The 144,179-nt window shown below is 41.3% G+C and overlaps 3 protein-coding genes across 4 annotated transcripts; 1 reads left to right on the plus strand and 2 right to left on the minus strand.

Moving 5' to 3' along the window:
• Nucleotides 1-16,579: 16,579 nt before the first annotated feature.
• TGDS (TDP-glucose 4,6-dehydratase) lies at nt 16,580-39,858 on the minus strand. Its single transcript, XM_049778715.1, has 12 exons — nt 39,765-39,858; nt 37,426-37,492; nt 34,821-34,889; nt 33,590-33,680; nt 28,572-28,714; nt 27,135-27,233; nt 24,842-24,901; nt 23,492-23,535; nt 22,447-22,612; nt 20,319-20,377; nt 18,855-18,952; nt 16,580-17,014 (listed from the first exon to the last, which is right to left on the minus strand). Exons 1-12 carry the CDS (start codon nt 39,848-39,850, stop codon nt 16,944-16,946), a joined length of 1,053 nt encoding a protein of 350 aa, XP_049634672.1. The 5' UTR covers nt 39,851-39,858; the 3' UTR covers nt 16,580-16,943.
• Nucleotides 39,859-44,671: 4,813 nt separating this feature from the next.
• Nucleotides 44,672-81,892, plus strand: GPR180 (G protein-coupled receptor 180). 2 transcript variants are annotated; one of them, XR_007498258.1, is made up of 10 exons: nt 44,672-44,877; nt 48,794-48,952; nt 58,995-59,195; nt 64,659-64,839; nt 64,992-65,041; nt 68,079-68,236; nt 71,791-71,979; nt 72,152-72,229; nt 72,930-73,141; nt 81,797-81,892. XR_007498258.1 is itself a non-coding variant. In XM_049778706.1 (9 exons), the coding sequence occupies exons 1-9, from the start codon at nt 44,730-44,732 to the stop codon at nt 73,086-73,088; spliced, it is 1,323 nt and encodes a 440-aa protein (XP_049634663.1). In that variant the 5' UTR covers nt 44,672-44,729; the 3' UTR covers nt 73,089-73,248. The 2 variants fall into 2 exon arrangements, 1 of the variants encoding a protein (XP_049634663.1); XM_049778706.1 differs by lacking the exon at nt 81,797-81,892 and having other exon boundaries at nt 72,930-73,248.
• A 40,346-nt stretch (nt 81,893-122,238) lies between these two features.
• On the minus strand, nt 122,239-124,311 carry LOC126016001 (endogenous retrovirus group K member 113 Gag polyprotein-like). Its single transcript, XM_049778516.1, has one exon. The coding sequence runs from the start codon at nt 124,309-124,311 to the stop codon at nt 122,239-122,241; it is 2,073 nt and encodes a 690-aa protein (XP_049634473.1).
• Nucleotides 124,312-144,179: the final 19,868 nt, after the last annotated feature.

Genomic DNA, 144,179 nt, shown 5'->3' on the forward strand with positions numbered 1-144,179 from the left:
TTCTATTTTGTATAATTTAGGTACCACATTAGTGCACCTTGTAATTAGGCTAGTGGTCCACAATAGCACTTTTATTTAGCTTTTTTTTTTTTTTTTCGGTTTTTCTGGCCACACCCATTTGATGCTCAGGGGTTACTCCTGGCTAAGCGCGCTCAGAAATTGCCCCTGGCTTGGGGAGACCATATGGGACGCTGGGGGATCGAACCGCGGTCCTCTCCTTGGCTAGCGCTTGCAAGGCAGACACCTTACCTCTAGCACCACCTCGCCGGCCCCTATTTAACATATTTTTAAAACAATTTTTACTTTAAAGAAAATACATCACATAGTTGACATAGTTGACTATAACACATTTGTTTCCAGATAAATGAGAGAAAGTTATTTTTAAAAAAAAAAAGTAAAAAAATGGAAGAGAAGAAAATTATTTTTGGCTTGTTTGTTTGTTTGTTTATTTTTTAGATTTTTGGGTCACAATCAGCAGCTCTTAGGAGTTACTCCTGGCAGGCTCGGGTTTGGTTGATGCTGAGATTCTAACCACTGTCCATCCTTGGTCGGCTGAGTGCAAGGCAAATACACTACCACTGTGCTCCCTCTATGGCTCAAGAAGAATGTTTTTTATAAAAGAAAAAGAAAGAAAAACAAAAAGTAGCAAGCATTTTTGTGAAAATTATTGTTATTTCCAATGAAGCTTTATAGTAAGCTCTTGTTGTTAACTGTACATTCTGTTAATTTTGTGCAGAGCACCTTTTTTATTTATTTTTTGCTTATGGGCCACACCTGGCTTGGGGGACCATATGGGGCATTGGGAAATCGAACCTCGGTCTGCCCTAAATTAAACGTGCAAGGCAAACACCCTACTGCTTGTGCCACCACTTCAGCCTCTGGAGCACTTTTTTTGAAAGTGTATTCAAACAGGTCAAGTACCTCAAAGTGTTATTGGCAAGCATTCTGAAGGCTGCCTATCAGAGCTTGACAAGTGGAGAACATTCCAGAGATGCTGACTTTTCATGATACTGTAAACTAGAATCAGTACAGTAGAGGAGTTACTCAAAATGAGACAAAAGGGCAACAAGTCTGATGAGGTTAGCTATATAGCCCTTACCAAAAATAATCACTTGGTGTGGAAGGTCACAAGGATGCCTAGGTACTTCCTGATTATCGGAATGGTCAAGCCCTGTTAGAGTCGGTCACCTTAGATCCTCTCCCCTGTTTAATGGCCCATATTCTTGGAGCATAATAAAGAAATGCCCCCTACACACACATATATACTGCCTTTGGATATGAAAAGTGAAAGGCTTCAGCTTTTCTTTGGGATCCTTTAGGATACCTCCCATAATCTGGATGCTTCCTTGCCTTCTTTTCCCTAATTGAAGTCTTTTACTGAAGTTGGCCATTTGCTTTTCATTCAAATGGCCAACTTCAGTAAAAAGAACCTCTCAGCTACAACACGGCAGAATCAATCGAGGACGTGAACAGTCAAATCTTCCTACAGGCCACTTTAAGACAACTCATTATATGAAGATTGGGAGGTAGTTATTTTAGAAACTAGAAGGGCATGTTAGACTAAGTTTGACTTAGAATTAATTACTAAGTAATTGCTCATTCAGCTTCTGTAATTTAGCTTTGCTTAAAATAAGTGCAGTCATATTACAAGCTCAGCTCAGAGTATGTGAACTGGAACAAGACCTAAAATAACAAACGCCAGTCTCTGGAACCTGACCTCGCGAGCACATACCAGATCTAGAAGGCCTACCACAACGTGCAGAAAGGCCTCAGATAGATAGCAGAAGAACGTATAAACTGAAAACTGTGCCTTGGGGTCTGTAAAGATAAGATTTTCTCTTTACAAAACATAACAGCTTAACCTATGCATTTGTCTGATGCAGTCTGAGAACCAATCGTTTTAAAGGCCAACTGCAATGGCTTGGAACCTCTGTAACCCTATAAAAGATGTTTGGAAATTTGCCTGTTGGTTGTTGCCTAATTGGGGGTGTAGGTATGTGACCCAAGCATGCTGGTAATAAACTTCCCTCTTGACTATTGCAGTGCTGTTTGTCTCCTCTGTGCTTTGTGAGACAGATTTCAGATCCGGATCTTAGAGTTAGTTAGTAAGTGATTAGTATGTGACTTGGATGCCTGCTATGAACAGGCTTTTCACCAAAATATTGACTTTATTCCCAAATTAGCTACTTTCACACTCCAAAATATGACATCCCCACAGCTAAAGATACCACTTTAGGTTTTCACTTAGATAAGGAGGTTTTGCTTACCTAGTGAAACAGGTGTGTACCATGGAGGCTCTCAGGTGGATGTGGTTTAATTCACACGAAAGGCTGCAGCAGAATCAAACTGATAAGCCAGGCCATTTAGACACCAACTAAGGGGGTGGCAGATGGCCACAAATTAAATCTGAGGCAAATCAAAATAGGATTCTGGGGTCGGAGCAATAGCACAGTGGTAGGGTGTTTGCCTTGCACAAAGCCAACCCAGGATGGACCCAGATTCAAGTCCTAGCATCCCATATGGTTCCCTAAACCTGCCAGAAACTATTTCTGAGCACAGAGTCAGGAGTATCCCCTAAACGTGCCAGGTGAGGCCCAAAAACCACCCCCCCCAAAATAGGATTCTATTTCTTATTTTTTCTTTTCTTTTTTTTTCTTTTTTTTTTTTGGTTTTGGGGTGACCCCCGGCAGCGCTCAGGGGTTACTCCTGGCTCTATGCTCAGAAATTGCTCCTGGCAGGCTCGGGGGACCATATGGGATGCCGGGACTCGAACCGCCGTCCTTCTGCATGCAAGGCAAATGCTCCATGCTATCTCTCCGGCCCCGGATTCTATTTCCTTAACCTTTTTTTTTTTAACCCTATTTTCTTATTAAAAGTCAGAATACCTTTACACTATTGAGTTTCTGTGTGCAATAGAGATAGGGAGCAGAAGTGAGAAATAAAGGCCTATGGTTCTCACTTTCAGGTCACCCTAGGAATTCCTCAGAGGAGCCAGCTGACCTGGATTTCTTTCTAGAAGCTTTCCAAATAGATTGGAGAAAATATCTCCCCACTCCTACACCCTCCCCCGCACACACACACCCAACTCCCATCTGGGTACCTGGCCTGAAACTAGAAGGAGACCTGAGTTTGCCTTCTTCCTGCTGACATTAGGCCAGCCAGAACCTCTGCTTTTACAAACATCTCACTCGTTCTTTCTTTCCTACCAAAGACCCCTACAGACACAGTGGTGCTGGCTCCTAACCACCCCCCAGAAGGAAGGCGAAGAGTAACATTATAGACCTCAGATATTGCTGGAATTCTGCACCTCTGTGGTTTTTCCTGAGATGGGTCTCTTTTGTCAAAAGTCTCCTTGCCTTAGGGCTGACTTAGGCCTCTGTGGCTGTTTTTCCCAAGGCCCCACCTTCCTGCCTGCAGCAGGATCGCCCTGGCTTGCTTGTTTGGAGACAAGATGCTAGCCCACACCTTACCCCAGGGTTTCCCCTTGGGCAGCTCCATTGCTGGGTACAGAATAAAGGGTTTTGTTTTGTCTTGTCTTGTCTTGTGGTTTGGGGACCATGGCAAGCAAAGTTAAGGGAGTTTAGGGTGGGAACACATGAGGATGTCAGGGATCAAACCCAAGATGCAAGGTGCAAGGCAATCACCATCTAACCTTTGTATCATTCCAGCCCCAGATGAACATTTCTAAGTCATTCCTGGGCCTGGGAACCAAGTGGAAAGCAGATCTCAGCTCTGAAATTATTCAAGTGCAGGCTGGAGAGCTAGCACAGTGGGTAAGGCGTTTGCCTTGCACAATGCGGACCCTGAAATCCGGATCCCCAACTTCAAATATGTTCCCCCAGAGCCCATCAGGAGTAAGCACCCCTGGGTGTGGACCCTTAAAAAAGAAAAAATAAATAAAATAACGTTATTCGGGTGTAAGACTAAAAGCATTTGCAAAACTGCTGCACGTTATGCATGAGCCACCCCGATTCTACCAACGCAGGTGCGTTTCAATTACACGGATTCCCTCCCCCCACCCCCCCTTACTGAGAGATTTGGGGAACAAGCTTTGGGGGAGGGAGTCCGGCGCGTTGCTGTTCCTTATTATGACCATCAGGGGGCGCGCCTGAGCCACGGGAGGCGCCACTTTCGGGTTTTTTTCCCCCGGCGCGTTAAAATACGCTCCGTGCCCATCCCGCTTCCACACGGGTGTCAGTAGTTTTCACTGTTTTGCAGGCCGGAGAGGATCCTGCAGTTTGGATCCTTTTTAAAGGAAAAGGAAAAGTACTGCTGGAACCAAGAATCGAACAAGGAGCCTTTAGAGCTCCAGCCTAACGCTCTCCAAAGTGAACTATTTCAATACTCGTCCTCTTACTACAAAGTCCTGCTCTCCTGGTGATTTCTGTGTATTCCTGAATCGTTTCTCCACCTCCTTTTTTTTTTTTTTTTAAATTATTTTTTCTCATTATGGCTTAATTTGTTTTTCCTCTCTAGCCCCAACTTTTTTTTTTGACACATTCCCAGTACATACCTTAGATATACAAATTCCATACCTTTGATATGTTTGGGGCAGCTCAAATGCTATACAAGCCCATTAATATCAATAATGGAAGTAAAGTCTTTTCATCACCAGGGTCGGTGTAAGTTTTACTAATAATGTAAATTTACTGCAATGATTTCGAAATCAAAATTATAAATTTTTATACATTTATAAATATATTAATATCCAAAGATCCAACTTTTATTTTTAATAATATTTATTATTATATTATATTATATTATATTATATTATATTATATTATATTATATTATATTATATTATATTATGTTATGTTATGTTATGTTATGTTATGTTATGTTATGTTATGTTATATTATATTATATTATATTATATTATATTATATTATATTATATTATATTATATTATATTATATTATATTATATTATATTATATTATATGAGTACAACATTGTTCATGATTGAGTTTCAGCCTTATAATGCCCCATCACCCTTCACCGGGGAATGTTTCCCTGACCTCAGCAATTCCCACTTGCCTTCCTGCCTTACCTTCACCAGAGGCATTTATTTTACTTCTCTGTCTCTGTCTCTTTGTTTCTGTCTCCCCCCGCTCTCTTTTATTCCTTCTAGACACTGTGGCTTGCAATAGTATTATAATAGTAATAATAAAGGGCTATCATGCATATCACTTTATCCCCTTTCAGCACCCTGTTCTTGTCCAGAGTGATCATTTCCCAACTCTCACTGTCACAGTTTCCTTCCCTTCTCTGACCTCACTGCACTCCCCCTTTCATTGGAGCAAGCTTCCTGCCACAAACTGGTCTTCTTGGCCCTCATCTCTATCTCTAGATATCATCCCACATTGCCTTTTACTTTTTTTCTATCCCACTGATGAGTGAGATCATTCTGTGTCTATCCCTCTCCCTCTGACTCATTTCACCCAGCATAAGACATCCATGTCTTAATTTCATTTTTTTATTAATTTAAAGAACAGGCATCCCATAATTGACATAACTGATCATAATACATTTGTTTCTCTTAATTTCTTTTGATAGAAGCTGGGATCCTGGCCTGGTCAGAAGGACTTTCTTTGCTCGAGTCTCACCCATTTTTTTATTTCATTGCAGGGCACACAACTGTTGTCTGAGTAAAGAGGCATAGAGGAGGAGTCGGAGGCTAGCTGAGCCTCCTAGTGGTCATCGGTCCTCTGGAGCCCCTGGCCAGCAAGACCCAGAACTATCCTGACCTCCTGCGGCAGCTGCAGAAGTTACAAAAGCTGCCAAAACTGCAGGCAGCTTGCAAGCTGTATGCACATTTGTTGTCTTTATCTTCCGCCATGTATTTAAGTTATCTACTTGGAGTTTTTGAATTTCTTTTGGATGTTGGTTTTCTCCCCCCCCCCTTTTTTTTTTAACCATAAACGGAACCTAACCCTCGGTGGCAATGATGTATTGCTGTTGTTTTCCTCTACAAGATTTCTGCCTTCTTGACCTGGTTCAGATCTAAGATTTTAAAGCAACCAATGAGGAAGGAGAGCTCCAAGAAGCTTGGGGATGTCTTAGGGATCTCTGAAAATCTGGGGTAAGAAGAAGAAATTTGGAGCAGCTAGCTGCCTTGTAAGGTCAACTCTTAATAGATGTACAGATGTGTCGTCACGCCGTTGTTCCTTAACTCCAATCGCCCTCTCATGGCTCCGCTGCCCACATTCTGCAAATAATTTTTTCTCTATGCCAATATCCTAAAATGGACGATTTCTCCCTGAAAGGTGTTGAGAGGGTGGCATGTATATGGTGTCTTAGACACTGACAATGTTTGGTTCCCCTTCTTCGGTCACACCTTCTACTACGTAGGAAGCCATCATAAGGACAGAGAGGCAAGGAAGAGGCAGCATATGTCCTGTCTCACGATGTAAAGTCATCAGATCTGTTGGCAAATTACAAGATAATAGAATGGTGCCCTAATTGACTATTAATGATAGAGCAATGTAAATCATTATATTAGCATCAAATTAGTAAAGTCACTGTAGAGTTGTGTAATAGTAGTAATAGTGATCATTTTTTAGTGCTTGGGTTTTTTCTTAAAATAAGACTGGTAAGATAAAAGTTTAGAAAGTTATTGATACCATGTATACCTCCAGTTGACATGGGAAATTCCCAGGACAAAAGGCTGAACTTTCTGTGTGGCCTTAGACATCATCTCTAACTCTAGGGAAGAGAAAATCACAGTAACAAAGACAGGGTGACTGCAATTGTGCCTTCTTCATTATTGGGATCTTTACTGACTGACACTCTTAAAGGAGAGGCTTACAGATAAATGCCTTTCAAAGATAACCTTCTCTTGTCTTCAACACTCTCTGAGATTAAACTAAACCAAACATATATTTTTTGCTCTCGTATTCACAGTAATCAAGAAAACTGCCATTGTTCTAGAGTTTCAAAGCATTACCAAATGACCTTACCTGTCTGGCAGCATCAAGAATAATAACTTACTTGACTAATTAAAAAAATTAATGCCTGAGTTTTAAAAAATAAAAAATGGAAGCTGCCCTGAAACTAAACGTTTAACTGAAAATAAGAGCAAAATTGTCCAAGCTGTTTCTAAGACTTGAAAAACTTCACTAAATCATAGGTATATATGTCACATTAGTATGTAAATTTGGTTGTCCAAGAATAAAATAAAAGCACAACTTTCTTTTTAATTCATGAGTATAGGTGGTCCAAATGGTTACAATGTTGTTTGACATTTAAAAGAGAGTTTATTTGGCATTCATGAGGAACACAATCCAAGGAACTCATCCTTTATCTTTTGGCCCGGGGACAACTGGGAAATTTAATAAGGTATGAAGAACATTATGAACAGAGAATGTTAGGAACTTCATCTAGGCTTTGTGTTTGGTAACAGGAATGATGGATGTTCCTGAGTTTGGGAGAAAATCTTGCTTTGCTTAGCAGGATTGCAGAGGTAAGCAGAACATGCACAGACATCAAGTGTCTTGGAGATGTTTTATTTATTTGCGTTTTGGGACCTCACTCAGCAGTTCTCAGGTCTTACTCCTGGTTCTGTTTCCAGGATCATTTTTGGTGGTTCTCAGGGAAGTATATGTGTGCCAGGGATTGAGCCCAGTTTGACTATGTGCAAGACAAGCACATACAATCCGATGCTATCTCTCTAGACCTGAGACCAAGTGTCTTAGGAGGTGAAGATCTGTGTACACACATCACAGAATATAAAGATTATTTTTTTAAAAATCTGGCATGGAAGGAGGATACAGATGTAAGAGATATTTCCATGTTGAAAGAAGTTTTGCGTAGGCTGCAGATCTGTCTTCCAAATTAGCCCAAGGACTTTGGCCAACTCCTGTCTAATTACCTATGATAACTGTGAAAACTAATTATGAGAACTAACTAGAAGATATAATAATAAAACAAGAGAATACATTGTATATAGTTATAGCATCTAATAAATTTCTGGGCTGCCATCACATGATAAGCCATCTTTTCTCTGGGACCTCTTTACTCCTGGGACCTCACTAAGTAGAAAAAATTGCTTTTACTTTTATTTGCTTTTGGTTTCTCAGAAAGTGTTAAAGGGGGTGGGAGAACAGAGGCTGGCTAGAACAGAGGGACCAGTTTGAAGATGTTCCATTTTGGAATTCAGAATAAATGTGAGTAATAAATTATGGGCCATTTGAATAAAATGAACATCCATGAGTATAATAATAGAAGGGGGAATTAAAGGCTCTCCTGGATTTCAAGTGAATGACATGCCAACTGGTATATGCAAAGGAGCGACCGCATGGGAAATCATTCATTTTCCATGTATCCAGGTAAATGCAGAGTCCTGGAGAAATCATTAAGGAATTGAACTAAGTTTGGGGGAAGTGATATCATGAACGGTATTATTTCAAGGAGAAAGTATTTCTCCCCTGGTTACTTAATAGTCTCCAGGAGGACATGAAAACTGTACAGCGGAGAAGCTGGTCACCAAGTTTGATATCACCAATGCAGGACACTCAGACATTTTATTTCTCCCTTGTGATTCTGATCCTCTTAGTAGATGACTGACTGGCTTGTAGTTTTCAGGACCGTTAAGGTCATGAAGGAGCTTAGCCAAGAACTGTTTAGGTAGAAGGAGATTAAGGAGATGTGACACTAAGTGCAATCTGTGATCCTGGGCCGATTCCTATTTGGAATAGGAAATGTGTTAAAGGGTTTTGTTTGTTTTAAATCAGTGCCAGGGAGTGAACTCAGAGCATATATAAGTCATGTGTTCTACTGCTTAAGCCATAGGTTGAGCTCGTTTTGAAAGGTTATTTTTGATGAAATAACATGGTATATGGGATATTTTTTTTTTTACTTTTAAACTTTATTGATTGACTGATTGGTTTTTGGGCCACACCCAGTGATGCTCAGGGTTACAACTGACTCTGCACTCAGAAATTGCCCATGCAGGCTGGGGGACCATATGGGATGCCTTGAATCAAACCGGGTTGGCCACATGCAAGGCAAACGCCCTATAGCGCTGTGCTATCTCTCCCACTCGGTTGTTTTTTTTTTTTAAGTGTTGCAACTATGTAAAATTTCTTTTAATTTTTTTTGTTTGTTTGTTTTGGGTCACACTTTGTGCTGCTCTAGAATTTTTCCTGGCTCTGCACTCAGGAATTCCACCTGACGGGTTCAGGAAACCATATAGAATGCTAGGGATTGCTATACTATCTCTCCATCCCCTACTTAAAATAAATTTTTTTTTTTTGGTTTGGTTTGTGGGCCACACCCGGCAGTGCTCAGGGGTTACTCCTGGATCTATGCTCAGAAATCGCTCCTGGCAGATTTAGGGGACCATATGGGATGCTGGTATTTGAACGACGGTCCTTTTGCATGCAAGGCAAATGCTCTACCTCTATGCTATCTCTCCAGTCCTATTTTAAGTTTCTTGATAGGTAGTTATAGTTAAGAAAATATCAAATCTAGAAAGGTGATAGAGCAGGTAAGGTGCTTGTTAGTCCCCCAAGTCTGCCAGATGTCTGAACACAGAGCCAGGAATAATCCTTGAGTACTATCAGATGTGGCCCCAAAGCTAAGAAAAAGGAAAATCTCATTGTTTTGGGAAGTATTAAAGGATAAAGAGATTATGTCTGCAATATATTGTCAAATGACTGAAAAGAATTATAACCTGTGTATAAAAATACAGAATTCATAAAATATATTGTGAAACCATTAAAATTGATGAGTCTGGGTAAAATATATGTGGAACGTCTCTCATTTTATAACTTTTTTGTTTTTGTTTTTTGTTTTTGAGCCACACCCATTTGATGCTCAGGGGTTACTCCTGGCTATGCATTCAGAAATGGCTCCTGGCTCGGGAGAACCATATAGGATGCTGGGGGATGAACCGAGGTCCGTCCTAGGCTAGTGCTTGCAAAGCAGATGCCTTACATCTAGTGCCACCACTCCGGCCCCTCATTTTATAATTTCTAGAAAGTATGAACGCAATGTTTTTTAATTATGTTCTTATTGAACCCAACCATTTGATTTAGAATCCTAGTAAGAAAAAAAAATTAGGGTTATTTAATCAGAATCACATTACCAGGGACACTCAGGAACACTACAAGCAATATGTTTAAAGTGATGGCTCTTTTTATTTTTATTTATTTTTTTTTTGCTTTTGGGCCACACCTATTGACGCTCAGGGGTTACTCCTGGCTATGCGCTCAGAAATCGCTCCTGGCTTGGGGAACCATATGGGACGCTGAGGGGATCAAACCACCGTCCATCCTAGGTTAGCACCACTGCCCAGGCTCCAAGTGATGGTCTTTAATGGATTCCAGTAAACCCAACCAAGTCCCACTGACTAATTAACTCACACAACAGAACTACATTTCTCTGGGGTTGGATGCTGGTAATTCCAGGGTCACATACCAGCAGATTAAGTTTCTGGTAGTGCTCTTTACTTACTTTCGAAAAGTAATGTCTTCCTGAGTTCACAGGACCTTCCTTGTGCTTGAAGTTTCTCTTTCTCTTCTAAAGACATCAATTCAATGAGACTAGGGAAAGACACCAATCCTATGAGACTAGGGCCACATCCTTAAAAAAGTTTACCATATAAAGAAAACCCTAGCTCTAGGAACAATTATAACTGGGGGTTAGGGCCCCAATGTATGAATGGAGGGTTGGAGGAGAGAGAGGGAAACAGGTGCGGCCATAGCAGTTATACATAAATGTGGTAAACAATTGACTTTTTGCCACAAAACATCTTTGTTTTTTGTTGTTTTTTTTTTTGGTTTTTGGGCCACACCCGGCAGTGCTCAGGGGTTACTCCTGGCTGTCTGCTCAGAAATAGCTCCTGGCAGGCACGGGGGACCATATGGGACACCAGGATTCGAACCAGCCACCTTTGGTCCTGGATCGGCTGCTTGCAAGGCAAACACCGCTGTTCTATCTCTCCGGGCCCTTGTTGTTTTTTTTTTTTTTTTTTTAAGAAAGACCATTTTAATGAAAACTTGACTTGAGATTCTAAACCCAAAGCTGGAATCTAGGGTTCACAGAGGTCATATGCTTCATCTAAATGTGTTCCGTTGGGCATGTCTGCACATTTTTTAAGTTCTCTGAGAAAGGGGCTGGAGAGATAGCATGGAGGTAAGGCATTTGCCTTGCATGCAGAAGGACGGTGGTTGGAATCCCGGCATCCCATATGAACCCCGAGCATGCCAGGAGCGATTTCTGAGAGTGGAGCCAGGAGTAACCCCTGAGCAATGCCGGGTGTGACCCAAACCACCCCCCCCTCAAAAAAAAGAACAACAAAATAAGTTCTCTGAGAAAAGATAATCCCTTTGTCTGGTGAGTAGAGTTAGTTCTCCAATAATCTATATATATCTGAAAGTTGTAACCTAGGGTACAAATAGAAAATACGTAATAGCTTTCAGATATTATTGGTGGGCTCAATTGTTTCAAAAGAAGTTAAAATTTTGGTGAAGTCAATAAAACTCTAGTCAGTGAAGGCCTTATTGTTTTTTGTTTTTGTTGAAGCACATATATCAGTATCAAGCCTCTGGGGATATTTAGCAGGCCAGAAACAATTAAGTTAATTATACTAAAGAACAATCCATCAAGCTTTTTGAATGTTCTAATCCAATCCTCCCACATTCAGTCAGCAAACCTAATAACCATGTGGATTTTTCCTAAATGCCCTAAAGGTCAGAAAACTTGGATCCAGAGTTTGAGTCTCAGAGGCAAGGGCACCTTTGAACTACTTGTCATCTTAATTACTTTGTCTCCTTTTTGATGAGTAGGTCCAGCCCTCCCCTCCACCTGCCTCCTTTCTCAAGCCATCCCCAGCCTTACCCTACTTCTATACAACAATTAAGGAATAAAGCCTGATGATACACCCAAAAGAAAAAGATGAAATAAACTTTACACCAGAGTTTTCTAAATTGTTTCTGTTTGGGGGGTGAGGGGGTCACATCTGACAGTGCTCAAGGCTTTTTCCTGGCTCTACTCAAGTATTACTCCTGAGAGAGTTCAGGGATTCAACCCGAGTTCAGGGATTCAACCCGGGTTGGCTGCATGTAAGGCAGTACTCATAGTACTTTATCATATTAGCCCAGAAGTTTCCTAAATTCTTGGTAACTGAAGGTGAGGACAGAGATAAGAAATTTCTTCCCTCCCAGTGAAGAGACAGGAGCTTTGTTCAATGACCAGATTCAAAAAATGAGGCCTTGCTTCTCCCATCCCTCATTCCAGGTTGCCCCACTTCCTGTCTCTTAATTCTTTCTATCCTTCCTTCCCCAGCTTCCCCAGGCTTGACCTACCTGGCCCTTCCTAAGGATCCTTGTCAATAAGGCTGCTCTTCCTCACAAAGCTCTCCCAGGGATAAGGGTGGAGAGGTGGTATGTTCTAGAAAGGGGGATGTGGAGCAAAGAAACTCTCATTCACTACTGGTGAGAATGTTGTCTGGTTCAATCACTGTGGAAAACAAAATGGAGATTTCCCAGAAAAGTAATGCTAGTTACCTATGAGTTAGCAGTTCTATCTCTGATTATATTCTATCAGCAAGCAATAGCACTCATTTAAAAGGCCATATGTGCACCATTTTCATTGTAGCACATAGCACTATAATTCGGATATGAAATCAGCCTTGGTATCCAACAATAGGTGAGTCGATAATGAAGTTGTGGTATATACACACCATGGAATACTAGGCAGCTACAAGGAGGGATGAAATCTTGCAACTTGGTCCAATGTGGATGAAACTGGAGGATACAATATTGAGCAAAGTAAGTCAGAAGCAAAACGATAAATACCAAATAAACTCACTTATCTGTGACATATAAAATAACAAGGCAAAGGAAAGCAATGCATCAAAAGGAGCATGCCTAGATTACCCTGAAACCTGGTCTAGAGAATAGAGGGTAGTGAAAGAAACGGAAGTGGGGAAAGGACAAAGAAGAGGTGGACAGTGGCAGGGGACAGGATCTTCAGACACACTGGTCATGAGGAAGCATTATTTACTATAGATCTGCACCACAGAATTAACAAAACTGAAAGCATGAGACCTCAACTACAACCACCAAACTTCAAGTTGTGCCAGTTCAGGATGCAAACTGTGGGGTGAGAGGGACATCAGTGGGGGCCATTGGTGAAGAAAAGTTAACACTAGTGAAGGAATAGGAGTTGACAAATTGTATGTCTGAAATTCAGCTGACTAAATTTTAGTGCCTAAAGTTAAAGATCACAGAAAGAGAGAAAGAGAGGAGGGGGGGGCATTGAACAGAAAAGAGGAACTTGATTAACAATGAAACAACTTCACTTCTGAAGGCTAATCACCCTCATGGGCTGGAGAATAGCCTCAAAGGGGGTGCTGGGGTTAGTTCTGTCTGCCCAGCAGAGATAGAGTGATATTACAGTTTATGCATATTCTAGTAATTTGTTTTCTCCCCACCTGACTTTTAATTTTAACACTATGATTTACCAAGTTGTTCATAATATATATAATCATTTCAGGCATTCAATGTGCAAACACATCACCAGTGACCTTCCCTTTACTGGTGTCCCCATTTTCCCACCCATCATTCTGGCCTGTCTCCAAATAGGCACAAACTAATTTACTTCATTTTGCTTGTTACAAAACAAAAACAAATGGGATTATCAAAATTTAGATCAATCAGGGTCAATTTGAAATAATTGTTATATCCTCCATGGTGTAACTAAAGTCAGTGGATAGGGATTTACCAGGCTGTGGTTGGTGCTAGCTGAGCCTTCTGTGTTCCTATTTAGGCTCCCTGAGCTTAGGAGATTTCTGTGGAACTTTCCCATCAGATTTCTTGTGATCCTATTAGGCTGACACTACTACAAGATATTGAAGCATCAAGGATTGATAGATCTGAAACAAATTTAGAGATTTAGAAGTTTTATAAGGTTAAGCAGCAGAACTGAACCATTTCTGTCGGAGGATGTAGGGGATAGTGTTTGGTTGCTGCAGTTCATGCAGAAAGAGGAGTTTCCCCTGCTTTCTGTCTCCCCGTCCCCTTCTTTGAAAATGCAAGTTAGCAGCCAGGACTGGACTACCTGGGAAGCATGGGTGGCCATTATTTTCTTTCAGAGCTTGGTGGAAGAGTTGGACCATCTAGCACTTTGTTAGGAAGCACACAGGGATAAAGGCAACCCTGTGCAACTGAAGAACAGATAAAGAACATGATCACAAGTATAAAAAAATTGCAGAGAAACCTCATTGGGGATATACTTTAGTAAGTGATGCAGACCAGGAAGACAAGAGGTCAAACAGGTTCTACTGTGCAGTCTCTGCCAGATTGGGACTGTCTGGCCAAGGACCAAGGTTCTGTTCTGTGTTGAGTATTCCTAAGAGTCTGTTTTACCCACACTTAAGTGCTCTGTATGTGGAGGACTGAGTGACACAACAAAATATTAGTTTTGTATTCTGTTGTATTGTTTTAGCTTGCAGTGTCCAAAAAGGAATACCACAGAACAAAACCATCATTCGTTAGATTCGACTTTTGTTTTATTTTGGTTTGGAGGCCTTACATGGCAGTGCTCAGGGCTTACTTCTGGTTCTGTGCCCAGAGATCACTCCTGGAGGCGAGGCAAGCATCTTGCCCCCCTGTCCTATCTCTCTTGTTCCCAATTTTTGACTTGTTAAATGTAGAATGAATCACCTTTCTTGAAAAATAGCACAATTAAATGAAATAATGCTCTTTCACACAATTAACTGAAATAATGCTCTTTCAAGGCTTGCTTTAAGAAGCTACAGTTTTCAAACCGTATAGACAATTCCAGTGTGATTTATAATAATATATTTCTTTCATTTTACAAGGTCAACTTAATAATCTCTAATGACATATGTTGGGGATAAAAATGTCTTCCTTGTCTTTTATTCTTAACTTTTAATTTCCTTTTTGAATCGAGCTTTCAGATTTGACCTTCAGAATTACCAAGGAAAATCAGATTGCAGTAATTAGAATACAGCAAGAATGCCATCTAAAACTAGGGTTTGATTAGCCCATTAACTTAAGTAGCCACAATTTCAACTCCTGAGAATTTTAACTGATTACATTTTAGCTCTGTGGAATGCTTGTCTTGTTTTACAAGAGCTGAAATGTTTGCCGTGTAAGTGAGAGCTGGCACACTCATTTAGAATATTATAATAGCAAAAGAACAAACCCCCATCTGTAGTAGATTAAACTTAAGGGAAATGTGTATTGTCTAAATATTAATACATGGGATTGTCATTTGGGATGTCACATCTAAATTGCTAAAAATATCCTTTTTACTTTGGGGGCATTCTTTGAAGGCAAAGAAAGACGACTTTATATTTTTACCTACATTAATATATATGTATGTTCTTAAAGCCTGTCAAGGTCACCTCAGATTAGGTAGTAAAGATCAATAAAAAATGTCATCAAGTTGAAAATACAAAAGTGTCAGTGCAGAAGAATTTTTATCTGGTCATCTACTCTGTGCTCAAACTCTGCCCAAGAATACTGACCCTCAACTGCTCCTACTCTGCCTGGAACATTTCAGTCCCCCAAAGTTCCTCCTCTCCATTCTCTTAACCTCATTCCAGAAAGCATCGTCTTCTCAACTCAGCCTGCCCAGTGGAGTGTGAGACCAGTCATGGCCACTCCCAGCTCTCGGTCCTTCCCTCTCTACCTTACTTTGTGTGTGCCCAGTGTGGGACAGAGGGACTAACTGGTCTACAGCTCTCAGAACTCTCAGTCTTTCTTGAGCTCCAGCTGGCTTCCCAGTCCTGGTTGGCGATTCCTTCTCACTGTCTGGCTGGATTCCTCTCTGCCTTATCTCCCCTTCCTCAAGGGGCACCTTTACCCTTTGCTTTTTCCCTGCCCACAGCCTGCTGCCCCCATTCCCATAGTGGAGGACCAGCTCTCACTCCCGCCCTTTCCCATGGTGACTCCAAGATGACTCTTTTGAGTCATTTCAAAAGGCTTTCAAGGAAAAGAAGAATAAAGAAATACAGAATCAAGGATTTAAAATTTTTTCTACAGCCAAATAAAAACATATATATATGTGTGTATATATATATATTTTTTTAAATCACATTCTAAAAAAGTCACATTCTACATTATATACAGTTAATGACACTTTTAATAAATAAAATCATTATCGAAGCAATAAACACATGATAAAATTTCTAATATGAGGTTACATAAGAGTGCAATGATTGCTCCTGAAAATCTAAAAATGACCTTTCTTCTCAATGAATATTAACTTAATCAATTTTATAAAATACCAAATGTTAAAAAAAAAAGTGCTAGATGTTTTCATTGTTCCATTTTCTTTTTTAAGCAATTAACGTACAATGATTTGACCTTAAGAAAAAGGATTAAGGCATAAGGCTCATCAGATGTTGCCTACAAATAAAAGACCCTCTCCCCTCACTAGGAGAGAGGCTGATGAGTTCAAGGAGAGCAGCTGTTACCTTCCCACAAACACTCAGTTCTGATGCCTAGAACCTGGATGTCCACTGTCTGGCCCAGCTCATAGAGCCACCTCTCATGTCTACTGGCTATTTTCTTTTGTCTGCTTGTTTTTATTTTTGGAATCAGACCCAGCAGTGCTCAGGGCTTACTCCTGGCTCTGCACTCAGGAATCAGTCCTGAAGGTGCTCGGGGGACCATATGGAATGCCAAGGATTGAACCTAGGGTGGCCATGTGCAAGGTAAGAGCCCTCCCTGTTATACTATCACATTGCCCCCACACACACACTTATTTTCCTGGAATCATTTGAGTACTTAAATAGGATGTCACATGCCTGAGCTTGCATGTCTTGGAATGTTGCATTTAAATTTTTCACACAAAAAGTTCCGAAGCTGTTTCCAAATGAACTGAGGCCACGTTACTTGGTCACTTGTTTTCTTCTCACTTGTCGAGGTAGATTGATTTCCTTCTCTCCAACAGCTAAACAAATGGTGATCACACTGGGAAAGCTTCTAATGCTTTTTCGGCATTCTTCCAGTTGTGAAAATTGTCTTTGTACCATTCAACTGATAGAGAAAAAGCAAAAGATTATTTAAAAAGGGTTATTTAAAAATAGTTTTAAGTAACCATTAAAAATAAAGTAGAAAAGGAAGAAAGGAAGGAGGAAGGAAAGGGGAAGAGAAAAAAAGGGGAGGAAGAAAGATACGAGAGGAAGGAAGAAAAAGAAAGGTAAAAAGGAAAGAGAGAAGGAAGACAGGAAAGAAAAAGAAAGAGAAAACAGTATATTCAGAGTTAGTTCCTGCTAAGTAAAAAAAAAGTTCTGTCCATCAGCTAATCCTGTGTAAAGGTGTCTAACTATGGGAACAATTTAATTATAAATGAATCTCTGAAATTCTTCATCACTTAAAAATTAATTATTTAAAATCACTATCTTTTTTTTTTTAATTGAAAAATCCTAAAATACTGAACTTGCTTGCTGGCCTCAGTGTTTTAATAACCTAATTTTAAGATTTTCAAAAGAAATCTCAGAAGAAAGGGAATTAAATTATTTGTTACGGGCCCGGAGAGATAGCACAGCGGTGTTTGCCTTGCAAGCAGCCGATCCAGGACCAAAGGTGGTTGGTTCGAATCCCGGTGTCCCATATGGTCCCCTGTGCCTGCCAGGAGCTATTTCTGAGCAGACAGCCAGGAGTAACCCCTGAGCACCGCCGGGTGTGGCCCAAAAACCAAAAAAAAAAAAAAAAATTATTTGTTATGATTAGAAAGTTATAGAGGTGGGCCAGAGAGATAGCATGGAGGTAGGGCATTTGTCTTGCATGCAGAAGGTCGGTGGTTTGATCCCCGGCATCCCATATGATCCCCAGAGCCTGCCAGGAGCGATTTCTGAGTGTAGAGCCAGAAGAAATCCCTGAGCACTGCCGGGTGTGACCCAAAAGCACCCCTCACCAAAAAAAAAGAAAGTTGTGGAGTGAAGAAGCTTATGGAGAAAGCGTTTGCTCCTGTAAATGTTGTAAAACAGCACTTAGTTATAATGAAAGGACATTAGTGTTCTGTTAGTGTGTGAAATTATTTTATGTTTATGCTGCTAGCCTATTAGTAAAGGTTTTTAGTATATAATGAGATATAATTATCTTTGAATTTCCTTTTTACATTTTAACACATTTTCTGTTTCAAGTTAAGATCTGAATCGAGACTTTCTACAACTGAGTTTCTCTTTTCCATTAATACATTTCTTTTTGTTCTTGTTGTTCTTTTTGGGTCACACCCAGCAGCATTCAGGAGTTCCTCTTGGCTCTATGCTCAGAAATCACTCCTGGCAGGCTCGGGGGACCATATGGGATGCCAGGATTTGAACCACCATCCTTCTGCGTCTAAGGCAAAGGCCTTATCACTGTGCTATCTCTCCGGCCCCCATGAGTACATTTCTAAACAATTTAAATATATATACGTGAACTTTTACACAGTTAAATGCTAATTTCTACATATATTAAATATTTCCATTTTTTCAATACAGAAAGCAAGCAAAGCCTACAACTTCTAATGTTTCATCAAATTCTATCTTAAAATAGACCATTATTTTATGTATAACTAAGAAAAAGGTTAAAACAATAACTATGGAAGCCACTAGCTACTTGAAAATTTATCTTTCAAAGGTGAAAAAGTATAAAAGTAAATAAAAGAATACCAAAGAATTAACCATCTGACAAAAGTTACTAAGACTGACCAGTCTGACTAGAAAGTTAAGAGTCTGAAATTCAAAATGCTGAGAAAATACATTAAATTGCTAGAAATACAGTGATTATGGCACTCTGAAAAGTTAAAATAATTATTCACAATAGTCTGCTAGATTTGTAATGTTCTTAATATATGTTTCTTTCCCTTTAAATGTTTCAATTCTTAACATACTTGTTTTCTTTATTCCTTCTCTCCAAGGCACTTTTGGTTTCCATCCCAGGCCGTGTATTTTTTCTGACTTCATTGGATATCGCATGTCATTGGTGGGTCTTGGAAAACAAAACATTAAAAATGACGTTGTGGATATATATATACACACACATATTTACATTCAGACACTAGGAGAAAAATAATGGATGGCCAGCTTTTTTTTTGTTTTTGTTTTTTGGTTCACACCCAGCAACGCCCAGGGATTACTCCTGGCTCTATGCTCAGAAATCACTCCTGGCAGGTTCGGGGGACCATATGGGATGCTGGGATTCGAACCAATGACCTTCTGCATGAAAGCAAACACCTTACCTCCATGCTATCTCTCTGGCCCTGGATGGCCAGCTTTTAATTAGACTTTTTTCTTAAAAAGTTCCTTCCTGAGGGGGTTGGAGATATAATACAGTGCATTGCCTTGCAAGCAGCTGACCTTGGTTTGATCTCCACCACCCCATATGGTCCTTGATCTCCATCACCCCATATGGTCCTTTGAGTCCACCATGAGTGGCCTCTGAGTGCAGAACCAGGAGTAAGTCCTGAACACCAGTGGATATAACCAAAAACAACAAAAAGATTCTTCCTGAGGGAACTGGAAGAGAGCTTATGGGCTACAGGGTTTTTGTAATTGGGAGGTCTGGGTTTTATTCCCAGTACCACATGATCCCTTGACTTCAACCACTCCAGTGCATTCAGCCAGAATAGCTCCTGAACACTACTGGACGTATGTGCAAAATTAAAAAAAAAAAAAAACACAACTTAGTAACATGCTTATTAAAAATGTCTAATAAAACCATATTAAACCATTTATAATTTTTACGAATATGCCAATACTAAACGTCATCTATAATCCTGAATTCCTAACCCTCTGTGGCTATTTCTTATTTCAGCCACAGTCTGAGTATCAATACAGTGCCTTTATATACCATCAGATCATGAAGGAATAGACAACAATCAACAAGGACTATTATGTTCCATCATCAGTTCTATCATCAGTTACTTTATACGAATTATAAATAAAGTTAAAATAGGTTGGAAATAAAATAGTATTAAAGTTAAAAATAGGTTGGAAATAAAATAGTATTAAATTCAGGTGTGAAAAGCCAACAAATTTCTTGTAAATAAGATTTTAGTTATGCAAAAATTCAACAATTTGTGATTTGCTTGGGTTATTGTTTTGTTTTGTTTTTGTGTCATGCCTGCTGGTATTCAGGGTACCATATGGGATGTGACCTGGTCAGTCATGTGCAAGGCCAGGGCCCTTCCTGCTGTACTACTACTCCCGTCTCTATAATTTATTCTTATAACATATATAATTAAGAAAAATATGCAAACTCAAAGGAATGCAACTTGTTGCTGGTTAAGACTATATCTTTCCTACATTTATTAGTACCCAAGACTTCACCACCTTAACTGTGTTGTGTTACTTACCTATCATTAACATAATCAACCCAGTTTTCCATTTCAGACTCTGAATTGGTCTCTTTGATCTGTCAAAGTGGAGAAGACTTTGAGTCACACTATAAATGAGACCAGGCACTAACAATGGCACTTAACAGCTGAGTCAAAAGACAAGGAAAATCAAGTCGGTGAGACACTTTAGTTTGGGGGCCACACTGACGGTTGCTCAGGGGTTACCCCTCCTCGCTCTGCTCTGGGATATCAACCTGGTAGTGCTCAGGGAACCATATGAGATGCTGGTAGAATCTGGGTCAGCCACACGCATGCAAGGCAAACTCCCTACGTGCTATGCTAACACTCCAACCCTAAGAAGATACTTGAAGCCATCAGCTCCTTACCAACTTTCTATGCACATTTCTATTTCTATTTCAGATTTCAACTTTTTTTGTTTGTTTTTGGGTCACACCCAGCAGTGGTCGGGGGATACTTCTGGCTCTATGCTCAGAAATTGTTCCTGGCAGGCTCAGGGGATGCCAGGGATTGAACCCGGCTCCATCCTGGGTTGTTGGCATGCAAGACAAATGGCCTACCACTGTGCTATTACTCCAGCCCCATATTTCAACATTTTATTTCATATCAACTTTCATAACCTATCATCTATATAAAGTTCAGAATACACTTTGCACAAACTATTAGAAAAATATTTAAATTGGGGTGCTTCTAATGACTTTCCAGTGTAATGTGTGATCTGTAACAAGGAGTATGTATCTCTAATATATTATCAGACACACATAAGCAATAAGATAGCTACTCTTCACTTCAGGTCCTAGATAGAGTCTTAGAATCTGCAACTCTAAGGGAAATGATGTCTACTCCAAGTCAATACTTGAATAAAATCCTTCCACTCAAAGATGGGGGTCAGAGAGATAAGCTCAATGGGCTCAATACACAGCTATGATACACACAGCTTGAGAAAGGCCCAGGGTTGATCCCTGGCACTAAGAACTCTATTGTAGCTGCTTTCTCTGGCCTTGAATCTAGTCATGAACCCTCAGGCTTGGAGGACTTTGTCTTTTCACCCTTGTCCCTCTCATGTATCTACTTTTTTAGCTGCACTCATTGATCTGGTCCCTGAGTACTGCCAGGCATTACAACCCTGCCTTACTCTGGGGAAAGGTATTCCAGGTGGAGATAAGTTACCTAGCAAACCAACTTATATTACTAAAGGGAGGGAATCCAGGCTCTCTGTCCGCACCAGGAAAGGCAAAAGCAGACCAATTGGAGAAGACCAATGGCCAATGAGTGTATCAATCAATCATGCCTATATGATGAAATAGCCATAAAAAAGCCCAGGCATGTGGTTTCCAAAGCTCAGGGAAGAGTTGGAAGAAGTTGGGTTCATCAAAGCCCTTTGCCTGTCTTTCATCATCCAATGGACACCTCCTTCTGGGTGTTCCTGAGTCACCCCTGCAGCCTCTGAGTAAGTGAACTTCTTGCCTAGATTCTACCAGATACTCAACTGAATAGCCAAGCCAGAGAAAAGCACAGGAGATAAGCAGGTCTTGTCACTGGCACCTGCAGAACCTTTGACCTGAGGCCTAACAGCAACATCTCCAGGAGGACAAGGTCTAGTCTAAGTTACCCATTGTGAATAGTTGGAGTCAGAACCGCTAGGGATGGAAGGAGGAACCTCAAAGCCAGGCAAGCTTTTCCATTTGGACTCCATCTTGAGATTTCTGATGATGTTCTCTCATACACAGCTACACATTACTATATAGGTATCATTGTTTCTTAGATTGAAGACAAAATTTTCAGGGGAAAGGGACCACAATCAGGGATATTTGGAGAACCATGTGATGCAGGAGATCAAACCCAAGTCTTTACATATGAAAAATACATGCACTAGCCCTTTGAGCTATCTCTCCAGAGCAAGTGATTCTGTATATATTTCTGATATTGGGGCAGGTCATAAAATGGGTCTATATTTCAATGTACTATATTTATGTCCTAAAAGTGCCACTAGACAACTTCAAGTTAATGACACATCAGCACAGAGCATACAAAACTATGAATTTCATATTCACTGTTCAATTTGAGCAAACTGCACATTGTGGCCTTTGGGACAATTCTGGACTCACTATCCTTGAATAATACCTACCAGTTGTATCAATTCCTTGGCAAGTTGAATAACTGACATTTCAAAATTGGTTCCAATGTTATAAATTTCACCTGGTTTCCCCTTTTTGAGGACAGTGAGAAATGCTTCTACTACATCAGCAGCATAGAGGAAATTTCTTGTTTGTAGCCCAGATCCATGAATACAGCTAAAAATAAATAAATAAATAAATGAGGAAGAAGAAAAAGAAAGGGACGTAAAAGAAAAGAGGGTAAAAGGCAAATTCCTCCAAACCCAAATGTTAGTAATGGGCTCTGAGGCCAGAAAAGGCAGCTCCAATAGAGATCTCAGAGAGTTTTGACTGAAAACACGAATTCTCATGATTTGTCTAAAAAGTATTCATGGTTCTTAAAAGATCTCCAGATTTCCCAAGGGTTTTCAGTAAGAAAGGAGAAAGCACATATGTAGTTACTGAGATATATTTATCCAAATGTATGTCTGAAACTCACTATAAGAAATATTCACAATTCCATGAATTAAGTAATTCCTTCATGGAGAAAAATGAACATGCAATGCATACATTTCACTGCTACAACTCAAAGTTCTGACACAGGCCATTAGATAACTAAATTAGCTTATTAAATTATAAAATTGAATTATAGGTTAGAGCTATTTAAAACACTATTGCTTGGAGCCAGAGCAGTGATGCAAGCAGTAAGGAGTCTGCCTTGCCTGCACTAGCCTAGGACAGACCGCAGTTCGATTCCTCAGTGTCCCATATAGTCCCCCAAGCCACGAGCAATTTCTGAGCGCATAGCCAGGAAAGCGTCACCTGGTGTGTCCCCAAAACAAAAAACAAACAAAAAAAACAAAAAGCACTATTGCTTGTATAAATTTACGTATACAATTTATTAAGAAATTTATTAAAGTTTATTTATGAAATTTATTAACTTATTAAGGAATTTCAATTTATGAAGGAATCTGACTAGTCATTAACTCTACAAAACTCTGATTTTCTAGAAAAAGAATCACTAAATACTATCAATATACCAGGAAAACATGAATACAAAGACAAAAAGCAGCATACCATTTCCTGTTGTGTTGCAGTAAAGATATAAATTTTGGAATGACCTGAAAAATATACAAATATCATTTCAGTCTGGATGTCCACTCATTCATAGACATCTGAATGCACCATAAAAATTAGGATTAAAATAGCCAAGTCAAAAAATATATACATATGGGTACATTCTAATTCTTTACCAGGTGCTTAAGAGAAAATCTTTTATAATTTTGAGAAGTAAAAGAACTTAAGACTGCCTCCTATTTCACAAAAACAGTCAGTCCAGAGCAAAGAAGCATCTTCATAAAGTTTGTTCTCAGCATTACACTCACTTTTGTGTTGGCTGTGCTGGTTTTTATGAGTCTTAGTATTAGTATTCTAATATCAACCACCTATTCATTAAGTGCTTATGAATCTAACAATCTTCTTCCAGGCCCATTGGAGTCAAGAGTTGATGGTGAACTGGTAAGATTAAAAAAAAAATTTAGGGGCCGGGCGGTGGCGCTGGAGGTAAGGTGCCTGCCTTGCCTGCGCTAGCCTAGGACGGACCGCGGTTCGATCCCCCGGTGTCCCATATGGTCCCCCAAGAAGCCAGGAGCAACTTCTGAGTGCATAGCCAGGAGTAACCCCTGAGCAGCACAGGGTGTGGCCCAAAAACCAAAAAAAAAAAAAAAAAAAATTTACTGAATTTGTAATAAACCTACTAAAGATAATTCAAAAATTAACCAAAGGAGCTATTTTATGAGCAGATCATGCAACCCCTTTCCTTTGGGCAAATAGATCAGGGTACCCAGCTGGAAATTTCTTACCCAGCTCGGTCTCAGAGGATAGAGAACCATGAACTTAAAGTTGCCACAGTGACACAGAACCAATAGTAAAGGACTTTCGGCCATTCAGCGACATTATCTACTATTATTATGAAACTTTCTGGAAAGCATTCAGGCTAGCACGGTCATGAGGAGCTGGGGAAGAGTTTAACTAGCTGGCCAGCAGACAAATTCACAGACAAGCTTCCTATATGGACAGTCTCTGGCTCACTGGTTCGCCTGCAAACCAGGAGCCTGGGCTGAAGGGGTGATAGGAATCATGACAGTCTCTGCAGTGAATCTTTCTGCAGATTACCTTTTCTCTGTCAGATGCTACTCGAAGGTGTTATCTCTGGTCAAGCCAGGTGCTGGGGATCAAGCTGAAACTAAGACTTATGTGTTTGGTGCTAACAAACCCTCATGAAATTTACATGTAGCCAACACAGCATTATCCACCAAAAAAAAAAAAAAAAATTTTTTTTGACAGAAAACTGAAGACAGGCTGCTTTAAGTAGTGAGAAGCCTATGATCATTAAAAGCACAGGATGAATTCAGAGGTGACACGTACCTTCTCTGGATACTGATGCGGTCCATAGACATTACTGCTTCTGGTGATGACAACTGGAAACTTAAAGGATACTCAATGTGAGTACAGCAGAAAGGTGCAGCAATGTCACCTGGCTACAGGGAAGAACTTTGAAAATATGGGTACTTAGAGCTTGTGACTTCACACACCTTAAGGAGAAAGCTAAGGGATTCTCTCTCTCTCTCTCTCTCTCTCTCTCTCTCTCTCTCTCTCTCTCTCTCTCTCTCTCTCTCTCTCTCTATCTCTCTTTTTTTGTTGTTGTTGTTTTTGGATCACACCTGGCAGTGCTCAGGGGTTATGTCTGGCTCCTGACAGTCTCGGGGAACCATCTGGGATGCCAGGATTCGAACCACCATCTGTCTTGAATTGGTTGCGTGCAAAGCAAATGCCTACCGCTTGTGCTATCTCTCCATCCCTAAAGGTTTTATTAATTTTTTTCTCCTAATGTAAGATTTCTGGGAAAAAAACGATAGGGAACTGGCTTTGGATAGAGGAAGGAGCTCCACAAAGCAAAAGGGCTTGATGCCTTTCAGGGACAGAGTGAGGACAGGAGACAGGTGTGACTCTGGTGGTAGAAAATTAAACACATTTTCACCCCCAGGATTCCAGTTTGGTTCCAATTCAGATGTGACCCTTCAGGACTGTTCTCCGATGCCCCAACCTTCTTGGGGAAAGGTGAAGGGCCAACATTATTGGGTCATGGAGAGCGAGAGAATTGGTTTGGTGACCACACCCCGCAGGGTTCAGGAGTCACTCCTGGCAGTTCTGAGGTGCCACAGGTGGTACTGGGGATAGAATTGGGTCAGCTGTACATAGGCTATACATAGCTGTACATAGGCTGTACATAGCAAATACAATGTATTTGCTTATGGATTTATGCTGTTTATCAAGGATGTCTCCTTGCCCCTCCTCTACTCCTCCACCCAAAAAAAAACACCTTAAATCTTTAACCTCTGTGCTTTTGGGGGAGAGGGTGCTTCCCAAATGGTACTCAAACTCAGGGCCAGTCCCTGCAGTGCTTGGCCAAGTGGGAAAACTGTTCAGTCCCAGGATGTCTCTGATCTTGCAATGCCAAGACCCACCAGGGCACAACAGTGGTGGTGTGGGACCTCCAGGGACTCCCAGAGGTACGCTAAGGACTTCATCATACACATTGGGGTACAGTTTGGTTGTTCCACAGTTCCCAAAAGGGAAATGGAAATTCCACATCCCCTATTTGCAGTGGATAGGGGATGCTGTTCCAGATGTAGTAGTCCGGAATAAAGAATCCACACAGATATGAAGGTTAAAAGAGGCAAGAAGCTCACTCTATAAGCTGTTCTCCCACAAGCCAGTCATTCTACCATATGGAATCACAAGTCTAGATGATAGTTCTCTCCCTCAACATTCCTGCCTCCTGTTTGTTGAGATCCAAACAAAACCTCTCCCCTCAAGGGGAGAGGAAAAGGCAGGCAGAGAGAACACAGAAACAAATGGAAAAAATATCAAATTACCTCCAATTACCTCACAATACCTTAGGTAGTACTGCACCCTGAACTCCAGCAGAGTCTGCCCCTAACCACTGAACTCTCTTCCCAGACCAAGGCAAGAGCCTTAGCAGTAGTTCCTCGGCTTGCCTTTTGGAATTAACCCCTGGGAATTCTAAAAACTCAGGGAAGGGTCACAGGAAGAAAACTTGAGCTGCTGATGCCCATTGGGAAAATCTCCCACACCCAAGACAACATCACCCACAAAGAGCCAAGAGCTGTGAACCCCACTGAGAGGAGAGAGCAAGTGTGTGTGCAGCAGGTAGGAGAATCACCTCAGGCCTACGCCACAGGGAGGATTCCTAAAAAGCAGGATTTCCCAACAGGGCCTTCCACTGACCCCTGGGAAACAATTCCATTTGGATTCTCTTTCACAGGAAACACATACAAATTCTTCCTTCAAGAGAAACAATTCCACACAAACCCTTTCTTCAAACACCCAATGGAACAAGAAAGAGTTTCTATTCTGTCCATATAATATCAGAATTCCGAGATCAGAAAGAGTGCAGGGACTTGCCATGCCTGCAGCTAATATCAACACATATGGTCCCCCTGAGCACAGTACCAGTAGAAATTCTTTTTTTGTTTTATTTTGTTTGTGGGGGAGTGGGTTGTTGCTGTTGTTGCTTTTTTAAGTTCCTCAAGAAATAACTCTTCTTCAACCTGTCTTCTATAAAAACAAAAGATTGCTTGTGCTCTTGGCGATTTAGAATCAAAGTCCAAAAGAAAACAGCCCAACCCGTCCTTACCTTATAGCGTTCCCAGTACGACTGTACAAAACATTCAGCAGCTGCTTTAGAGGATGCATAAGGATTTGTGGGTTGTTTGGGGGAAGATTCATCAAATTCCTAAAATTGAAAAGGGTATATTAAAAACAAAAAAGCATTATGTACATTTTTTAAATAGGAAAACCAGAAAGCATCACAAACTTGAAATGAAAAAGTAAAATGAACCTCAGCCATGCAAAACCTGGCATTTTTCTAAATCCTTTATCCTATTATAAGTTCTTGAGGTTCACACCAGTTTTGGAGGGGCAGGTGGAGAGATTAGCCAGTTCAAAGGCCCTGGGCTGGAAGTTTGCCCAAAGCAAGTGGAGAGGGAGGCCACAGCATGTGGTACCTCGAAAACCCTGGTTAAAATAGCAAACTTGAGTGCAGTGACCCCATGATCTGACTTGCAATCCAAAGATCTTTCTAGCTGTTCTAGATCTTTCAGCTGTTTCTAGCTGATCTTTTCTAGTGTTACCTCCGGCGCAGAGAGGAAAAGAATGCGAGAAAGAGAAGATTTACTTGGTGTAAAATTGCTGAAATTAAATACGGAAGTTTCTCAGTGGTCGAGAGTGGGACTGATAAACGATTTGGCATTTGTTTTTTTTTTGTTTTTGTTTTTTTGTTTTTGGGCCACACCCATTTGACGCTCAGGGGTTACTCCTGGCTATGCGCTCAGAAATCGCCCCTGGCTTGGGGGGCCATATGGGACACCGGGGGATCGAACCGCGGTCCATCCGCTTGCAAGGCAGACACCTAACCTGTAGCGCCAACTTCCCGGCCCCTGGCATTTGTTTTTAACTTGTGTTTTACAACAATATCAACAGTAACATTAGGTATATTGTTTATGGCCCTGCAGATCTGGTAATGCTCTGGGGATCAAATCTCAGGCTCTCATTTACGTGAGTTCCAGCCTTTTGATCTGTCTCCTCAGACCCTCCAATTATAAATTTTTTCAAACTACATCAGGACCTAGATTATGTCCTGTATATAATCACCTGAAGCACTCACCCTGTTTTAACACCCAGAGCAGACACCTTGCTTTCCCTAATCCTTTTATCCTATCTACCCTAAATACAGGTGCACACGCCCTGTTGTAATCCCCTCTCACATCCTGATAGGCTGACATAGAGTCTACCCCTTACTCTCTCCTAGTCTAAATAGCCCTTTCTCACATACAATATACTGAGTTACTCTTCCAAAGTGCTGGTGAATGTTTCTTTGTCAGTGCTCTCGCCTGAAATTTGACTTCACCAGTGACTTCTACATCCTGCAACTTGACCTAACCAGTGACTTCTACATCTTGGGATCTGACATTACCAGCTTCATTTACATATATCCTTGTGTTAGTTCCTGATAATCCCAAAGAGAAAAAACCTAGGGAACTGACTTTGAAAGGACGTGATCGGATTGGCTTACCTTGTCCAGGCTGCCTCCATATACTTCATCTGTGCTGACGTAAATGAACTTCTCCACACTAGCTTCATGGGCAGCACTGACCAAAACGTGAGTGCCATGCACATTCACGTATGTAAACTCAAAGGCACGAACGAAGGAGAGGTCTATGGGAATGAGTGACATTTAGTGTACTTCATCCTCAGGAAAACACGATTAGCAAGTGACTTAGACAACTTGTTTAAGGGCATTTCTCCTTTCTTTTAAGTCACTGCCATACCGCACTGGGATAAATGACTCAAAAACTCTTTCCTGCTTATCACTTCCCCTTGGCTAGACCACATCCGACATGTAAGTTCTTAAAACCCCTACCTACAACAAGCCTTGCTCAGTTTGTTGGGAACAAAAAACATTTCAAAATGTCAGATCTACATTTTAAATTGCTCTTAAATAACGGGTAAAATTTTTAAAATCTCTCCCTTTCTGCATTGTTTAAGAACAATCCATGGTCATTAAACAGTCAAACAAGATAAAATATTGCATAATTTCTTAAAAACAATCAATTCAAGGGCTGAAGAGATAGCATGGAGGTAAAGCGTTTGCCTTGCATGCAGAAGGACAGTGGTTTGAATCCCGGCATCCCATATGGTCCCAGAGCCTGCCAGGAGCGATTTCTGGGCATAGAGCCAGGAGTAACCCCTGAGCACTGCCGGGTGTGACCCAAAATTCCAAAAAAGCAAAAAGCAAAACCAAAACCAATCAATTCACTTAAAAAAAAAATTTTGATCCTCAGGACGTAGGATGTGGCTCCTAAGGTTCTATCTGCAGCACTATGAAAAACAAATGAGGGAAAAAAAAAAAAAAGAAAAAAAGAAAAACAAATGAGGGGCAAAGAGATAATTGAGTGGGTAGGGCACTAGCCTTGTATTAAGCTGACTTGATTTTAATACTCAGTAGCACATATGGTTCCTAAACCCTACCATGAGTGATCCTGAGCACAAAGAAGGACTAAGCCCTGAAAAAGCCAACAATGGAGCCAAAAAATAAAACCAAACCAAAAAAAAAAAATTAAATAAAAATTTAGAAGACAAATAAGTAGAGCAATCTTCTAGTTTATGAGAGAAATGGCTCTTATTGTCATTCTACAAAGAAGTTACACAAATGATTATATATTAAAAGTGTCAGGAAATCACACAAATAGTTTGGAGAAAATAAAAACATACAAATAGTCCTGAACTACGAGGCTAAATTCAATCAAAAAAAAAAAGAAAATTTGTATTAAAAATTACAGATACAGAGGCTAGAGAGATAGCATGGAGGTGGGGTGTTTGCCTTATACAGAAGGACAGTGGTTCGAATCCCAGCATCCCATATGGTCCCCTGAGCCTGCCAAGAGCAATTTCTGAGCTTAGAGCCAGAAATAACCCCTGAGCACTGCCAGATGTGACCCCCCCCCCAAGAAATTAAAAAGTTACAGATACAAGTAGTTTCTTTTTTTGTGGGGTCACACCCATTTGACCAGTGCTTATTCCTGGCTCTGCACTCAAGGCTCACGTCTGGCAGGGCTTAGGGAACTATTAAGACTGCCAGGAATTGAACACCGGTTGACCATGTGCAAAGCAAGCGCCTTCACCACTGTACTCTCTCTAACCCACAGATACCACATTTCAACTATCTGATTGGAAAAACTAAAAAACAAGAATAACAACAACAATACACTTTGTTGATGAGTCTATAGGTGAAAAAGTATACTTTCCCCAGGGTTTTGTGAAAAGGCAAGATGTTTGTAATTCCCAAGAAAGGAAGTTGGCCGATATCTATGTAAATCACCACCAGAAAATTTGTATTGTATACTTTTAATTTGGGAGTCACACTTGGTAATGCTCATCAGTTATTCCTAGCTTTGCACTCAGGAATTATTCCTAGGGCTGGGGATAGAACATGGGTTGGCTACATGCACCCTAACCCCTGTACTGTCCCTCTGGTCCTATCCTTGAAATTTTAACCACACTTGAACCCATGTTTATGACACTGAGCATGTTTCCCAAAATTCATGACATACCCCTAATTCTCAGTACTTTAGGATGTGACTATTTTAGGAAAGGTCTTTACTGTGTGATTAACATAAGAGGCCATCTAGCCACCTAAGTCAGAAGGAGGTGCCCTCAAAAGAGGAAGTTGAGGAAGTTTGAACACAGACAGTCACTAGGGGCCCATGGAGGAGAGATCTTTCAAGGACAGAGGAGGCGCTAGTCTGCAGGACAGGGAGAGAGAACTTGGCCTGTATCTCTATGAAGATCATTTTAAAAAAATTTTAAATGATCAAATGGTAGAAGAGTTTCTTGACTACACTCAAAAGGTTTTGTAAAAGCCCCACTAATTAAGACTTCTGATAATGGCATAAGAAGTAACAAATACCCTTGGGATGGGCACTCAGAAAGAGAAACATGCTTATGTGGGCACTTACTCCACAATAGATGTGGAGTCAGGAAGAGGGTCTTTTCCTGTTGTTTTGTTTTGCTTTTGGGGTGTGTGTGGGGGAGAGCCACCTGGCAGTACTAGGTGCTACTCAAGGCTCTCTGCTCATGGAATAAAGCAGTACCAAGGATTAATCCTAGGGCCCCTACATGCAATACATTCCCACTTCCCTATGTCTCTGGCTTTAAAGTCTTTTCAATATTGAGTCAAAATCATGCTGATACAGGGGAAATCTTACAAGGCAAAACATTCTCACTTCCCTATGTCTCTGGCTTTAAAGTCTTTTCAATATTGAGTAAAAATCATGCTGATACAGGGGAAATCTTACAAGGCAAAACATTCTCACTTCCCTATGTCTCTGGCTTTAAAGTCTTTTCAATATTGAGTCAAAATCATGCTGATACAGGGGAAATCTTACAAGGCAAAACATTCTCACTTCCCTATGTCTCTGGCTTTAAAGTCTTTTCAATATTGAGTCAAAATCATGCTGATACAGGGGAAATCTTACAAACAAAATGCAAAACAGTAACTTTTAACAAAAGAATGGAGATTATTTCCATGCCACTGAAGAACTATTCCACAGGCCCAAAGAACACTAACCCTGTAGGAAAGGTGGGTAAAGCAGACTAGATTGAAATTGAATAACATGCACAGAACAATACTACTATGAAAATGAAAGACCAGAAATTACAAGTAGAAAGTGGTGGGACAAGAGACATAGCACAGTGGATAAGTCTCTTGCTTTACATGCAGTCCACCCAGGTTTGATACCAGCATCCCATATGTTCCCCCAAGAGGAAAGTGAGGAGTGATCCCTAAGAACACTGCATGTGGCTCCAAAACAACAAAACCTCCAAACCCACAAATAATAAATAGGTAGTGGCAGAAGGAATCCAGGAAATATAAAGAACTTAAAAATTCTGTAAGGAAAAGCCTGATAATCCACAAGAAAATATAAAAAGACATAAACAAGCTTTCCAAACAACATAGAGGAACACAAAAGGAGAGAAGAAGGCTAATAAAACACTAAAAAGACTTTTAATCTCAGCAATGAGGAGGAAAGAAGCTAAACTCAGAAAAGATCAGCAACAGTAAAGTATTTCATGCACTGCTGAACATTGTTCAGTTCAGTATGTCATCAGCACAGGTAAAGAAAAACAGGCCCAATGGTCAGAAAGAAATATCCTCATTTGGGCATGCTTGGTACATAAAAAAAAAAAAGCAGGGAATTGAAAGACTTTGCTCCTAAATGATAAGAGTTCAATTGGCATTTGGAAAAAATAAGAGTTAATGGGCTGAAACAATAGTAAAATGGGTAGGGCACTTGCCTTGCATGAGGTTGACCCAGGTTCAATCCCCATATTGTCCCCTGAGCATACCAAGATTAATTCCCAAGCACAGAGCCAGGAGGAACCCCTGAACATAGCCAGATTAGCCCCCCCCCAAAAAAAATAGCGTTGAACTCCTATTTTGTACTATATATGTAAAGGTCAACTCGCACTATATATAAAAATCATTTTCAGATGGAGTACAAACTTAAACATGAAAGATAATAACCAGAGAGAGAGAGAGAGAGAGAGTATTGGGGTAGCAGGGGTCTCAAACTCAATTTACCTGTGGGCCGCAGGAGGCTAAGTTGGGGTGATCCTTGAGTGCAAAGTCAGTAGTAAGCCTTGAACATTGGGGGGTGTGACCCAAACAACTAAAACAAAACAAAACAAAACAAAACAAAAAGGATTCCTCTAGGGCAGGGCCACAAGATGTTGTATGGAGGGCCATTTGCAGCCCACAGGCTGCAAGTTTGAGACCCCTGGAAAGCATTTGCCTTGTATGCAGGTGACTTGGTTAACCTCCAACACTGCACTGGTCCCCTAAACACTGCCAGGAATAGCCCTAGAGCACTGTTAATGTGTGTCTCCCTTTAGCCCCCTCCAAAAATAAATGTGAAAGACATATGGATAAAACTCTACAAAATATAGAAAGAATCTTCATGAACTTGAGGAAAGAGAGAATTTCTTAGCATCATTACCCATGACATAAAGGATTGGAGACTCAACTCTATGAAATTAAAAAAACTGTCCATTAAAACACTTTGAAATCAGTAGTCAAAGTCACATTTCAACCTGCCCTAATAAAAGTAATCTGGAAAAGTACCAACAATTCATTTGTGGGGGGGGATAGTATGATAATATTAATCAGAGACATAGAGATTAATGCTAGGAGGAACAATCCATGGGGGGAAGCTTGCCACAGAGAGCAAGTACAGTTAGGGCAGAGAAGGGATCACTATAACAACAATAGTTGGAAATAATCACTCTGGACAAGAATTGGGTGCTGAAAAAGATAAAGTGATAGGCTTCATACCCATTCAGTAACAATATTGCAAGCCACAGTGTTTAAAAGGGAAAATAAAAAAGAGGAGAGAAAATGAATGAGAGAGAATGTCTGCTAGAGGCAGGTAGGGAAGAGGGCAAAACAGGATGGAAAAGAATCTGGGGACAATGGTGTTGGGAAATGTGCACTGATGAAGGCTATCTGTGAATGTAACAGAGGACAACACTTACCTACATGTGTTTGCGCAGCAAAATGTAGGACTATGTCTATTTTCTCTGTTTCGAAAAGCTGTTTCACAAAGTGAGAATCGCATATGTCACCCTGTATAAAATGAGAGATATTAAAAAAAATACTTTCATTACACACTCTCACTCATAACAACAAGCAAAATAATACAACCTCTTTCTCTCAGTTTCGAGAGAATGTTCTGCAAATTCAATCAAGTGGTCAAGTACAGCGTCTTAAGATGCATGATATTTCATTTAAGATATTTCTTTGAGAGCTAGAACAATAATTCAGTGGGTAAGATGTTTGCCTTGCATGCAGCTGACCAGATTTGACACTCAGCACCCCAAACCTGCCAGGAGTAATTCCTAAGTGCAGAGCCAGGAGTAATCCTTGAGCACCACCAGGTATGGCCTCCTAAAATTTTTCTTTGCAGTTAAGTGTCTAAAACAGTATTTTGGTTCAGGGCACAACTGGTGGAGTGCATGCTGTGCATGCAAGAGCCTTGGATTCAACCCTTAGACTGCATGGTTCAAGGAGTAAGTGGCCATAATCCACCCCTGAGCACTGCCCATTATGGCCCTCTTCCCAAATAAGTAAAACAAGAGTGTATTGAGTATTAAACAGTACAAAGTACTGTATTATTTATTTTTCCCCCACAACATTTTTTCCAAGGAAAGGTCACAATACTAACAAGAAAATATTGAGGGGCCAGAGAAATAGCACAGTGGTAGGGCATTTGCCTTGCACGCAGCCAATCCAGGACAGATGGTGGTTAGAATTCCAATATCCCATAAGGTTCATGGTGCCTGCCAGGAGCAATTTCTGAGCGCAGAGCCAGAAGTAACCTTTGAGCACTACCGAGTGTGACCCAAAAACCAAAAAAAGAAAATATTGATATTGATTTTGTTTGTTTGTTTTGGGGCCACACCCAGTGGTGGTGCTCAGGGCTTACTCCTGACTCTGAGCTCAGGAATCACTCCTGGCAGTAATCAGGGGACCATCTAGGATGCCAGGGATGGAATCCAGATTGGTTTCAAGGAAAGCAAACGCCCAACCTGCTGTCCTATTTCTCTCCCAAAGTGATGTCAATCTAAAAGAAATATTTGTACAGCACAATCCTGTGGGAAGTAAAAGGCCTTTGATATGCATGCTTGCCACGCCCATATTACCCAAGTTTGAGCAAAAGTGACAACCGTGAGGGTCTGTTATAGAATTACAAGGAGACCTTCCTACCTGTATAAATTTGTAGTTCTGTTGGGTAGAAACTGTCTCAAGATTCTTCAAGCTTGCACAGTAATCCAACTTAGAAAACATAATGTTGAGGAGAGAGGAAGAAACGCATTTTTAAAAGGTCATCAGCAGTTAATTTATCCTGTATGGCTTCAATGAATTTTAAATTCTACAGATGTTCTAACTATATGTAAGAACATATCTGCTTAAAGACTTTGCTTTTTATTCTGTAAGAAGGATATTTCCACATAAAAATTTTTTTTAAAAAATCATGTAATTGTGTTACGTTTCAAAATAAAAACCACATAAAGCCCTCTTTATTTACTTTTAGTTTGGAGGGGCCCACACCCAATGATGCACAGGGCTCACTCCTGGCGGTGCTCACAAAACCCTCTTTTCAAATAAATTTCTTCCTTGAAATATTTTCCTTCCCAAATTTGCCAACAGCCTCAGTGGGTTGAAAAGGTTAACAGTCTTCACTGACAGGAACTGGTAATTAGCTCTGGGTTTCACTTCTCTTGGGCCATGAGGTCAGTCTCTGAGTTAACTGTTCCTAGGTTCAGAACAGTAACACAGACAAGACTTCCTACAATTTAGGAATGTGTTTGCCTAAAACACATTCACTGGTACAACTTATGAAATGAAGGTAATCACATGTGTCTGTGCTTATTAGTATATTTGGGTTTGTGGGTCACATATGGAAACACACTGGGGCTATTCCTGGCTCAGTGCTCCGGGGTCACTTCCTAGCCATGGTCAGAGGACCATATGTGGTGGCAGGGTGTGAACTCAAGCCTTGTGCACATTAAGCATACAACCCAGTCTCATGAGCTATCTCTTCAGTTCTGCCTTTAAAGTAAAAAAAAAAAAAAACAAGTAAAATAAAATCCAGTGATGGAATTACTAATCCTGGCTTTCAACCTCTCGAGAATTTTTGTTTTTTCTTGGATTTATTTTTAATAAAAATTTTAATTGAATCACTGTGAGATACACATTTATGAAGTTGTTCATGATTAAGTTTGTCATACAATGTCCAACTTCCATCCCTTCACCAGTGCACATTTCCCACCATCTATGTCCCAGTTTCCCTCCAGGTCCCTCCCCTGACCTCTCTCCTATCTACCTCTGGGACAGACATTTTACTTTGCTCTCTGCCTCTCTTTCTCTTTCACTCTCTTCCTTTGTCTTTCCTTTTAGATGCTGTGATTTGTAGTATTGTTACTGAAGGGTTATCATTCATATCACTTTATCTCCATTTAGCACTCAGTTCTTTGAGAACTTCTGTTTTGTTATTTTTAGTTTTGGTTTTGGTTTTTGGTCCACATCCAGTAGTGCTTAGGGATTATTCCTAGCACTGCACTCAGAAATCACTCCTGGCAGGCTTAGAGGACCATACTGAATGCCAGGAATCGAACCCACATCTGTCCAGGGTTTGCTGTGTACACAAATGGAAATAAATATCTTACCGCTGTGCTATCTCTCTGGCCCCTGAGAACTTTAAAATAATTCCAAAAGCTAAGTTAGTTGCATTTTATTTAAAAAGTGAGTTTTCAGGGCTGGAGATAGATGTTGGTGACCATGGTTTGATTTTCCGTTTTACATATGGTTCTCCAAACACTACCAGGACATGCCACTGAGCACAGCCAGGTACAACCCCCTCAGCAGTGGTTGTGGCTCATCTGCTGACCTTCCCCAAATAAATGCAAATTAAAAAAATAAATGTCCAGCACCTTGAAGTTATTGAATCAAATAATAAAATATCTAACAGTAATAATAATAAATAAATAATAATAAATAATAAAATATCTAAGAATAATAAAACATAAGCAAATATATAAACTCCAAAAAATGGGGAGTTGGTTGAGTCACACCCAGCTCTTCAGGGTTCACTCCAGGCAGGATTTGTGAGACCAAAGACAGAACCAAAGATTAGACCAGAGTTGGCCACATGCAAGGCCTTATCTCCAGCCCTGAACTCCAAACATTTTTTTTTTTGGTCACACCCAGCAGCGCTCAGGGAATACTCCTGGCTCTATGCTCAGAAATCGCCCGTGGCAGACACAGGGGACCATATGGGATGCCAGAATTTGAACCACCATCCTTCAGCATGAAAGGCAAACACCTTACCTCCCTGCTATCTCTCCGGCCCCAACACCAAACATTTTAAAGGTGACTAGTTTCTTTTGGTAATAATTCTACATTTCAGCCTTTATGTTAGTGGTTAGGAATCTGACTTGGTTTTAGAATTCATTCTTACATGCCAAAAATAAGACCAAAAAATCCACAAAAACCTTTAAGGGTTACTATAATAAAGTTCCATGGGAGTTCATGTGTAAGTAAATATATCATAAACCCATGGTTATATCAACTCTTAAGTTGGTAAAATGACTAAAAATATAAACCCTACAATTTCAGTATACCAAAATGACTTTTTTTTTTTTTTTTTTGGTTTTGGGAGGTCACACCTGGCAGCACTCAGGGGTTATTCCTGGCTCTGCACTAAGAAATCACTCCTGACAGGCATAAAAACCATATGGGATACCGGGAATCGAATCACCATCTGGAAAATGACAACATTTTAAAAATGTAAATAAGTCCCAAAACTCACCTTGTCTAGATTTATGATCATATAGTTTGGATAATTTTCCACTAGAGAAACAATCACATGTGATGCACTGTAAGAAAAGAAAAAAAAAAACCGGAAATGTTATGAGATGACAACAAACTTTATTCCTAAACTCCTGCATGTTTCTTAAACTGTCAGGTATTCTGATTAATAATATTCCAGGTACCATCTCATTTTGAAAGACCCAGAAATACATCTAAGTATGCTGAAGAGTTCCCACAGTTTTCACCAACCTTCTCAATAGCTTATATTTACAAATGCTTACAGTAGAAAAGAGACTTTTTGGGTAGTCTTGAGCCTAAAAAAAATAATTTTGAGCCCCAAAGGCTACCACCAGCCACGATCCCACAAAGGACAGGAGTAAATCAGGATAGTCCGCAAAAAGAGCAGTGGTCGATGAAAAGTAGAATGAAGCAGTTTTGGGGAGCTGGACATAAAAAGCTGTGCACATTAAGTTAGTTTGATCATAGTCCAATGTCTATATGGATGATGATGTGGACCCTGGCTCTTGGTACAAAAACGGGATACACACTGGCACTTTCAGGTGAGCCCTAAACTAAAGCAGATAAACTCCTGATTTGGGAGAGTCTAGGTCTGGGAGGGATGATCCAGCAGATTTTACAAATAAAGCAGTGGGCACCCAGAATCCATGGCAGCCCCTAGCGGCATTAAGAATGCAGCTTGTGAGGGGCTAGAGGAATAGTACAGTCGGTTTGCCTTGCAAGGGTCATCTTAGGTTGGATCCCCAGCATTCCATGTGGTCCCTGGAGCCTGCCAGTAGTAATTACAGAATGCAGAGCCAGGGGTAGCCCCTGAGCACTGCTGAATGTGACCCAAAACCATAAACAGAAAATAAAGAATTCCATTTATATTTGATGAGTTTCTGCTCCGTAGGATTATACCCTTCCTGGGCCAGCAACCAGCACCTTCTAATCCCCGGGATCCTTTTCTAACTGTGACCCTGTGGGTATCACAGGGGGTGAGTTAATATGCCAGAAGGAGAAATCAAACTACAAAAGAGTCCCATATCCCTACTTCTTTTAGACTGCTGGACTAGGCCAGCTGCCACTGGGTCCCTACAACTAGTACTGCACGTCTTTACAACAGGAGTCAGGTGATCTTTCAGGGGTGGAGTAAAGAACAGTCTTTTATCCTCACCTGGTTGAAATTCTAGAACAGGGAAGCCAGCCACAAGGCAGGAAAGACTCTCCCTCCCTCCCTCCCTCCCTCCCTCCCTCCCTCCCTCCCTCCCTCCCTCCCTCCCTCCCTCCCTTCCTTCCTTCCTTCCTTCCTTCCTTCCTTCCTTCCTTCCTTCCTTTCTCTCTCTCCTCTCTCTCCTCTCTCTTTTCTCTCTCTCTCCCTCCTCTCTCCTCTCTCTCTTTTCTCTCTCTCTCTCTCTCTCTCTCTCTCTCTCTCTCTCTCTCTCTCTCTCTCTCTCTCTCTCTCTCTCTCTCTCTCTCTCTCTCTCTCTCTCTCTCTCTCTCTCTCTCTCTCTCTCTCTCTCTCTCTCTCTCTCTCTCTCTCTCTCTCTCTCTCTCTCTCTCTCTCTCTCTCAGAGAGTGAGTAGTAAGAGAGTGAGTAGCAGGTGAGAATGCAGGAGGCAAGTGAATTCAGCAAGACCAACCGCCTACAAAGTAACGGGAGCAGAGCCTTCAAGATGTAAAGTGTAGCAGGCACAGAAAGGCAAAAGGGTGGCATGGCAGGACCACCTGAGACCTGAAAAAGGCTTAAGACTTGGGCATTTGGGGGAAATCCAACAGGAATCAACCAAGAACACTGCTTCCTGCAGCTTCACTTAAAGCCACAGATTTTAAAGGAGGGAAAGTCCAATCCGGGGGCACAACAGCATCAGATGGGGGCAACTGACAGGCAAGGGGGTGACATGAGACAGAGGCAGAGGTAGGATGTTCCAGGGCCTGATCCTGGTCAAAGCATCAGGAGGGTATCTGAAAGTCTGGTCTGATCAAATCTGTTAGAATCCAAAAAAAGTATAAAGGGAGCCTTTAGACTGGGTGGAGGGGCTAAAGGGCAGAAGTTGGGGCAATGCCAGAGCAGTCAAGAGCAAGGGTCACAGCCCCCCGAAAGGGTGACAGGGCCAAGGAGGAGGAAGTGGGGACACACAATCACTGTCCCTTGCTGGGGGTGGATGGAGAAATCAAGCAACAACAATTACACAGGAACCAGGGAGGTAGGAGTTTCCCCTCAAAATCTGCCTACCCACCACCCAAGCAGGCCCCAGCTTGCCAAGGGCAGGAGAAGCAAGGAAAGACTGAGTTTTCAGGGGAACTTCTTTTGCTTCTGCTCCCGGTACCATTACCTACATGAAACCTGCACCTCCGGTGACCAGGACCCGTTTAGCAAAACTCCTAGGAGGATGCACAGGATCCTCCTGGTCCAGGGTAGACATTTCCCAGCTCCGCAGTGCCCAGGCCGTAAAGCGCCGGGGAGGTAACCCGTAAGGCAAGTCCAAATTGCGACATTTTGCGACGTTTTTGACACGTTCAAGGGGCGGGTCACAAGGTCCCACTTCCGGAGCTGGACTTTTAGACCCTCCCACCTGCGGAAAACTGGGCGTGGCCTTAGGGCACGCTGTCACGCCCATCTCGCGCGCATGCGCGGTTCTCCTCCCCGCTGGCCTGGCTAGCCCTGCAGTTTTGTTGGAAGTGGCTGGGAAAAATGGGGCTTGGAACTCGCAGGTGTAGTCTGTAAGAGTTTAGGCTTTACTTAGATACACGGTTGCTTTAGGAAAAATTCGTCACAGGTTCTACAATTAATCTGGGTGGAGCTGAGGGCCCTGCAGGTGTTTTCTTGCAAAGAGAAGAGATGACAGCTCGGAAGTAGTGCAAACACTTTCTCATTAGAATCAATCTGAAAACAGGCAGTACTGGTTGCTTCCTGCCTCAGTTTCCTAAAGCCTGCCGTTAGATCTTTCCCTATTTTTCTGTCTGTCCTCTCTACTGAAGCCGCTTCCTTCTCCTGGCCTTGCTTTCCCCTGGTCTGCATGACACATCCTCCTGAAATGCCTTCCCCCTGAATGTCTGTCTAGGTTTTTCAAAAATTTCCTTGATTTTTTTTGTCTGTTTGTTTACTACCTCTTTTGTTTACTTCCTCATTTTGAAGCTTGAACATACCTGTTGGAGAGCCTCTCCTGGACTACCTAATTCATTTTTCACCATGGCTATCACCACATTTACTTCAAAATTTTTTATTATTATTTATGGCACTTTGTTTTCTGGCTACTAATTAAGCACCAGGCCTAGCACCAGAATAAGTTATCAGTAAATATAGTAGAATGAGTATATACATATATACATACAACGACTAAAAAGCCTGAAATGAATGAGAAGACACAGTGTTGTAGAAGTGTCATTTGTTGCATTTGGGGAGTGGGGACAAAAAGTTACAGTGAAAAATTACAATGTATGTAACCTACAAACCCCGAATTCCATGATGTATAATAAAAAGCGATTACCAAAAAACACATGTTCATTCTAATTTTTCTTATAACAATGAAAAAGATGCACTCTCAGTAATAGTGTTGTCTCATTTTCAAAATGCAATGTACTACAATGTAAGCTTAAAATAAAATGCTCTAGCTTGGTCTCTTAAACTCTTGTTCTCTCTTGAATATGTGTCTTGCTCGACTAACTCTCAAGTCAGTGTTCTCCCTTTGAACAGAATTTTGCTTGCTTTATTCCACTTTGAAGAAGCCCATGTTCCCCTTAAACATGTGTTCTTCTCTTTCTCTTGCACATATATTTCTGTGTAAATTGTATTCATTAAAAACTAGCTTGCTGGGGCCAGAGAGATAGCATGGAGGTAAGGCGTTTGCCTTTCATGCAGAAGGTCATCAGTTCGAATCCCAACGTCCCATATGGTCCCCCATGCCTGACAGGAGCAATTTCTGAGCATGAAGCCAGGAGTAACCCCTGAGCACTGCCAGTGTGAACCAGAAACCACACACACAAATAAAAACTAGCTTGCTTCACTAAATAATAATAATAGTAATATTAATAATGTAATAAGGATTAAAAATAATAATTTCGAGCTCATTCTTGTCCCTGGACATTGGTCCATATTGTAACCTGACATTGGTACTCTCAGCTCTTTTTTTCCTCTGTGATTTTGTTTTGTTTTTGTTTTCATTTTGGTCCACACCTAGCAACGTTCAGGGGTTACTCCTGGCTCTGTGCTCAGAAATCGCTCCTGGCTTGGGGGACCATATGATATGCCTGGGATCGAATCTGCATTTGTTCTGGGTAAGCTGCATGCAAGGCAAACACCCTACTGCTGTGCTATTGCTCCAGCCCCCAGTTTCCATAATTCTTTAAGTAAAATTCTTTAACTAAAACTATTTTTCTTCATTTAAAATTAAAAAATTACTTTATTAAAAACAGAACAGAGACAAAAAAGATATTATAGTAAATATTTATCATTTTATCTAACTAGACCATTAGATGTTCTTTTGTTTGTCATGTCTTTGGGGACATACCTGGCTGTGCTTAGGGTTTACTCGGAGCCCTGAACTCAGTAATCACTCCTGGTAGTGTTCCCAGAGCCATATCGGGGTCAGCTGTATGCATGGCAAGTGCCTTCCTCACTGTACTATCTGTTCTGCCCACACAGTTCTCCCCAAGAGAACTACCCTAGGTCGATGCCAGGAGGGATAGTTAACTCACCTAAGGTTAATTTCTTCCTCCTGGGATTTAAAATGAGACTGAAAGGTTAACATAGTGTATTTGCTTCCTGGATTTTTATAACATGTATTTACTGGTGATCATGTTTGATAAACTGTGATTTGCCATACATAGCAAATCAAAAATAGGGCAAGAAAGTAAAGTGTGAAAGGCACTTGCTTTGCACATGGCTGACTCCGTTTCAATCCCTGGCATTCCATATGGTCCCCTGAACACCACTACGAGTGATCTCTGAGCATTGAGCCAGGAATACCCCCTGACCACCTAGATGTGACCCAAAACCAAACAAATGAAACGCAAACCAAAACAAATCAATGACTTTAATAAGAAAGACAGAACTGCTAACAAGATACAAGACTTAACAGCATTCAAAATCTACGCATGATCAGTGTTTTTTCTTCTTCAATAGAACTAAGTTTACTTGTACGCTTTGTTTTGAAAATACCACATATTTCTGTAAATTTATGTCTCAAAGGAACCACCTCTAATTATAAAAGGAACTAACTTTGGATACTAGGTATGAAAAAGAAAACATAGAAGTAAGGACTTGTATTTTTTACTTCATACACTTTGCCTATAATTTTCTCCCAAGTCATATGAATTGCTATTACAATGTTAAATATATAACTTAAAAAATCTTCAAATACCACCTCCAATTTATATCTGGTCAGTTAGAGATATAGAATCCCCCAGAAAAGTGATAGCACTATTCCCTCAGATTTATTTCACTACACAGTGAAAAATTCCTTTATTTTGTGTGTGGGGGGCATAGCCTCTGCATTCAGAAATTGCTTCTGGCATGCTTAGGGATATGGGATGCTAGGGATTGAACCCATGTTCATCCGGGTCATCACTTGCAAGGCAATGCCCTACCACTGTGTTATCACTCCAGCCCCTAGTGAGAAATTTCTTATGGGAATAAAAGCTTGTTAGCAAATGAAAATAAAATCCATGAATTCATTACAAAAAATGTTAACTTCTACTTCATCAAGACTAGTCTCTGAACAGCTGGAATTAGAATATAATGAGGAATTTCACTGACTCATTAGAAATGTTAGAAGAATGTGGTTGGGCAGCTAGGGACATCTAATACAAGTTCTAGAGGCATCTAACACAGTGTTGGAGCTTCAAGAAAGTCATTTTAATAAAGTGTCCTGAATAAGTGACATACAATAGGAAATGGAGATGCAATGGAAGGCTAGTGGAAAGATAAGCAGAAATATTTAGCTTGAGGAATTTGCAAAAGGCTCTAAGTACAGAGGTGAGAAGTAGAGTGATTGGTGAACTGAACCTGAGGCAGGAAGAAGTCCAAACTGGGCATTTGAAAGCCCTGATCTAAATTGCAACTTGTGTTCTAAAGGCAATGGAAAAAGCCTGGGGAGGGAAGGGCTGCTGTCACATGCATTTCCCAAAGCTTTCAGTGGGTGAAAATTTAGATTAGAGGTAGGTGATAGGAGGGTGATCACTGAATTCCTTCAATGCAAAAAGATAAGTAATTTGGAGGGTTGCTTTGATGCCCACTGTCTGGCATAGTTATAAACTAAGAAATTGAATTCAAAAAGACAAGGAACCTAAGAGGGAATATTCAATCAGCTGTAAGACCCCAGAGACACCAACAGAATAAACCAGGCCCATACAACAAGTGTCTAAAAGAATGACAAGTTGGAGCTAGAGTACAGTATGTAGGGTGCTTGCCCTGCTATGGGACAAACTGGGGTCGATCCTTGGCACCCCATATAGTCCCTAGAGAGCATTTTTCAACCACTGTGCCACAGCACACTAATGTGCCGTGAGATATTGTCTGGTGTGCCGTGGGAAAAATTCCAATTCCAATCGTTACATGCGGCTTCGGCTCACAAATAGACCAAATCATTATCATCATTTATTATTTCATGATAAAATAATTATAAAATAATGTCTTTGTGTTTATTGGATTCCTATTCAAGAGAATTACTTTATATATATAGTTAATACAGGCATAGAGTTCATTTTTTTAAACATTTTCTAATGGTGGTGTGCCTCGTGATATTTTTTTCATGAAAATAGTGTGACTGCACAAAAAAATAAAAAAAAGGTTGAAAAACACTGCCATTGAGCACTGCAAGGAGTGACTCCTGAGTGCAGCAGAGCCATTTAAGTCCTAAGCACCACTGGGTGTGGCCAAAAAAAATAACAAAAATTTAAGATGGCACTGGAGATGTGCAATAGGATCCAGGTCTTTGAGGGCCTTTGCACTGAACCCCAAAAGCTTGGCGCTGGTTAACTACTTCTTGGGGGTCCCCACTGGCTTCCAGCAGCCACACCTGGCCCAGCAGCATCCGACGCATGCGCACTGGCCGGGAGTGCGCTCACCCCTCTGTAACCTGAAGCCACATCTTCCCTAGGATCCATAAAGGGGCGGGAACTAGCTCACTTTCCGGGACGTGATTGGACGAGGCTCGCCGTAGGGCCCGCCTCCTCCAGTTTTCTATTGGTGGAGAGAATGAGCTCGTGGCGGAGGGCTCCGCCCCTCTCCGGCTGCCGACGTGGGACCAGCGGCCGCAGTCGGTTGTGAGCCCGGGGATTTGGGGTGCGGCGCGGGAGGCGGGAATGGGGGCGCTGCGGCTGCTGGCAGTGGCCCTCACCTGCTACTGCTGGTGGCCGCCGGGCAGCCAGGGGAAGACCCTGCGGGGCAGCTTTAGCAGCGCAGCGGCCCGAGATGCCCAAGGCCAGAGCATAGGCCTCTTCGAATTCCATGGTACGTGGTGGGGTGCTGGGGTGCAGAGAGGGGAGCCCAGCTTTGGGGAGAGGCTGCTCCCCCAAAAGCTGGCTTGCAGGGGAAGGGGTGGCTGGAGACCTGGGAGGCCAGGCGAGACATTTCTTCCATCACCCAGCTCATCTGGAGCTCCCTAGCACCCTGGCTGCCCAAACCCACCAGTTGTGGGGTGCATTCATTGCCAAGCTCTTGTACTTAACTGCTCCTCCCCAGACTTACTCGTCTGCAGCCCCTCTCCAAGCCCCACCATGCACGACCTCCATTGCCATTGCGTTTTGCACCTAACCTGCTGGTTCTCCTACCTCCTTTCTGGATCATTCTCTCCAAGATGCACCCATTGGCTTCAGCCCTGATGAGACAGAAACATCTAGATAGACTGTGATGACATCTGTCAGTTTTAGGCCCAGGAATTGCCTCTCCAGGGTTTTAATTTTGTTGTATTAATATCAGGGTTTTGTGCTTTTTTTAAAGCAATTTTTATTTAATTTTATTATTATAAATAATTAATACAATGTTATTTTTACATCATAGTTCATAGACAAAACATTGCACACATTTAATAATATGCTCTTAATAATTCCTAGTGAAACTTCATTTAAAAACATAATCTTTTCATAAGTAGGTATGTTTGATTTCCGAGTTATTAAGAGGATCTCCTTTATTATAATTAAGAAATGGTTCTACAAAACATTTTAAAACAAATAACAGCTCATGATTCTGGTGCAAGGTTACATATGTTGATGAAGTAATTAAGCATTTTTATTATAAATATTTAAGCACCCTGTGTGTAGTTGAGTTTCAGTCATAAACAGAATAACCCCCTTCACCAGGGCAACATTCCCACCACCAGTGGCCCCCTCATCCCCCACCTCTGTATTCAAGACAGGCATTCTACTTCTCTTATTTAACATTGTCGTGCTATCGGTTAGTGTAAAACCCACTTGCAAGGTCAATAAAACATCTTGATAAATCCTACAACAGGGTTTCATGAGAGTAACCTCCCCTGGGCAGACATCCATGTGGGTGGAAGTCCCGCATTTGTATTCTCTGAGCTTGCTGAAGTCAGCGCCGCATCATTTAGTAGTTTTTCTTTTCTAGCCCATCTTTAAATCAATATTCAAGAAATGAATTTGCAGTTCTTGTTGTGCTGACTGTAGCCATAAAGTTGTAATCTGTTGGCCACTCTCACTCTGACCATACTATATTCAGATTCCTGTTTGCCTTGACCGAGTGAGGCTTCTCAACTCAGAGATTTCATTTTATTTTGACTTATTTTGGCCGGGTGATTTGCAGAGTGATGCACATCGTTGAGCTTCAGGCATACAATGAATGTTCTAACACAGATTCCAGCCCCATAATCAACAATGTCATAGTCCACCAATGTCAGACATAGCCTTTGAGAGATGTGAAATGAGAATGTTGTCCTAGAGAGGATTCTTAGGAGAAGGTCATAGATTGTGAAGCTCTCTTGGTGTGGGAAAGGAATATAAAGGATTGGAGGGGCTGGAAAGATAGCACAGCAGTAGGGTGTTTGCCTTGCATGTGGTCAACATAGGACAGACCCCAGTTTGATTCCTGGCATCTCATATGGTCCCCTGAGCCTTCCAGGAGCGATTTCTGAGCAAAGAGCCAGGAATAACCCCTGAGCACTGTGGGTGTGACACAGAAACCAAAAATAAATAAATAAATAAATATTGGGATATAATGAAATTGGTTAAGGAAGGAAACTGGAACTTTGCTTGTTTTTTTTGGAATTGTACTGGTAGAATGACTTACTTCTGGCTCTCTGCTCAAGCATCTCTTCCAGAGGCACTTGGGGACCATATGTTGGGCTGGAGATCAAACCTGGGTTGGCCCATGCCAGGCAAGCCCCCCCGCCCCCCCCCCCCATCTGTTGTGCTGTTGCTCTGGCCTGGTAACCTGAATTAATTTTTAATTTGAAGTTTTCAGATTTGCCAAGCAAAGGACATGCAGTCAGTTGTCAAACTCTGAGATGAAGGATGAAGAAATTGGAGCTTTATTAATTTTTTAGGTCACATTTTTTGTTTTCTAAGTGACTGTCACTGTTCGGAGTTTTGATAGGGATGACATGTATTGTTACCTTCTGAGACAGAATCTGGATCCAGGCTGGGAAGATTCAAAGCTCTGACATGGTCTTGACTCAAGTCCACATAAATGACCTAGATAATCAATTATGATCACATGAAAACACAGAAGAAACATATAATCAAAAGCCAGCAGTGGTGGTGCTCCAAGTTTATTGACACAGTCTATGTGCTTAGTAATGGCTTCTTACCACTTTTCTATGAGTTACAAGTCAGCACAATGAACGGGATGCAATTTCAGATACTAAATGCAGTGGCCTTGCTGTCAATTTAGGACCATATCATTTTTGTAGGGGGCATTCTTTCACAATTACTATGGTTTTATTCCAAGCGTTTAATCAAGTTAATAATTCTAACAGTGGACAAAATTGTCCCAATTATTTTCATTTGTTTCTAATGACAACAACACTGGTTTGCATCACTGCATATGTTTCTGGACTGCGTTTTCACACCTTTTCCCAAGCAGGTTGTCCTGTGTCTCTGCTACCCTTCCTTTCTCTCGCCATAGTGCCAAAATCCTGCACCGCAGAGATTGTACAAGCTTCAAGTGAAAAAAATCACCCCTGCTACATTTGTTTTTGTGTTTTGGGTTTGGGGCCACACTTGGTAGCACTCAGGGCTTATTCCTAACTCTGTGCTCAGAAATTGTTCCTGGCAGGCTCTGGGCACCATATGGGATGCCAAGGATCAAACCCAGGTTATTCCTCTGTCTGCCGTGTGAAAGGCAAAAGTCCTACTGCTGTGCTATGGTTCAGGCCCCTGCTACATTTCTTACTTAGAAACCCTCTGGCTCAAGGCAGCTCACTTTTCCCAGTTCTTTAGGGATTTATCTATCGTTGGTGTGTGTATCCGACTCATTTTATCATAGTCTTAAAACACGTATTACTCGAAGTTCTTTTGTAAAAGTCACAGGGTCCCACATTTCGTAGCAGGTGTGAAAAAGATGTCTATCTCCACCAAACTTCTTTATTTAAATGTTTTTGTTATTCTATTCCCCTCCCCCTTTTTTTTAATGTTGACAGCTGTGTTATATTCAAAAACAGGAGAAACTTGGGAGGAAAGTTTCTTCAGCTAGTTTAGGGCTAGATATTAAGACCTTGAGTGGCTATCAAGTCAGGCCCCCAAATTCTAATGCATTGAAGCCTGAGAGACAGCAAAATGACCTCAATTATTAACCAAAGTTTTATGAAAGGCCATCCATTCCTTGGGATCATTGATATAAGTAGTCTCTTGACTTAACCTAAATGGAATGCTTGTTCTATTGATCTACCTCAAGGGTCCTCAAACTTTTTAAACAGGGGGCCAGTTCACTGTCCTTCAGACTGTTGGAGGGCCAGATTATAGTGAAAACAGAAATTATGAACAAATTTCTATGCACACTGCATATATCTTTAGAAGTGAAGAAACAAAATGGGAATAATTACAATATGTGGCCCGCGGGCCATAGAATTTGAAGACCCCTGATCTACCTAGTTCAGTAAGAATGGGGAAAAAATAAAAAACACTGCTCCGCGAATTCCCATTTTGGTTGAGGTGTGCTGAATTGCCTTGGCATCTCCATTGCCAGATCAACCTTGTTGGTACTTTCTTTAGAGGGAGGCACATCTGGCAGTGCTCAGGGGTTCCCCTGGTTCTACGCTCAGAAATGTTCCAGGCAGGCTCAGGGGACCATATGGGATGCCCTGGATCGAACCTGGGTCCGTCGAGGGTTGGCAGCGTGCAAGGCAAACGCCCTCCCTACTACTGTGCTATCACTCCAGCTCATTGTTGGTTCTTTCTGTTTCCATGTCTAGGGGACCATGCTCTTCTGTGTGTCAGAATCAACAACCCAGCTGTAGCTGTTGAAAAAGAAGCTAAACTCTACTTGTATCAAGCCCAGGAATGGCTAAAACTACAGGAAAACAGTAAGCGTTATAGCTGTAGTGAAGCGTTATCCAAAGCTCAAATAACAAGTGAGTATAGCTTTTTATTTTATTTGTTTTCCCTTTGATTATCAGAGACATTTCTGCCCCCCCATATAATGATTCCATACCAAGAAGTTTTGGTACACATTCTAGTCACATTTTGTTTAGAAGGTTTCAAGTTAACATTTCAGGAAACTTAACTATTTTTGCTTGATGAAAAGGTAGAACCTTCCTCTTTTGTTGTTCAAAATTTTCAGGGAAAAAAATTCCACTCTTGTGTTTTATAAAGGTGCATTTTCCACGAGATTGACTTTTCTCTTCCTTTTCCTTTGGTAACTGTAATTTTTTTTTATTTAAACTTTATTTATTTATTTATTGATTGGTTGGTTGCCCCCCCCCCCCCCCCAGTGAGTGGTGCTCAGGGACTACTCTTGGCTCTGCACTCAGAAATTGCCCCTGGCAGGTTGGGGGATCATATAGGATGCCAGGAGTCAAACCAGTTCCCTCCCAGGCAAACACCCTACCACTGTGCAATCTCTCGGGCCCCCAAGGTAACTGTAGTTTTTGATGACCAACTTCACCCAGGCACTTGTTTAGGAGAATTGCCTGTGACCTTTGAGTGCCCCGTGTTGTAGTTTGAAGTACTTGCTCACATCCTCAAGGGGGTTTGCACCTCAGTTCATGTAGTGCTCAGGCAGAGCTGGCAGCAGTGCTCCCTAGGACTGCATTCCTTGGCCACAGTGCTCACATTTTTATTTTTTATTTATTTTTTGTGGAAGAGGGTTGGATCTTACCAGGTGGTGCTCAGGGATTACTCCTGGCTCTGAGCTAAGAAATGGCTCCTAGCTGTCTCGGGGACCATCTGGGTGGGATGCTGGGGATCAAACTCGGGTTTGTCCCAGGTCAACAACATGCAAGGCAAATGCCCTTCTGCTGTGCTACAAGCCCCCACATATTTTTTGAGATGCTCAATACCTCTAGTGCTGTAGAAATTAAACACTAAAACTATCTCTATTGTATGTGGGTGGCACTGGGGATTGAACTCATGACCTCATGAACTCATGACATTTGCAGGCCAGCTGCTTTTAGTCACTGCCCCCTTCCCCCATCTACAGAAGTCATACCCTTATGATAGATAATGTTTTAGCTCTGAGGCAGCTTGGAGGGAATGCTAACCATATCTGGCTGCTTATTATGTGTTTGCACCAAGCTAAGCACTAAGCATGTGTTGTCTCAGTTGCCTCATTTTTCTCAGTTGCTACATTTTTGTTGTTGTTTTTTGAGCCACACCCCGTGACCCACACCCCACAGAGATAGGGGTTACTCCTATCTCTGCACTCAGAAATTGCTCCTGGCAGGCTCAGGGGACTGTATGGGATGCCGTGGATCGAACCAGGTTTGTTCCAAGTCGGCAGTGTGCAAGACGCCCTACTGCTGTGCTATCTCTCGGGCCCCTTTTCCTCTCATCCCGCAACCTTGCTGCGTTCCTCTGGGCTGCCCTCGACCTGTGCTGTCCCTGGAGCCATTTTTCTAGGACTGTTGGGATCAGAGGCCTTCATTCCCTCCTCACCTGAGTACTTCCCTCTGCTCTCTGCAGGAAGGCGAGCTGGGCCCCCTTCGCCTGCCCCTCAGAGCCTGCCTAGCCCATGTCCTCCCCCAATGTCCTCTCAGCTCTGTCCCCCTTATCCACCCAGGATTTCTAGTGTTCTAGAAATATTTTCTTTTTACTCTTTGGGTCTTGACAGGCATTCTTGGCCCCTTCTTTCCCCTGGTTGGCTCTTTTCTCGAGTTGAGTTTTTAGTGCCCTGGCACTTTGCCCCTGGCACTCAGCCTGGTTACCTCTTTGCATTTAATTTATTCATTCTAAAAATCAGTGGTGATTCTTAGGCCATTCTAGTCTCCTCACTCAGCCATTCACTCAGCCTTCATGGTTAGCACACATGCTGAATCAGGGACCAACTTGCTGACAGCTTTCTGCGCCCTTCAAGTGAGGTTCTTGACCTGGGCCAATGAGACCAATGTGAATAAATGTGAAGATGCAATTGTGGTGATTATCAGGAATGTCAGTTATGCAGTTACTCTGAGAATTCGTCGTTCCTTTGTGCTGGATTAAAGAACTTAACTTGAGGGAGCCACAGGTGCTTATGCAGCAGGTAGATTGTCTTGTGGGAGGCCCACCTGGGTTTGATCCCTGGCATTCCTATGGTCCCTTGAGCCAGGAATGACCCCTAAGTACTGCCACGGTGGCCCAAAAACTAACGCAAAAAAGCATTTACTTTTTGTACAATGAATGAATGGTCATCCAACTTAATGCTTGGTTTTTAGGGGGCTTGATATGTTGTCACATTGTATGTATTTGGGAAGTGTTTCTAATCCTCTGATAAAAACTTATTGCAGCATCCTAAAGCATGAACTAGAGAACTCAATTTGTTTCTTTGTAGCACATGGCCACTATTGTATCACATACCATATACACTAGCAATTTTTGTTTTGTTTTGTTTTTTGAGGGTTTTTTTTGGCTTGATTTTGGGGTCACACCTGGTGGCGCTCATGGGTTACTCCAGGCTCTGTGCTCAGAAATCACTCCAGGCAGGCTCAGGGGACCAGATGGGATTTTGGGATTCAAACCCGGGGTCCATCTTTGTTGGCCATATGCAAAGCAAACATCTTAGCTCTGTGCTATTGCTCCAGCCCCTGATTTTGGTTTTTTGGGCCACACCTGGCAGCACTTGGGTTACTCCTGGCTCTGCACTAAGAAATTGCTCTTGGCAGGCTCGGGGGACCATATGGGATGCCAAAAGTCAAACTCAGGGCCTGGAGAGGTAGCACAGCGGTGTTTGCCTTGCAAGAAACCGATCCAGGACCAAAGGTGATTGGTTCAAATCCCGGTGTCCCATATGGTCCCCCGTGCCTGCCAGGAGCTATTTCTGAGCAGAGAGCCAGGAGTAACCCCTGAGCACCACCGGGTGTGGCCCAAAAACCAAAAACCAAAAAAAAAAACAAGAATCAAATTCAGGCCCATCCAGTTTCAGTCACATGCAAGGCAAACACTCTACCACTGTGCTATCGCTGCAGTCCTTAGCAAAATCAGTTTTTTATACATGTAAGTTTCAGTCTCAGAACTCACTGTTACAGTGCTCTAGTAATAGCACAACAGGTCTGTTGCTCACCCTGCACACAACCAACCTGGGTTTGATCCACAGCATCCCATATAGTCCTCTGAGCACCACCATCAGGATTGATTCCTGAGAACAGAGGCTGGAACGTCATGGGGTAAGGCTCAAATCCAAATATTTAATAAAAACCTAAAAACCAAACCTGTTCATGGTTATAGGGAGACCACATAGGGTGATGGAAGACTGCTACACTGAGACTCATTTTGGGTGATCTGAAGCCCAAACTCGTCATCCTGCTGCCGACACTGTTCCTTTGCAGCACAAGGAATCTGTGAGCCTTTTAGAGGGCCAGTACTTTTGTGAGGAGGAGAGCTGTGACGTCACCCTGCAGATGGATTTGAGTAAAATCTCTCGCTGTTTCTTTCATCTTTTTTCTTTACTCTCTCTTCTGTTGGGTGTAGTGGTTATTCTTTGGAATTAATGGAACAGAAGCTTGGAATTTTTTTTTTCTACACCAGTGACACTCAGGTTACTCCTGGCCATGCACTCAGAAATTGCTCCTGGCTCAGGGGACCATATGGGACTCTGGGGGATCGAACTGCAATCCGTCTTGGGTCATACAAGGCAAATGCCCTATCTCTGCGCTACCCCTTCGGCCCCCAGAAGCTTGGAATTTTTGAGTCACTGACTGTTAGGTTAAAACTTGGGACCTGCCGGAGAGATAGCATGAAGGTAGGGTGTTTGCCTTGCATGCAGAAGGACAGTAGTTCGAATCCCAGCATCCCATATGATCCCCTGAGCCAGCCAGGAAGCGATTTCTGAGCATAGATCTAGGAGTAACCCCTGAGTGCTGCTGGGAATGACCCAAAAAACAAAATAACAAACAAAAAAGAAGTTTAGGGGCCGGAGAGATAGCATTTGCCTTTCATGCAGAAGGTCATTGGTTCAAATCCCAGCATCCCATATAGTCCCCGAGCCTGCCTGGAGCGATTTCTGAGTATGGAGTCAGGAGTAACCCCTGAGCACTGCTGGGTGTGGCCAAAAAACAAAACAAAACAAAATAAAACTTGGGACCTGAGGGTGCTGATGTTAGTATAGTGAGCAGGGCACTGGTCTTGGAAGGGGCAGACCTGAGTTTGATCTTCAGTATCCATATGCCTCCCCCCCCAGCACTGCCTAGAGTAATTCCTGAGCACAGATTCAGGATTAACCCCTGAGCATTGCCTGATGGCCCTAAAAACAAAAACACAAAAGCCAAATAAAAAAAAAAAAAAAAGCTTGGGTCTAGAAATAAAATCTATCCATTTTATAGATATGGAATTTATATCATGCATATCACTTTTAGCTTATAAACTCTTTTATAACTCTTTTTCATAACTTTTTATAAACTCATAGCTCATAAATTCATTTCTAACAACAAAATCTCCTCTCTCTATACATATATGACATATATATGTAAATATTTTTGTAACTTTGTTCATATTCAGCAGTGTTTTGTCACTACACCCAGTCTAGAGCTGGGGGGGTGGGGAAGGCTCCTTCCTTGCTGGTGCTCAGGGGACCATGCAGTGTGGCCGATCCAAGCCCAGGGAGTTTCCCACATGCCAAGCACGAGCTTCCGCCCATTGAACTCTCTCTCTCTCTGGTCCTCCAAGTCCAGCTGGAGAAAAATCTTAATTGCCATATTTTTAGTCCATTATTCTTTGGAGCTCTGACATGGAAACAAACACATATCCTTCAATTTATGACATCGACCCAGCTCCACATTTTTATAGTAATTCCTTGTAGAAATAGTTCTCATTTCCTTGCCATTACTGAGACTTAAGAATTAATGACCTTTTCCTTCCTTGGTAATGAATTCATTAACTTTGCCCTACTGCTTTATGGAACCGAAGCAGGGCTATGAACTATGAAAAGATATACAGATTTGAAAAGCTCTATAGTGTCAAATGTTGCCTGACTCATTCTTCCAGAATTAAAATGCGAGAAATTATTTTTTCAGTCTTCCTTTATTCTTTGCCAACAATTTCATAATAGTGGGTGTGTTTAATGATTATTGTCTTGTTTTTCTTTCTTTGTCAAGTCTAACTTGACAGGACATGGCTTTCTTTCTTCTAAAAAACTTTATTTAGTTTTATTTAAAGACTGACTCATTTCTGGGCCACTCCCAGTGGCACTCAGGGGTTACTCCTGGCTCTGCACATAGAAATCATCTCTGGCAGGCTGAGGGACCCATATGGGATGCCAGGAATTGAATGAACCACGTTCCTCCCCAGTCAGCCGCATGCATGGCAAATGCCTTACCGCTGTGCTATATCTTTGGCCCCGATTATTGTCTTTGAAAGAAAGTTGTTTCTCTCTTTAAAGAAGTTGTTTCACTAAAATCAATGAGCCTCTTTATAAAAAATAATTGCAAAAAAGATTTAAAGCAGATTTTGTATGTCAAACATCTTTAGCATTGTTTGTTTGTATCCTAGGCATATAGTCTTTTTTGTCCACATAGGTGTGGTTTGTAAACCTTGTTTAGAGATGAGAGGTGTATTTTGTAAGGGTGTTAGTGTTTCAATGCCTCTCTATTTTAGTTAGCGGCATTCATTTCTTTTCCTACTGTAATTAAACAGCCATTCAGTGCCCTTCTCTGCAATTCAAGTTTTGTTAATATTTTGAGGTACAAATTACATAGAATGTGTTGGCGTCTTTTGTTTCCAAAACAATGAAGACAGTATTGTCAAGAGTCTTGTTTTCCAGGCTCCCTGAATATAGGGCAGCGAGACAAAAAAAAAAAAAATCTGAAGGTAACATCCCCTCCTGCCTCACACTTTTGTTTCTCCCTGATGCAAAGGCCACATTGAAAAGGAACTATCAGGAAGCATGTGGGTGGAAATACAATGGGTGATTTTTGCATTGTTTTAGCTGAAAAAGAAAAAGTGCAAGTGACAGTAGAAGCAGAGCAAAGACTTTAAGTAATGAGGTGCGGAAGGCAGAATTGCAAACTGCACTGTTTCAGAGGCCTTCATTGATCATGCACCTAGTTGAAGGGTATTTACTGCACTCGCTTTCTGGAAGTTGTACAAAGTATAAGGCATGAATGAAAGGCACCACTACGTAGTGTCCGTAAGTTCATTTAAAGTAGCAATTCACGAAAACTTCCATATATTATATTCAGGTTTGAATCCTGAATAGATATGTGTGTCTCTTTTATAAAACAACCACAGACTGCATTTCCCCAACTCTATAGAAATTATTTGTGCTTTTTTTTGGGGGGGGGAACACACCCAGCAATTAATCAGTGACTGACTATTCTTGGCTCTGTGCTCAGGAGTGAGCCCTGGCAGTAGTGGGGACAGTGTCGGGAGCCAGGTAGCAAATCAGAGTTGGCTGCATGTAAGGGGAGTGCCTTAACACTGAATTCTCTCTGGCAATTTCCAGCCTTTTTTTTTTCTTTTAAATTTTGGGCCACTCCTGGCAATGCTCAGGGTTTACTCCTGATTTAGTGCTCAAGGATCACTCCTGACAGACTTATGGAACCATACTGGGTATCAGGGATCAAACTCTGATTGGCTGTATGCAAGACAGTTACCTACTATACTATTACTCTGGCCCTGTTCCCAACCTTTTCTTAGGAAAATATTGAGTCATGCAGAAAAGTTGAAAGTCCAGTGCAACCAATGCCTGCACATCTTTGGACTTTGTTCTCTGAGATTTGCCCTTGTGTTGCATCTTCTGGAAAACAACAACAACAACAAAAACACCTGGTGACGCTCAGGGGTTCCTCCTGGCTCTGCACTCAGAAATTGCTCCAGGCTCAGGAACCATATGGGATGTCCTGGGTCAGCCATGTGCAAAGCCAACGCCCTACTGCCCTATGCTCGGGCCCCACATCTCCTCAATTTTTATTTAATTTCATTTGTGTAGGGGGGAGAGTGAGAGGGAAAGACAGGCAGACAGACAGACAGACAGACTGACTGAGACCTAGTGGTCCTCAGGAGGTTATCATGGTTCTGTCTGGGCTGGGGCTTGAACTGAGCCTGGTCCCATGCACAAATCTTAGCCCCTGCTACAGTCTCTCTTTCCCCTACTCAACTTCCTTGACAAAAATGAAACGCCACATTTTTGAAATACCTCAGTAGGGAGCAGAATGAGCTCGGGCTGAGAATCCTTTATTGGGATAATAAGGGATTCTTTTTGTTTTGTTTTGCTTTGCTTTGCTCTGAAGAAAGGAAAGCTGATGTGCTCACCTCTGTTCTACCAATGCACAGTTTTAAAGAAAAAGGAAAATTACCCCTTATCCAGCAACTCCTATGAGAAAGGCCCCAGAGAGTTCGTATGTGACTCAGTCTCATTTGAGCTCTTTAAGTGTCAACTTCATTTTATAGGCGAAGAGAGCAAGTGTCCTCACTTACTGTAGTTGGTCCAAGGCCACACGAAAGCTGAGAAGCGAGGCCCCGATTCAGACACAGATCTGGCACAGATCTGGCGGCTCCTAACACTTAGGAGCCCTCCCACCCCCATTGCTTCTCTGTGTGGTAGGCCTGGCTCAGTAAACTCTCTCTCTTTTTTTTTTTTTTTTTTTTTGGTTTTTGGGTCATACCCAGTAGCACTCAGGGGTTACTCCTGGTTCTATGCTCAGAAATTGCTCCTGGCAGGCTTGGAGGACCATATGAGATGCCAGGATTCGAACCACCGATCTTCTGCATGCAAGGCAAACACTTTACCTCCATGCTATCTCTCCGGCCCCACACTGTTCTCTCTCTTATTCTACTTTACCCACCTTCTTAATGAATAGCCAATTAGAAAAGGAATTTGGGAAAAAGATATTTTGTTTGTTTTTTGTTTTGTTTTGTTTTTGTTTTTGGGTCACACCCCGGCTGTGCTCAGGGGTTACTCCTGGCTATCTGCTCAGAAATAGCTCCTGGCTAAAACCACGTAACTTGAACTAGCTAGTCCTGCCCCCCCAATTAGAGGGGGAAACAAGGGAGACACCAGGACCAAACAGGTGCAAGACTACTATGCAGTAGGCTAGATACAGAGGAGACCACATATTCTAGCTACCCTGGGGGTGAGGGAAGAGGATATGGGTGGTAGGACAAAAACGGAGGTGTAGGGAGGACAATTTGGTGATGGGAATCCCCCCTGATTTTATGTAAATATGTACCTAAAATATCATTGTCAACAATATGTAAGCCACTATGATCAAAATAAAAATTAAAAAAAAAACTTGTTTATTTTAGAGGGGTCTAAAATAACCCCAATAGTTACTGTGCCTATGCAGGGGGATAAAGAAAAGGAGAAAAAAAGCACAAAACAATCACTTTTCCACATGTTTATTTATCGATTGATCGATTTTTGACGTCTTTATTTTGGTGTGGAGATTACGGTTGATGTCTCCAATATTATTTTATTTTATTTTGTCTTGTCTTTCTCTTTTTTTTTGCACTCGAGCATGAGTTGATTTCAGAACCGAGACTATTGTGTGGTGCCTATCTTTATTGCTGTAGTGCTCACCGGTTATTTAATTCAATAATTTTTTCTGTATTGTGGTATTTCAATTACCTTTTTCACATCCTCTCTCAAACTGAGGTTGGAAGCCTCTAGAGAGACTCAGCCCATTTTCAGCGTATTTGACTTTTGACTTCTTTTTTTTCCTCTTATTTTGTACCCCATTCTATTGCTTTTCTTGCCTTCAAACAAAACCACATACCTCGATTTTTCTAGCTCTGCCTCTTAAATAGAAGGGGAAACAAGGGAGGGTTCCAGGACCAAACAGATATGTGATCACTAATAGTAAGCCAAACAAAGAAGGGTCCACCTACTCTAGCAGCCTGGGGAGTGATGGTGGGGTATATGGGTTGTAGAAAGGGAACTGGAATGGGGGGAGGACATAGTTGGTGATGGGCATTCCCCTGACTCAATGTTAATATGTACCTAAAATACTACTGTGAAAGATATGTAAGCCATTATGGAAAAAATATGTTTTTAATCAGAAACTTTCTTTGACTTACATGTATTATTATTATATCAATTTTATGTTAATCAATTTTGTCTCTTGAATAAATTCTTACAATAAAAAAAACTTGTTTATCAAAAAAAAAAAAAAAAAAAAAAGAAATAGCTCCTGGCAGGCACGGGGGACCATATGGGACACCGGGATTCGAACCAACCACCTTTGGTCCTGGATCAGCTGCTTGCAAGGAAAATGCTGCTGTGCTATCTCTCCAGGCCCAAAAGATATTTTGAAGGAATTCGCCAGTGCAAATTTTAGTCATAATGCCTATTTTTTTAAAGTTAATGCTGTGCTGGAGCTGGAGAGATAGCATAATGGTAGGGCATTTGCCTTGCATGCGGCTGACCCAGGAGGGACCTGGTTCGATTCCAGGTATCCCATATGGTCCCCCAGCCTGCCAGGGGCTATTTCTGAGTGCAGAGCCAGGAATAATCCCTAAGCACCGCAGGGTGTGGCCTAAAAATCAACCAATCAATCAGTAAAGATAAAAATGTTAATGCTGTGTTTTTTTATTTAACTCAAGTAATTTTGAAAACTCCCTTCTAGTTACATGGCCCTGTAAATGTACTTAACGGCACAGGACTCAGAGATGGTTCAGTTGGTAACTTTGGTGCTGCGTATGTTTTTAACCATATTTAAGTTTATTTTGTTTTAAATTTAGATCTGAGCAGCACATTTTAAAAACTTTGAAAATAGTTAACAATTCCAGTTCTGATATGGGGAAAGCAAGGCATTCCTTTGTGGTGTCTATTACATCAAGTATTTTTATGGTGATTCCTTTGGTGAAGATAGCCCAATTCTTACCTGCTTTCTTTACAGACCTTATTTCAATATCACACCAGGGCTTGAAATTCCAAGACCAATCAGAACTAAACCAAAGAATTCTCTCTTCTGATTGATAATGTGACTAAGGCAGTGAATAGAGGTGAAGGTTTGGGCTTTGAAAGTACTGTTTTCTTTCTCTTTATAGTGACCTTAAATCAGACCGAGCATAATCTGACAGTGTCCCAGATCCCGCACCCACAAATGTGGCACGTGTTTTATGCAGACAGATTGACTTGCCAAGCTAATAATGGCAATGCTCTGATGGAAGATATCCCATTTGAAATGATGCTACTAAATCCAGATGCTGAAGGAAATCCATATGATCATTTTAGTGCTGGAGAATCTGGTAAGTGTATATATCTGTCTATCTTAGCTACCTAGCCACCTACCTTCCTACCTAGTTATCTACCTATCATTGTCTTTCTATATCTACCTACCATCTATATTATATCAATTATCTAATTTATCTATCTACCTAGCTATATAATTTATATTTATCATTTATATGTTACATATATTTATATAATTATATATTATAAATATTATGTATAAATATATATTATATATATATATATTTTGGTTTTGGGACCACATGAGGTAGCATTCGGGTTACTTCTGGCTCTGCATTCAGAAATGCTTCTGGCAGGCTCGGGGGACCATATGGGTTGCTGGGGATCAAACCTGAGTCGGCAGCTTGCAAGGCAAATGTTCTACCACTATGCTATCACTCTGGCCCCTTTCTATGTCATTTTTTTAAATATATGTCCTAAAAACTGACCTAGCACAAATCTTCATGTTTTCAGAGTATTAAACAGTTAAAACTAGTTTGTCTCACAGTGGGGAAGCAACTAAATGAATCATATTAGGTCATTTTAGTAGCTGTACCAATCTGGGGCCAGAGAGATAGCATGTCAGTAAGGTTTTTGCCTTGCATGCAAAAGGTCGGTGGTTTGAATCCCGGCATCCCATGTGGTCCCCTGAGCCTGCCAGGAGTGTTTTCTGAGCTTAGAGCCAGGAGTAACCCCTGAGCACTGCTGATTGTGACCCAAAAACCATAAAAAGAAAAGAGAAATTGTGGAAAGTAGCTGTACCAGTAAAGAAAAAAATAATAATATTCCATTTTATATGGTATGATTTCAAGCATATTAAAAATGCAGAGAGTAAAGCCAAAGTTCAAAAAATATTAATGATTTTGTCTTTGGGGGATAAAATCATGAATTTTTCTTGATCTCTATACCTTACTTTGATCTTAATGCTTTTTATGATAACTCCACATTGCTTAATTCATTAAGCAAAAAATTGTCTTAGATCAATCAGTCTGAATAGGAAACTCACTGCTAATGTGAGATTACAGTCTGTGGTTCCCTGCTGTATGGCCTTCATTTGGGCCTGAGAAGATTGAAAGATTTCACTGACTGCTGCTGTATGTAACGCTCTCTGTGATCACCTGCTAAAAAAGAGATCTGATCAGTTTTGAAGGTTGACTGCATTGCCCTGCTGAGGTAGATTCTGAGTTCAAACAAAAACAATTGTCTTCTTAGGATATGCCCTGAATTGGGCTTTATAGAAGCACAACAGCTTTGTATATTTAAAATATCAGAATGGAAACCAGATCTGAAAGCCTGTTATCAAAGAGAAGGATTGGATCAGCCTCTCTTTTGTGATTTTTTTTTGTTTTGTTTATTTTGGGGGTGTATGTTGAGGCCACACCCAAAGGTGCTCTTGGGTTACTCCTGGCTCTGAGCTCAGAAATCGCTCCAGGCAGGCTTGAGGGACCATATGGGATGCTGGGGATTGAACCCAGGTCCATTCTGAGTTGTCCATTCTGAGTCGTCTGTGTACAAGGCAAACAACCTACCGCTGTGCTCTCTCTGGGCTCTGGCCCTCTTGTGATTTTGATTATTTATTTAGTTGGCTTGTTTGTTGTTTGTTTGTTTGTTTGTGGGCCACACTTGGCACTGCTAAGGGACTCCTCCCACTCTGTGCTGAGGCAGATGGGGGGCATGCAGAGCTGGAAATCAGACAAGGCCTGTACTCAGGTCACTGACAACACTCTTCCTACCTACTTGGAAGAGCAGGTCACATGGAAAGAGAGTCAGTCCCATCGTTCTCACTGACCTTAAGGGGTTGGTACATAGAAATATTTCTCCTTTGGGGTTTGGAGTGATAGCACAGTGGTAGGGTGTCTACTCTGCAAGAGGCTGTCCTGGGACAGTCACGGGTTCAATCCCCAGCATTCCATTGGGTCCCCCAAGCCTGCCAGGAGCAATTTCTGAGTACAGAGCCAAGAGTAACCACTGAGCTCCACTGGGTGTATGTCCCCCCCCCCCAAAAGAAAAATAAATATTTCTCTCTAAGGCAGAGTAAAATAAAACTGCTTCTTAAAAAAGAAGTATAATCCTTGTTAACTAACAGGGAGCATTCACAAAGGAGATCTTCACTCTTTAACATGAATGAACCACATGTTCATTCATGAATACATACTCATGTTCAAAAAATGTTGTTTGCAAAATCCTGATAGATGGGCATTATCATGTAGGCCCTGGGACACAAGAAAGAGGCAGGGTGCAAGCCTCACCCTGGCAAGGTTCCTGAGTTCCCTCCAGGCACCACACAGCTCTCCCCAAGCCCCCACTTCTGGGGTACTCCTAGTAAAAACAGGGTCACTACCTTAGACACCAAAGGTAAATTGGTTTTCCTTGGAGCAATAACACAGGCTCTGTCAAACCAGCAATCACGTAAATGGATGACAGACACTCTTGATCTGTTTTCTTGTCCCCGAAAGTGAGGGCTTGAGTCATCCATTTAACACTGGTGGCACTTCGAAATAGTTTGGGTCTTAAGTGACAGGAAAATACTCTGATACGAGCTCTGTGGACCAGAGGGAAGGGCAGAATCCTGCCTGCCTGTCTCTGAGGCTGCTCTGTAGGACAGCTCCTTCCGCTCCCTACTTGCCACCCTCTGGCTTAGTGTTCAAAGAGGCTCCCTCAGATGCTCTCTGTGGTGTTGGGAAAATTGAGTGTGGCTTTTTTGGGGGGAGTGGAGAGCACAACCAGCGATGTTCAGGGCTTAATCCTACCAGGTCTGCCCCCCCCCCCAATTAAAGGGGGCGTTTTGGCCCATACCCCAGCATGCTCAGGGCCTACCCCTAAGCTTAGGGATCACTTCTATTAGGGGTTAGAGGATCATATGGGATGCTGGGGATCAAATGTAGGTAAGCCGTGCAAGGCAAAGTACTCTATTCACTGTACTCTCACTTCATTATCTGAAATTAGACTTTTCTGTCAAAGCAATCCAGACAGATTCCAAAGGGAGGTTGCGTGCTGAAGAGACGAGCCACAGACTTCTTGGTAGAGCCGTTCTCTGAGAGATCTCTGAGGGGAGAACCAGCATTTTTCCCCTTCACGTATTGGCCTGGGATTCAGGCAAGAATAATTCATGTACCTTCGATGAGCAGAGGTCACACACTAATTCAAAAACCTAATTCAAGTTCTTATATAATAGACCTAATATCTATGATCACAATGAAGTAATTAGCTGCTGAGAAGTCCTTTTTTCACTTGCCTGTGTTAGTCTGTGGATTATGAAACTGTCTTGTAATGAACATCCCTTAAAGTTCGGGGACAAGTAGAGCTAAGTTGAATGCCACGTTTCACCCTTAACACCCAAGGGAAAGAAAGAAGAGGATTCCAAGCACAAGCCACAAACAAACATAATGAATTTCCCCCCAGCCGCAGCTAATGGTCTGTGCAGCATTCTGGCACATTCCATGACTGTAACAATCCCAGGCTTATGGTCTCATTATGTCTAAAGCTTAATACTTTCGGGATAAGGACGTTTTCGAGGAGAATGTGCTTCTGATATTTGATCATCTTTTCTTTCCTAAAGTTTCAGCCTTCACATTTCACTTGGACTAGAGAAGCCAGTGTTTGAGATTTCTCTGCATGGAGCAAGAGAGACACCCAGTGGCTGAAATGCTTCTCACTCCTTTTCCCCCACACCAAGCGGGAAGCCTGGTTGAGATTGAACTTTTATGGACTATTTTGTTTCCCCTACTACTTGCTTTTCTAAACTGTGGAAATGTGGGGAGAAAGTGAGAAAATGTCTTTCTTTTTCTCCTTTTTTTTTGGAGATGATCCCGAGGGGTTGTTGATCTCTGTTAGAACAGAAGTGATCCCGGGGGCCAGAGTGATAGCACAGAGGTAGGGCATTTGCCTTGCACGCAGCCAACCCCAGATAGACCCTGGTTTGATTCCCCACATTCCATATGGTCCCTTGAGCCTGCCAGGAGCGATTTCTGAGTGCAGAACCAGGGGTAACTCCTGAGCACCACCTGATGTGACCCAACCCCCTGCCCCCCCCCCAAAAAAAAAAGTGATCCCAGGGTAGTCCTCACCATTCCACAGTGAGCCCCTTGTTATTACATCTGTGAAGGAACCACCCTTCAGAGAACCATTGGGCTTATTCAACTGTGGTTTCCTGACTTAATCAGTGGTCAAAAGTTTTGTTGGTTTGTTTTCTCTTGTTTTGAGGCTATACCAGCCATGCTCATGGCTTACTCCTGGCTCTGCATTCAGGGATAACTCCAGGTGGGACTCGGGGGACAGTAGGGAATGTTGGGGATCAAACCAGGGCTTGCTGCATACAAGGCAAGCACCCTACCTCCTGAGCTATCACTCTCTGTCTCTGAGTTTCTTTCTTCCTTCTTCCCTTTATGGCGGTTGTGACAATAGCTTGGAGTTTTACACTCAGTTGTAGTACTGTCAGAAGTTCTGGTGTTCATCATAAATTTCTGGTTCCAGTACTTGCCTGTGGTGCGCACACACCTGCTTACTGGAGGCCTCACTCCTGGTCACATACATTGCTCACACAATCTTTAGTTGTGGTGCTCAGGGTAGAAGGTGTTGGACACTTGAGTTGTGGGTTGTGGTAGGCCAGAGATCACACATTCAGTGGCTGTGCTGCTGCTCCCAGACAGTGAGCCACTGAATGGGATGATACTGGGCACATTTAGGCAGCACTGGGAATCTAATTCATGGCCTATTGTTTGTAGGGCAGGCTGTTTTGCTGCTGAGCCATTCTATAGGCCCCAGTTTCTCAATTCACAGAAAAAAAATATGGGGGCAGAGCAGTGACCTAGCATGGACCATGGTTCGATCCCTTGGCATCCCCCAAGCCAGGAGCGATTTTTGAGTGCAGAGCCAGGAGTAACCCCTGAGCATCACAGGGTGTGGCCCAAAAAATGAAAAAAAAAATCTCCAAAGATTAAAAAGTACAACTAGGCAATTGCTGAAATCGTCCTTGGTTTTCCTAAGACTGTTCTCACACACAACCAGACAGCCTGGTTATTCCTTAGGTTGATTTGCTAATCACTGTGCCATTTTTTTTCAAAAAATAAATTTCAGGAACCAGAACAGTGGCACAAGTGGTAGGGTGTTTACCTTGCATGTGCTAACCTAGGATGGACCGAGGTTCGATCCCCTGGCATCTCACATGGTCCCCCAAGCCAGGAGCGATTTCTGAGTGCATAGCAGGAGTAAACCCTGAGCATCACCGGGTTTGGCCCCCCAAAAAGTAAAAAAAAAGAAAGTAAAGAAATGTCAGCTAGTTTAGTATAATACTTATACTTTGTCCAAAAGTAGAAAATTCAAGTTTTCATCATTTTTGGAAGGCCACTTCCCAAAGAGAATGCTGTGATTCCACGGAAAGCCAAGTTCTCAAACTAGATAGCAAGGCAGGTCTGAAAGCACCCAGCCAGCCTTATCACTAACATGTTTCACTGAAGCAAACACCTTTCTTCTCTTCGCAGGCTTACATGAGTTCTTCTTCCTCCTGGTCCTCGTGTACTTCGTGATTGCTTGCATCTATGCTCAGTCGCTGTGGCAGGCGATCAGGAAAGGGGGACCCATGCACGGGATTCTCAAGGTTCTGACCACGGCCTTGCTCTTACAAGCCTGCTCAGCTCTTGCTAATTATGTTCATTTCTCCAGGTAACTCAAAACCACGAACGATGTTCATCACGCCATCTAATTAATCCTAATTAGTCTACCAAAATTACTCTCACTTTGATTAAGAACCATTTTTCTCCCCCTCCTGCATTTTTGTCACTCAGACTCACACTCTCTGCTTTTCAACCCCTCAGGTACTCCAAAGATGGAACAGGGGTCCCTCTTATAGGAACTTTGGCAGAACGTAAGTATCTTCTGGCTGTTTTTTTTTTAAGTTTACTTTATTTAAAGAACATGCATCATCACATAATTGACATAGCTGACTGTAATAAATTTGTTTCAAGATAAGTGAGAGCAAAAGTATTTAAAAAAAAAAAAAGAAAACAGAAAAGGAAGGGAAGAAAAAAATTAAAAAAAATACAGCGACAGGAAAAAAGTTTGTGAAAATTATCGTATCTCCAATGAGGTCATAGAGACATTGGCCTACAGTTTAGTGAGCTCTCATTGCTAGCTGACCATTCTGTTATTTCATTTATTGTCGAACATTCAGTGACCTCAGCTATACGTTGTCATCTAAACAGGTGTGTTCCTATGGCGATGACCACATCAAACATTTGCAGCCACGTGACCCGGGAATTCAAAGCATTATTGCTGCTGTGGCTTTTGTAGGACATATTCTCAGCTTCTAGGTAGTAAGAGAATGAGGGTGAGGGTGCGCACACTCACTCTAAGAAAATCCTGGCTCTGTCAGCCCAAATACCAGCACACCTGAAGTTTGGTCAGATTGGGATCTCTGCAGAAAGTCGTAGAGGAATAGTGAAGCAGGGCCATAAGCAAAAAGGTGATTCTGGGTGACGGATACAGCAGGTGTGGCTTTGGCTGGGTGGGGGCTTTGCTCTCCTTCTCCTCCTGAGATGGCCAGCTTTCAGCTGAATGGCTGGCATACCCATGATTTTTCACAGCTTGGTTTACATCTCTTTCAAGAAAGAGTGAGTCTATGGAGCTGGCCAGGTGTAAACATCTTGGCTTTTTTTTATGTAGACTTGTTCTCTACTTCTTGTTTGTTTTCATGAATTATTTTTTTGTCACGATGCAGAGATTCCATGCAAGCTTAGTTAAGATTCATCGATGAAAACAAGGATCAGATTTAGTTCCCACATGTCCTGTTAATTCTCTTCTTAGATAATGACTCTGGCTCTTCATTGAGTTTAGAGCATGTTTATATGGATTTTTCTTTTTTTTTGTTTTTTTGTTTTTTTGGGCCACACCCGTTTGACACTCAGGGGTTACTCCTGGCTATGTGCTCAGAAATCGCCCCTGGCTTGGGGGGACCATATGGGACGCCAGGGGATCGAACCGCAGTCCTTCCTTGGCTAGCGCTTGCAAGGCAGACACCTTACCTCCAGCGCCACCTACCCGGCCCTATATGGATTTTTCTCATTCACGTTCTTTAAAAACATATGGAGATGAAGGTATACTTACCCTGATTTTGTAACTGAGGACTCTGGACTCAGTGGCATAAAGTACATTCCCAAATGTCACTCAACCACGGCAGGATAGACCCAAAACTCAAACCAAAGTTTTCTGACCAGGGGGGCCAAAGTAATAGTATTGCAGGGAGAGCATTTGCCTTGTATGCAGCCGACCCCAGTTTGAGTCTTGATATCCCATATGGTCCCCCGAGCTTGTCAGGAGTGATTTCTGAGCGCAGACCAGGAGTAATGCTTGAATATCACAAGTGTGGCTCAAAAACAACCTCCCCCCTTCCAAAAAAAAAAAAAAACCCTAAGCGTCACTAGCTGTGCCCCCCCGAAAAAAGACACTAGATAATCATATATTTTAAAAACAGGTAACTATTGATTTGTATTAATCATCATCATCACAATCATCATTTTTTTTTTTTTTTGGTTTTTGGGCCACAACCGTTTGACGCTCAGGAGTTATTCCTGGCTATGCGCTCAGAAATCGCCCCTGGCTTGGGGGGACCATATGGGACGCCGGGGGATCGAACCACGGTCCATCCTACGCTAGTGCTTGCAAGGCAGACACCTTACCTCTAGCGCCACCTTCCCGGCCCCACAATCATCATTTTTATCATCTTGGTTTGGGGGCCATACCTAGTGGTCCTCTGGCTTACTCCTGGCTCTGTGCTCAGGGATGATTCCTGGTAGATTCCAGGGACGATAGATGAGATGCTGGGAGTCAAATCCGGGTCAGCCATGTGCCAGGCAAGCACCCTATCCGTGGTACTGCCTCTCTGGCCCTACGCCCAGTAAATGTTGACTGCTAAAATAACTATGCATGGGATTTGACTTCTCTGTGGATTGTTTTAGGATTGAACAGCCAAGGACTTGAGGGTGGGTCTGCATTTTCCTTTCCTGCAGTGTGCGTGGTGACCACCTGGTGGCGCATCGCACTAATGCATGGAGTGGTCCTTCTGCAGGAAGGCTTCGCACTCTAGTGGGACAATATGCATTTGATTGTCATTCAAGTTCTTACTAGTAGTTCGAGGAAATACTCATCACGATATAATCCCGCCAGTTAAAAAATATTTTAGCAATCCAGAAAAGATGGCACTTGTATTCTCCACATGGCAGAAATTATATTAATTTTATTCTTTTTTTTAAATATCTTTGACCACTGGAACTTCCTTTCTTTTTTAGTATTATTTTTTAATAATATCTTTATATAAACACCATGATTACAAACATGATTGTAGTTGGGTTTCAGTCATAAAAAGAACATTCCCCCCCTTTTCACCAGTGCAACATTCCTACTACCAATGCCCCCATCTTCCTCCTTCTCCACCCCTGCCTGTATTCGAGACAGGCATTCTACTTCTCTCACTCATTAACATTGTTATGGTAGTTGTTAGTGTAGTTATTTCTCTAGCTGCACTCACTTACTCTTTGATTTCTTTTTCTTAATCAGCAGTGAATTTTTAGAATAGGATTATGGAAAAGCTAAGAAGCACACCAAGAGCTTTAAGGCTGTCAAAATAAGCATAGTCTGTGGGATGTAGCTACTCATTTTTATTTTATTTATTTATTTATTTTTAAATAGGAGTGCTGCAGTTGTTAACTCTTTCCATTGATGTTATAAATTTCCTGGCCAAAAAATGACTCTTTAGAGTACTTGGACACGAATATATTCCTGGTTTCCATCAGCTTCTCTTCGAAGATGCCCTTCTTGAAAAAGATGCAGGGTCTTCATCCCAATGGGCCACACGCTCTGTCTTGTGCAAACGCGGTTCACTCTGCTTTACATTCGTTCCCCACTAGTTTTTGACATCGCTTCCCAAATCCAGATGTTGTATCTCCTTCTGAGTCTGTGCGTGGGCTGGACCATCGTCCGGATGAAGAAGTCTCAGAGCAGACCCCTCCAGTGGGACTCGACGCCCGCCTCCACTGGCATTGCCGTGTTCATCGTCATCACGCAGGTAGGTACAGGGGGATGCACGGGGTGGAGGGATACCTTCCCCTCTGCAGTCCGTCTTCAGAAATGTGAATGAATGGGCCTTGTTTCAGCATCGCCATTTGGAACTCTTATGGCACTTGTGCTCGTTTATTTTATTTATTTATTTATTTGATTATTGGGCCATACCCAGTGTTGCTCAGGGGTTACTCCTGGCTCTGCACTCAGAAATTATTCCTGGCTTGGGGGACCATATGGGACTCCAGGGATCGAACACAGGTCCATCCTGGGTTAGCTGCGTGCAAGGCAAACCACCCTACTACTGTGCTATTGCACTGCATGGGCCCCAGCACTTGTGCTGTTTTAAAATATGAGCACCAAGAGTGACAGATCAAATAAGTCATAGACTTCTGAGTGCCAGTCTATATGGATGGTAGAATTATACTGTATTTTTATCCAACGTTGTTACTTTCTATCAACTTACTTAGGTACAGTGTGTTTAATTTGAGGCTAGAGTCTCATTTCCTCCCTAATAGCCTTTTCCCCTATTTTCTAACAGATAGATAGTAAGTACTTTGCATTCAATCAGCAAATCTGAGATTCATCTATAAACAAGGTTCTTTAGGTCCATTTCTACTACTTTGTATATAAAAGAAGTCAACTGAATAGATGGATTTTTTTTAAAGGAATGAAGTGAAAAAGAATAGTAGGTTGTTTTTAAAGCAAATGCAAATTGCTTTTAAAAGCAATTGATTTTGGTCTTTTAGAAATAGTAATACTGCTGGCACTACTCTAAGATTTCCATATGCCTATAGGCAGTTAATTTAAAAGAATTAAAAATTCTAGAGAGGTATCACAATTTTATGCTGAGTTTGTGACCATTATTGCTATACATGAAAATGGAATGGACATACATATAATCTCTAGGGATGGCATTAAATGTAAAATTTAATGCATTACATAAAATGTAAAATTTATTCGTGAAGGGTAAGACCTGTACTTTTTTCATCCTATACATCTAGTATTTCTTTAGAACAATAGATGCTGAATGAAATAGGTATGAGCTGAAATTGGGTAAGTTGTAAAGAAGTCATAACTCCAGTAGTGATTTTTGAGAAAGGAGATAATGCCAGGCGGAAGGACTCCTGAGGAAACTCAGACTGATTCAAGTAAGGTCAGGTTTCTGGTCACTAATGATTTTGATCCAGGACATTTGAAGAGTAGTGTTAAATTCTCATTTCTCAATAACTTTGATAGAATGGAATTTTTATTCTCATAAACAAATACAAATTGAGGCTTGAATGTGAATATACTGGAGTTTATGTGACTATACTGAAGACTAGAACAACCCTGATTAGGCAGATAGCAAGAGACTCCATAATGCATGCATACCTAAGGTCCATGAATCACAGAATAGTGTTGACATGTATGACAGTTGAGAAGTTTGAATATGGAAAACTATAAATCATGGGGAATGGAAGAGGCTAAGGTCTTTTTTTTTTTTTTTAGCTTTATTGGGGGTAAAATTGACAAATAGCAATTGCACATTTTAAGTCCACATTTAAGCTTATATTTTAACTCTACAGCCTTAGGGTTGTTTTTCATTTGGATTTTTTTTAAACTGGTTTTGGGTCATACCCAGGGCTCAGTCACTCCTGGCTAGGCAGAAGGGACCCTACAGAATAGAGGGGATTGAACTTGGGTTGACTTCCATGAAAGGTAAGTTCGCTGTGGTCCCAGTGTAGGCAATCTGAGAAAAAGGACAGAACAATGTTGCTGTGAACCCAGAAAGCCCAAGAATCTCAACTGAGTCACTTGGATTTCTGTCCAGATTCTTCTAGAAGATGCTGGAAGCTCAATTCTGAGGGCTGAGTTGGCAAATGAAAGCTGTTCAAAGGGCTCTTGGCCTGTGATGGTGAAAACATTTTAGTCATCTCAGAATATTTGGTAAAGGTGCAAGGACAGTGAGCTTTGGTTTTCAGCAAGCTGAGCAACTTCAGGAAGAACTTACTGGTATACTGTTTATTCAGTAAAGAGAGATGGATCACAGTTGAGGATCTGAGGCACTGAGCTGTGGCTGGGGTGTGTTTTAGTGGGCCTTAAAAACTGTTAGCTGGTTACCACGGCTAAAGAGTCGGGTCTGAAACCAGCTATTCTGGGGTGTTCACTTCTTGATTAAAGACACTGGATATTTGAAAGTCACTGAAATCATGAGTTTCCCTGTGTAGCTCGAAAATGTTGAATAAGATGATTAGAAGGAAGGTTATTATTATTATTTTTCTTTTTTTCTTTTTTTGGTTTTGGGCCACAACCGGTAGTGCTCAGGGGTTACTTCTGTCTCTGCACTCTGCACTCAGAAATCTCACCTGGCAGGCTCATATGGGATGCCGGGGATTGAACCCGGGTTCATCCTAGGTTGTTTACATGCAAGGCAAACAGCCTACCATGGTGCTATCACTCCAGCCCCAAGAAGGAAGTTTTAAATTTAGGCTTTTAAATGTCTTAAAAATATTTTTAACTGTTCTTTTAAATATTTTTAAAATAATTTTTACTTTTTTTTTTTTTTTTTTTTTTTTTTTTTTTAGTTTTTGGGTCACACCCGGCAGTGCTCAGGGGTTATTCCTGACTGTCTTCTCAGAAATAGCTCCTGGCAGGCACGGGGGACCATATGGGACACCGGGATTCGAACCAACCACCTTTGGTCCTGGATTGGCTGCTTGCAAGGCAAACGCCGCTGTGCCATCTCTCCGGGCCCTAATTTTTACTCTTTGATTTAATGATACAATATTTTATTTTGGTTCTGTTTTTTTTTTTCAGCAGACCCAGGTCATATTCCTGTTTTGTGTGTGTGTGTGTGTGTGTGTGTGTGTGTGTGTGTGTGTGTGTGTGTGTGAGCAGACCCAGGTCATATTTCTGTTTTTATACTCAGGAATGACCCCTGGTGGGGTCCAAGGTCCTGTGGATTGAAACCCAGTTAACCAGTTGCAAGACTAGTGTCTTATTCTCTGTACTTGTTCTTTGATATAACATTTTGGACAATATAATCTTAACCTTTTTTGACTTGTTTTTGTCCTTAGACATGTTTTCCTTGAGTCATGCTCATTCCTTTGATATTTTATTAACAGTTTTGTTGGATGGTCTTATGTAATTATACTGCTGTTACTAATGATGATGAACATGATGATGATAAGCCCTTTCTGTAGCTTACGGTTTCCTTCATGACTTAAGAAAAATCCTTGTGTCCTGTTCATGAACAATTTTTCTATGAATCATAGATGATGAACCATAGATCCTTTGAGCGGAGTCTATATTCTTTTTCAGGGCATGACCTACTGAACTTTACCAAGGGGCTGTGGTGAGAGGCTGGACGGGGGGACCATGAGGCATTGTTGTTGACACTGTTGTTGTGTGGAACAGGAACTTTTCATCTGAGAAAATGTTGTTTGCTGTTGCCTACAGTATTGGCGATCCTGGAGTCTAAGGAAAAATAAGGAAAGTGGGCAAGAGTTGAGGAAAGTATTGCATTATAGAAAGATTGAGTGTTGGTAATCTCCTTCCTAAATAAAATAATTTTTTCAGAGTATTTTGCTACTTTGGGAGCAGTTCGAAGAATCCAGCCCTCACAGTTACCATTCTCACCACCTCGCCAGGATACTTCTCATCATTTTACGAGTTAGTCTCGCCTTCTCCTTTGGCTGCGGCCTATACCAGATCATCTCTGTGGAGAGAAGTACTCTGAAACGGGAGTTTTACATCACCTTTGCCAAAGTATGGATTTGGGGAAAGAATGGTATGGTTGGTGGGTTGGTTGGTTGGTGGGTTGGTTGGTTGGTTGGTTGTCATATCCAGTGTACTCACTGAGAACAGTTTCTTGTTTGCTACTGTTGGAGCATAAAAATGCGCCCTCAATTTACCCAACACCTTTCTTCATTTATTTCAGGGGTGTATCTTGTGGTTTTTATGCCACCCGGGTCTTGCTTGCATATCTGTGGTTTTTAGTGACTACCAAAGAGATAAGGTAAGTAATAGACACGGTCTAAAGAGTTTTCTAGGGGTTAGGGAGATAGTCTAAAGGGTGAAGTGAACCCTGTACCCTCTTATCCCCCTATATTTGGAGAGGCCTTTATTTTGAAAGAATGTCTTCTTGTGATCTTTATTGGGAATTTCTAGTTTGGGAAGCACACACTGTATTGCTGAGGGCCCATTCCTATTTCCATTGTTGTCTGGGATGGAACCAGCAGAACTTACACTATAGCCCAGAGAACTGTCTCCTGGCCCTGTTGGAAAATGAAGTGACTGTCCCAAAGGCCTGTTGGTCCACTTGATAGTTTTCATTTAATTCTATTCTGTTATTTTTGTTTTATGGGGGCACCACACCCAGTGCTCCTCAGGGGTTACTCCTTACTCCATGCTCAAGTATCTCTCCTAAACTCAAGGGGTGCCATATTGTGTTCCAATGATCCAACCTGGGTCGGCCCCATGCAAGGTAAATGCCCTACCTGCTGTGCTATCACTCCGACTCCTCTTAGAGGAATTTTAAAAGCTTTGAACTGTTACAGCTCTAGTTATTATTAGTGCACACATATCAAACATGTACATAGCATACACATATCATACATGTACATAGGTATATAGCATTTTAGATAGATTCTTAATAGATGGGATGGATTTTCCCACCTCTCCCTACAGCTAACCCCTTTCCTTTGTTCTCTTGGCAGTTTATCACAATGGGCGTCATCCTCTGCCAGTCTGTCTCCATGGTCATTCTCTATAGACTCTTCCTGTCTCACAGTCTGTACTGGGAAGTTTCCTCGCTCTCCTCTGTAACGCTGCCCCTGACCATCTCGTCCGGACACAAAAGTCGACCTCACTTCTAAGGCTTCAGTCTCATGAAAAAGAAAGGCCAGTTGATCATGCAGTGATCCAAATACAGAAGCATCCAAATCCAGTGACATTTTTTTTCATACTTTTGCTATGAAAAACTGAACCAAGAAAAGAGAGTGTGTTATTTATATGACTGCATTTAAGCAGTGCCAAAGCTGGGGAGGGGGGGGGGGCAGCGGGGAGGGAAAGGTAAGAAAATAAATGTTTTGAAATCTGTTTAATAAACTTTTGCGAAAGTGTTGTTAAAAGGTGACTTATGTATTGCCATATGGAAATAAAGATGAAGGAGATGATATATTTTAGTAAGAGGTTCACCACTTCTTTTTGTTGTGCTTCATCTCATATCTATAGGGGTCTCAGGTTGGATAGTCTTATAAAAAGTAATCAGTTGGGGAGGTCAAGAGCAATAGCACAGCAGTAGGGCGCTTGCCTTGCACACGGCTGATCTGGGATGGACTGGGGTTCAACTCCAGGTATCCCCTATGGTCCCCCTAGCCTGCCAGGAGCGATTTCTGAGTGCAGAGTCAGGAGAACCATCACATGCCTGGTGTGGCCCAAAAAACGAAAAGAAAAAAAAAGAAATTGCACATTTTAAGTCTATAGCCTTCAGGATGTTTTTTCATTTCGATGTGTGTGTGTGTGTATGTGTGTGTGGTTTTCGCTCATACCGAGTGTGTGTGTATGTGTGTGTATATGTTTTCATTTGGACATGTGCATGTGTATGTGTGTGTGCGCACACGCATGTGTGTGTGTGTGTGTGTGTGTGTGTGTGTGTGTGTGTGTGTGTGTGTGGTTTTCGCTCATATCCAGTAGTGCTCAGTGTTCACTCCTGGCTCACTTCAAAGATCACTCACTCACTCCTGGCAGGGTTCAAAGGATCCTACGGGATGCTGGGGATTGAACTTGGGTTGACTCCCCTGCAAGACAAGCTCCCTACCTGCTGTGTTATTGCTGTGGTCCCAGCATAAGCGAGCGATCTGAGAAAGAGGACAGAACAAAGTTAATTGGAATTCAGAAAGTCCAAAAATCAGAATTGAGTCACTTGTGTTTCTGTCCAGACTCTTCTTCCGAAAGATGCTCAGTTCTGAGGGCTGAGTTGGCAAATGAAAACTATTCAAAGAACTCTCTTGGCCTGTGATGGTAAAAACATTCTGATCATCTCAGAAAATTTGGTAAAGGTGCAAGGATCATGAGCTTTGGTTTTCAACAAGCTGAGCAGCTTTAGGAGGAACTGGCTGGTTTACTGTTAATTCAGTCAAGAGAGAAGGGTCACGGACAAATCTGAGACCTAGAGCTCTGTCTGGCGTATGTATTTGTGGGTCTTAAAAACTGTTACCTGATTACCATGGCCAAAGAGTTCAGTCTGAAACCAGCTATTCTGGAGTGTTCACTTTGTTATTAAAGACACAGGATATTTGAAAGTCATTGTAATCATGAGGTTCCCTGCACAGGGCAGTTGATTTCCTTCAAAAATGTTGAAAAAGAAGATGGATTTAGAAGGAAGTTTTTAATTTAGGATCTTACCCTTTTTTTTTTTTAAATTTTATTGCTCAGTCATAAAAATAACATCCCCCTTCACCTGTGCAACATTCCCACCACCAGTGCCCCCATCTTCTTCCTTCACCCCTTGCCTTTATTTGAGACAGGTATTGTACTCCTCACACTCATTACTATTGTTATGATAGTTTTTCATGTAGTTATTTCTCTAACTGCATTTACCACCCTTTGTGGTAAGCTTCATATAATGAGCCGGCCCTTTAAGTCCTCATCTCTATTATCTGTGGGTATTCTTACAATAATGTCTATTATTTTTTTAAACACATAAATGGATGAGACTCTTCTGTGTCTCCCTCTGACTTATTTCACACAGCCTACTAATTTCCATGTCCATCCATGTATAAGAAAATTTTATGACTTCATCTTCTGAAAGCTGCATAGTATTCCATTATGTAGATGTACCACAATTTCTTTAGCTATTTATCTGTTGTCAGTCATCTTGGTGGTTTTCAGATTCGGGCCACAGTCAATAGCGATGCAATGAATATAGGTGTGAAGAAGGTATTTATGTATTATGCTTTTGGTTTCCTAGGGCATATCCCTAGGAATGATATAGCTGGATCATATGATAGCTCAATGTCCAGTTTTTTGAGGAACTTCCATATTGTTTTTCATAAAGGCAGGACTAGACAGCATTCCCAACCATCAGTAAATGAGAGTTCATTTCTCCACATGCCCCTGCCAGCACTGAATGTTCTTATTCTATTCTTTTGATGTGTGCCAGTCTGTTGCATACGATGGTACCTCTTGTTATTTTAATTTTAGTATGTGTGCTGCCAAAGTGAGCACTGTTATTTTAATTTTAATTTAAAACTTTAATTTAAATTTAATTTAAAACTTTAATTTAAATTAATTAATTAATTAATTAAATTAAAATTTTAATTAAAAATAAATTTTATTTTAATTTAATTATGATTATTGATGTGGAGAACTTTTTTCTGTGTCTTTTGGCCAATTGTAGTTCATCTACAATTGTCTGTTCATCTCCATTTTTTGATAGGGTTAGATTTTTTTTTCTTAGGTTCTATCAGTACCTTTTATATCTTAGATATTAGCTCCTTATCTGATGGGTATTGGGTAAATAGTTTCTCCCATTCTGTGGATAGCCTTTGTGTCTTAGTCTTTCCTTTGAGGTTCAAAAGCTTCTCATCGTAATATACTGCCACTGGTTTATCTCTACTTCCATTTGTTTGAGAGTGATATTTCCTCCTTGAAGATGGATGCCTTTAGTCTCAATGTCCTGGAGTATTTTACCTACATGTTGTTCTGTACACCTTATGGATTCAGGTCTGATATCAGGGTCTTTAATCTATTTGGATTTGCTCTTTGGGCATGGTACTAGATGGAGTTCTAAGTTCACTTTTTTGCAAGTGGCTGACTAGTTATCCCAACAGCTCTTGTTGAAGAGGCTTTCCTTGCTCCATTTTGCATTTCTTATCCCTTTATCAAAGATTAATTGGTTATATGTCTGGGGAACATTCTCTGAATACTCAAGTCTATTCGATTGATCTGAGGGTCTGCCTTTATTCCAATACCATGCTGTCTTAATGACTATTGCTTTGTAATACAATTTAAAGTTGGGGTAAGTGATGCCACTCATATTCTTTTTTCCTAAGGATTGCTCTAGCTATTCATGGGTGTTGTTCCAAGAGAATTTCTGGAGTATTTGATCCACTTCTTTGAAGAATGTCTTGGGTATCCTTAGAGGAATTGCTTTAAATCTGTATAATGCTTTGTGAAGTATTGCCATTGTAATGATGTTATTCCTTGTAATCCATGAGCAGAGTATGTGTCTCCATTTCCTTATGTCCTCTTTTATTTCTTGAGGCAGGGTTTTGGGTTTTGTAGTTTTCTTTGTATAGGTTCTTCACCACTTTAACTAAGTTGACTCCAAGGTAATTGAGTTTGTGTGTCACTAATGTAAATGGGATTGTTTATTTAATGTCATTTCTTCTCTATCATTATTGCTGTATAAGAAGGCCATTGATTTTTGCATGTTAATTTTTTAGCTTGTTACTTTGCTATACGTATGTATTGTTTCTAGAAGCTTTTTGGTCTTCAGGGTTTTCTAAATATAGTATGTCATCTGCAAACAGTGAGAGCTTCATTTCTTAGTTTTCTACCTGCATTCCCTTGATATCTTTTTCTTGCCTAATTGCTGTGAGAAGAACTTCCAGTACTATGACCAATAGGAGTGATGAGAGAAGGCAACCTTGCCTGTTATTTTTTTAACTCTTTGATTTCATGAAACAATGTGTGTGTGTGTGTGTGTGTGTGTGTGTGTGTGTGTGTGTGTGTACGTGTTTAGGCCATACTCAGCAGACTCAGTTCATATTCCTATTTTTACACTCAAGTATCAACCGTGGTTAGGTACAGGGTCCTAGGGATAGAAACTCAGATGAGCAGGTACAAGGCTAGTGTCTTACCCTCTGTACTTTTTCTTTGGTCTCTGATATAACATTTTGGGCAATACAATCTTAACCCCTTTTGACGTTTTTGTCCTTAGAGATGTTTTCCTCGAGTCATGATCATTCTTTCAATATTTTATCAACATTATTTGAATAGTCTCACTTAATTATACTACTAGTACTGATGATAAGCTCTTTCTGTAGCTTATGGTGACCTTTATGACTTTGGAGAAGTCTTGTGACCTCTTCATGAGCAATGTTTCTATGAGTCATGGATGATGAGTCATAGAACCTTTCAGGGGAGTCTCCATACTGTTTCAGGGCATGGCCTACTGGATTTTGCTAAGGTGGGTGGTGGGGAGTTTGGGGGGACCGTGAGGCATTGATGGAGGCATCCTGACACTGCTTTTGTGTGTAGAACAGGAACTTTGCGTCTGAGATGTTGTTCACTGTTGCCTACAGTATTGGAGATTCTAAAACCTACGGAAAAATGAGAAGAGGTGGCAAGAGTTAAGGAAAGTACTAGATTTCCTGGTGGGGTGTTTTTGATCCCCCCACTAAATGAAATTTTATTTTCCAGAGTAATTTGCTACTTTGGGAGCTGATCGAAGATGCCAGCCCTCACTGTTACCATTCCCACCACCTCGCCATTGGTATCATATTTTTTTCTTTCAAACTTACTCTTGGGAAAGAGACTATATTTCCATGGTTCTAGGTAAAACAGACAGAAATCAAGATGTCCCATGAGTGGGATATTAAGAAGTTTCTCACTCTGGGCTTGAGAGACAGCTGAGGGGGGTTGTAGTGGGTATCTGGCACAAGGAGCCTGGGGGGGGGGGGTGTCAATATTTAATCCTGCAGGCTTTCACAGGCATCTACTGGGCAGAGCTCTGGTGAATGCCAGAACCTCTGGGACTGGTTCAAGAAGAAAATATACCAAAATTTCTCATTCTTTATGCTTGGTTCAATTTTTTTAGTAGACTAACCAAGTGGGTAATCACCATTTTATTTGTAATCGAAATATGTGTATATTATTTCAGTTTAAAAAAAGTGGGGCCCCACAGTGTGATCAATATAGAATCAGTCTGCTGCCTGGAATCCCACCCAGGCTGCTTCCATCCATGCTGGCTCACTGGCCCTTCAGCTATTTTCTCAGCCCCATCACTTCTTTGTCCGTCCGGCAGTAATTATGCACTTGTATTCCTTTTTATCATCTTCATTTTTCAGCCATATTTCAGATCAGTACCTTACCTTTTAGACATCCTTGATTTGTTCTAATTTTGCCTTTGTCGCTTATGAAATGTAAGTGATTGACCACTATGAAAAAATTTTAAGCACTGAGACAAGATGCATCCATTTTATGATTTTAAAAGATGCCATCAAAGCAACAGCAGACATATATTCGTGAGTTAATAGAAATTAACCACCAAATCACAAATGTGTTTTTCCAAGACTTCTTCCCTTTCAAAGAGCAGTTTTGTGTCTGCTACTGTTGGAGAATGCACCCCTAACTTACCTGACTCCTTTTGCATTTGTTTCAGGGGTGCATCTTGTGGTTTTGTGCTACCCGAATCTTCCTTGCATATCTGTGGTTTTCACTGAGTACCAAAGGGATTAGGTAAGTAATTGATATGGTCCAAAGAGTTTTTGAGGAGCTGGGGATATAGTCCAAAGGGTAAGCCCTACATTCTCTTATCCCCCTATCACTGGAGAGGCTCCTCTTTTGAAAGAATGTCTTCTTGTCATCTTTGTTGAGGAGTGTAGTTTGGGGAACACACCCAGTATTGCTGAGAGACCATTCCCAGTCTCATTGGTTTTTGGGATAAAACGGCCAGAGCATGCACTGCAACTCAGAGAGCTATTTCCTGGACCTGTTGGGAAATGAAGTGAATGTCCCAAAGTTGAATTCCTGCAAAAATGTTGAAGAAGAAGATCGATTTAGAAGAAAGTTCTTAATTTAGGCTTTTAACTACCCCCTCCTTTTTTAAATTTTCACTCTTGAATTTAATGCTACAATATTTTATGTTATTTTTTTTTTTGGTGTAGGTTATACCCAGCAGGCCCAGGTCATATTCCTGTGTTCACACTAAGGAATCATTCCTTTTGGGTCCAGGTTCCTGTGGATCGAAACCCTGTTTACTGGGTCCAAGGTTAGTGTCCTATCCTCTCTACTTTTTCTTTGGCCTCTGATAAAACATTTTTGATAAATATAATCTTAACCCTTTTTGACTTGTTTTTTTTTTTCTCCTTAGAGATGTTTTCCTCGAGTCATGCTCATTCTTTCCATACTTCATCAACATTTATTTTGCATGGTCTTATTTAAATATATTATTGATACTGATATGATAATGATGAACATCATGATGATAATCCCTTTCTCTAACTTAAGGTGAGCATGACTTAGCAAAAGTCCTTGTGTCCTATTCATGAACAATTTTTCTATGAATCATAGGTGATGAATCATAGAACCTTTTAGGGGAGTCTACATACTATTTCAGGGCATGGCCTACTAAGCATTGTCAAGGGAGATGATGGGGGACAGGAGGGCAACATGAGGCATTGGTGAAGGGACCCTGACACTGCTGTTGTGTGTGGAGCAGGAACTTTGTGTCTGAGAAGATGTTGTTGACTGTTGCCTACAGTATTGGAGATCCTAAAGCCTACGGAAAATGAGAAGAGATGGCAAGAGTTAAGGAAAGTACTGGATTTCTTGGTGGGGTTTTTTGATCTCCCCACTACATGAAATATTGATGGGTTTTGTTTTTTTTTTTTCAGAGTATTTTGCTACTTTGGGAGCAGTTTGAAGATGCCAGCCCTCACAGTTACCATTTCCACCACCTCGCCAGGATCCTGCTCATCATTTTATGAGTTAGCCTCGCCTTCTCCTTCAGCTGCGGCCTGTACCAGATCATCTCAGCAGAGAGAGGGACTTTGAAATGGGAGTTTTACATGCCTTTGCCAAAATATGGATTTAGGAAGAAAATGGTTTGGTAGGTTGGTTGATTGGTTGGCTGTGGTTGGTTGGTTTGAATCATAACCAGTATGCTCATTGTCATAGTGGTTTCTTCTCCAGAAAAATTTAACAGATAGTTATTTCTGTTTTTTTTTCCTGTATTTTTAAACAAATATTTGCATGCATGATTCAGGATTTAAAAAAAATAAAAACTTCTTGGGGCCATAGAGATAGCATGGAGGTAAGGCTTTTGCCTTGCATGCAGAAGGATGGTGGTTTGAATCCTGGCATCCCATATGGTCCCCTGAAACTGCCAGTAGCGATTTCTGAGGCCAGAACCAGTAGTAAACCCTGAGTGCTGCTGGGTGTGACCCCAAAACCAAAACCAAAACAAAACAAAACAAAAAAAGCCTCCACAATTTCTTGGGCTTTACTTTTATTCCCAATATATCATGTCAATGATGACATTATTTTATTTTCTTTCAGATTTAATCTTGGAAAAGAGACTATATTTCTATGGCTCTACATAAAAAAAGGGAAATCAAGATCTTAATTTAGTATATATAATGCTGAAAGTTTTTCACTCTAAGTTTGAGATACAGCTCGGGGTGGGGGTGGGGGGCTTGTAGTGAGTGTCTGGCACAAAGGGATGTCAATCCCCAATCCTGTACTCTTCCTCAGGCACCCACCTGGCATAACTGTGGTAAGCCACAGAACATCTGTGAGTGGCTCAAGAACCAAATAAACCAAAAAATTCTCATTCTCTGTGGCCAGAGAGATAGCATGGAGGTAAAGTGTTTGCCTTGCATGCAGAAGGATGGTGGTTTGAATGCCAGCATTCCATATGGTCCCCCCCCCGTGCCTGCCAGGGGTGATTTCTGAGCGTGGAGCCAGGAATAACCCCTGAGCACTGCCAGGTGTAACCCAAAACAAAACAACAGCAACAAAAATTTCTCATTCCCCATGCTCAGTACTATTCTCCAGTGGACTAACTATATGAGTTACCCCCCCATTGCACTAGTAATCTCAATATTTTTGTATTCTTCAATTAAAAAAATTGGTGTTCAAATTTTTTTTATGCTAAACCAGGGATTACTCCTTGTTCTGCACTTAGTAATTATTTACTCCTGGGGCTACAGCAGTAGGGCTATTCCCTTGCACGCAGCTGACCCAGGACGGACCGAGGTTCGATCCTCAGTCATCCCATATGGTCACCCAATCCAGGAGCAATTTCTGAATGCATAGTCAGGAGTAACCTCTGAGCATCACCGAGTGTGGCCCAAAAATAAAAATAAAAAAAAGAATTATTTACGCCTGACAGTGCTCAGGGGACCATCTGGGATGCCCGAGATTGAACTAAGGTCAGCGGCATGCAATGCAGATGCTTCACCTGCTGTGCTATCACTCTGACATCTCTTAAAGGAATTTTAAGACCTTTGAATAGTTACAGGTCTAGATATTGTTAGTGCACACATAAAATACATGTACATATGTGTATGGTATTTTAAATAGATTCTTGATATATGGGAAGTGTTCTCCCAACTTTCCCATCAGTAAACCTTTTTCCTTTGTTCTCTTAGCAGGTTATTAAAATGGGCATCATCCTCTGCCAGTCTGTCTCCATGGTCATTTTCTATAAACTTCCAGTTTCACAGTCTGTACTGGGAAGTTTCCTTGTCACATTGTCCCTGACCATCTCGTCCGGATACAAAAGTCAGCCTCACTTTTAAGGCTTCAGTCTCATGAAAAAGAAAGGCCAGTTGATCATACAGTGATCCAAATGCAGAAGCATCCAAATCCAGTGACTTTTTTTTTTTATACTTTTGCTATGAAAAACTGAACCAAGAAAGGAGAGTGTGTTATTTATATGACTGCATTTAAGCAGGCCCAAAGCTGGGGTTTGGGGGGCAGAAAAGAGGTAATAAAAGAAATGTTTTGAAATCTGCTTAATAAACTTTTGCGAAAGAGTGTTCTTAAAAGTGCATTTATTGCTATATGAAAATAAAGATGAAGGAGATAATGTATTTTAGTAAGAGGTTCACCACTTTTTTATAATGCTTCATCTCCTATCTGTAGGGGACTCAGGTTGGATAGTCTTATAAAAAGTAATCAAGGGGCAGGTGTGGGCCCAGAGAGATAGCACAGTGGTGTTTGCCTTGCAAGCAGCCGATCCAGGACCAAAGGTGGTTGGTTCGAATCCCAGTGTCCCATATGGTCCCCCGTGCCTGCCAGGAGCTATTTCTGAGCACACAGCCAGGAGTAACCCCTGAGCACCGCCGGGTCTGACCCAAAAACCAAAAAAAAAGGGGGGGGCAGGTGTGATTGCATAGCAGGAGGGCATTTGCCTTGCATGCTGCTAACCTTGGACTGGCCCAGGTTTGATTTCCCGCATCCCATATAATTCCTGGAGTCTGCCAGGAGTGATTTCTGAGCTCAGAGCCATGAGTAACTTCTAAGTGCCACTGGGTATGGCCCACAAAACAAAATAAAAATGAACAAAAATAAAGAAATTACACACTATTTTTTATTGTTATTTTTTAAACATCCCTGTAACTTTAATGTCAAGAGACCTGTTATAAGCACTCCCCAAAAGGCAATTATTTCATTCTTTCTATCATGTTACCAAAACCCAGATGATTTGACAACCTGTCAGTGCCAATCCTAGCTACATAACAGAAATAGTAACAGTGCCATGTTTTCCCTATTTCCAGTTCCCTCAGGGCAGGTTGACAAAAGATATTCATGAAAGACTAAGGTAGGTTAGCAGGGTTCTTTTGGGTGTGGGGGATGGGGAGACCACTCTTCAGGGTTTACTTACTAAAAAGAAATGAAGGTAAAATAAAATTATTTGGGGGAGGGGTTCACCCTTGCTAAGGGTGTACTTCTTGGTATATAGTAAGTTTCCAGGGCGTATGAACTTTCATTCAGATATTGTTACTGCTCAGGTTAGCAGGAGTCAGCAAAGGCTCCTACACATCTTGGGGGTGTGGGTTCCTGGATAGAAAGGCATGACAAATGGATCTTGGGATATACATGAGGTGTGAAGGGAAGCTCTACACACTGGTATGTATCCCTGTAGCCGAGGATGTTCAGACCCAGGCTGCCTCCATCCCATCCATGCTGGCTCACTAGCCCTCCAGCTGTTTTCTCAGCATCAGCACTTTGTGCAGCAGACAGCAATTATGCATTTGTATTCCTTTTAATCATCTTCATTTTTTCAGCCATATTTCAGTTCAGTACCTTACCTTTTAAACATCCTTGTTCTAATTTTGCCTTCATTGCTTATTAAATGTAAGCAATTGACTATTATGAAAGATTTTTAAGCACTGAGACAAGATGCATCCATTTTATTATTAAAAACAAAATGCCATCAAAGTAACAGCAGACATATTCGCGAGTTATTAGAAATTAACCGCCAAAGCACAGATGCGCTCTTGCAAGACTGCCTCTCAAAGAAGGGTTTTGTGTTTGCTACTGTTGGAGAATAAAAATGCACCCCCAACTTACCCGACTCCTTTTGCATTTGTTTCAGGGGTATATCTTGTGGTTTTTGTGTCACCAGGTCTTGCTTGCATATCTGTGGTTTTTGGTGACTAATCAAGGAGGAAAGAAAGAATAGACATGGTCCAAAACGTTTTCTAGGGGCTGGAGAGATAGTCCAAAGAGTGAATCCTGTGCCTCTGTTCCCCTATTACTGGAAAGGCTCCTCTTTTGAAAGAATGTCTTCTTGTGGTCTTTGTTGGAGAGTGTAGTTTGGAGAACACACCCCATAGTGCTGAGGAACCATTCCCAGCCTTATTGATGTCTGGGATAAAATGAGCAGAGCATGCACTCCAGCCCAGAGAGCTTCTCCCACCCTGTTGGCAAAAGAAGTGAATGTCCCAAACTTGAATTTCTGTGGAAATGTTGAAGAAGGTGGATTTAGAAAGTTCTTAATTTAGGCTCTTAACATCACCCCCCCTTTTTTAAATTTTTACTCTTGGATTTAATGCTACAATATTTATTTATTTATTTATTTATTTATTTATTTATTTATTTTTGGTGTAGGATATACCCAGCAGACCCAGATCATATTCCTGTTTTTACATTGAGGAATCACTCCTCTTGGGGTCCAGGCTCTTATGGATCAAAACCCAGTTTACTAGGTGCAAGGCTAGTATCCTTATCCTCTCTACCTTTTCTTTGGTCTATGATATAACATTTTGGGCAATACAATCTTAACCCTTTTTGGCTTGTTTTTCTCTTAAAGATGTTTTCCTTGGTCATGTTCATTCTTTCAATATTTATCAACATTTTTGTTGAATGGTCTTATTTAAATATACTACTACAACTGATGATAATGATGAGGAGAAGGAGGACGAGGAGGAGAAGCCCTTTCTGGAGCTTAACATGAGAATGACTTAGGAAGAGTTTTTGTCCCCTCTTCATGAACAATTTGTCTATGAATCATAGGTGATGAATGATAGAACCTTTGAGGGGAGTCTACATACTGTTTTAGAGCATGTTCTACTGAACTTTGCCAAGAGGGTTTGTGGGGGAATGGAGGGGACAATGAGGCATTGGTGTAGGGACCCCGACACTGCTACTGTATGAGAAGCAGGAACTTTACGTTAGAGAAGATGTTCACTGTTGCGTACAGTATTGAAGATTCTGGAGCCAAAAGAAAAATGAGAAGAGGGAGACAGAGTTAAGGAAAGTACTAGATTTCCTGGTGGGGTGTTTTTGATCTCCCCACTAAATGAAATATTGTTTTTTATTTTCTTCCTTTAGAGAAAGTTGCTGCTTTGGGAGCAGTTCAAAGATGCCAGCCCTCACAGATACCACACCCACTGCCTCGGCAGGATCCTTCTCATTATTTAACTGGTTAGCCTTGCTTTCTCCTTCAGCTGCTGCCTGAAGGTGAAAAGTTCCCTAAAATGGGAATTTTATATCACCTTTGCCAAAGTATGGGTTTTGGGAAGAAAACAGTTTGGTTGGTTGGTTTGGGTCACATCCCTTGTGCTCATTGTCATAGTGGTTTCTTCTCCAGAGAAAAATTTTTTTTTTTTTTTTTTGGTTTTTGGGCAACACCCGGTGACGCTCAGGGGTTACTCCTGGCTATGCGCTCAGAAGTCGCTTCTGGCTTGGGGGGACCATATGGGACGCCGGGGGATCGAACCACGGTCCGTCCTAAGCTAGCACTGGCAAGGCGGACACCTTACCTCTAGCGTCACCGTGCCGGCCCCTCCAGAGAAATTTTAACAGTTATTTCTACATTTTTTCTGTATTTTCATACAACTATTAGTATGCATGATACAGGAAAAAAACTGGACTTGCACCTTTATTCACAAAGTATTATGCCAATGATGTCATTATTTATTTTCTTTCAAATTTGATCTTGGAAAAGAGACTATATTTCTATGATTGTAAGGAAAACAGAGGGAAATGAAGATGTTCCTTCAGTATAATAATGAAAAGTTTCTCACTCTGGGCTTGCGATACAGCTCAAGTAGTAGGGGAGGTAGTGGTTGTCTGACACAAAGGCGGAGCGTCAATCTCCAATCTTGCATGCTTCCTCAGGCACCCACCTGGCATAGCTGTGGTGAAACCCAGAACATCTGGGACTGGCTCAAGAAGCAAATAAACCAAATGTTCTCATCCTTCATGCTCATTTCTATTCTCCAGTGGACTAACGATATGAGTAAACCCATTGTACTAGTAATTTCAATATTAGTGTATTCTCTCAATTTAAAAAGTTGGGTGGTTGATTTTTGCTTTTGTGCTAAACTAGGGAATACTCCTGGCTCTGCACTTAAGAATTAATTACTCCCGACAGTGCTCAGGGGACTATATGAGATGCCAGAGATTGAACCCTGGTCGGCCGCGTGCAAGGTAAATACCCTACCTGCCCTACCAGATGTGCTGTCACTCTGACTCCTTTTAGAGAAATTTAAAAACCTTTGAACAGTTACAGGTCTAGATATTATTAGTGCACACATACCATACCCTATAGTAAACACCTTTTCTTTGTTCTCTTAGCAGGTTATTAAAATTGGCATCATCATCTGCCAATTTGTGTCCATGGTCATTCTCTATAACCCCTTCCTGTCTCAAAATCTGTACTGGGAAGTTTTCTTGCTTGCCTCTATAATGCTGCCCCTGACTTTCTCATCTGGACACAAGTCAGCCTCACTTCTAAGTCTGAGCCTGGGAAGGACAGGCCAGTCGATCATGCAGTGCAAGAAACATCCAAATTCAGTGACTTTTTCTTTCATACTTTTGCTATGAAAACCTGAGCCAAGAAAGGAGAGTGTGCTAGTTATATGACTGCATTTAAGCAGTGCCAAAGCCAGGCTTAGGGGGGCAGGAAAGGGGTAATAAAAGAAATGTTTTGAAATTTTCTTAATGAACTTTTGTGACTGTTGTTAAAATTTGATTTACGAAAAGAAAAAACAACTTAAAGGGGGTTGGAGCGGTGGTGCAAGCCCTTAAGGTGTCTGCCTTGCTCGCACTTGCATAGGACAGACCGTGGTTTGATCCCATGACGTCCCATATGGTCCCCTAAACTTGGAATAATTTCTGAGCACATAGCCAGGAGTAACCCCTGAGTGTCACTGGGTGTGGCCCAAAAACCATGATTTATGATTTACATATTGCTATAAGGAAATAAAGATGAAAGAGATGATATATTTTAGTAAGAGGTTCACCACTTTTTTTGTACTGCTTCATCTACTATCTGTAGGGGGCTCGGGTTGGATAGTCTTATAAAAAATAATTAAGGGGCAGGAGCGATTGCATAGCAGTAGGATATTTGCCTTGCATGCTGCTAACCTTGGACTGGCCCAGGTTTGATTCCCCGAATCCCATATAATTCCCGGAGTCTGCCAGGAGTGATTTCTGAGCTCAGAGCCAGGAGTAACTTCTAAGCACCACTGAGTGTAGCCCACAAGACAAATAAAAAAAAAAAAAAGAAATTACACATTCTATTTTTTTTATTTTTATTTTTTAAACATCCCTGTAACTTTAATGTCAAGAGACCTGTTACAAGCACACACCAAAAGGCAAGTATTTCATTCTTCCTATCTTGTTAGCAGAACCCAGATAACTTGGCAACCTGTCAATGCCAATCCCAGCCATAAAAGAAATATCAGCAGTGCCATGTTTTCCCTATCCCCACATTTCCCTCAGGGCAGGTTGGCACAGATATTTATGAAAGACTAAGGTAGCTTATCAGGGTTTATTTTGGAGTGAGAGACCACTCCTCAGGGTTCATTTACCAATTCTGAAAGAAAAATGAAGGGAAAGTAGTAATTATTTTGGGGACAACCTACATCAGGGCATGTTTCTTGGTTTGTACTAAGGGATCACTTCAGACAGTGCTGGGGGATCATATGAGGTGCCTTGGATTGAATATGGGTTGGTTGCATACAAAACAATTGCCCTACCTATAGTTCTATTTCTCTGGCAGTGGGAAGCAGATTTTGAACTCAGAGAACTGAAGTCCTGGCTCAGCTACAGATAAGGAAGGGGCCAAGAACAGGAGAAAGAGTTGCGGTCCAGGTGTCAAAGTTTCCAGTAGTGTATGAATTTTCAGTCAGCTCATTGTTTCAGCTCAGGTTAGTAGGAGATACCAAAGGTTCCTACGGACCTTGGGTGTGTGGGTTCCTGTAGAGAAAGGCTTGATAACTCTATACATGAATCTAAAAGGGGAGCTCTCCACACTGGAATTGCTGTATGCGAGGATGTAGAATGATCTTGGAGGGTTTTCTCTCAAATTCAAAAGTAAGCATAATAGGGTGGAGGACTGGTACAAAGTGTCTGGAGGAAAAGGGTCAAGGGCTCATTATAGCTGGATGGGACTCCTATTGGGCTCTGGGGCACGTAAATTGCATGGCCACTCTTCCTGACCCTCGAACCAACTCCAGGAGGGAGGTCCACTGACTAGGACACAGCCCTAGTGCTACTGCCACATGATGATTCCTACTGTTCGCCACAGCTGATCCCCCAAATACGATGACAGAAACCATGAGTCTTGGATACCCGCAGCTCTGTCAGTACATAGGCCACACTAGACAAAAGGGCATAGTGCCACACCATCTGGGCAGTGATCTGTCTTATGCAGAGGCAGGCAACATGGTATCTGGGACACTTTCCAAAATGTGCTCATTTTCCCAAAAGACTCTTTCCATCTTGATTAGTTGACTATCAAAAGTTGTTCTACATGAGTCTTGCTTTTCCTATTTATCTTCCCTGTATACTAATCAAATCATTTTTTTTATGTATTAGGATTCTTTCCTAATTGTACTGATTCCTGTGGCACTGCTGATAATGCTCAGTCTAGCATTGTGGTCCTATTGGTTCAGGGCTAGAGGCCTATCAGGGCTACCCCAAAAATGCTCAATGGGCAGATGGTACAAGAAATTAAACATAGGCTTTCTCACATGTTTTACCAATTGAACTAATGTTCCTAACGCATGTTCCTGGACCACACTTGAACTCTGCAGTAGAGCTATTACTTGATATGTTTGAGGCCCTAGGCTTGATTGTCAGCACTGCCAAAGAAAAAGTGTAGAGAACAAGGCCAAGAGTGAGGCTTAGTGGTAGAGGTGCTGTCTTGAGGCCACAAGGTTGACACCTCGCACTTACTGTTTTACATAATCAATTTCTCCCTGTCCCCAAAATTGTGGGACCTGGGTAGAGAACAGTGAGAGAAGTAAGAATGTCAGGATTGATGGACCCGGAAATACTGGTATGGCATTTCAGAGCTCCAAGTGTCTTTCCCCTGAGAAAAAGTTGACTTGGTATGAGGCAGTAACTCCAACTGTGAAAAAGAGATGACCCAAGCAAGAGAGATCTTGAGCTCACAGCCCAATAAACCAGTGTTATCTCTCACCTAGAGGCACCCATTTCCTCACTTTCATTTGACATATCCTGAGAAATGTTAAGCTTTCTAAAAGTAACAGTCATTCCCAGGGCATGCAGCCCATTTGGTCCAATCTCTTGAACCTAAGTTTGGTATGGACTACTGCTCCAGGACAGATGACTGCTGCATGGAGATGCTGGTAGGTCTTGAGGTCCTGTAGCTAAGAGTCAATGTCAGGCTGTGGCTCCTTCCATGAGTCACCAGAGAGTCTTCACATATTCAATTACTTGACTAATACAGCTGCATGTTAGGTTCATCGTCAGCTGGGCATAGGTCTTTTAGATGAAGGGCTAGGTTGACTCTAGCCACGCTTACTTGTGTCAAGAGCTCAAGGTGACAGCAATCCTGGCACTCCTCTGCTTGCACATTTTAAGCTTACAATTTAAATCTAAAGCCTTGGGGTTGTTTTTCATTTGGATTCATTTATTTGTTTGTTTTTAGTGGATGTGGGTCATCCCTAGTAGTGGTCAACACTTACTCCTGGCTCACTTCAGGGATAAATGATTCCTCGAAGGGCTCAAGTGATCTATGTGATACTAGTTATTGAACCTAGGTTGTCTACTCTGCAAGACAAGCTCCCTATCTGCTGTGCTATCACTGTGGTCCCCCGGTAGGCATTCTGAGGGAGATGACAGAAAAAGGTGCTGTGAACCCAGAAAGGCCAAGAATCTGAACTGAGTCACTTGGGTTTCTGTCCAGATTTCTGCAAATTCAGTGTTAAGGGCTGAGTTGGCAAATGAAAGCTGTTCAAAGGGCTCTTGGCCTGTGATGGTAAAAACATTCTGATCATCTCAGAAAATTTGGTAAGGGCACAAGGATCGTGAGCTTTGATTTTCAGCAAGCTGAGCATCTTTAGGAGGAACTGGCTGGTTTAATGTTAACTCAGTGAAGAAGGAAGTCTCATAGATGAGTCTGAGATCCTATGCTCTGGATGACATGGGTATTAGTGGGCATTGAAAATTGTTACCATGGCCAAAGACTTGAGTCTGAAACTAACTACTCTGGGGTATTCACTTCTTGATTAAAGACACCGATATTTGAAAGTCACTCAAATCATGAGCTTTCCTGTGCAGAGCAGTTGAATTCCCTCAAAAATGTTGAAGAAGATTGATTTAGAAGAAAGTTCTCAATTTAGGCTCTTACCAATTTATTTTTAATTTTATCTGTCATAAAAAGAACAGCCCTCATCAGTGTGCAACTTTCCCACAGCCAAAGCCATCATCTCCCTCCTCCGGCATCCCCTGCCCATATTTGAGACAGGTTTTGTACTTCTCTCACTCATTACTAATATTATGATAGTTTTTAGTGAAGATAATTCTCTAACTGCACTATTAAACTTACCCTTTGTGGTAAGCTTCCTATGTTGAGCTTGTCCTTTAAGCCCTCATCTCTATTGTCTGTGGGTATTATTAAATATTATGTCTTTTTTTTTTCTTAAAATTTATAAATGAATGAGACCCTTCTGTAGGTATCTTTCTCCCTCTGACATATTTCACTCAGCATACTAGTTTCCATGACCATCCTTGTATAAGAAAATCTCATGTCTTCATTTCTTCTTATGGTTACATAATATTCCATTGTGTAGATGTACCAGTTTCTGAGCCACTCATCTGTTGTCGGACATCTAGGTTTTTTTTTTTTTTTCCAGATTCTACCTATTATAAATAGTGCTGAAACAAATTTAGGTGTGCAGAAGGCATTTTTGTGTGTTTTTTTTTTTGGTGTGTGTGTTCCCTTGGGTATATTCCTAGGAGTGATATAACTGGATCATTTAAGAGTCAATGTCCAGTTTTTTGAGAAAGCTCCATATTGTTTTCTATAAAAGTTGGACTAGAAAGCATTCCCATATGTAGTCAATGAGTGTTCCTTTCTCCCCACATGCCAGCCAAGAATGATTTTATTCCTTGTGATGTGTGTCAGTCTCTGTGGCATAAGTTGGTTCTTTGTTGTTTTGATTTGTATCTACCTGATGTTAGTGATGTGGAGCATTTTGTCATGTGTCCTTGTCCATTTTTAGTTCTTCTTTGAGAAAGTGTCTCTTCATTTCTTCTCCCCATTTTTTGATGAGGTTAGATTTATTGTGTCGTTAAGTTGTTAGTACCTTTTTTATCTTAGATATTAGTCCCTTATCTGATCGGTTTTGGGTGAATAGTTTCTCGTATTCTGTGGATGGCCTTTGTAGCCTAGTATCTATTTCTATTGAGGTACAGAAGTTTCTCAGCGTAATATAGTCCCATCAGTTTATCTCCATTTTGATTTGGTTGGAGAGTGATGTTTTCTTCTTGAAGATGACTTTAGTCTCAATGTGATGGAGTGTTTTACCTGCATGTTGTTCTATATACCTTATGGATTAGAATCTGATATCAAGGTCTTTAATCCATTTGAATTTGACCTTTGTGCATGGTGTTAGATGGAGGTCTGAGTTTGCTTTTTTGTATGTGTCAGACCAGTTGTCCAACATCTTTTGCTGAAGAGGCTTTCCTTGCTCCATTTTGCATTTCTTGCCCATTTATCAAAGATTAATTGATTCTATGTCTGGTGAACAATCTCTGAATACTCAAGTCTATTTCACTGATTTGAGGGTTAGTCTTTATTCCAATACTATGATATTTTAATGACTATTGCTTTGTAATACCAATTAAAATTGGGGTAAGTTCTGCCACCCATCTTCTTTGTCTTACAGATTGATTCCAGCTATTTGTGAATGCTTATTTTTCCAAGTAAATTTCAGGTGTGTTTAAATCCACTTCTTTTTGTTTTTGTTTTTGGGCCACACCCGGCGCTGCTCAGGGGTTACTCCTGGCTGTCTGCTCAGAAATAGCTCCTGGCAGGCACGGGGGGGGGGGGGGGGGACCATATGGGACACCGGGATTTGAACCAACCACCTTTGGTCCTGGATCGGCTGCTTGCAAGGCAAACACCCCTGCGCTATCTCTCTGGGCCCAGCCCTTAATCCACTTCTTTGAAGAATGTCATGGGTATCCTTAGAGGACTTGCATTAAATCTGTACAATGCTTGGGGTGTATTGCCATTTTAATGATGTTAATCCTCTAATCCATGAACATGGTATGTGTCTTCATTTTCTTGTGTCCTCTTTTATTTCTTTTGTGTGTGTGTGTGTGTGTGTGTGTGTGTGTGTGGTTTTTGGGTCACACCCGGCAGTGCTCAGGGGTTTTTCCTGGCTCTATGCACAGAAATTGCTCCTGGCAGGCACAGGGAACCATATGGGACACCGGGATTCAAACCGATGACCTTCTGCATGAAAGGTAAACGCCTGACCTCCATGCTATCTCTCTGGCCCCTCTTTTATTTCTTGAAGCAGGGTTTTGTAGCTTTCTTTATAAAGATCCTTCACCTCTTTAGTAAAGTTGACTCCACGGTACTTGAGTTTGTGTGGCACTAATGTAAATGGGACTGTTTTTATTTTTTCTCTTTTTGGGGTACACCCAGTAGTGCTCTGTGTTCAGAAATCACTCTTGGCAGGCTCAAGTACCATATGGTATGCCAGGAATTGAACTTGTTCATTCCTATGTAGGACACCTGCAAGCAAACCCCCTACCACTGTGATATTGCTCTGGCCCAGAATTGCTTTTTTAGTGTCCATCTCTTCTCTATTTTTATTGGTATATAAGAAGGCCATGGATTTTTGCGTGTTAATTTTGTAGCCTATTTTGCTATATGTATCTATTGTTTCTAGAGCTTTTGGTTGAGTCTTCATGGTTTTCTAAATATAATATCATGTCAACTTCAAACGGTGACTTCTTTCTTTCCTATCTGGATGCCTTTGATATGTTTTCCTTCCTAACTTCGATGGCATGAACTTCTAGCACTATGTTGAATAGGAGTGGTGTCAGGGAAGCCTTGCCTTTATTGTTCAATTTTTACTCTTTGACTTCATGAAACAACATTTCATTTTATTTTTTTGGTGTGTAGGCCATACCCAGCTGACCAGGTCATTTTCTTGTTTTTACAGTCAAATCACCCCTGGTTGGGTCAAGGGTCATGGGGAATCAAAACACAGTTAATCAGGTGCATGGCTAATGTCTTACCTTCTGTACTTTTTCTTTGGCGTATGATATAACATTTTGGACAATACAAACATAATCCTTTTTGACTTGTTTTTGTCTTTAGAGATACTTTTCTCAACTCATGATCATTCTTTTAATATTTTATCAACATTTTTGAATGGTTTTATTTACTTATATTACTAGTACTGATGATGGTGATAAGCTCTTACTGTAGCTAAAGGTGACCTTTATGACATTGGAAAAGTCTTTCTACCCTCTTCATGAGCAATGTTTCTATGAGTCATAGATGACGAGTCATAGAAACTTTCAGGAGAGTCTACAGGGCATGACCTACTGAATTTTGCTATGGTGGGTGGTGGGGGGCTGGAGGGGATCATGTGGCATTGCTGTGGGTACCCTGACACTGCTGTTGTGTGTGGAGCAGGAACTTTGTGTCTGAGAAGATGTTGTTTGCTGTTGCCTACAATATTGGACATCCTGGAGCCTAAGGAAAAATGAGAAGGGGCAAGAGTTAAGGAAAGTACTGGATTTCCTGGTGGGTGTTTTTAATCTCTCCACTACATGAAATGTTGGTTGTTTTTTTTTTTTTTTTTCAGAGTATTTTGTACTTTGGGAGCAGTTCGAAGGCTCTAGTGCTCCACCTCGCCAGGATCCTTCTCATCATTTTTCGAGTTAATCTTGCCTTCTCCTTCAGCTGCATCCTGTACCAGATCATCTCAGTGGAGAGAATGATCCTGAAACAGGAGTTTTACATCATCTTTGCTAAAGTATGAGTTTGGGGAGAAAATAGTATTATTGGTTGGTTGGTTTGGGGGCTCATATACAGCATGTTCATTGTGTGTAATATTAAGAAATTCTCACTCTGGGCCTGAGATACAGCTGAGGAAGGTTGTAGTGGGTGTCTGGCACATGGAGTGGGGGGGGGGGTCAATCTTCAATCCTTCAGGCTTTCACAGGCATCCACTGGGCATAGTTCTGGTGAACCCCAGAGCCTCTGGGACTAGTTCAAGAAGGAAATACACCAAAATTTCTCATTCTTCACGTTTGGTTCTATTTTCTAGTAGATGAACCACATGGGTAACCACCATTTTACTTGTAATTAAAATATTTGTTTATAACCTTAAAAAACCCACTTAAACTTTTGAGGTTAACTTAAACTAATATGCACGTGCATGGAAATGTAAAAAATACTATGCCTTAAAGTTTAAGGAGTTATATAAATGTATGGCTTTAGATTGCTTTGTGAACCACTAAGAAATGTTATAATGTACTACAATCTAGGGTCTTGAGGGACAAAGTAATTGTACATGGATTCTGTTTTATTTTTCTTAATGTTCTTTGACTGTAAGTTCAAAATAAAGAAAAAAATACATCCAAGCATTTTTAAATAAAAAGATTTGTTTATTATCTAAATTAAAAAAAAATTGGGGGCCCCAAAAAGAAAGTTGGGAACACTCTTGCTGCCTGAAATCACACCCAGACTGTCTCCATCCATGATGGCTCACTGGCCCTTCCAGCTGTTTTTTGATCCCCAGCACTTCTTTGTACATCTGGCAGTAATAATGCATTTGTATTCTTTTTCATCAGCTGAAAAAAAAATTTTCATTTCCAGCTATATTTCAGATCAGTCAGTACCTTACCATTTAAACATTGATTTGATTCTAATTTTGTCTTTGTCGCTTATTAAATATAAGTGTTTGTCTACTCTGAAAAATTTTTAAGCACTGAGACAAGACGCATCCATTTTATTATTAAAAACAAAATGCCATTAAAGTAACAGCAGACATATATTTGTGAGTTAGTAGAAATTGAGCACCAAAGCACAGATGTGCTCTTCCATGACTTCTTTCCTCTCAAAGAACAGTTTCGTGTCTGCTACTGTTGGAGAATTAAAATGCACCCCAATTTACCCAACTCTTTTTGCATTTGTTTCAGGAGTGCATCTTGTGATTTTTGTGTCACCTGGGTCTTGCTTACATATATGTGGTTTTCAGTGACTACCATAGGATTAAGGTAAGTAATAGACATGGCCCAAAAAGTTTTCTAAGGACTGGGTAGATAGTCCAAAGGGTGAACCCTGTACCCTCTGATCCCCCCTATCACTGGAGGTGTTCCTCTTTTGAAAGAATTCTTCTTCTGGTCTTTGTTGGAGAGTTTCTGTTTAGGTACACATTCTTTATTGCTGAGGGATCATTCCTAGATTCATTGGTGTCTGGGCTGGAACCTTGCAGAACATGCACTGCAGCCCAGAGAGCTTCTGGCCCTGCCAAAAAATGATGTGAATGTCCCAAAGTTGAATTTCTCTGAAAATGTTGAAGAAGATGGATTTAGAAGGAAGTTCTAAATTTATGCGCTTAAAACCTTTTTTTAAAAAATTGTTACCCTTGGATTTAATGCTACAATATTTATTTATTTATTCATTCATTCATTCATTCATTCATTTATTTGTTTATTTATTTGGTGTAGATTATACCCAACAGACCTAGATCATATTCCCATTTTTACACTGAGAAATCACTCTGGTGGGGTCCAGGTTCCTGTGGATCAAAACCCAGTTTACCAGATGCAAGGGTAGTCTTATCCTTTCTATTTTTTCTTTAGTGTCTAATAGAACATTTTGGGCAATACAATGTTTTTTTTTTTTTTTGCACACCATCCTCCCCTGCCCCAGGCAATACAATTTTAAGCCTTTTTGACTTGTTTTTCTCCTTAGTGATGTTTTCCTCGAGTCATGGTCATTCTTTTGATATTTTATCAACGTTTTTGTTGAACAGTCTTTTTTAATTATACTACTACAACTGATGATGATGATGGTGATGACGACGACAATGATGATGATGAACATGATAATGATAATCCTGTTCTCTAGCTTCAGGTGAGTATGACATAGGAAAAGTTCGTATGCCCTCTTCATGAACAATTTTTCTATGAATCATAGAATCTTTGAGGAGAGCCTACATACTGTTTCAGGGCATGGCCTACTGAACTTTGGCAAAAGGGTTTGTGGGGGAATGGAGGGGACCATGAGGCATGGGTTGAGGGACCCTGACACGACTGTTTTGTGTGGAGCAGGAACTTTGCATCTGAAAAGATGTTATTTGTTATTGTTTACAGTATTGGAGATCCTGGAGTCTAAGGAAAAATGAGAAGAGGAAGCAAGAGTTAAGGAAAGTGCTGGATTTCCTGGTGTGGTGTTTTTGATCTCCACACTACATGAAATATTGTTGTGTGTTTTTTTTTTTTTTCAGAGAAAGTTGCTACTTTGGGAGCAGTTCAAAGATGCCAGCCCTCACAAATACCATACCCACCACCTCGGCAGGATCCTTCGGATCATTTAACTCGTTACCCCCACCTTATCCTTTGGCTACTGACTGTACCAGATCATCTCTGTGGAGAGAAGTACCCTGAAACAGGAGTTTTACATCACAATTGCTGAAGTATGGGTTTGGGGAGAAAATGGCTTGGTAAGTTGGTTGATGGTAGGTTGATTTATTGATTGATTGGCTTGGTGGGTCAGTGGTTTGTTGGTTGGTTAGTTGGTTGTTTGGTTGGTTTGTTAGGAGGGTGGTTGGTTGGTTGGTTGTTTGATTGGTTGGTTGTTTATTTGGTTGGTTTTATTGGTTGTTTGGTTGGTCTGGGTCATATCCATTATTGTCATAGTGGTTTCTTCTCCAGAGAATTTTTAACAGGCATTTCTGTTTAATTTTTCTGTATTCTCAGACAAATATTGCACACATGATACAGGTTTTTTTTTTAACTTCTTGGGCTTTACTTTTATTCCCAATATATCATGTCAATGATGTCATTATTTTATTTTTTCATATTTAATCTTGGCAAAGAGCTATATTTCTATGGTTCTAAAAAAAAGGGACATTAAGAGTGTTCTTTTAGTATAATGCTGTAAGTTTCTCACTCTGGGTTTAAGTTACAGATCATAGGGGCTATTGTGGGTGTCTGGCACTCAGCAGGTGTCAATTCCCAATCCTGCATGCTTCCTCAGGCACACACCTGACATAGCTGTGATGATTCCCAGAACCTCTGGGTCTTGCTCAAGAAGCTAACAATCAAAATTTCTCATTCTTTGTGTTCAGTTCTATTCTCCAGTGGACTATAATATGGGTAACCCCCATTTCACTAGTAATCTCAATATTTGTTTATTCTCTCAATTAAAATAGTTGGGTGATTAATTTTTGTTTTTTGTGCTAACCCAGGGCTTAAACCTGGTTCTGCACTTAAGAATTAATTACTCCTGACAGTGCTCTGGGGACCATATGAGATGCCAGAGATAGAACCCAGGTTGGTCATTTGCAAGGCAAATGCCCTACCTGCTTTCTTATCCCTCTGACTCCTCTTAGAGGAATTTTAAAAGCTTTGAACAGTTACAGGTCTAGATATTATTAGTGCACATGTAACATACATGTACATATATACATGACATTTTAAATTGATTCTTGATAGATGGGATGTGTTCTCCCACATCTCCCTGCAATAAATCCTTTTTTGTTTGTTTGTTTTCTTGGCAGGTTATTAAAAATGGGTGTCATCATCTACCAGTCTGTCTCCATGGTCATTCTCTATACTAGGAAGTTTCCTTGCTCTTCTTTGTCACCCTCCTTCTGACCATCTCATCCAGACACAAAAGTCAGCCTGACTTCTAAGGCTTATTCTCGTTGGAATAAAGGCCAGTCAATCAGGCAGTGCAAGAAGCATCCAAATCCAGTGAATTTATTTTTTATATGTTTACTATGAAAAACTGAACCAAGAAAGGACAGTGTGTTATCTGACTGTTATAAGCTGTACCAAGCTGGGGTGGGAGGCAGGAAAAGGGTAATAAAAGAAATGTTTCAAAATCTGCTTAATAACCTTTTGTAAAGACTTGTTAAAATTTGATTTATTTATTGATATATGGAAATAAAGATGAAAAAGATATTATATTTTTGTAAGAGGTTCACCACTTCTTTTTGTAATGCTTCATCGCCTACCTACTTGGTCTGAATATTCTTATAAAAAAGAAATGATAGTATAGCAGTAGGGTGTTTGCCTTGCACACTGCTGACATGGGACCTGCCCAGGTTTGATTCCCCACATCCCAGATAGTTCCAGAGACTGCCAGGAGTGATTTCTGAGAACCAAACCAGGAGTAACTTCGAAGCATCACTGGATGTGGCCCACAAAACAAAGAGAAAAAAAGAGCAAATAAAAAGAAATTGCACATTCTATTTTTTTATTTTTATTTTTTAAAATCCCTGTAACTTTATTTAATGTTGAGACCTGTTACAAGCACTCCCCCAACAATCAAGTATTTCATTCTATCATGTTAGCAGAACCCAGATCATTTGCCAACCTGTCAGTGCCAATCCCAGCCATAAAAGAAATATCAAGAGTGGCATATTTCCCTATTCCTACAGTTCCCTCAGGGCAAGTTGGCACAAGGTATTCATGAAAGACTAAGGTAGGTTAGCAGGGTATTTTTTGTTTTTTTGTTTTTTGGAGTGGGGGAGACTACTCCTCAAGGTTTACTTAATAACTCTGAAGGAAACTGAAGGTAGACTATTAATTATTTGGGGGATCGTTTGCTAAAGTCATACTTCTTATACTGCACTAAGGGATCACTCCTGGCAGTGCTGATGGACCATATGAGGTGCCATGGATTGAATATGAGTTGGTTGCCTGTAAGACTAGTGTCTTACCTATAGATATATCTCTCTGGCAGTGGGTAGCAGATTTTGAATCCAGGGAAATGAAGTCCTGGTTTAGCTACAGAGAAGGGGCTAAGAACAAGAGAAAGAGTTGCAGTTCAGGTGTCAAAGTTTCCAGTAGTGTCAGAACTTTCAGTTAGGTCATTGTAACAGCTCAGGTTATCAGAAGATAGCAAAGGCTCCTATAGATCTTGGGTGTTCAGGTTTCTGAATAGAAAGGCATGACAACTGTATCTTTGGATATACATGAGTTGGAAGAAGAGCTCTCCACACTGGAATAGCTGTATCAGAGGATATTCTAATGGAATGGTCTTGGAGGGTTTTCTGTCAAGTTCAAAAGTCAGCATAATAGGGTGGAGGACAGAATTGCTGGTACAAAGTGTCTGGAGGAACAGGGTCAAGGACTCACTAATGTTCAATGAGGACTCCAACTGGACTCTAGGACACGTAATTGCAAGCCATTTTTTCTGGCCCTGGAACCAACTCTATGAGGGAGGTCCCCTCAATAGGACACAGCCCTAGTGCTGCTGCCACATGATGCTTCTTAAAAATCACCACAGCTTTGGTGGCCCCATCCTTTATTAGGAACCTGATACTAGACTGGCTTGAAGATGTCTGAGGAGGGCAAGTAGAGTCCTGATGAAAACACTGAGGACAGAGGCTGGTACAATAAGCACACTCCCGTGGGAGCTGAAGGCTGAAGACAGAAAAAATATGGCAGGAGGAAGTAGCCTGGAATGAGATCTCGTCACTCTGAAGAAGTTCAGCCAGGTAGACCTGGGGCAGGTAGTCCTTCAACAAAGGCTTCATTTTGATCAGCTGATTATCAAGATTGTTCTTCATGAGTTTTGCTTTTCCTATTTATCTTCCCTGCATACCAATCAAATCCTTTTCTTTTTATTAGGATTCTTCCCTAGTTGCGCTAGGGGTCTGTGTCACTGCTGATAATGCTCAGCCTGGCAATGTGGTCCTTTTGGTTCAGTGCTAGAGGTCTACCAGGGCCACCCCAAAGATGCTCAATGGGCAGATGGTACAAAGGATTAAACATAGGGCTTGCCAAGTGCTCTACCACTTCAGTTAATGTTCCCAAGCCCTGATCATGGACCAGGGATGAGCTCAGCAGTAGAGTATTTACTTGATATGTTTGAGGCCCTGGGTTTAATTGCCAGCAGTGCCAAAGAAAAAGGGTCGAGAACAAGGTCAAGAGTGTGGCTTACTGGTAGAGATGTTGTCTTGAGGCCACAAGTTTGACACACAGCATATCCTGTTTTGCATAATATGATTTCCCTCTCTCCTCAAAATTGTGTGATCTGTACTTCTACTTGTGTGACTACTCCCATCCAGATACTGAAACAACAATAAAATATTTATTTTTATTTTTGGAACACTCCCATCCGTGAACCAGGGGTCATTCCAGGCAATACTCAGAGAACCATGATTCATGTCTTTAGTTGCTCTCAAAAAAGTTTTTGGAAGAAATACTGGTGCTTCTTGTAGACTTATTTTGTTTTCTGGGCCGTACTCAGAGGTGCTCAGGGCTTTCTCTGGCTCTGTGCTCAGGGATTACTCCTGGTATTGCTCAGGTGATCATAGAGGGTACTGGAAATCAAACCCAGTTTGGTTATGTGCAAGGCAAATGTAATACTGCGTCAGAATAGATTCTATATTGCCTCACAAGCCCCTTGTTTCTGATCTTCACTTCCCACCAGGAGAACCTTCATCCTGTCATTCACATCCTTCATTTTGCCTGAATGCTTATCTGGATACTTATCTCCTAATGGCATATGCCATTTTCATCCATACTTTAACCTTTAGTTTTCCAATGCTACTTTTACCACAGGTATTTCCTCCAGTTCTAAGGCAAAATCTCTTCCTAGAAAGATAGCCCCATGCCAGCCTTCGTGCAGAGCTCTTTTCCAATGAGACCACTACTGCTGCTTAGCAATCCCTGAATACTTTACCCTAGCTTCTGGCACAGAAGATACCCCCAAACCTTTATTCCTATTTTAACTTCTAGTTCTTGGCTTCAAGAGGTGACTTTGAATGTTCCAGGTGACCTGGAATATTGCACAGGTGAAGAGAGCTGTTATTTTTTTGACTGGAGCTCAACTGCAAATATATTAATTATTTTGAAGAAGAAGAAAGTATAAAAAAATTTTAAAAAAGAGGTACTTCAACTTTCTATCACAGGACGAATTCTCTTAGGGCCACATATAGCAGAATTTCTCAAACCTTTTAAACTGTGTTTCCCATCTGACTTTGTTTTCCCCACACACAACAATTTTTCTTCACACAGATCTAGAATGACACACATGTAAGGATAATGCTCTATCACTAAGCGCTATTTCCATCTTTTCTACTAAGAGTTCTTTTTATCTGTGTAAAGTGAAATTTTTTTTATTGAAGGAGGATACTAATTCTTTTACTTTGTGAGGAATATGCCCAGCAGTACTCAGGTATTCATATGCCAGAAATCAGTGCCAGTCCAAGAACTGGGATCAACAAATGCAAGGCTAGCATCTGAACCCCTGTTCTCTATCTCCCTCTCTGGCTAGAGATTGTGGGGGGAAGAGAGAAAAGAGAAGATAAAGAAGAAATGTCGGGGGCCGGAGAGATAGCATGGAGGTAAAGCATTTGCCTTTCATGCAGAAGGTTGGTGGTTTGAATCCCGGCATTCCATATGGTCCCCTGAGTCTGCCAGGAGTGATTTATGAGCATAGAGCCAGGAGTAACCCCTGAACACTGCCAGGTGTCACCCAAAAACAAACAAAGAAAAGAAATGTCATGAGTAAAGAAAATACTCCAAAGAAGAATACAGGCAACAGAAGAGTCCCAGGAATAAAAGGAAGAAAAATTAGGTACCCAAAGTGAGATACAGGCAATTCCAGAATACATTGTGATTCTTTCAAGAGTTTTCAAATGCTTTTATTCTCCATACCCCTAAAGTGATCTGATCATGGCTACCAGCTGAGGATGATTCGAGAGACAAGACAAAGTAAGTTTTATTTTGACTTTTCACAATTGCATTCTCTCACCAGTGTGTCAGCCAAGTTTCTCTTGTAGACCTTGAAGCTTTCTTCTGTGCCTGAGTAAGTAGGAAGCAGTGTCTGGGTAGAGAACAGAGAGAAGGGTAAAAGTGTCAGGATTGATGGGCAAGGGAAATACTGGTAAGGGGGCACTCCAGAGCTCCAAGTGTTCTTTCCCTGAGAAAGTTCAATGGGCAGGAGGCAGGTAACTTCAATTGGGAAACAGAAAGAGATGACCCAACCAAGAGAGATCCAGATCTATGAACTCACAGCCCAAGAAACCAGTATTATCTCTCACCTAGAAACTGCCATTCCTGCACTCTTTTTAAACATATCCTGAGATATCTCTTAAGTTTCCTAAAAGTAACAGAGGTTCTCAGGGCAGAAAATCCTTACTTGGTCCAGTGTCTTGAGTCCAAGTTTGCTATCTACTGCTGCTCCAGGACAGATGACTGCAGCATAGAAGGTGCTGGTAGGTCTTGAGATCCAGTAGTTGAGAGGCAGTGTCAAGCCCTGGCTTCTTCCCAGAGTCACCCAGAGAGTCTTCACACATTCAATTACTGACTGATTCAGCTGGATATTAGGCTCCTCATCAGCTGGGCATAAGGTCATTTGGATGAAAGCCTGGGCAGAGTCAAACCAGGCTTACTCATGTCAAGAGCTCAAGGTGGGCCAACAACCATGGTGCTCCTCTGCTTGTACATTTTAAGCTTATAATTTAAGTCTACAGCCTTGGGATTATTTTACATTTGTATTTATTTATTTACTTACTTATTAATTTTTAGTGGTTTTAACTTACACCCAGTAAGTGCTCAGCGCTCAATCCTGGCTCACTTCAGGGATCACTCACTGATGGCAGGGCTTAAGTGACCCTATGGGATGCTAGTGATTGAACCTAGGTTGACTTTCCTGCAAGGCAAGCTCCCTACTGGCTGTGCTATTGCTATGGTCCCAGTGTAGGCCTTCTGAGAGAAATGACAGAACAAAGATACTGTGAACACAGAAAGCCAAGAATCTGAACTCAGTCACGTAGGTTTCTGTCCAGATAATTCTGGAAAATGCTGGAAACATAGTTCTGAGAGCTGAGTTGGTAGATGAAAGCTGTTCAAAGGGCTCTTGGCGAATGATGGTAAAAACATTCTAGTTATTTTACAATATTTGATAAAGGCACAAGGATTTTGATAGTTGGTTTTCAGCAAGCTGAGCAGCTTCAGGAGGAACTGGCTGGTTTACTGTTAATTCAGTAAAGAGAGAAGGATCACAGCTAGTTTGTGGCCTTGACCTCTTGCTGGTGTATGTATGAGTGGGCCATGAAAACTGTTACTTGGTTACCATGGCCAAAGACTTGGGTCTGAAACCAGCTATTCTGAGGTGTTCACTTATTGATTACAGACACCAGATATTTGAATGTCACTCAAATTATGAGCTTCCTTGCGCAGGGCAGTTAAATTTTCTTGAAATGTTGAAGGTGTATTTACAAGGAAGTTTTTAATGTACGCTCTTAAGAAATTTAAAAAAAAATTTGTCAGTCACAAATAGCCCCCTTCACCTGTGCAACATTTCCAACAATATTGCCCCCCCCATCATCTTCCTTCCCCACTGCCTACCAGTATTTGAGACAGGTGTTGTACTCTCTAATATATTACCAATGTTATGGTACTTTTTAAGGAAGATATTTCTCTAAATGCACTCACCACCCTTTGTTATAAACTTCAGATCATGAGCCAGTCCTTTCATCCCTAATCTCTATTGTCTCTGGTTATTATTACATTCATTTATTTTATTTTTTGAAAACTCATAAATGAATGAAAATATTCTGTCTATCCCTCTCCTCTTTTATTTCTTAAAGCAGATTTTGTAGTTTTCTTTGTATAGATTTAGTTAAGTTGGCTTCAAGGTATGTGTGGCACTAATGTGAATGGGACTGTATTCTTAATATCCACTTCTTCTCTATCATTATTTGTGTATAAGAAGGTCATGGATTTTTGTGTGTTAATTTTGTAGCCTGCTACATTGCTATATGTATCTATTGTTTCTAGAAACATTTTGGTTGAATCTTTGCAGGCTAACTCCTGGCTCACTTCAGGGATTACTCGCTCCTGGAGGGGCTCAATGGACCATATGGGATTCTGGGAATTGAATCTGGGTGGAATTCCCTGGAAGGCAAGCTTTCTACCCGCTGTGTTATTGCTGTGGTCTCTATCTAGGCAATTTGAGAAAGAGGACAGAAGAAAGTTCTGTGAATGCACAAAACCTAAGAATTTGAACTGAGTCACTTGGGTTTCTGTCCAGATTGTTCTGGAAGATGCTGGAAACTCAGTTCTGAGGGCCAAGTTAGCAAATGAAAAATATTTAAGGGGCTCTTGGCATGTAATGGTAAAAACATTCTAGTCATCTCAGAATATTTGCTAAAGGCACAATAATAGTAAGCTTTGGTTTTCAGCAAGCTGAGCAGCTTCAGGAGGAACTGGCTGGTTTACTGTTAATTCAGTAAAGAGAGAAGGGTCTAGTATGAGACCTTGAGCTCTGGCTGGTATATGTATTAGTGGGCCCTGAAAACTGTTACTTGGTTACCATGGCCAAAGACTTGGGTCTGAAACCAGCTCTTCTAGGATGTTCACTTCTTGATTAAAGACACCAGTTAAGTGAAGGTCACTCAAATAATGAACTTCCCTGCTCAGGACAGATGAAGTCCCTCGAAAATGTTGAAGAAATATTTTAATTTAGGCTCTTAACAATTTTTTTTGTTTTGTTTTCTCCTCAAATATTTTTTTTTAATTTTTATTTTGATCATAGTGGCTTACATATTGTTGACAATGATATTTTAGGTACATATTTACATAAAATCAGGAGGGGATTCCCATCACCAAATTGTCCTCCCTACACCTCCGTTTTTGTCCTACCACCCATATCCTCTTCCCTCACCCCCAGGGTAGCTAGAATATGTGGTCTCCTCTGTATCTAGCCTACTGCATAGTAGTCTTGCACCTGTTTGGTCCTGGTGTCTCCCTTGTTTCCCCCTCTAATTGGGGGGGGGCAGGACTAGCTAGTTCAAGTTACGTGGTTTTGTTTGAAGGAGAGAAAAGTAATAAACTGGGGTAAAAGTCTAATACACCGAAAATAAGCGGAATTCTTTTAGAGGCTCTTAACATCGGTTTGAGAAACGAAGGAGAGAAAAAAGGTGAAACATTCCACCAGTACAAAAAGAAGTGTCAAATAACCAGTGAGGACTCCAACAATAAACACAAGCACCAAAAAAAAAAAAAAAACCCACAAAAAAACAAAAAAAACCCCACAAAAACAAAAACAAAAAAAACACAAAACAAAACAAGCAAACAAACAAACAAAAAACGCCATGGTCTTGATATAAGAAACATGGCTTAGCATATAAAGAAAGAACAGAAAGGAAGAGAAAGAATAAGTATAACTGGGGACAACTTCAATTATCACACCCAAACAGAGAAATTGACCAAAAATAGATAGGTAAATAAAAATAATAATAATAATAAATGAAAATAAAATAATATATAAAAAAATAAATAATGTTTTTTTTTTAAATTGTATTTGTCTGGCTGGTGCGATAGTGCAGCGGTAGGGCATTTACCTTGCACACTGCAGATCCAGGATGAAACTGTTTCGATCCCCAGCATCCCATATGGTAGCCCTAGCCAGGATTGATTTCTGAGCATATAGCCAGAAGTAACCCCTGAGCATCACCGGGTGTGGCCCCAAAACCAAAAAAAATGTATTTGTCAATATAAAAAGAACAGGCCACTTCACCTGTGCAATATTCTCAAAGCCATGTGCCACAACTTCTTCCTCCTCAACCACTGCCTATATGGGTATTGTACTTCTCTCATTCATTACCAATTATATGATAGCTTTTAATGAAGGTATTTCTCTAATTGCACTCATTACCCTTGTGTTAAGCTTCCCATCATGAGCCAGTCCTTTCAGTCCTCATCTCTAGTCTCTCTAGGTATTTTTATAGTAATGTCTTTTATTTTTCTTAAAACCCATAAATGAATGAGAATATATGTGTCTATCTCTTTTCTTATGAGTTATTTCACTCAGCATACTAGTTTTCATGTTCATCCATGTAGATGATTTTATGATTTCATCTCTTCTGATGGCTGCATGATACTCCATGTGTAGCTATACACAGTTTCTTTAGCCACACATCAGTTGTTGAGCATCTGTGTTGTTTTCAGATTCTAGCTATTGTAAATAGAGCTGAAATGAATATAAGTGTGCAGAAGGCGTTTTTGTATTGTGTTTTTGTGTTCGTAGGATATATCCCTTGGAGTGGTATAGCTAGATCATATGGGAGCTAAATGTCCAATTTTTTTGAGGGATCCTGGTATGGTTTTTTTCATAAAAGCTGGACTGGATGGCATTTCTGCAAGCAATGAATGAGAGTTCCTTTCTCCCCACATCTTCGCCAGCACTTATTGTTCTGATTCTTTGTAATGTGTGCCAGTCTCTGTGGCATGAGATGGTACCACATTGTTGTTTTGACTTGGATCTCCTTTATAATTAGTGATGTGGAGCATTTTTTCATGTGTTTTTTTTTTTTTGGATCTTTGTAGTTATTCTCTGAGGAATTGTCTGTTCATTCCTTCTGCCCATTCTATGATGGGGTTAGATATTTTTGTAAATTCTATCAGTACCTTGTATATCTTAGATATTAGCCCCTTATCTGATGGGTATTGGATGAATAGTTTCTTACATTCTGTGGGTGGCCTTTGTTTCTTAGTCAATATTTCCTTTGAAGTGCAGGAGCTTCTCATCATAATATAGTCCCATTGGTTTATCTCTACTTCCATTTGTTTGGAAAGTGATATTTCCTCCTTGAAGATGCCTTTAGTCTCAATGTCATGGAGTGTTTTACATATGTGTTGTTCTATATACCTTATGGATTTGGGTCTGATCTCAAGATCTTTAATCCATTTGGTTTTGACCTTTGTGCATGGTGTCAGATGGAGGTCTGAGTTTGCTTTTTGGCATGTGACTGACCGGTTGTCCCAACATCACTTGCTGAAGAGGCTTTCTTTGCTCCATTTAGCATTTCTTGCTCCTTTATCACAGATTAATTGATTATGTCTCTGAATATTCAAGTCTATTCCATTGACCTGAGGGTCTGTCTTTATTCCAATACCATGGTGTTTTAATGATTATAGCTTTGTAATATGATTTAAAGATGAGGAAAGTGATCCCTCCCATCTTCTTTTTCCTAGCTATTTGTGGGTGTTTATTGTTCCAAATGAACTTCAGGAGTGTTTGCTTTTACTACTTTGAAAAATGGTAAGGATATCCTTATGGGAATTGCATTATTAAGTCTGTACAATATTTTGGGAAGTGCTGCCATTTAATTATGTTAAATTCCTAATCCATAAACAGAATATGTATGTATGTATGTTTGTATGCATGTATGTATTTCCTTGTGTCCTCTTTTATTTCTTTACAGTGTTTTTGTAGTTTTCTTTCTATAGATACTTCATTTCTTTAAGTTGACTCCAAGGTTCTTGAGTTCATGTAGCACTAATGGAATAGGATTGTTTTCTTAATGTCTACTTCTTCTCGATAGTTATTTGTGTTTATGTAAATCATGAATTTTTGCATGTTAATTTTGTAGGCTGCTACTTTGCTATATGTAGCTATTGTTTCTAGAAGCTTTTTGGTAGAGTCTTTATGGTATTCTAAATATATTATCATGTCATCTGCAAACAGTGAGAGCTTGACTTCTTCATTTCCTATCTGAATGCCTTTATATATTTTATTGCCTAATTTCAATGGCAAGAACTTTCAGCACTATGTTGAATAAAAGTGGTGACATGGGAAGCCTTGCATTTTTTTTAAAACTTTTACTCTTTGATGTCATAAAACAATATTTCATTTAATTTTTTGAGTGTGTAGGCCATACTCGGCAGACCCAGGATATATTCCAGTTTATATACTCAGGAATCACCCTAGTTGGGACCAGGGTCATGGGATCAAAACCCAGTTGACAAGATACAAGGCTAGTGTCTTACTCTCTATACTTTTTTTTGGCCTCTGATTTAATATTTTGGGCAATACAATCTTAACCCTTTTTGACTTTTTTCTCCTTAGAGATGTTTTCCTCAAGTTATAATCATTTATTCAATATTTTATCAACATTTTTGAATGGTCTTATTTAATTACACTACTACCACTGATGATGATGATGATGATGATAAGCTCTTACATAGCTTAAGCTTTATGACATAAGAAAAGTCTTGTGCCCTCTTCATGAGCAAAATTTCTATAACTCATAGATGATTAGTCATAGAATATTTGAGTGGAGTCTACATACTGTTTCACGGCCTGGCCTACTGGACTTTGCCAAGGTGAGTAGTGGGGGGCTGGAGGGAACCGTGAGGCATTGATGGAGGGACTCTGACAGTGCTGTTGTGTGTGGAGCAGGAACTTTGCCTCTGAAAAGATGTTGTTCGCTGTTGCCTACAGTATTGGAGATCCTGGAGCCTAAGGAAAAATGAGAAGAGGGAGCAAGAGTTAAGGAAAGTACTGGATTTCCTGGTGGGGTGTTTTTGCTCTCCCTACTACATGAAATATTTTGTTTCTTATTTTCCAGAGTAATCTACTTTGGGAGCAGTTCTAAGATGCCAGCCCTCACAGTTACCATTCCCACCAATTAGTCAGGATCCTTTTCATCATTTTGAGAATTAGCTTTGCCTTCTCCTTTGACTGTGGCCTGTAGGAGACCATCTCAGTGAATGGTAGTTTTACATCACTTTTGCCAAAGCATGGATTTGGGGAGAAATGGTTTTGTCTGTTGATTGGTTGGTTGGTTGGTTGGTCAGTTGGTTGGTTGGTTGATTGGTTTGGAGTCACATCCAGTGTGATCATTGTCATAGTGGTCTCTTCTCCAGAGTATTTTAAACAGATATTTCTCTATGGTTTTTTCTGTGTTTTCATAAAATATTAGCATTCAGGATACAGATTTTTTTTTACATCTTAAATTTTTTACCTTTATTACCAATGTATCATTTTAATGATATATTTTTCTTTCAAATTTAACCTTGGAAAAAAGACTAAATTACCCGACTCATTTTGCATTTGTTGCAGGACTGTATCTTGTGTTTTTTTGTGCCACCTGGTTCTAGCTTACATATCAGTGGTTATCAATGACTACCAAAGAGATAAGGTAAGTAATAGAAATGATCCAGAGAGTTTTCTAGGGGCTGGGGATATAGTCCAAATAGTGAACCCCATACCCTCTGATCCTCCTATCACTGGAGAGGCTCTTCTTTTGAAGGAATATCTTTGTGGCCTTTGAGAGTTCTAAGTAGTGCACACACCCCGTATTTCTGGGAGACCATTTCCAGTCTCCTTGGTGCCTGAGATGGAACCAGCAGAGAATGCACTGCAACCCAGAGAACAGTCTCCTGGCCCTGTTGGGAAATGAAATGAATGTCCCAAAGTTGAATTCCATAAAAATGTTGAAATACAAGAAGATGGTTTTAGAAGGAAGATTTTAAATTTAAGCTTTTAACACTCCCTTTAAAATTATTTTACTCTTTGATTTAATCTACGATATTGTATTTAATTATTTTGCTGGTAGTTCATAACTAGCAGACCCAGGTCATATTTCTGTTTTTATAAACAGGAGTCACTCGTAGTGGTGTCCAGGATTCAAGGGATCAAAACACAGTTGACCAGGTGCAAGGCTAATGTCTTAACCTCTGTAGTTTTCCTTTGTCCTCTGATATATCAATCTTTAGCCTTTTTTTAAAAAAAATATTAACTCATTTTGACTTGTTTTTCTCCTTAGAGATGTTTTCCTCACGTTATGATCATTTATTCAATATTTTATCAATATTATAATGGTTTTACTTAATTATACTACTACTACTGATGATCATGATGATGATAAGCTCTTACATAGCTGAAGCTTTATGACATAGGTAAAGTCCGGTGCCCTCTTTATGAGCAAAATTTCTACAACTCATAGATGATGAGTCATAGAGTCTTTGAGGGGAGTCTACATACTCTTTCAGGGCATGGCCTACTGGACTTTGCCAAGGTGGGTGGTGGGGGCTAGAGGGGACCATGAGGCATTGGTGGAGGTACCCTGACACTGCTGTTGTGAATGGAGCAGGATCTTTGTGCCTGAGAAGATGTTGTTCACTGTTGCCTACAGGATTGGAGATCCTGGAGCCTAAGGAAAAATGAGAAGAGGGAGCAAGAGTTAAGGAAAGTACTAGATTTGATCTCCCTACTACATGAAATATTTTGTTTCTTATTTTTCAGATTAGTCTACTTTGGGAGCAGTTCTAAGATGTCAGCCCTCACAGTTGCCATTCCCACCAACTTGTCAGGATCCTTTTCATCATTTTGAGAATTAGCCTTGCCTTGTCCTTTGGCTGTGACCTGTAGGAGACCATCTCAGTGAATGGTAGGATTACATCGCCTTTGCCAAAACATGGGTTTGGGAGAAAAGTTTTTGTCTGCTGATTGGTTGGTTGGTTGGTTGGTTGGTTTGGGATCACACCCAGTGTGCTCATTGTCATAGTGGTCTCTTTTCCAGAGTATTTTAAACAGATATTTCTCTATGTGTTTTGTGTATTTCATACAAATATTAGCATTCAGAATACAGGTATTTTTATACATTTTAAGCTTATTACCTTTATTCCCAATGTATCATTTCAATAATTTTTTTCTTTCAAATTTAATCTTGAAAAAAAAAGACTATATTTCCATGGTTCTAAGGAAAATAGTGGGAAATCAAGTTGTTTCTTGAGTATAATGTTGAGAAATTTCTCACTCTAGGTTTGAGAAACAGCTTAAGAGGGCTTTAATATGTGTCTAAAACAAGGGAGGGGATGTAAACCCCCAATTCTGCATGCTTCTAGTGAGCATGGTTCTGGTGAAACCCAGAAATCATGGGACTGGTTCAGTAAGCAAATAAACCAAAATTCCTTATTCTTTGTACTCAGTTTTATTCTCTAGTAGACTAACCTTCAAATGGGTAAACATCATTTCCCTAGTAATAGAAATATTTGTGTATTCTCTCAAATTAAAAAAAAAAACAATTTTGCTATTGGTCTGCTGCTGGAAATTTCTAGGCTGCCACCATGACATGCTGGCTTACTGGCCCTTCTAGCTTTTTCCTTAGACCAGACTTCTTCGTGCATCCAGCATTAACCTCACATTTTTATTCTTTTTCATAATCTTTGTTTTTCAGCCATGTTTCAATCAGTACCTTATAAACATTGGTTTGATTCTTATTTTGCCTTTGTCACTTACTAAATGTAAGTGATTGACTACTATGATGACTTTTAAGCACTCAGAAAAGACTCATTCATTTTATTATTAAAAACAAAAATGCCATCACAATAAAAGCAGATATGTTTTCACATGTTAGTAGAAATTAATCACCAAAGCACACATAAGCTCTTGCAAGACTTCCTCCCTCCTGAAGAACAGTTTCATGTGGCTACTGTTGGAGAATAAACATGTACCACTAACTTATCCAAATCCTTTTGCATTTGTTTCAGGGCTGTATCTCGTGTTTTTTGTGCCACCCAGTTCTTGCTTACATATCTGTGGTTTTCAGTGACTACCAAAGAGATACGGTAAGTAATAGACACTATCCAAAGAGTTTTCTAGGGGCTGTGGCTATAGTTCAAAGAGAGAACCCTGAATCCTCTGAGCCTCCTATCACTGGAGAGACACTTCTTTTGAAGGAATATCTTCTTGTGATATTTGTTTGAGAGTTCTAGGTAGTGCACACACCCTATGTTTCTGAAAGACTATTTCCAGTCTCCTGGTTGTCTGGGATGGAACCAGCAGAGCGTGCATGCAGCCCAGAGACCAGTCTCCTGGCCCTGCTGGGAAATGAAATGAATGTCCCAAAGTTGAATTTCCATAAAAATGTTGAAGAAGATGGTTTTAGACAGAAGATTTTAAATTTAAGCTCTTAACCCTCCTTTTAAAAATTATTTTACTCTTTGATTTAATCTACAATATTGTATTTAATTATTTTGCTGGTAGTCCATACCTAGCAGACCCAGGTCATATTTCTGTTTTTATAATCAGGAGTCACCACTATGGTGTTCAGGGTTCTAGGAATTGAAACACAGTTGACCAGGTGCAAGGCTAATGTCTTAACCTCTGTAGTTTTTCTTTGTCCTCTGATATATCAATCTTAACGCCCCCCTTTATTAATCTTAACTCATTTTGACTTGTTTTTCTCCTTAGAGATGTTTTCCTCACGTTATGATCATTTATTCAATATTTTATCAATATTTTAATGGTTTTACTAATTATACTACTACTACTGATGATGATGATGATGATGATGATGATGATGATGATGATAAGCTCTTGCATAGCTGAAGCTTTATGACATAGGTAAAGTCCGGTGCCCTCTTTATGAGCAAAATTTCTATAACTCATAGATGATGAGTCATAGAGTCTTTGAGGGGCATCTACATACTGTTTCAGGGCATGGCCTACTGGACTTTGCCAAGGTGGGTGGTGGGGGCTAGAGGGGACCATGAGGCATTGGTGGAGGTACCCTGACACTGCTGTTGTGAATGGAGCAGGATCTTTGTGCCTGAGAAGATGTTGTTCACTGTTGCCTACAGGATTGGAGATCCTGGAGCCTAAGGAAAAATGAGAAGAGGGAGCAAGAGTTAAGGAAAGTACTAGATTTCCTGGTGGGGTGTTTTTGATCTCCCTACTACATGAAATATTTTGTTTCTTATTTTTCAGATTAGTCTACTTTGGGAGCAGTTCTAAGATGTCAGCCCTCACAGTTGCCATTCCCACCAACTTGTCAGGATCCTTTTCATCATTTTGAGAATTAGCCTTGCCTTGTCCTTTGGCTGTGACCTGTAGGAGACCATCTCAGTGAATGGTAGGATTACATCGCCTTTGCCAAAACATGGGTTTGGGAGAAAAGTTTTTGTCTGCTGATTGGTTGGTTGGTTGGTTGGTTGGTTGGTTGGTTGGTTGGTTGGTTTGGGATCACATCCAGTGTGCTCATTGTCATAGTGGTCTCTTTTCCAGAGTATTTTAAACAGATATTTCTCTGTTTGTTTTTTTTTTGTGTGTGTATTTCATACAAATATTAGCATTCAGAATACAGGTATTTTTATACATTTTAAGCTTATTACCTTTATTCCCAATGTATCATTTCAATAATTTTTTTTCTTTCAAATTTAATCTTGGAAAAAAGACTTTATTTCCATGGTTCTAAGGAAAACAGTGGGAAATCAAGTTGTTTCTTATACTACTACTACTACTGATGATGATGATGATGATGATAAGCTCTTACATAGCTGAAGCTTTATGACATAGGTAAAGTCCGGTGCCCTCTTTATGAGCAAAATTTCTATAACTCATAGATGATGAGTCATAGAGTCTTTGAGGAGCATCTACATACTGTTTCAGGGCATGGCCTACTGGACTTTGCCAAGGTGGGTGGTGGGGGCTAGAGGGGACCATGAGGCATTGGTGGAGGTACCCTGACACTGCTGTTGTGAATGGAGCAGGATCTTTGTGCCTGAGAAGATGTTGTTCGCTGTTGCCTACAGTATTGGAGATCCTGGAGCCTAAGGAAAAATGAGAAGAGGGAGCAAGAGTTAAGGAAAGTACTAGATTTCCTGGTGGGGTGTTTTTGCTCTCCCTACTACATGAAATATTTTGTTTCTTATTTTTCAGATTAGTCTACTTTGGGTGCAGTTCTAAGATGCCAGCCCTCACAGTTGCCATTCCCACCAATTGTCAGGATCCTTTTCATCATTTTGAGAATTAGCCCTGCCTTGTCCTTTGGCTGTGACCTGTAGGAGACCATCTCAGTGAATGGTAGTATTACATCGCCTTTGCCAAAGCATGGGTTTGGGAGAAAAGTTTTTGTCTGCTGATTGGTTGGTTGGTTGGTTGGTTGGTTTGGGATCACATCCAGTGATTCATTTCATAGTGGTCTGTTTTCCAGAGTATTTTAAACAGATATTTCTGCATGTATTTTTTTCTGTATTTCATACAAATATTAGCATTCAGAATACAGGTATTTTTTATACATCTTAAATTTATTACCTTTATTCCCAATGTATCATTTCAATGATTTTTTTTCTTTCAAATTTAATCTTGGAAAAAAGACTATATTTCCATGGTTCTAAGGAAAACAGTGGGAAATCAAGTTGTTTCTTGAGTATAATATTGAGAAGTTTCTCACTCTGGGCTTGAGAAGCAGCTCAGGAGGGCTTTAGTATGTGTCTAAAACAAGTGGGGGTATCAATCCTCAATCCTGCACACTTCTTCAGGCACCTACTGAGCATGGCTCTGGTGAACCTCAGAAATTATGAGATTGGCTCACTAAGCAAATAAACCAAAATTCTTTATTCTTTGTACTCAGTTCAATTCTCTAGTAGACTAATCTTCAAATGGGTGAACATCATTTCACTAGTAATTGGAATATTTGTGTATCTCTGAAATTAAAAAAAAATTTTTGTGATTATTCTGCTGCTGGAAATTACTAGGCTGCCTCCATGCCATCCTGGCTTACTAGCACTTCTAGCTGTTTCCTTAGAACGAGACTTCTTCGTGAATTCAGCATTAACTACACATTTTTATTCTGTTCATCTTCATTTTCCAGCCATATTTCAATCAGTACCTTATAAACATCATTGATTTGATTCTTATTTTGCCTTCATCGCTTATTAAATGTAAGTGATTGACTACTATGATGACTTTTAAGCACTCAAAAAAGACATTCATTTTATTATTAAAAACAAAATGTCATCACAATAACAGCAGACATGTTTTCACATGTTAGTAGAAATTAACCTCCAAAGGACACATGCGCTCTTGCAATTCTTCCTCCCTCTTAAAGAACAGTTTCATGTGTGCTACTGTTGGAGAATAAACATGTACCACTAACTTACCTGACTCCTTTCACATTTGTTTCAGGGCTGTATCTTGTGTTTTTTTGTGCCACCCAGTTCTTGCTTACATATCTGTGGTTTTCAGTGACTACCAAAGAGATAAGGTAAGTAATAGACACTATCCAAAGAGTTTTCTAGGGGCTGGGGATGTAGTCTAAAGAGTGAACCCTGTACACTCTGATCCTCCTATCACTGGAGAGGCTCTTCTTTTGAAGGAATATCTGCTTGTGGTCTTTGAGAGTTCTAGGTAGTGCACACACCCCATATTTTTAGAGACCATTTCCAGTCTCCTTGGTGTCTGAGATGGAACTAGCAGAGCATGCACTGCAGCTCTTTTCCAGAGAACAGTCTCCTGGCCCTGTTGGGAAATGAAATGAAAGTCCCAAAGTTGAATTCCCATAAAAATGTTGAAGAAGATGGTTTTAGAAGGAAGATTTTAAATTTGAGTTCTTAACCCTTCCTTTTAAAATTTTCTTCTCTTTGATTTAATCTACAATATTATATTTTATTATTTTGGTAGTTTTTCATACCTAGCAAACTCCAGCTCATATTTTTGTTTTTATAATCAGGAGTCACCCCTAGTGGTGTCCAGGGTTCTAGGGATCGAAACACAGTTGACTAGGTGCAAGACTTGTCTTACCCTCTGTAGTTTTTCTTTGTCCTCTGATATATCAATCTTAACTGTATTTTTTGACATTTTGACTTGTTTTTCTCCTGTGAGATGTTTTCCTTGAGTCATGCTCATTGTTTTAATATTTCATTAACATATTTGTTTTAAGGTATTAATTATACTATTACTACTGATGATGATGATGAATATGATGATGATGAGCTCTTTCTGTAGCTTAAGGTGAGTATGACTTAGCAAAAGTCCTTGTGCCCGATTCATGAACAATCTTTTTACTGGACTTTGCCAAGGTGGGTGGTGAGGGCTGGAGGGGACCATGAGACATTGGTGGAGGTATCCTGACACTGCTGTTGTGAATGGAGCAGGATCTTTGCGTCGAGATGTTCGCTGTTGCCTACAGTATTGGAGATCCTTGGAGCCTAAGGAAAAATGAGAAGAGGGAGCAAGAGTTAAGGAAAGTACTGGATTTCCTAGTGGGGTGTTTTTGATCTCCCCACTACATGAAATATTTTGTTTCTTATTTTTCAGAGTAATCTACTTTGGGAGCAGTTCTAAGATGCCAGCCCTCACAGTTACCATTCCCACCACCTCACCAGGACCATTCTCACCATTTTACTGGTTAGCCTCGCATTCTCCGTCGTCTGCTGTGGCTCCCCAGAGGGGACCCTTATATCGGGGGCCCTATCCTACACTGGCCAGCAGTGAGGAAACCTGTGGAGAGCCACACAACGTGATAGGGTTCGTGCTCTTCTGAATACCTGTGGAGGCAAAAGTTAGTAATGACTCATGAGATCAAAAGAGAAATCAAGAGTAGTTTTATTTCAGGCAGGATGTGATTATATACTTTTCAGCGATGGGGAAGCGGGGGTAGGGAAAGGCATGGCTATCACCAATCATATTTCGCCAGATTAGTCTTTTGCTCACAGCCCTCAGTAGAGCCGGGTGAAGTTAGTGGGGCTGAGTGAAAAAACCACAAATCACGGATGTCACGTACACATTTTCAGATGACAGTTACAGATTACCAGAGACCAACAGTTAAATTCTTAAGTAACATGTTGTTCTTTATGCTACTGATGTAAAAGGTTTTGTTACTGGTACTCATAAACCTGTATGACACTATTTCCTTTTTCATGGCCATGATTTCTTGATCACAGTGAGAACTGGCAAGAACTGTTTGTCCCTGACATATTTTTTTTTAGAGCTGCGTATATCCTGTTGGCCTGTCCTTTGCAGACTTTCTGGTTTCGGTTCCCATTCTTCACAATCAGGCAGGCATGAAGGCAAGCAGGCAATGCATAGCAACACTGGGGGAGTTCTACTCTCCCGGCTCCTCACATCTCCCCCTTTTTTTTTTGCTAAGCAAGAAAGATGAGCTGCCCTCGTGATGCTCAGCGCCTGTAGGGACAGCATTCCTTGAGGCTTCTCCAAGCTTTAGCACAGCGAGAGCCTAGCGAAGGACGCTTCTTGCTTAGTTTCTCAAAGACTTCAAACTGTAGCAAGGCAAGAGGTGGGGAGGGAGCCTCTTCAGTTGCAAGTTGTTGATACAAAACGGTGGGATGCTTCTTTGTAGCCTCATCAATCTGCGATTTCACGAAGCTGGTGATGCGGCGGAAGGCCCATGGACCAAAGGATAATAGCAGCATAAGGCCGAGAAAGGGTCCCAGAAAAGCTGGGAGTAAAGTAGTCAACCATGGGGTTGTAGAAAACCAGTTCTTATACCAGCTCTCACTCTGATCAAGCTCCCTACGTCTCTCCTCAAGACTTTCCTCAACTCTTTTAATGCTATCTCTAACCAGACCAGTTTCATCCTTAAATATACAGCATTCCTCTTTTAAGGCGGCGCACATCCCCCCTTCTTTTAGAAAGGCAAGGTTAAGCCCACGGCGGTTTTGAAGGACCATTTCTGCAAGAGAGTTAACAGTGTTAGTGAGGTGCGAGAGACCTTTTTTGAGTTCAGCAATGTCAGCATCAACGGCACGTTGTAAGTTTTCGAGGTGGGCAAATTGGCCGCGTGTTTCAACGAGGGAGGCGATGCCAGTACCCGCACCAGTGGCGCCAACAGCGAGGAGGATGCCAACCGTGAGGGCAGAGATGGGCTCACGGCGGTGGCGGCTGAAGCCAGGACCAGGGAGACGGCTGAGAAGGAGGTCCTCAGTGCAATGCACGGAGAGGCGGGGGAGAAGGAGAATAAGAACACAATAATCAGTGGAGGCATGGAAAGGACCCTCGATAATATGGGGAGTGAGGCCAGAGGCACAAGCAAAATAGGTGCCGTTGGGGGCAACAAGGTAACGGGGGGGGTCAGTGGTTTTAAGTGGGGGGTAGACAAGGTGAGAGGAGTTGCAAGTGTCACGAAGTTGGGGTGGCAGACGGGTACCATTGGGGTGGATACAGAGTCCGGAACCAACCACTTGGGCAACTGTGATGGCATGGGCGTTATCGAGCCCCCAAGGCAGCATATGTTCATCAGTGGTGGACCAGAGTTGGTCAGTGACGGCGACACCCTCATAAAAGGGAGGTTGGGGGGAAAAACAAATCCAACAATGGGTAAAGGCAGGGTCAGGAATGGCCATGGCAGAGGCATTCATAAGAGTAAGTAGGCGGGCAGAATCAGAGGGAATGCTGGGGGGAAGAGTAAGCTGAAGGGAAGGAGGGGTAGGGGTGGTGGGGGAAGAAGGGGAGGGAGGGGGAGGAGAAAAGGGGGGGGGTGGGGGGTAGGTGAGGAGTAGGGGGGGAACTAAAGCAAAGGAGGAACTACTTTGAAAAGAAGGGGGGGGCAGAATGGGTGCTTGGGCAATATTAGGGCCAAGAGGGACAGGGCCGGAAGAGTGGGGAAGTTCCTTACGGAGTTGGATGGAGAAAAGGAGGCCGGGATCAGTACCGGAAGTATAGAGGCGAAGGCCCCAGCGATGGGGGGAATGCCAGCGATGCTCACTGCGGCCAGCAGTGGTAAAGGAAATGACAAGGGGGTTACACCAATAACCATAAGGACAGAGGTTGGGGGAGGGTGCTTTTAAAACGGTGATGTAGTCCCAAGTGGATGAGGGGTACCAGGAAACGTCGCCGGATGTTTCGCAGTTCCATGCTTTGCAGAAGAAATGAGAAGAGTCGCCGCAAGTGAAGGAGAGAGCACGAGGGCGATGGTCGCCGGGGCAGACGTAGAGGGGTTCTGATCGGAGATTTTCACGGGCGGCGCGATTGCCACAGCCAAATTGGGCTTGGTTGGCAGAATCGATGGGGTAATCTTGGGGTAAGAAATGTGAGGGGGTGCCCCAGACCGAGTTAGCTCCAAGAGCGAGGGCACAGAGGTCAACGAAAAGGGGTTCCCAGGAGGGAGAGGTGGAGAGGATGCTGGAGGCATTGGCGACGTCACCGGCTTCATTAAAAATGAGCCAAGTATAGTTAAAGAGTGTATAGGGCGAAGGCGGGGCGGCACAAAAGGAATCAGGGAGAAGTGGAAGGAGGGCTAAAAGGAGGGGCAAGGGGATCCAAAGCAGAGGCATGTTGCGTGATGTCCGGAGATGTAGAAGAGCAGGATGCAGCAGGGACTGTAGAATCCGAGGAGCAGGATGGAGCAGAATCTGTGGAGAGAGCAGATAAAGGGGCCTCAGGGGCCGAGTCCCTGGGCGGGGTAAACGGCTTGATGAGGCGTTCAGGAAGCCATCTGGTTTCCTCAGTTTCGGGGTTATGCACACAGGCATGTCCTTTTCCCCAGATAAGTACAGGATGTGGTCCGAGCCAGGCACCGGTACGCACATCTTTCCAAAGAACTGTTGCAAAAGAGGAGGCTGTGGCCGGATGCCAGAGTTTCCGTCAGCGTCGAGGGTGAGGAAGTTGAGGACAAAAAGGGCATGGTTAAGAAGTAACCGAGGGGTAACTTTATGGCCTTGAAAAAGAAGATCCTTGGATGAGAGTTTATATAACATGTTTTTGAGGGTGGAATGAGCTCTTTCAATAATACCCTGGCCCTGGGGATTGAAGGGGATGCCGAATTTATGAAGAATGCCAAACTTGGCTAGAAAGGATTTAAGTGCTGAAGAAACATATGCAGGGCCATTGTCTGATTTGATGGTTTTGGGGGTACCAATAACAGAAAAACAGTGAGAGAAATGGGAAATAACGTCTTTGGCAGCCTCACCAGTATGGAGGGAGGCAAGCAGAAATCCACTAAAAGTGTCTATGGTGACATGTATAAATTTAAGGGATCCAAATGAAGGGAAGTGAGTGACATCGGTTTGCCATAGGGCACCGGGAGTGAGTCCGCGGGGGTTAACTCCCGTGTGAGGTTCAGGGAGGAGTGAAACACATTGCGAGCACTGTTTAACAATAGTTCTGGCCTGCTCTCGGGTGATGGAAAATTTTAGGCGCAGAGTTTGAGCATTAAGATGGTGAAGAGAGTGAGCCTGCTGGGCTCTTTCATAAGGAGAGAGGGCAAAGGAGGCCATAATAGTGACGGTGGAGGGTCTAGTGCTTGCGTCGACGCAAGCGTTACCTAGTGCCAGGGGGCCTGGCAGGGAGGAATGGGCTCGAATATGCCCAATGAAAAAAGGGGAAGATCGGGCAAGAATAAGTTGCTGAATTTGGGCGAAAAGTTGAAAAGCGGTAGTAGTAGGTTTGATAAAAGGAACAGTTTCTAAAAGGGGAACAGAGTGAGCGATGTAGGCACTATCTGTGTAAAGATTAAAAGGGGAAGAAACTAGAGTAAAGGCTTGTAAAACAGCATAAAGTTCAACATGTTGAGCTGAGGAAAAAGTAGAGGGAAAGGTGGAGAGAGAGCCATTGACAGAGATGGCTGCGGTACCTGAGGAACTGCCGTCTGTGAAGACAAGGGTTGCATCTGGGATGGGGGAGTGCTTAGAGAGAGATGGGAAGACAACAGGGTGGCGATTGAGGAACTGAATGAGCTTGTCAGAAGGGTAGTGAGAGAGAATGTTTCCGGTATAATTAGAGAGAAAAAGGGCCCAATCCACAGAGTTTTGCTGTAAATAGGAGAGATTTTGCGGTGAGTAAGGTAAAGTAATGGAGTGTGGATGAAGACCAAAGAGTTTAACAGAAAGTGTGAGGCCATGTTGTAGGAGAGAAATGGCCAGATCAGGATAGGTGGCTAGGACCTTAGAGGGGGGTAGAGGGAAGATGAATCCAGAAGAGTGGTGCAGTTTGATAGAAAACGCCGGTAGGTGCAAAGGTAGTGGCAAGGATAATGAGTTGAAGGGGTTGATCAGGGTTGTAGTAGGAGAGAGACTGTGTCTGGATGGCCCTTTCAACAAGTGTGAGAGCCTGTTTTGCTGCTGGGGTGAGGCTACGAGGGGAAGTAGGGTCAGAGTCTCCTTGGAGGAGATCAGTGAGTGGTTTGAGGTCCCCGGTGGAAAGCTTAAGATAGGGACGGAGCCAGGTAATATCTCCTAACAACTGTTGAAAGTCATGGTAGGTTTTTAGATGTGAGGTACGAAGCTGAAGCTTTTGAGTACGGACAGAGGAAGGGAGGAGCTCAAAACCTAAGAAAAGATGGGGAGGATGAAGTTGAATTTTATTTTTGGAGATGGAGAAGCCATGGGCCTGAAGGGAGGCAACAAGATGTTGAGCCGCTTTAAGAAGTGCAGCTTCATCGGGGCCTAGAAGGAGGATGTCATCCATGTAATGATAGAAGGTGATAGAGGGATATAAGGAACGAAAAGGATTAATATAGGAGGCAACATAAACCTGGCAGAGTGTTGGACTGTTAGCCATTCCTTGAGGAAGCACCCGCCAATGGTAACGGGCAGCGGGACCAGTAGCATTAATCGGAGGGAGAGAAAAGGCGAATCTAGGACAGTCGTGAGGATCAAGGGGGATAGAGAAAAAGCAATCCTTAAGATCGAGAATGATTTTATGTGAATTAGCAGGAAAGGCTGTGGGAACAGGTAATCCAGGCTGAGTAGCCCCCATGGGATGCATGGAAGCGTTGATGCGTCTGAGGTCGTGAAGGAGCCTCCAAGACCCAGACTTCTTTTTGATAACAAAGATGGGGGTATTCCAGGGGGAAGTGGTAGGTTCAATGTGACCGGCAGCAAGTTGTTCTTGAACAAGGGAGATGGCGGCAGCAAGTTTTTCGGATGTAAGGGGCCATTGAGAGACCCAAATAGGGTCATCAGATTTCCAAGAGATGCGGAGGGAAGGTCGAGGGTCAGGTGAAATTGAAGGAAGGGAGGAGGAGGCAGGAGGTTGATTGAAAAGGGCATAGATAGAAGGCCGTTTAGGGGCAGAGGGGAACCCTAAACCTTGACGGCCAGAGCGGGGAGAAACTGAAATTGGCTTGGTGACACCCTGAAGATATTTGCCAAGACCCTTAGAAGGAACATAGCCTTGAGCAAGCATTTGGTCAAGGACATGCTTGTTTCTGCATTTAAGCAGCACGAGGCCCATTTGATCCATAAGATCTCGACCCCATAGGTTGATGGGCAGATCAGGAATGACATAAGGGCGGACAAAGCCAGTATCACCATCCTCATCCTGCCAGATTAACCGGTGGGCGCTGAGCTGAACCTTTTTAGCGGTACCGGCGACCCCAGAGATAGGGTCAGGAGAGGGACAAAGAGGCCAATCAGGAGGCCAATCCAAAGGAGAAAAGCAGGTGGTATCAGCCCCGGTATCCAAGAGGCCATGGAAGAGGCGGCCCTGGATGGTGAGGGAAAGGATAGAAGAGGGGCGTTCGCGACAGATGGTTTTTATCCAATAAACATCAGAAGAACCGGGATGAGTGGCGCCCCGCGGTTGGGGCAGGGCAGGCAGCTCCACCGCTAGGGGCAAGGGAAGAGCTTGGGCAATGCGAGTGCCGGGGACGACCTGAACTGATTTAAAAGGAGCGGTAGCATTAAGAAAAATCTCACCAGAGTAATCACCATCAACGATAGAAGGAGAGATGATAAGACCATCAATGGTAGAGGAAGCGCGACCAATGATCATGAAAAAATAACCAGGAGGAGGTGGTCCATAAACACCGGTAGGAATAGAGTAGACACCACCCTGAGGAGTTAATAAGAGGGGGGTGGCGGAACACAAGTCAAGTCCTGCTGAACCGGGGGTGGCCCGGAAGAGGGAGGAGGTTGAGGGTCGCAGTTCTGGGTTTGGGAGGGGAGGCGCTGATAGTGAACTTGGATTTGGCGAGAGGGAGTCCCAGTCGTTCCCCCAGTGGCTGGGACAAAAGGAATGTGACGAGGCTGTTGGTGCGGGGTCTGGGGGCGACCCCTGCCGGAGTTTTTTGACTGGCCTGGGCGCTGTTTCAGGAGTGGGTTTTCACCCAGAAAATTTCCCTCAATGTCAGTGATAGCGCGACAGGAGGATCTCCAGTGGCGCCCGCGCCGACAGCGGGGGCAAAGGGAAGGGCGTTCAGAAGTGGAGCCTGCCTGTATGTCAGGCAGCCTGCGCTGGGGACACTGACCCGCGAAGTGACCAGGCTGGCCACAAGAATAACAGATTTTACCTTTAGACTGGTTTTGAAAAGCGACAAGGGCACCAGCCACTTGGGTAGCAAAAGAATGAGCATTTTTACAAAGAGAGATCATGTCCTCTAGGGAGCGGGAGAGCTTGGGACCTTTAAGAATTTGGCGGCAGGCAGGATTAGCATTTTCAAAGGCAAGCTGCTTGATGAAAGGATTAGAGGTATCAGTGATTCCGGTGGTACGATCAATAGCCTCAAGGAGACGGGAGATGAAGGCGTGATAAGGCTCATCATCTGCCTGCAAGATTTTTGCAAGAGGAAGAGCAGGGCCCGAGGAAGAGCCGACAGCTTTCCATGCCTTAAGAGCAGCTTGAGAGGTTAAACTGAGAATGTGATAGGGAAGGCGGCGCTGAGCCTGCATAGTGTCATAGGGCGCAGAGCCAGAAAGTTGGAGATACTCCTTTTTACTGGGTCCCGCAAGGTCCTTGCAATTATTTTGAAATTCAGCCTCCCAGAGGACAATATCCTGGGGCTTAAGGCAGCGGCGGACAGTTATGCGCCATTCTATAGGAAAAAGAGCGCCGCCATAGGAGAGAGATTCAAGGCAAGAAAGGGTATAGGGAGCCTGGGGACCGTACTCAAGGACGGCCTTGCGGACTTCCTTAAGGGAGCCCTGATCGAGTTCCTTAATTTCAATGTCCTCTTGAAAAATACGGCCGGTAGCTCGTTGGGTGGGAGCGTCGGCATCAGGAGGAGAGGCATCGCCGGAGACGGCAGCCTCCTCCTCGCCCGCAGATTGATTTTCATCTGCGTCAGCTTCGTCATCGGCCTCAATAACGTTTCCATCAGGGTCGTCAGCAGCCTCGTCATCCGCCTGCGCAGCAGGGCGCGCAGGGGTAGTTCTACGGGAACGGGGCCGAGCACGGGAACGTGTGATCATAGGGTGCTGAGAAGGAGGCTGCTCCTTAGGCTTAAGGAGGGCAGGGTAAACCTGAGGAGGACTAGGGGACTGTAGCTTAGAGAGAACTTGATTGAGAGAAGAGCAGAGTTTATCAATGGTGTGCTGGAGCTGTGAGGCAGTGGAGGGAGGAGAAAAGCTGTGGGAGGGAGCAGGGGGGTCAGACGGGGAGCGGGCAGTGTAAGCAGCAGCCGCTGCGTCAAGCGTGGCTGCGTCTTCAGGAGAGAGGTGGTCGGGAGAAGGAGCCTGAGTAATGGCAACGAAAGAGGACGAGGCAGAGGAATCTGCAGGAACAGGGGCGTATGGCGGGGGCCGAAAGGTCTCAGGCGAGGGGGACATGGGAGAGGAGGGAGTATGAGAACGTGAAGCATTAGTAAGGATAGCCTGTCCCTCTTTGATGATAGCGGCGCAGGAGGAAGAGATAGGAGCTGCAGTAATAAGGCCATCGAGGAGTTTCCAATATTGAAGAATGCAGTCCTTAAAAGCAGAATCATTTTGTGTGTTACAAAAATCCGTCAAATCCTGCCCAATTTTCAACCAAGTGGAACGGGCGATCTTAGGGGCGGTAAACACAAACCAAGGGGAAGCTTTATGAAGGATGTTAAAAAATTGATAAAGGTCTGCCTTAGAAACATGAACCTTCCTGGATATAAGTTCATCCTGAAGGGATTGAACGAATTTTTCCTCGGTACTGAGTGTAGAGCCCATAGCGAAAAGAAAGAGGAGGGAGAGGAAAGATATATGGGGTCCCAACGGACGAGAGGCCAGAAGGCGGGGGTCGCCTGGGAGGGAGACGAAGAGTCACCCTGAGGGATGCATGCATGAAATTCTTAACGCGTCTGCGCAAGGGAAACTCACCCTTCACGGAAAGAAAAGGGAGACGCGGAGAATTCCCGGGAACGACCGGCGACGAGGGAGAAGAGCAGGAAAACCACGTTGGGCGCCAGATGTGGCTCCCCAGAGGGGACCCTTATATCGGGGGCCCTATCCTACACTGGCCAGCAGTGAGGAAACCTGTGGAGAGCCACACAACGTGATAGGGTTCGTGCTCTTCTGAATACCTGTGGAGGCAAAAGTTAGTAATGACTCATGAGATCAAAAGAGAAATCAAGAGTAGTTTTATTTCAGGCAGGATGTGATTATATACTTTTCAGCGATGGGGAAGCGGGGGTAGGGAAAGGCATGGCTATCACCAATCATATTTCGCCAGATTAGTCTTTTGCTCACAGCCCTCAGTAGAGCCGGGTGAAGTTAGTGGGGCTGAGTGAAAAAACCACAAATCACGGATGTCACGTACACATTTTCAGATGACAGTTACAGATTACCAGAGACCAACAGTTAAATTCTTAAGTAACATGTTGTTCTTTATGCTACTGATGTAAAAGGTTTTGTTACTGGTACTCATAAACCTGTATGACACTATTTCCTTTTTCATGGCCATGATTTCTTGATCACAGTGAGAACTGGCAAGAACTGTTTGTCCCTGACATATTTTTTTTTAGAGCTGCGTATATCCTGTTGGCCTGTCCTTTGCAGACTTTCTGGTTTCGGTTCCCATTCTTCACAATCAGGCAGGCATGAAGGCAAGCAGGCAATGCATAGCAACACTGGGGGAGTTCTACTCTCCCGGCTCCTCACAGTCTGCAGCCCTTACCAGATCATCTCAGGACCCTGAAACAGGAGTTTTCCATCACCTTTGACAAAGTATGGGTTTGTTAAGAAATGATTTGTTTGGTTGGTTTGGGGGTCACATCCAGCATGCTCATTCTTATAGTGGTCTCTTTTCCAGAGAATTTTTAGTAGATATTTCTGTATGAGTTTTTTCCCCTGTATTTTCATACAAATGTTAGCATGCATGATACAGGGTTTTCTTTAAACATCTTGAGCTTTAACCTTTATTCTTTTTTGTTTGTTTGTTTGTTTTTGTTTTGGGGCCACACCCGGCAGTGCTCAGGGGTTACTCCTGGCTGTCTGCTCAGAAATAGCTCCTGGCTGGCACGGGGGACCATATGGGACACCGGGATTCAAACCAACCACCTTTGGCCCTGGATGGGCTGCTTGCAAGGCAAACGCCACTGTGCCATCTCTCCGGGCCCATAACCTTTATTCTTAATGTATCATTTTAATGATGTCATTAATTTTTTCTAATTTAATCTTGGAAAAGACTATATTTCCATGTTTCTAAGGAAAGCAGAGGGAAACAAAGATGTTTTCCTTGTGTATAATGTTAAATAGGTTTTCACTCTGGGCTCAAGAGACAGCTCAGGGGTGCTTTAATGTGTCTGGCACAAAGAGGGTATCAATCCCCAATCCTGCTTGCTTCCTCTGTCACCCACTAAGTGCTGCTCGGGTGAACTCCAGAACCTCTGGGATTGGCTCAAGAAGCAAATAAACCAAAATTTCTCATTCTTTATGCTTATATTTATTTTCCAATTGAGTCACCAAATTGGTAACTACCATTTCACAATCTCAATATTTGTGTATTCTCAATTTAAAATATTGAGTGATTTTTAGTTTTTTTTTTCCCTAAACTATGAATTACTCCTGGCTCTGCACTCAAGAATTACTTCTGACAGTTCTCAGGGGACCATATGGAATGTCAGGCTGGCCTTATGCAAGGCAAATGCCCCACCTGCTCTCCTATCACTCCGACTCCTCTTAAAGGACTTTCAAAAGCTTTGAACAGTTACAGGTCTAGATATTATTAGTGCACACATGCCATTCATGTACATATGTGTTTTGCATTTTAAATTTTTGGTAGATGGATGGGTTCTCCCAACTCACCCTGCAGTAAACTCCTTTCTTTTGTTTTCTTGGCAGGTTATTAAAATGAGGGTCATCTTCTGCCAGTCTGTCTCCATGGTCATTCTCTGTAAACTCTTCCTATCTCACAGTCTGTACTGGGAAGTTTCCTTGCTCGCCTCTATCATGCTGTCCCTGACTTTCTCGTACAGACACAAGAGTTGGACTCACTTATAAGGCTTGAGTCTCGTGGAAAGGAAAGGCCAGTCGATCATGCAGTACAAGAAGCATCCAAATATAGTGACTTTATTTTTTATACTTTTGTTATGAAAAACTGCACCAAGAAATTAGAATCTGTTAATTATAGGACTGCATTTAGGCAGTGCCAAAACTGGGGTGGAGGCAGAAAAGGGGTAATAAAAGAAATGTCTTGAAATCTTCTTAATAAACTTTTGCAAAAGAGTTGTTGGAAGGTGATTTATGATTTTGTCATATGGAAATAATGATGAAGGAGATGATATGTTTTAGTAAGAGGTCCACCACTTCTTTTATTTTTTAATTTTTATTGTGGTCAAAGTGAATTACTATTCTTTCACAGTAATATTTGAGGAACAGAGTGACAATGAATGAGGGCCATTCCCATCACCAGTGCTGTTCTCCCTCCACCCCTGCTCCCAGCATGCATTCCAAATCTCCCTTCTCCCCTCCCCCCCCCAATGACTTTGGATTTGGTATTCATGTCTGATCAGTTTTTATTTCCACAAAATGAACATACATTCTGTCTGGTCTTGGCACCATCCATTTTCCTCCCTCAAACTATGAGTCTGATTAAGGTAATTCCAGTAATGTTGTTCTTTTGAATATATAAGAAAAGATATAGGATAAGAAAAGAAAAAAAGCTAGGTGTTATAAATAAATATCTGTTTTAAAGAAGAAAGAAAAAATAGAAGAGAAAGGTAACAAAACAAAACTGTTTAACAAGAGAAAAACTAAAAAAACCCAACAGACCAGCAACTTCTTAACAAACCGTATGTTTCTTCATCATCATCATCATCATCTTCTTTCTTTTCTTTGTTGTTTTTTTTGTTTTTTTGTTTGTTTGTTTTTGCATAGGCATGGTAAACATTGGGGAAATTAGAACTGGAATGCCCTTGGCCTAGGACAGTGGTTGGCAACCTGTGGCTCTTTACACTTTTAATTTGTTCTCTTCAGTGTGCCGGGCAGCCGCTCCAGGAGTCAGGACTCTGCTCTTAGCCACTGTCAGTGCATGCCCTGTGTGCAGTCCCCAGCTGCCGGCTCCAAGAGTGTAAGATGATACCCAGTATCAACCCTAAACAAAGATGTTCCCCCAAAGTCATCCTTTCTTAAACCTCTTCATTTGATATGTAAAAGACCACTGAAATGTACTTTTGTCTCTCTCTCTTGACCTGAAGCCTCCTGGTATTGGGAATTGGTTTTAATAAAGAAAGAGGTGTTCTAGCTTTTTGGGCTGTAGGCAGAGAGTACAAGGTAAAAGGCCATGGACTCCATGATCATCCTTTTCTGGCTAGCTTGGTTTATTATTTCTTTCCTGCTACTCTGCTTCTTCAGACCAGGTTGGGTAGGGTTTAGAAATACAGTGCCTGGAGTGATCTTAAAACACATATTTTGGGCCCGGAGAGATAGCATGGAGGTAAGGTGTTTGCCTTTCATGCAGGAGGTCATCAGTTCGAATCCCGGTGTCCCATATGGTCCCCCGTGCCTGCCAGGAGCAATTTCTGAGCATGGAACCAGGAATAACCCCTGAGTGCTGCCGGGTGTGACCCAAAAACCACAAAAAAAAAACCACATATTTTATTTTGCACAAGAATGGGCATCTTCCATGAAGGGATTCTCAACCCAGAGTTTTCTTTTCCGTGGATTCTCATGTTCAGAGTACTCATGATTAAAGTTGTGAGCTAATGCCCTTACATGCAACTTTTCATATTGATTATGACTTTCTACATAATATAAGTGCCAATCAAAAATATTTTGCAAGAGTAGAAATATTTCAATATCTTCTTCTCAGACACAGCTATCCCAGAATCAGATTCTTTTTTGAACACATCTATCTTATGTCTCACTGTAAAAACTACTTGTGAAACTCCCTGCAGAGAAATATTAAATTCATAGAGAAAATTAACAATGTCTGCCAAATACACAAGCTTAGCTACCCATTCCTTGTCCAACTGGGGCTGTACAAAGTCAGAGTTTTGCTCTCACAGGAACTGCACTACTTCCCTTTTAGAGAGCACCCTTCCCCTGAACAGCCACTTCACTTCTTCATGGAGAAAAATGCTAGTAGTGGGCATCCATACTCTCACCCAGGGTAGTGAATAGCCTGGATTTGATCACAATTGTGAATTTCACAAATTATCTTTACTGTGTCATCTGTCACAGAGTTTAGTTCAGCAGGGAGTTTTTTTGAATCCAGTCTATCATGCAATGAGTGGATACAATGTACGGGTGTGCAACTTCTATTTCTTGTGACTACACAAAAACACTGAGCCATGCACAGTGCATCATCTGTACATACATCAACATATTAGATTATTATTCTGAGTGAAATGAGTCAGATGGAGAGGTGTAGACACAGAATAATCATTTGTGGTATATAAGAATAATAAGTGGCAATATGGTAATATCTAGAGAAAATAGGGATGAGGGACAGGAGGACTAGTCCATGATAGGAAGCGTTCCATAAAATGTAGTGAGTTCAGTTAGAATAGAGAAAGGTACATTATGACATTGATAGTTGGAACATATCACTCTGGACAAGAACTGGATGCTGAAAATGGATTAGTGACATGCATGGTACCCTTTAATTAACAATATTGCAAAACACGGTGTCATAAAGGAAAATTTGCAAACCTCAGTGTCATAAAGGAAAAGAGATAGAAAAAAGCAAAATGCCTGCCCCTGACATAGGCAGAGGAGGGTGAAGGGGAAGGAAGCAAGGGACATTGGTGGTGGAGAAAGTGCAGTGGTGAAGGGTGGTGTATGATTGAAACTCAAGTATGAATAATTTTGTGACAAATATGCTTAAATAAATTTTTTTTTTGGTTTTTGGGCCACACCCGGCGATGCTCAGGGATTACTCCTGGCTGTCTGCTCAGAAATAGCTCCTGGCAGGCTCGGGGGACCATATGGGACACCGGGATTCAAACCAACCACCTTTGGTCCTGGATCGGCTGCTTGCAAGGCAAACACCGCTGTGCTATCCCTCCGGGCCCAAAAAATTATTTTTAAAGTATTTCAGGTACTCTATTATAATTCCTTTATGATATATCATATGCCTTTAACAAAGTGCCGTTTTTGTTTTTATGTGTATTTTAGTTTGGTTTCTTGCAGCACACACTAAAGTGTCAATAGATTTTTTTCCATTCAGTGAAATCACTACTTTTCTCTGGAACATTGTCCTTGCTTTTAAAGATGGTTAAAAGATTTTTCTCTTTTACCTGTTTCATCTCCATATTGTTGGGTTTCAAATTTTCAGCACATTTTGGTTATCAAGAGGAAACGTTTTGAAACATTTTGCTTACTTATTATCAGAAATCAAAGCATTTTTCCTCGAGAAGTGTGTTCATTATTCAGAATTAACAAACGATCAGTGGATTCAAAAACCGTATTTCATGGTGTATGTTACTTTACATCTAAATCAGCTTAATCATAAACTACTGGGGAAAGGAAACACTATTTTTTGATGTTAGAAGAAGTTATTTCATTTGAAAATAAATTATTTGTTTTTGCTCAAGATTTTTACAGAGAAACTTTGATTCACCTTCCAAGCCTGTTGAAACATCACCAAGAAAATAATTCTGATATTGATATTACCTATTTTAAAACAGCACTTTTAAATATGAGTGAAGCTTTTCTCAAGAGGTTTCAGGATTTCAAAAACAGCAAAGTGACGTTGACCTTTGTTAAAAAAAAAAAAACCTCTGGATGCCACTGTAAGGGAATTAAATTTTTCTCCCTTTAATATCGACATCGACAACTTTGAAATACAATTGCTGGATTTAAAAAACAAAGAACTGTGGAGCTCGAAATTTGAACGTCTTTGTGCTAATTTAGAAAGATTGGAGAAACTCAAATGTGAACTTAGTTCACAGCACAAGTGGTCTGCTTTGAAAGACCTGGAGAAGGAAGATATGTTGATTTTTAACACCTGGAATAGTATTCCTGACTCATATAAACAACTAAAAAAGCTAGCGTTTGCTGTTCTTTCCTTGTTTGGGTCTACATATTTATGTGAACAATCATTTTCAAGCATGAATCTTATCAAAAGTGAATTGAGAAATCGTCTCATCGATGAGAACCTGGAATCGTGCCTAAAATTAAAAACAACAACATACAAACCTGACTTACTCAAACTATCCAAGGAAATGCAAGGCCAATGTTCACATTAGTGTTTGTGACTTTGTCATTCATTATCAGAATCTAATTTTCTCTCATTATAAGGCAAATTTTATGGAATTTAACGTTATTGATAAATAATATCGTTTTAAAGTTTTTGTTTTATTAGTTTTGTTATTTGTATTCTCCCGACCTATGTGGATACTTGCATGCAGAATATTCTCAATAAAAACTTATTGAAACTAAAAAGTGTATCATCCTATGTATTTTCGGTTTCAAAAATGTAGCTCTCAGGGCCAGAGAGATAGCATGGAGGTAAGGCATTTGCCTCTCATGCAGAAAGTCGGAGATTTGAATTCCGGCATCCCATATGGTCTCCTGAGCCTGCCAGGAGTGATTTCTGAGCATAGAGCCAGGAGTAACCCCTGAGTGCTGCCAAACCTCTCCCCCCCCCAAAAAAAAAAAAAACAAATACAAAAAAAATGTGGCTCTCAAAATAAATTTCAATTGTGGTTTTGGTGAGATTTGGCTCAGTAGAAAAAAAAGGTTGCTGACCATTGGCCTAGGAAATACAGGGTTTATCTGCCCCTGAAGCATACTGCCATGGGAACAACTACAGGCTCCATACTCACTCATTTACACACACCCAAGGTCTTTTTTATATAATTATCTTTATTTAAACACCGTGATTACAAACATGCTTATAGTTGTATGATTACAATCATGTAAAGAACACCCCCCTTCACCAGTGCAACATTCCCACTACCAATTTCCCAGATCTCCCTCCTCCCCACCCCCCTACATCTGTACTCGAGACAGGCTTTCTACTTCCCTCATTCATTCACATTGTTATGATAGTTTTCAGTGTAGTCATCTCTCCAACTGCACTCATCACTCTGTGTGATGAGCTTCATGTCTTGAGCTGCACCTACCAGCCCTCATCTCATGGTCTTTTTATGGTGCTAGGAAATTTCCCACTCAAAAGTGGGTGATGACATCCCACCTCTGTAGCTGGAGATCTTGTTATTTGCTTAGGTCATAAAGTGAAGACTAGGAGAAAGTTGTTTTTTTTTTTTTTTTTTTTTTTTGTTTTTTAATGGTTCTAGGAGTTCTGTTCCATTGCTGTTGTTGCAATGTCTTCTGTAATTAGTAGTCTTGATTTTTGCTCATATCCTAGGACAGAGCTTAGGATATATTCTTTCAGCGTTGTTCCAGAAGTGCTGCTTGGTCACAGTTGTTAAAGCCAGACCTCTGGGGTAAGAGATCTTGGATTATGTATAAATCTTGAGCTGAGGTCTATGCTAGGAACTTCCCCATTGGTCCCTTGATAGCTTCTGTCCAGTTCATGTCTGCCCAAATCAGTCTTCTGTAGATAGCGATTTTGGTTTTTGCTTAGGGCAAAGGATGATAAGTCTCCTGATTGCATCATACAGTTAGGTGATGAGCTAGGGCAGCCCTCTCTTAGTTGTTGCCCTTTCCTCATGTCAGGATTTCATGTTAAAACTGATACAAGTTGGCTGGTCCGAGTGCAGTGGTGTCTACAATTAATTGATCACAGTCAGTTACAGATTTATTTGTTCCTTCTCCACTCCCACTGCTTCACTTGACTAGCCTAAGAGGGGGGAAATGATGCAAGTTGGTGCCAGGATGGTATTCTGAGTTTCTCCTAAGGGAGTTTGGTTCCCGGTGCTGTTGCTGGGACCTGTGCCAGTTCCATGTCTGGGTTCTGGGGTTCTGGTCACCACTCCTTTTTGAAATGCTTCATCTCCTATCTGTAGGGGACTCAGGTTGGATAGTCTTATTAAAAAATAATCAGGTTAAGGGAAAGAACGATAGTACAGTGGTACTGCATTTACCTTGTACCTGGCCAATCTGGGATGGACCTGGATTTTATTCCCTGAATCCCACGTATTCCACTGAGCCTTCCAGGAGCGATTTCTGAGTGCAGAGCCAGGAGTAACTCCTGAGTATCACTGGGTATGGCCCAGAAACAAACAAAAAAAGTAATCAGTTAAATTATTACTCACTATTCCTCTCTCAATCAAGTCTACTTGGAAAATCAGCATAGTACACAGATTTGAAAAGTCATTTTGAAAAATGTTTTAAGGAATGGCATGTCTTTTTGAAGTTGAAAGAAATTAAAAGTGAACTTCAGAAAATTAATGTATAATAGGTTCACAATTAAAAGAATACAGTGTTGGGTTTTTATTTTTATTTGTGTGTGTGGATGGAATTTGTCTCCATTTTATTTCTATTACTTTGGCTCTGGTTCAAATTTTATTAGCTATGAGCTTCTAATGATTAATAAAGAATAAAACTTAGATATGTTGTGTGGGTTGTGAGGACAAAGGCTTTTAAAATAGGACTTTTAGGTGAAGGGACAAGCAGGTTTACATATCCAAAAGGAAAAAAGGAAAAGGACTATGTAATATGGTACTAAAATTTTTAATCCTGATATAATTCATTTCTCAAACAGTGAATCCCCCTCATAATTAAGCCGTAGACACAGATTAAATTAACAGAAGCATTTCACATAAATGTTGGTTTCAGTCATCAACTACCCATGAATTCCTGCCCAAGGATACTTAATCAGGATTAAATTTTCTATGAATAATTGAAAAACAAAATACTCACTGGATTTGTCATAATCCGCATTGGCACTGGATTCTAAGTAGCTGCCATCTTGAATCCTTTGTAATAAAGCCATAGTTTTCTTGTACGTGATGCCCAAATACTGAGGATGCTAATTTTTTAAAATTACCCTATAAAAAGTGCCTATTTAAAGATTTGCTGAATGGCTCTTGAAACTTGATTTATAAAAATGAGTCCCCTTCGCTGGTTGAAATTGACTGTCAAGTTGTTTTAGTTTTTTTTTTTTTTTTTTTTAACCAGCTTATTTTAAAGTACTTTTGTCTGCTTTCAAGTAAGCAGTGGTGCACTGATCTGGTAATCAAACAATTTTAATTAAGTAGTTAACTTACCATGACTTATTTTAAATAATCCATGACTTTTTTTCCCCTATGCATCTCATCTTCTTAGAAGTGAACATATTCTGCTTCATTTTAAAGGTAAAAAACACGTTGGTGATGGGGATAAAGACAGGGCCACCAGGTCCAGCCTGTCTGAGAAATCACCTCTCATCATTCTTTCTTTCTTTCTTTCTTTCTTTCTTTCTTTCTTTCTTTCTTTCTTTCTTTCTTTCTTTCTTTCTTTCTTTCTTTCTTTCTTTCTTTCTTTCTTTCTTTCTTTCTTTCTTTCTTTCTTTCTTTCTTTCTTTCTTTCTTTCTTTCTTTCTTTCTTTCTTTCTTTCTTTCTTTCTTTCTTTCTTTCTTTCTTTCTTTCTTTCTTTCTTTCTTTCTTCTTTCTTTCTTTCTTTCTTTCTTTCTTTCTTTCTTTCTTTCTTTCTTTCTTTCTTTCTTTCTTTCTTTCTTTCTTTCTTTCTTTCTTTCTTTCTTTCTTTCTTTCTTTCTTTCTTTCTTTCTTTCTTTCTTTCTTTCTTTCTTTCTTTCTTTCTTTCTTTCTTTCTTTCTTTCTTTCTTTCTTTCTTTCTTTCTTTCTTTCTTTCTTTCTTTCTTTCTTTCTTTCTTTCTTTCTTTCTTTCTTTCTTTCTTTCTTTCTTTCTTTCTTTCTTTCTTTCTTTCTTTCTTTCTTCTTTCTCTTTTTTTTTTGGTCTAATCTCTTTGGGGGGGCGGGAGTTGGGTTTTTGGGCCAACTGGTGGTACTAAGACTTTACTTTTGGCTCTAGGCTTAAAAATCACTCCTGGATGACCTGGGGGACCATATGGGATGACGGGAATAAAACCAATTCTGTCCAGAGTCAGCCATGTGCAAGGTAAATGCCCTACTGCTATGCTATTACTCTGGCCTCTAATCTCTTTTATTTTTAAGCTATAAAGTTATTAATAATTGACTTTTAGTCATACAATTACATACAACACCCTTCACCAGTGCACATTTCCCACATCTCCAGTTTCCCACCCATCCCTTCATGACAAACATTTTTCTCTCCCTCCTTTCTTTCTCTCTCTTCACTTTTTCCTTTTGGCACTGTGGTTTGCAATATTGTTACTGAATGGGGTTTCATGCCTATCACTTTCCCTCCTTTCAACACCCAATTCTTCTACAGAGTGATCATTCTCATCATTGTCATCATGGCCCCTTCTCTGCCCTCACTGCAGTTTTCTACTATTTGTGTTAAGCTTGCTAGCATGGACTGATCCTCCTGGGCCTAATTTTTTTTTCTCTCCCACAAGTGAGATCATTCTATATCTGTCCCTCTCCCTTTGAGTCATTTTACTCAACATAATACTCCATATTCATTCACATAATAAGCAAATTTTATGACTTCATTTTTTCCCCAACAGCTGCATAGTATAACATTGTATAGATATACCATAATTTCTTTATCCACTCATCTGTTCTTAGGCACTTGGGTTGTTTCCAGATTCTGGCTATTGTGAATAGTGCTACAATGAACATAGAGGAATACAGATGCCTTTTCTGTACTGTATTTTAGGGCTCCTAATCTATATTCCCAGGAGTGGTATTGCTGGGTCAAATGGAAGCTCATTTTCTAGTTTCTTGAGGAATATCCATATTGTTTTCCAAAAAGGCTGAATCAGTCTACATTCCCACCAGCAATGAAGGAAAGTCTCTCCCTGCATCCAAGCCAGCACTGGTTGCTCTTATTCTTTTTGGTGTGTGATAGTCTCCCCCTTTTGGTAATGCTGTAATGAAAGGGGGCTGCAGGTATAGACAGAAAAGCTAGGGATATATTTTGGGGTGCCACAATCTACCTTGGTCCTTTCCTGACCTTTTATTTTTCCTTTTACTATGTGCCACTATTAATACCCATTACTGTCCATTATGATGAACTGAGACACGGTTGATTATGCTGGAAGTTTTCCCAAATTTTGTGATCATACAGTATCCACTGTGTGGAGTTGCGTGATGCTGAGTCACCTGTCAGAAGAATCAAGAGCCATAATCCAAGTTCCAGACCTCCACAACCCTGTTAGGACCAGGTCCCCTCTCCCTCTCCCTCTTAGGTACCTCATCCCTGGAGAAAGGTGCAACTGTATTGTCAAATTTTGCTCCTGTAAAATGAGTAGAATGCCTATATCATTTATAGTCAAAAACAAGTTCATCTTCCAGACACTCATTTCTTCCATGGATCCATCACCGGCTTCTACCCATATACTGTCTATTTTTCTAGCATTAATCCCAAGGACATACTATCACTGCTCACTTAGCATAGTAAGGTCTTGGAAACAGACCATAAGCAAAGCCATGTTTCAAGTTAGGTTATCAACCTTCTCATTTGGTCAAGTATATTTTAAAGTTGTAATAGGTTAATAAGATGGTACAAAAATATATTTCTCAAGCACCTGCTGTAGAAGCATGTTTTGAGAAACTGGTTTGTAAACACATACATGCAAACCTACATACAAATGATGGTTGCTCACGCAGTAGTTTATGCTCCAGTCCTCCTCAGAGTGGCCCTTTCTTCTTATTGATTGCATAGAGCTTCAGTGATTGAATATGTTTCTTCAGTGTTTATCAGTTTGTTACCAGACATTTTTCATTTTTAGCCTTTTGGTGTTGGAGGGAGTTTCTGAACCCTTTGGATAAAAATCATGCCTGGTTTTCTTTCTCTCTCCCTAATTTTTTCACCCTAAACTATTAACCTTCTCTTGCCAAATCCCAAGCCCTACTTTCTGGCAATTTCTAGGGTGATGAATGTGTCTTTGTTGTCTGTGGTGGAACCTGATAATTTATGTTAAAGAGATGACTCAGTTGAGGGTTGGCCACACAGAAAGACCAACCACCTGTTGCAAGGTCTGTTGTTGTGAGTCTTGACCGCTGGGAAAGAAGAAGATGTGGGGGATCGAGTTGACCTTTTGACCACTGATAAGTCAATCAGTCATACTTTTGCAGTAAAACTGCAATTAAAAAACTCAAAGTTAGGGCCCAGAGAGATAGCACAGCGGCGTTTGCCTTGCAAGCAGCCGATCCAGGACCAAAGCTGGTTGGTTCGAATCCCGGTGTCCCATATGGTCCCCCGTGCCTGCCAGGAGCTATTTCTGAGCAGACAGCCAGGAGTAACCCCTGAGCACTGCCGGGTGTGGCCCCAAAACAAAAAACAAAAAATCATTTTAAAAAAACCTCAAAGTTGGGCCCGGAGAGATAGCGCAGAGGAGTTTGACTTGCAAGCAGCCGATCCAGGACCAAAGCTGGTTGGTTCGAATCCCGGTGTCCCATATGGTCCCCCGTGCCTGCCAGGAGCTATTTCTGAGCAGACAGCCAGGAGTAACCCCTGAGCATCGCCGGGTGTGGCCCAAAAACAGGGGAAAAAAAACCTTAAAGTTATTTTTCATACCATACGATGCCCTCTCCCCAAAAGATTCGTCTATGGAGTGAATGGAGGAGAGCATCTAAAAACTGTGCGTCTTATGGTCAGGTGTGTTATAGAGCAAAAAGTATAGTACATTCAGGCAGATTTGTAGAATTTAGTTTAGCTATCTTTTGGTGTGTTGTCACACCCAGTGGTTCTCTGGTCATGGTGCTCTCTCCTGGCAGTGCTGGGAGGGGGGGCTAAATGGAATGGTAGGGTTCGAACTGAGATTAGCCAATTTCAAAGCAAGTGCTTTTATCAGCTGTCCTATCTCTGTAGCACCAGTAGAATATTTTGTTTTGAGGTCAGACCTGTAAAAATGCTCAGGGCTTACTCCTGGCTCTGTGCTCAGGGATCACCCCTTCTTGGAAGTGCTTAGGAAACCATACTATTTGATGCATCTATTTGATGCTGTGCATCAAAATAGGGTATGCTGCATGCAGGACAAGTGCCTTTTCTGCTGTATTGTCTCTCCAGCCATGCAATGGTATATGTGTATCACAAGGAAAGAAACCTTATCTCTTTGTGGTGGCATAAATCCCTCCCCAGATTTTCTTCCAGTCATTTTTTTTTGTAGTTCCAGAAATTGATTCTTGTGCACCTTCTCACAAAATAAATCATGTAAGAAGTTCATGGCTTTTTTGATGATGCCAAGAAATGAGAGAAGTGAAGGAGGAAGGAGCTACATGGGAAAGCAACAAGCAGGTCGTTGGAATTAGTCATTGTCACAAGTTATTGAGTGGCAGTGGAGGCTTGTATAGGAAAGAAGAAAGGCCTCAAGTTATCTATGCTTGACACTGCAGAAAATTAAGAAAACTAATCTCAAAGCAAGGAACAGAGGAAATAAAGCCAGAGAACCTAGCCATAAACTTGATCATAAAGGAGCATGAAGAATGGCCCCAAGGAAAGAAGGACTGGTGGTGTAGAGGTAAATTGGGACCTGATGTGGAGTGGAGGTGGTGAGGGTACAGTAACTTTATACATCCAAACCCTAATCGTTTACAGTGCTATAACCGTGTTCCCCAAACTATAAGCAAAATAAGTTATTGTCATTGTTTTCAAAGACATAGTTAAAGATTGATGTTTTTTGGCCTCAAACACTGAGTGACGCCTATGAACTGTGGACAGTGGCCTCTTCAAACATGATCAGCTGCAAAAAATCTATTCAGAATAAATAAAATATGTGAGATACCTTTATTAATTACTATTCAGTCTTTTGGGGGGAGAAGGCCACAGCTGGTGCTACTCAGGGTTTACCCTGTGCTTTGGGCTCTGTGCTCATGAATTACTCATGGTAGACATGGGGAACCATATGGGATGCCGAGGACTGAGCTTGAATCAGCTGCATGCGAGGCAAATGACCTACCTGCTGTGCTATCAATTTGCCCCTCCCCCATTATTTATTTTTAAATATTTGTTATCACAAAGCGCTGAAAGGGCTGGAGCACATTGCAAGCAGGAGGCCTGGATTCAGTCCCCAGTTCTGCATGGTCACCTGAGGCTAGGAGTAGCCCCTGAGTCTCCAAAGGTTTGGCATACAAAACCCCCTGAAGAATAAAATAAAATAAAGGTACTGTCCCCAGTTGATGCTATAAAAAGAATTTTGGAATCAATGAGGCATAAACTATAAGTTTGGAGAAAGAACATTTTCACGGCTTCCCCTTTCCTGAGGACATTTTTAAAAGTTAAGAAACTTTTTTATTCTGAAGTAACCCCTGAGCACTGCTAGGTGTGGCCCAAACAAAACAAAACAAAGCAAAACAAAACAAAATTCATGCTTGAGGTTTTTATTTTTGCATAAATTATTTTTGGTCAGTTGCTACAAAATGCCTTAAAGTATGTATGGCTGGTAGGACAAAAAAAAGTGCTGAAATCTGTGGCCACAGCGATAGCACAACGGGTAGGCGCTTGCCTTGCTTGTGGTCGACCAGGGTCAGCTATCTGACATCCCATATGGTCCTTTGAGTCCAACAGGATCGTGATTTCTGAGCACAGAGCCAGGAGTAACCCCTGAGCACTACCAGGTGTGGCTCCAAAACAAAAACAAAACAAACAAAAGTGCTAACATCTTTTTTTGTTTGTTTGTTTTTTGGGGGGGCCACACCAGGTGATGCTCAAAGGTTACTCCTGGCTATGCGCTCAAAAATCGCTCCTGGCTTGGGGGACCATATGGGATGCTGGGGTTCAAACCAAGGTCTCCATCCTGGGTTGGCTGTATACAAGGCAAATGCCCTATTGCTACGCTATAGCTCAGCGCCCAAAAGTGCTAAAATATTTCATATACGGAAGCTCTTCTAATCTACTGGAAAAATAAAACTGCTTTGGGTTTTGGGCCACAGCCAGCAGTAAGTCCTGGCTCTGTGCTCAGGGATCATTCTATTGGGGCTCAGGGGACCTTTTGGGGTGCCAGGAATTGAACCCAGGTTAGGCCACATGCAAGATTAAAGTGTACTATTGCTCCAGCTCAAGGGTATAACGTTTTGGTGATCCCAAATCCTAGCTTTGTGATTTTTTTTCAATGATTTTATCATTTGTCTTCTGATTATGGGGGAAACAGTGGAGCTTTTAGCATAGGCATGAAAGGGAAACGTGGGCAGAGGTGAGTGATGGATCCTATTACTAACTTATGAGACTGTTGTAAAGATCTTCACAGTACTTATGCCAACTTGGTACAGTCATCATGATCAATAAGCCTAGAGCTTGTGTGCAAAACTTTCAGTGAACCTGGGATTGTTCCTCATCTATTCATTCATGGAGATAATATGTAAATGTCCATGAGATGAAAGCGTTTGTCTTAAACACTTACATATGTGGTTAGAACAGTAAGTAGGTGTGATTGGAACACCGTCAAGATTTTATCTAATTCACACACGACTACATTCCAATTTACACCCACACAAAGCCAATGTTTCAACCTCTTGCCTAGGCTCTCAGTCTCCCAGATCTTTCAGAGATTATTTTTTAAAACATACCCAAAAGTGGAAAAGGGTTACTTTGTTTTTTAAGACATACCCAAAAGTAGAAAGGGGTTACTTTGTTTGTATACCAATTTCTATGATTGAAGTTTCTCATCCAATAAAACAAAAATATTCTTAATTTATTTTTGTACAGAACCAAGTTATAAAGAAATCTATATTTAGTCATTGTTAAATACCACCAAACTAACAATTCTCTTAACCTCCTAAAAATGTATTTGGATAGTTCCTCGAAGAATATAGAAGAATTTGGAAAGTTGGTGATGTGTTTTCACCATGCAAAGCATCCAGGATAAGGATTGGCTAGGTTTTAAGCACAATAACTAACATCCCCAAATATGATTCCTGTACCAATTTCAAACTTGTATCCTCCTTTAAAATTAAAATGGAGCCGGAACAATAGTACAGTGGGTAGGGCATTTGCCTCGCATGCAGTTGATTTGGTTGATCTCTGGCATCCCATATGGTCCCCCCTTCACCTCCAGGAGTGATTCCTGAGTGCAGAGCCAGGAGTAACCCCTGAACATATCTATCTGGGTATGGCCCTAAAACAAAAACAAAACAAAAAATGAAAATGCCTAGAACTGGAGAGAGGTGTACAGAGGTTAAAACACTTGCCTTGATTCTCCATCCACCCCTGAACTAGTGAAGACATCTACAAAACATTCAAGGTTGTCTATAACATCACCTGGAGGCAATCCTCTACCAGGGAAGACCCTACCGCTGCCCTGACATCGACCTACTCAAAAGAGACTTCCCTTAACACTGAGAAGACTTAACAACAACAATGACCTGCTTACGGGACAGGGATTTCTGTATTGCCTCTTAATTGTGAGGTGAAACTAGCGCATACTCCACACCAGCCTGACTTCAATGTAGGATGTGCAGATTCCAGGATCTTTAATACAGAAACCTGATGCCAACAATAGAGACTGCGTGAAAAATAAAACTATATTGGCACTACAGACAATGACTTGGATTGAATAAACTAGTTTGCCTGGAGCCTAGAATTGGTCTTATGCCAGGAAACTTCAGGGGTAAGGTCTCCTTGTATATTAGACCAAGGCTTTTCCTTTCCATGTCCCCCATATTTTGGTGGGCCTATGTAAACAATATTTGCTACTCTAACACTGTTTTTACTGTGTTCTTTTGACTCTAACCCTTAAAAAAAACTTAAACTTTTGATGTTAACTTAAACTAATATGCATGTGCATGAAAATATTAAAAAAAATACTATGCCTTCAATGTTTAAGGAGTCACATAAATCTCATGGCTTTAGATAGATTAGTGAACTTCTAAGAAATTTTATAATGTACTACAATCGGGGGACTTGTGGACAAAGTAATTGTACATGGGTTCTGCCTTATTTTTCTTAATGTTCTTTGACTGTAAGTTCAATATTTAGGCGTCAGCAAGGGGCTTTCTTTTGAGAACTCTGTTTATGGGCGATTGTCCTTCCACTGTAACTTTACCTTCTCCTCTTTGCATCATTGTTCTCATAATTAAAAATAAAAAAATTAAAATAAAATAAAAAAACACTTGCCTTGCATATAGTCAATCCAGTTCATTCCCACCACCACATATGGTCCTCAACACTGTAAGGGATCATTCCTGAGCACAGAGCAAGACTAAACCCTGAACCCCACAGAAAACCCTGCCCTCTCAAAATAAAATCAATAAAAATTCCTTATCAAGAACAACATATCACTGCCTGCCCTTCAACTCCCCAGGAACCCCCTTTCTCCTCTGAGGCCATCCAGCTCCCCTTTCTTCCCCAGAAAGACCCTTAGAATAAATCACAGCCCAGAGCCTGGTGTTTCTGCCCAGGCCTCTGCTTTCTGACAATATTTCCTGCCCTTTGTCTTCTGCTTTTTCTAACTTCTTCCCTGTATCCTAATGTCATTTGGGTGTGTTAACTCGTTCTGGATGCTACACCCCTCGTCAGCTCAAGTCCAGACCGTGTGTTTCAACAGCTGTGACATGTCTAAACGGCATTATCTGCAAAGTGTTGGCACTTGTGACAAAGAGACAGGAGCCAACTGAATACAACAAAACATTTGCAAAGGTTCCTATGACTACTGAGCCCAGGAAGTGCATGCGGGGTGGAGTGGATCCACCCAGCCTCACTCGCTCGCGCTCACCACCGCCTTTGCACACGGGCTGGGTCATGCGTGCTTGAGAATTGGAGCATCTGATGATTGTGATCTCCACTCAGACGGTGTGCCTTTTTCTTTTCTTTCTTTCTTTTTTGCCTATAAAACCCATTCTCCAACTGGCTATTGTGTTTGAAGTGATTTATTATCGGTCCTTAGAGATAAAACAGCAATGGGTGTGGGAATCGAGGGACAAAATGGTCTGCTTGATGGAGAGGAGTAATCGGGGAATAATGACTGTGCATCCCAATAAGAGGGACCCTATTCCTGCCACCGGGAGGGACGTCCCACTTATTGCCATTTGCACCTGTGCTGAGCGGGGCTTCGGAGACAATCAAGGGAGGGACCCCATCTTTTGCATCTGATTTTATGAGATCTTTATGTGTCAGGGAAGCTTTTTTCCTTGATGTATTCATAGTTTAGTTTTCATAGATTTGCATAGAACTGGATATTTATTTTTTAATGAGCTAAAGCTCCAGAGTATTTCTGGCCTTGAGTTATGATGGTAGAGATGATGTAGGCAGGGAAGAAAAGGAGTGGGAGTTTCATTTTCAGAATCAGGTTTTTTTATTATTATTTTAATAAAACAATGTTTATCTCCAGGTCTAGTGATTGTGATTTTTTTTCTATTTTAGGTGACATTACTAAACCTTTTCTAGTTATTTTTTCTGTCCTTTATACACTCTAGAAGCATCACTGTGACTTTATTAGAACCATTTTTTCCTGTCTTGTGATGTGCTTATTTAGTTTGATATAGATTGTTTTGAGTCTGCTTTTGTTTGTTTGCTTGTTTTACTTTTAGTTTGACATTCAGAAATGTCATGTTGTCATTTGTTAAATGTAGACATGTTTTCCTTTGGTGTTCTTGAAGTTCCTTGGGATTGCATATATAGTGGCAAAAGATGCTTTGATAAACTTGTTGGAACATTCTTGGCCCCCGTAGGAGGTGAGTAGGAGGGAAAACTCTTGTTGCAAGGAACCTTTCCTCTGTGCTGTTTGTGACAGATTTATGGGGTGAGGCAACGAAAGGTATTAAGATGTTGTTGGTCACTGTATGCTGTTTGTTTGTTTTTAGCAGCAGTGTCTGTCTCAACAGCCAGCTCAACACTCATTTTTATGAGGCATTATACTTTCTTCAGGTACATTAAAGGAGAAAAAAACTTATTTTTATTGTTCTAAAGCTGTCTGCTCATCCATTCCATTAATAGGAAGTAATTTTAAATTATTTTTAAAGCCATTGCAAATATATAACATGGTATTCCATAAAGAAGTATTGGCCAAAAGATGATAATGGCTGCCTGTACTTTCCCAGTAGCCTGGTCCAGGCTGATTCCTCTGTGGCATTATCAGAAAAGGGGGTGCAGATTCCCCTCTCTGCATGAACGACAATAGCCCAGCACCACCCCCTATACTCTCTGACAGAAACAGCCCACCTCCATGACTTAGCCTTATCAAATTTCTAAGCTACCAAATTTGTTTCAGATCTATAAATCCTAGATATCTCAATATTTAATAGTAGTGTCAGCCCAGTAGTATAGAAAATATGATGGAGGGACCAGAGTGATAGTGTGTAGCCTGGAACAGAAGGGACTCCATTTTGTCAACCTAAAGTTAAGTTTCCATTTAAGGCTAACAAGGCTAAGTTCCATGTAAAGGCTAAGTTTCTATCCTAATAATAATGATGCAGACCCAGGGTCTGATAAACTACAATATACTATCATAGATATCTAGCCATGATAAAACATCCTAGAAACATGTTAGTACAACAGCCAATCAACTTAAAGGTCAGACTTCTGCTTCTGGACTTATATAACATGGCTTGTGACCCCTGGGTGAGGTCGCCTTCTATGGGAAGTGGCTCTGATTGATCAGTTTGTAGCTTGTTGGTAGATAGAATAAAGCTTTGCTTTGCTTTATATCAATGTGTGGTCTCATCCT

The sequence above is a fragment of the Suncus etruscus genome, chromosome 8 (assembly GCF_024139225.1).
Source record: "Suncus etruscus isolate mSunEtr1 chromosome 8, mSunEtr1.pri.cur, whole genome shotgun sequence".
NCBI lineage: Eukaryota > Metazoa > Chordata > Mammalia > Eulipotyphla > Soricidae > Suncus > Suncus etruscus.

Bases quoted from the DNA above. Each gene is read 5' to 3' on its own strand.
- TGDS (XM_049778715.1), bottom strand. From the start codon at position 39,850: ATGTCTACCCTGGACCAGGAGGATCCTGTGCATCCTCCTAGGAGTTTT. The intron at 34,890-37,425 runs GTGAGTTTTGGG...ATGTTTTCTAAG, and splicing joins TGATCATAAATCTAGACAAG to TTGGATTACTGTGCAAGCTT. The intron at 18,953-20,318 runs GTAAGTAACACA...TTGTTTTCCAAG, and splicing joins GTTGATTATGTTAATGATAG to ACCCACCAATGACATGCGAT.
- GPR180 (XM_049778706.1), top strand. From the start codon at position 44,730: ATGGGGGCGCTGCGGCTGCTGGCAGTGGCCCTCACCTGCTACTGCTGG. The intron at 59,196-64,658 runs GTAAGTGTATAT...TTCTCTTCGCAG, and splicing joins TTTTAGTGCTGGAGAATCTG to GCTTACATGAGTTCTTCTTC. The intron at 65,042-68,078 runs GTAAGTATCTTC...GTTCCCCACTAG, and splicing joins TATAGGAACTTTGGCAGAAC to TTTTTGACATCGCTTCCCAA.
- LOC126016001 (XM_049778516.1), bottom strand. From the start codon at position 124,311: ATGGGCTCTACACTCAGTACCGAGGAAAAATTCGTTCAATCCCTTCAG.